Here is a 116992-nt window from a genome sequence, read left to right as displayed (position 1 = left end):
AAGAGGAAGATACACTGGATAGGACCACATGCCGTAGAGAGCCAGCCAAGTGGCAGGAAACTGTCTTCAAAGCTGACTTGGCTCTGTTCCACCCAATTCTTCTGTGAGTTCCACAATTCTCCATGAAACAGACCTCAGGAAGGAAAGGAACCCAGGAGGGAAAGGGGATGTGGTCCTGCAGACATATACATTCCATGTTTATAGGAGAAGTTCTAGTTCCCTCCTCTCTCCTAGGTGAAAAAGGAAAAGGATGCTAAAAAAAAAAAAAAAATTAAAAAAAAAATACTCCCCCAGCTACACAACCAAAGCCACACAAAGTCATTTGTGGGACAGAGGCCATCTCCATCTGTAGTTAAATGTGAGCAGGCACAGTAAGAAGCCAACAAAAACAGCCATTCTGCATGGATGGAACAGTTTTAATAAAAAAAAGGAAACTGCCTGGCTGCCTTGGAAGGTAGAGAAAGGCAGGCAGCTGCAAACACTTACTGGGTTATAAAGAGATACATGCTATGTGCAAGGGGGTTCAGCTCAGACAGAAGAGGTGCTGCGGTTGTGGTCCTAAGCATTTGAGTGATGACTGACACTGATGATGGTCAGGAGCATTCAACTAAGGCTTCTGAAAAAGTCTTCAGTTACCATTTTCCTGAAAAACCAAATTCAGGGAGGGTGGAGCCATGGCCCACAGCTCTGCCACTTTGGGAAGCCACTTCCCTGTGACCAAATAGGGAGGACCTGCTGCATGCCATGGGAAGTCGGCACTGCCGATGGTGATGAGGTTTCAAAGAGGGTCATGAAGGTGCTGGTTCACGCTTTAAGCACTTCCCTCTTCCATGAGCTGAGAGCACTTCCCATCTAGTGCTGAAAGCCAGACATGCTTACCAGAATGGCTGAGCACTCAGAGAAAGCGGAAGAGGATAGTGAAGTAGGGTATCTAGGGTAAGATAGGAATGACCCTTTCAGAATCTCGGTCCCAAAGCACAGAGAAGGACTGGAAAATTGGCAAGTATCACAGTTCCAATGAAATGAACACACAGAGAAAGACACGCAAGTGATGGCCTCAGGTGAAGTTAGTTTATAAAATGAACATCAGCTATGAGATGGAATACGAACCAACTTTTAAAAACAGAGAGTGACTGGAAATCTATGTGATCTGTTCCAGACTTAGTTAATGGAAGCAGAAATAAATTTGACAGAACGTAGTGAAAGCAGGGGCTGTCATAAGCAAGGGTTACAAACTGGTTGCCTAAGACAACAACCATCTATTCTCTGACAGTTCCGCATGCTAGCAGTCTGAAGTAGGATGTCTTAAGGACCAGTTTCTCTGAAAACCTGAAACCCTTCCTTGCCTCTTCTGGCTTCCAATAATTGCCAGCAGTCCTTGACATTTTTTGGTTTAAAGATGCATGCCTGCCTCCATCACTCCGTAACCCTGTTCATCTCTTCTTTCTATAAATGCCTAGCCGCGACCCACTCTCTTCTAGGACTCCCTTGGGCACTTGCATCCACATGTACAAACCCACACAGAGACACACATGTATATGGATTGCTAAAAATACGGCAAATCTTTTTAAAGTTCCCTGTCTGTTGTCCATAGCATAATCAAAGATCACACCAGAAACAGCATTCTTTTGGCTGGAAACAAGTCACACTTACTTTGAAGTATTTTTCTTTTCTTTACAAAAATCTTCCCTTTTAATGATGACTACTTGATCTTTTACCTCTTCAGTTACTTTTGTCTCAAAGAACTTTCTTAGTCTGCAGTAAGCTAATTTACATACCATTTACCAGTTGAATTCTTCACACTCTGATATTAATATTAATACAGCAATTTAGTACAATGGGTGTTAAGAGCTGGTAATAAAATTATTGCAAAGCTGAGAGCAGCTCCAGAGCATATTAAATACCTGGAATTTAGATTGGGCATCTCCAACTCTGTCCTAGAAGATTAAATGAATTCTATATCAAAGTAAGAGGTTTATCCTTCAACGCTAATGGAAATGAGTGCTGAGCATCTCTGTGTATCACCTGGATGGCTGAGGATTAAATCAGGTCTTTTATTTAAATATAGATTTTGATTTTGTTGATTCTGCAGTATGTGGACAAAATAACTGAACTCCCCCATTTAAAGGACTGTATGAGTTTGTCAAGGTCTTTTGGATGCTGTAGAAATATGATCTTAAAATTCCCAGTACTCTAATGGCATGATGTTTCAGTGTAACTGAAGGGATTCTCTTTCAAGCTTTAGTAAAGATCTCAGCCTTTTAGATGTTTTCCTCTTTCTACAAAAGACTCCACAACATTCAATCTGCTTAGCTTTGAAGGTTGAGCTTCTCTGTCATTTCCAAGAGATCAGGCACAAGCTACACCTCATACACATCCTTGTCTAAATCCTAATCCTCAATGAGAAGCTGATGGAGTGTAATGATTCTAATTGGCCTTGGGTACCAAACTGCCTCAAAGCTTGATTAATTGGATTCCAAATGGTCGGTTCCCCCTAAGGTCACTTTTGTTCTTTGGGAATACACTGCAAGCAGAATCAATGAAGCATCCTACTTCTAACCAAACAAATGGCCTGAAAAATCATAGTTTTACCCCGTCTGTTTATGGATGTGAGACAGGTCACTGCTTCCCTATTTGTCTTCTTGACAAGTTCTGGCTTCAGAGTTTTAGCGCCACATGTCCACCGTCAGTTGGTGAAGGTAGATGTCACCAATCAGGTGGCTCCAGGGGACAGATGGTACACTGAAAGTCATACTTACAGAGATTTATATAAAAGGATGTTTATCACAACATTATTTATAATAGCAATGACAGATCTTAAATATCCAATAATAAATTATAATCACAGCAGATGATAACAAATATGAGGTCACTAGTATCTTTTTTGATGACTTTAATGAGCATGATAAAAAAAACTTAAAAACCAGACTATGAAATTTCTGGGTGTATATAAATGGCTCTCAACCAGGCACTGTGGTATATACCTGTAATCCCATCACTTGGGTGATGGACACTTGAGGATTGGAGGTTCAAGGTCAGCTTCAGTTATATAGTAAATTTGAAACCAACCTGGATCCCAAAAGACCTTTTCTCAAGCAAAACAAAAACAAAATGAAATAAAATAATATAAATAAATATAAAATAAAATAATGCCTGGGAAAACATGTATTGCTAAAATGTGAAGTAAGTTTTATTTTCCTCTACTCTTGTGAAGTCTAGGGATTTTTTTCTCTTCTTTTAGATTTTATTCAAACTGCATGAATTTTTAAACTGGACAAGAAAATTCATTTTTTTCCTGCTTCTTGTGAAAACAGATAGTTAATTCTGCTGTGTACACAGACTGATAGCCTGGATATTAGGACCTTCCTGTTCTGGATTTACTCATATGAGGGATGTTTGGTGGTTTTTATCCAAACTTATGAACCTTATTTATATCAGCCATTCATTTCCAGGAAATTCCTGTTAGTTCACAAGAATTGGGTTTATAATCATGCAGGTATTTGGGGTGAACTTAGAGGCTAATGTACAGGTATTGAGGGTACACTTAAACCAGTATTATACATAGTAGGAAGTAGTGAGTGGCTATTAAATATTATAGATACAAATAATGTCATAAAATAAAAAAAAATATACTAAACAGTTAAGTTTAAAAATCAAGTCTAGAAACTGGAGAGATTTCACAGCCATTAAAGTGCTTGGCAAACAAACATGAGTTCTTGAATTTGGATTCTTAATAAAAAAAAGAGAGAGAGAGAGAAAGAGCAAATGATCTAACAGACATCTACAGACTATTTTGCCCAAACTCAAAAGAATACATTGCTTCTCAGGACCTTACAGAACATTCTCCAAAATCAACCACATACTTGGTTACAAAGCAAGTTTTAACAGATACAATCTAATCCAACATATAGACAAACTGAAAAAAAAAAACCACATGATCATCTCATGAGGTGCCTAAAAGTCTTTGACAAAATCTAACATCCCTACATGATAAAAATCTTGGAAAGATCAGGAATACATGAAACATACCTAAGCTTAATAAAAGCAATATACAGCAAGCCAACAGCCAACATCAAATGAAATGGAAACTCAAAGCAATTCCACTAAAATCAGGAGCAAGAGAAGGCTGTCCACTCTTTCCATCTTTTCAGTTTAGTGCTCAAAGTTCCAGCTATAGTAATAAGACAACTAAAGACGATCAAGGGAATAAAAACTGGGAAGTAAGAAGGCAAAGTATCTCTATTTGCATATGATATGGTAGTACACATAAGCAATCCAGAGATTCTAACAGTGAACTCCTACATCTGATAAACACCTTTAATGAAGTGACTGAATACAAGATTGACTCAACAACAGCAAAAAAAAAAAAAAAAAAAAATCAGAGTCTGAATCAACAACTCAACAACTAGGGAGCCTGCATGGGACTGACCTAAGCCCTCTACATATATGCTACAATTGTGTAGCTTTGTCTTCTTATGGGACTTCTAACAGTGGGAGCAGGGCCCATTTCTGACTCTTTTGCTGAGTTTTGGGACCCTTTCCTTGCCCAGCCTGAATACAAGGGGAGGTGCCTAGTCTTTTTTTTTTTTATCACTTTTCTTTATTTATTTATTAAAGGTTTCTGCCTTCTCCCTGCCACCACCTCCCATTTCCCTCCCCCTCCCCCAACAAGTTCCCCTCCCTCATCATCTCTAAGAGTAGTCCGGGTTCCCTGCCCTGTGGGAAGTCCAAGGGCCTAGTCTTGTTGAAACTTAATATCCCATGTTTGGTTAATATCCATGGTAGTCCTGTCCCTTCCTGAATAAAAATGAGGGAGGAGTGGATGGGAGGGAAGGCAGAGGGGAGTGGGGGAGAGAGACTTAAAAGAGCAGAGGAAGTGGAAACTGCAATCAGAAAATAAAACATAATAATAATGAGTAAAAATGAAAAAGAACAGCGAAGTATGATGGAACTCACATCTCTAATCCAGACTAAAGGATTCTCGGAACTTGGTAGCTAGCCAGTCTGGATGAATCAGTGAGCTCCAGATTCAGAGAGCTATCCTGATGGGTAGCAGTAGAGGAAGACACCCATTGTCCATGTCCACCTCCAGCTTCCACACAGATGCACATGCACCCATACATACATGGGCATACACATACAAATGTGCACACAAAATTCAAGTCTAGAAGAGGAGTGGGGGGAGGGGGAGAGGGGCGGGAGGAGGGGGAGGGAAATGGGAGGCGGGGAGGAGGCGGAAAAGTTTTTTTTTTTTTCAATAAAAAAAAAATTCAAGTCTAAACCCCAACATTGATAATAAGTCTTAAGTGGCTGTTTAAGCTTAAATAAACCTAGCTGAAGTCTAGTTTCCGCAGGCAAAAGTAAAACAGTAAGGTAAACAAGATAAAAGACCAGCTCACTCTATTTCTTCTGAATGTGGTTGGAGTGTGTGTGTGTGTGTGTGTGTGTGTGTTGTAATGTAGCTTCTGAACAGACTTTGCAAGATGATTCATCCATAGTTCCCCAACTCTATATTACATTGAGATGGCAGGTGCTCCATCATTCCATGTCCCTTGGTCACTAACATGAACCAAGCTCAGACCTCTGTGGATATGTGGAATAAGCAAAAGAAAAAAATAAATAAACAACAATGAAAAAACAAAACAGCTGCAATGACCAACAACAGTTTCTGTTTTCAGCTGCTGATATTCAAGGATAGTTTGCTGTGTCTTCGCCTAACTTACATGTGTGATTTTAGCAGAAGTTTAGCCAATGGCCTGAGGCCATGGAAAGATAGTGTCTTTCGCTTTCTGAAATAAAGTTCCAGACTACTTTTCTGTGGGTTTTCCTGAGAATGGAACCTGGAGCTTTTTAACTGTAATCACTAACATACTTAGCGGAAACTAGAGAAATGAAATCAAAAAAGAATAAAGCAATGATGATAACTCATTTTTAAGCATATGATGAATTGTATCCATCAATCAGTAGAGAAATTGATTAGGAGAATTAAGACGCAATGATTAAATAAATCCTTGTATAGAGAATTAACCTAATAGGACTGAAAAAAAACAGAAATGCAAAATTGTTGAACACTTTCCTTGGAAACTTTTAGATTTGAATATCATTATGGAATCTTGGAAATGCCTATTGTTTTTACAAGTATTGCAGAGTTAGTTAGACCTGCTTTATATTTTTTTGATTACCAAATCACTCCCTACGCATATTTTTTACTGATTGCTGAATTCCAAAGAACTCTGGAATTTTTTTAGTATAATGTAGAACTGGAGTCTTTATTCCAACTGCTAACAGCATGGTGGAGCTTAAAATCTAATATATATGCATCAGCAGGCAGCATTTAGTTCCCAGTCTTCCCCAAACCCATTCATTCCCCCATCTAAAGGCCAGCATTTCAGAAGAGACTATTGCTAATTTCCGCCCTAGACTCAACGAGTGAATCTCAATTGGTTCAAGTCTGTCAGCAGGGTTCAATATGGCTTGGACAAATGTGTGGGGTGCGGGTCCCTGACTTAGGTGAGGGGAATTGTCTGGATGACTTCGAAGAAGAATTTTCTCATTATTTTTTATTGATTAAATTTTCTCTTTGCCACTTATACTCAAAAGTGTCTTAATTCAGAACTAACCATTTTCTTAACAGTACACACCTTGTTCTTAAATTACTACATAAGTTACATGTAACAAGTTATATTACTACTTCAGATAATTTTTTTTAAAAAAAGACTGAAGTTTTTGCTTATTCACAGAAAGACTTGAGCACAGTGTCCTGGATGGCATGGTAGAAATCCAATGGCCCTGAAGTTGCTATACCAAGAGGAAAGCAAAGACACACATCCTCTGACAAAAAGGCATGACTTAACCAGAGCTTGGCCCAGACATAACTATTTGAATGAAGAAGGTTCCAGATATTCACAGTTTCCAAATGTTTGAAGCACCTTTTGATGTTTGAGTCTTTCTCTAGATTGCATGAAGCAGAGGCAACCCAGTTCAGTGTTCTCACTCCAAATCCGGATTCACAGAACCCACAAGAAGTAAAGTAACTGTTGCTTTATACCAGTGAGTGTAACAATAGACAACCAAAAACAGTTCTGTAAGGAGTATCTGTTCTTAGGATAAATACAATGTAGCCAGCATGTGTAAGAAAAAGGAACCCAATGTCCATCTCATACCCAAGTGGCTCAGAGAAAAATAAATAATATAAAAAGTATGTATGTGCATGTGATTCTAAACACCCAAACAGACACACATACACACACACAAATATGTAGAACACAGACAGACAGAGAACTGATGGATTTGAATCAACTTACATAGAGCTATTCTATTATGAAACAAAAACTTTCAAAATAGAATAGAATGTTTACTAGAAAGAATTTAATAATAAGTTAAAAAGAGAAGCCATGGGTTTGCCATCATAACATGGATGGTATGCCATATCTGTGAAAAACCACAATTTGAACCAATATCCAATTTCTGTTAAGCCAACTAGCTGGTGTAGACCACATAATTCCATTATTGTGTGTGACTATTCTTCTGGAAAGAACATAATCAGAATAAAATAAGGTTTTTCCATCTCAGAGTAGCAGACAAAAATCACAAAAGCACTGTGATTTTTATACAGAATATAGGATATATTTTAATATGTACTTATTTTCTATCTGGAAAAAATGGCTTTGCAGCTGCAAGACACTATCATAGCTGTAGATCACAGCAACTGTTTGTATAATTATTTAGAGGTTGTTAGACACACAATAAACTGGGTAGAGGTAGACCTGGAACACTCAGCCCTAAATGGGATGTCTGCATAAAATCATTCCCCTTAGGGCTTAGGGATCCCTGTAGAAGGTGAGACAGAAAGAGTGTAAGACCCAGAAGGGACAGAGGACACTATTCCTCTAAATCAATAGGATCCATGCACATACAAACTCACAGAGACTGAGGTAGCATGCACAGGACCTGCACTAAATTGGATCTTAGAGCTGAAAGGAGAAGTTAAAACATACCTTCATCCCTCACCCAGAAACTGTCTCCAATTAAAAACTTAATTTTCTCCAAGGGAGTCTCACTGAGGAAACAAACTACTCTTAAAGGTATACCGCATGCCCAGCTGAAGATGGCCAACAGAAAACAAACTCAATGACATCTTTGAGGGTTCCTTTTCTCAGTTGTGTCAGGCCTCTTTTTGCTTTTTAATCATATATATATATATATATATATATATTTAAAATTCTGTCTCTCTTTTTGCCTACAGGTCTTTTTGCGAATGTATTATGACTTCCAGGTCAGTGTTTCGATGGTGTTTCTGAGAGTGAACAACTGGCTCTCTGAGTCTATATCTGTTTCTTGTGCTTTTCTTGGATTCTCTTCCCTCTGTTTGATTTGTCCTACACTGCCATGTTAGTTTTTGTTATATCTTACTATATTATTTTTATTATTATCTTTTACAATCCTGTTTGTTTTCTAATGAGAGACAGAAAGGCCATGTATCCACGTGGGGGTGAGGTAGGGAAAAAACAAGGGGGAGTAAAGTGCTACAGAATACAGTACTTGTACACTGTAAAGATTTGTCACTTGTATTGGTTTAATAAATGCTGATTAGCCAGTAGCCAGGCAGGAAGGATAGGCAGGGCAATGAGACTAAGAGAATTCTGGGAAGAGGAAGGGCAGATACACAGTCACAAGTCAAATATAAAGAAAGCAAAATGAAAAGGGCTTATTGAGAAAATGTGCCAAGCTATGTAGCTAAACATAGATAAGAATAATGAATTAATTTAAGTTGTAAGAGCTAGTTAATAATAAGCCTGAGCAATAAATCAAATAGTTTATAATTAATATAAGCTTCTGTGTATTTATTTGGAATTGGATGGCTGCAGGACTGGGCAGGACAGAAACTTCCATCTACAGTAAAATGAGGGGAAATTACAATCAGAAGATATTATATGAGGGAAAATGTCCATTTTCAATAAAAGGGAAAAGATGGGTTTTGTCCTTTTGGAGTCTTTAGAGAATAGACTTTGTTAATGCCATTATTACCATTCATAGGCCATCTCTATTTTTTGGCTCATGTGTCTCTAACAGTTTTGGTTGTGAGCCCAGCCTTTAACAACTGAACCATCTCTCCAGCCCTGTGGGTCTCCTTTATCCGGTCTCTGCATCTGCCACACATTTCTCTACTCTCTTACTCTTTTCTTACTTTGTCTCACCAGAACCTGTATGGTCGTACTAGATCTACCCAGAGAATCCAGGATACATTTCCAAACATTAACTACCTCTACAGTCTCTTGCCACGGGACATAATGTATTCACAGGTTTTCAAGACTGGAAAGGTGTGTTTGGGAAAAATCCTCCATTGTGATAGTTTTTGGGAGCTTGGGAATTTTAAATTAATTATGAACCATTTCAGAAGCAGAAGACCAAAATCATCCCTCATAAAAGTAATGCTGTCCTGAAAGCTTGGCTCCACTGGTCCCATGAAGTGAAACCAGAGCTGCAAGAATCCTCAAAATAATACTAGAAAGACCACATTTCTCTGTCTGGTGTCAATTTTTTATACATTTTTCTCGTTCTCACTTCCTAGCAAAAAACACAATAGTCAGAAGTTTAAGTGGGGAAAAAAATTAAAGCTATCTTTGTTCTCTGAGCCTCAGGTTAAAATATCAGAAGAGGCTTGCCAGTCCTGCTTCAGTAAAATGTTGATCCCTTCCTGGAACAACTGATCAAAGGAAAGACCATCTGCAGTTTGGGCACTAACTGACTTAGCTTTAGCAGTGTGGTTAACACAAGAGAAGATAAGATTGATTGCCTTCTTCTGAGTACCACAAGGCAAGGGTTGCAATCAAGCTTCAAACTCCCCACCACCCTCTTAGCAAATGAAAGTGCTTGAATTAAGATAACAGTGCTGGGGGTGGGGGAGAGACACACTGCCAATACAATAAAGATCTGATAAATACTTGTGTTAAATGGCTTTCCAACACTCTAGCAATTAACTGAAATGATGTATACACAGAAAATTTGGCTTTCCTGGAGATTTCAGTTAATAATTGATGGGTTCATGGTATTTGAGCTTGTGGAAAGCAATGTATATCAATATTTAAAAGCAAAGACTAGGATGAAGTGAGCGTGTGCTCAATTTGCAATGTATTTTATTTAAGATGAGAAAAATGCAAGTGCTCACTTCATGGCTAAGAACTAAAAAAGGGAACGACAAAGACACAGTCTCCCTGTCCCCCTTGGAGGTATCTTCCAAGAAGTTAAAGCTTTTCTACTAAGGCCATCTCTTCAGTTTCCACTGTCTGTCAATCACACCCAAAGTAGGGAACAAGCCTTTAACACGGGGACTTTGAGAAACAGTTACCCAAGCTACTATAGTTCTCAAATCCCGTGATCATGAAAATCATTTGGAAATCTTGTTAAGTAAATGGCTTCTCAAGTGCCACCCAAGACCTATTAAAATAGAATCTTAGAACCTGAATAAAGACTCAATAAAATCCCAATCAAGAAAACTAAGTCATGTGATTTATGCCAGAGCTTGCACTGTCTGACTCCCTGTTCCAAATCCTCCATCCCTCTTCCATTTCCTCTTACCCATATAAAAACCTCTATTCCCTCCCCCAGTTAGTGCTAACACAGTAACACAAGCCACCAGTGCTTTTTTCTAAAGATCTTCTGCTTTAAATTTCATATCTGAGCTGGAAAGATGGCTCAGTGGTTAAGAGCAGGCACTGCTCTTTCGGAAGTCCTGAGTTTGATTCCCACATCCAACATTTCACAACCACCTGTAATTCTAACCCCCAGGAGATCTAATTCCTTTGACATCCCCAACTCCTGCACTTGTATGCACATCATACACATAATTTAAAATAAAATAAATCTTTTTAAAAAATTATGTCTGCGTCCTCTAGGATTGCTAGTTGTACTGGCCAACTCCACCTTCAGCTTTAGACTCGGGAATCACAGAAATTCACACCCACTCATTAGATGAACCGTTTCATCCCTACATAAAATCTCCACAATGTTTATAATTTAAGATTAGTAAAGGGAAATCATTTTTGTATTATAGTGTGTGGAACTGTTATTTTGCATAAATAGGGGACAAGGATTCACATTCAGAAAAAAAAATGCTTTTTAGCATACATTGCATGTTGCAGATTTCCACTGCTTCAAGAAGTTGCACAAACTTTTCAATCTATAACAGTCCAAATGGCTCTGGATTTGGTGCCACTTGAAAGGAAGGTTTTAAACTGTGACACTTTAAAGGAAGAAAAATGGGTTTTCATTTAAAAATTTATGCGATAATCTGGCAGTTCCATTTGTATTTTTCATATTTTTAAAACTACTTCTTAAGAATAAGTCATTCCCACTTAAAATGTGCTGGCCCAGTGCCTCCTATCAGCACTGTAAGTTAAATATGTAGATTAAATTGGACAAGAGAAGTATGTTCAGTATATGGAATAAAAATAACAATATACAGCACTCGGGAGGCAGAGGCAGGCGGATCTCTGTGAGTTCGAGACCAGCCTGGTCTACAAGAGCTAGTTCCAGGACAGGCTCCAAAACCACAGAGAAACCCTGTCTCGAAAAACCAAAAAAATAAAAAAAAGAAAAAAAAAAAAGAAAAAAAAATAACAATATATTTTGGAAAAGCATGATCATGTTTGTCTAAAACACAAGGTGTGGCTTATATAGATTGCAGCACAGTGGACAGAACACTCCTCACAGCTTAAAGGTAACAGTAATCATGCTCATTCCATAAATGGCTTTACTCGCTACAGCAGTTTTATTTGCCTTTCTATTGTCTTTCCATAAATGAGAAAAATAATTTCCCCTTTGCAGGCCACATACAATTTTAATTTATGTATTTCCTTAAAATTAATTGTGGAATCCAGGATACAAACCATTAGTAGGGTGCTCGCTTCGGCAGCACATATACTAAAATTGGAACGATACAGAGAAGATTAGCATGGCCCCTGCGCAAGGATGACACGCAAATTCGTGAAGCGTTCCATATTTTTAGCAAATGGACCTAAGAAACAAGCAGGTGTGGCCATACTAATTTCTAAGAAAGTTGACTTCAAACTAAAATCAATCAAAAGAGATGGAGATGGACATTTTTTACTCATAACAGGAACAATTCACCAGGATGAAGTCTCAATCCTGAATATCTATGCCCCTAATATAAAAGCACCCACTTATGTAAAAGAAACGTTACTAAAACTCAAGGCAGTCATCAAACCACACACACTAATAGTAGGAGATTTCAACACTCCTCTCTCACCAATGGACAGGTCAATCAGACAGAAACCTAACAGAGAAATAAGAGGATTAAGGGAGGTAATGAATCAAATGGACTTAACAGACATCTATAGAACATTCCACTCAAATAAGAAAGAATATACCTTCTTCTCTGCAGCTCATGGAACCTTCTCGAAAATAGACCACATACTCGGTAACAAAGCAAACTTACACAGTTACAAAAAAATATCGGTAACCACCTGTGTCTTATCAGATCACCATGGATTAAAGTTAGAATTCAACAACAATGCTATCCCCAGAAAGCCTATGAACTCATGGAAATTGGACAGTCAACTACTGAACCACACCTGGATCAAGGAAGAAATAAAGAAAGAAATTAAAGTCTTTCTTGAATTCAATGAAAACGAAGACTCAACATACTCAAACCTATGGGACACTATGAAAGCAGTGCTAAGAGGAAAGTTCATAGCATTAAGTGCCCACATAAAGAAAACGGAGAAAGCACACATTGGAGACCTAATAGCCCACCTTAAAGCTTTAGAAAGAAAAGAAGCAGACTCACCTAGGAGAAGTAGAAGACTGGAAATAATCAAATTGAGGGCTGAAATCAACAAAATAGAAACACAGAAAACAATCCAAAGAATCAATGAAACAAAAAGCTGGTTCTTGGAGAAAATCAATAAGATTGATAAACCCCTATCCAAACTAATCAAACGGCGGAGAGAGAATACGCAAATTAACAAAATCAGAAACGAAAAGGGAGACATAACCACAGACACAGACGAAATTCAGAGAATCATTAGATCTTACTACAAAAACCTGTATGCCACAAAATTGGAAAATGTAAAAGAAATGGACACTTTTTTAGATAAGTACCATATACCAAAGTTAAACCAGGACCAGGTGAACAATCTAAATAGACCTGTTAGTCGCGAAGAATTAGAAGTTGTTATAAAAAACCTTCCCACCAAAAAAAGCCCAGGTCCAGACGGCTTTAATGCAGAATTCTACCAGAACTTCCAAGAAGACCTAATACCTATACTCCTTAATGTATTTCACAATATTGAAACAGAGAAGTCATTGCCAAATTCCTTTTATGAAGCTGAAGTTACTCTGATACCAAAACCACACAAAGACACAACCAAGAAAGAGAACTACAGGCCAATCTCACTCATGAACATCGACGCAAAAATACTCAATAAAATACTGGCAAACCGAATCCAAGAACACATTAGAAAAATTATCCATTATGATCAAGTAGGCTTCATCCCAGAGATGCAGGGCTGGTTCAACATACGAAAATCTATCAATGTAATCCATCATATAAATAATCTGAAAGAAAAAAACCATATGATCATTTCATTAGATGCGGAAAAAGCATTTGACAAAATTCAACATCCCTTTATGATAAAGGTCTTAGAGAGATTAGGAATACAAGGGTCGTTCCTAAATATAATAAAAGCAATTTATAGCAAGCCGTCAGCTAACATCAAATTAAATGGAGAGAAACTCAAAGCTATTCCACTAAAATCAGGAACACGACAAGGTTGTCCACTCTCTCCATACCTCTTTAATATAGTGCTTGAAATTCTAGCAATAGCAATAAGACAACATAAGGGGATCAAAGGGATTCAAATCGGAAAGGAAGAAGTTAAACTTTCATTATTTGCAGACGATATGATAGTGTACATAAGCGACCCCAAAAACTCCAGCAAAGAACTCCTTCAGCTGATAAACACCTTTAGTAGCGTTGCAGGATACAAGATCAATTCCAAAAAATCAGTTGCCCTCCTATACACAAAGGATAAGGAAGCAGAGATGGAAATCAGAGAAGCATCACCCTTCACGATAGCCACAAATAGCATAAAATATCTTGGGGTAACCCTAACCAAGGAAGTAAAGGATCTATTTGACAAGAACTTTAAGTCAATGAAGAAAGAAATTGAGGAGGATACCAGAAAATGGAAGGATCTCCCTTGCTCTTGGATAGGGAGGATCAACATAGTAAAAATGGCAATTCTACCAAGGGCAATTTATAGATTCAATGCAATCCCCATTAAAATCCCATCAAAATTCTTCACAGATCTTGAGAGGACAATAATCAACTTTATATGGAGAAACAAAAAACCCAGGATAGCCAAAACAATCTTATATAATAAAGGATCGTCTGGAGGCATTACCATCCCTGACCTCAAACTCTATTACAGAGCCTCAGTATTGAAAACAGCTTGGTATTGGTATAAAAACAGAGAAGTTGATCAATGGAACCGAGTAGAAGACCCTGATTTCAACCCACAAACTTATGAACACCTAATTTTTGATAAAGGAGCTAAAAGTATTCAATGGAAAAAAGAGAGCATCTTCAACAAATGGTGCTGGCAGAACTGGTTGTCAACGTGTAGAAGAATGAAAATAGATCCATATCTATCACCATGCACAAAACTCAAGTCCAAATGGATTAAAGACCTCAATATTAGTCTGAACACACTGAACCTGATAGAAGAAAAAGTTGGAAGTACTCTACAACATATGGGTACAGGAGATCACTTCCTACGTTTATCCCCAGCAGCACAGACATTAAGGGCAACATTGAATAAATGGGACCTCCTGAAACTGAGTAGCTTCTGTAAAGCAAAGGACACTGTCACTAAGACAAAAAGGCAACCCACTGACTGGGAGAAGATCTTCACCAACCCTGCAACAGACAAAGGTCTGATCACCAAAATATATAAAGAACTCAAGAAACTAAACTTTAAAATGCTAATGAACCCAATAAAAAAATGGGGCACTGATCTGAACAGAGAATTCTCAACAGAAGAAATTCAAATGGCCAAAAGACACCTAAGGTCATGCTCAACCTCCTTAGCGATAAGGGAAATGCAAATTAAAACAACTTTGAGATACCATCTTACACCTGTCAGAATGGCTAAAATCAAGAACACCAATGATAGCCTTTGCTGGAGAGGTTGTGGAGAACGAGGCACACTCATTCATTGCTGGTGGGAATGCAAACTTGTGCAACCACTTTGGAAATCAGTGTGGCGATTTCTCAGGAAATTTGGGATCAACCTACCCCAAGATCCAGTAATACCACTATTGGGAATATACCCAAGAGATGCCACATCAAATGACAAAAGTATCTGTTCAACTATGTTCATAGCAGCATTGTTTGTAATAGCCAAAACCTGGAAACAACCTAGATGCCCTTCAATGGAGGAATGGATAAAGAAAGTGTGGAATATATACATATTAGAGTACTACTCAGCAGTAAAAAACAATGACTTCTCGAATTTTGCGTGCAAATGGATGGAAATAGAAAACACTATCCTGAGTGAGGTATCCCAGACCCAAAAAGAGGAACATGGGATGTACTCACTCATAATCGGTTTCTAGCCATAAATAAAAGACATTAAGCATATAATGTGTGATCCTATAGAAGTTAAATAAGAAAGTGAACCCAAAGAAAATCATATAGTCATCCGCATGGAGAGGGGGAAGTAGACAAGATTGCAGGGCAAAAACTGGGAACTTGCGGGTGAGGTGGCATGGGGCAAAGGGGAAATGGGATGAGAAATATGAGAAGGGGAGGATGGGAGGAGCTCGGGGGATTGGGATGGTTGGGATATAGGAAGGATGGATACGGGAGCAGCGAAGTATATATCCTATCTAAGGGAGCCATCTTAGGGCTGGCAAGAGACTTGACTCTAGAGGGGTTCGCAGGTGTCCAGGAATATGTCCCCAGCTGGTACCTTGGGCAACTAAGGAGAGGGAACCTGAAATGACCCTATCCTATACTGATGAATTTCTTGCATATCACCTTAGAACCTTCATCTGGCGATGGATCGAGGTAGAGACAGATTCTCAATTTGGAGCAACGGTCTGAGCTCTTAAGGTCCAAATGAGGAGCAGAAGGAGGGAGAACAAGAGCAAAAAATCAGGACCACGAGGGATGCACCCACCCACTGTGACAGTGGAACTGATTTATTAGGAGCCCACCAAGGCCAGCTGGTCTGGGACTGAATAAGCATGGGTTGATTCCGGACTCTCTGAGCATGGCGGTCAATGAAGACTGATGAGAAGCCAAGGACAATGGCACTAGGTTTCAATCCTAATACATGAACTGGCTTTGTGGGAGCTTAGCCTGTTTAGAAGCTCACCTTCCTGGACGTAGATAGAAGACCTTCGTCTTCCCGCAGGGCAGAGAATTTGGACTGCTCTTCAGTATCGAGAGGGAGGGGGAATGGTGTGGGGGGAGGAGAAGAGGAGTGGGGATAGGGGGAGGGGAGTGGGGGGAGGGGGCAATATTTGGGAGGAGGGGAGGGAAATGGGAAACGGGGAGCAGGTGGAAATTTTAATTAAAAAAGAATAAAAAAATAAATAAAAAAAAAAAAAAAAAAAACCATTAGTAGGCAATGCAATTTTAGAATGTAACATAGAGAGGTATATTTAGCCTCTTAGAAGTCAGTGAATTGAATGTTTTTTTTAAAAAAAAATTTATTCATTAAGGTGCCTCATTTTTCTTGGCTTTGTTCATTAACATTTATCCATATGTCTTTGCGATAATTAGATTGTGAAAAACTAGCAAGTGTTGTAACAATAATCCTTTGTTTGGGGTGCTTGCACTTGTCTTAAAATTAAAGTATTTTGGGTTTTTCTTTCAAAAAAAGAAAGATGTGTTAGCCAATAAGAAGCTAGAACTAATGGACCAAACAGTGATTTAAATAATAGAGTTTCTGTGTGATTATTTTGGTTCTGGGCGGCGAGGACGAAAAAGAAGCCTTCCTCCTACAGTGTTCTAAAGGAAAAATAATGCTGGGCTGGAGAATGATGATGAGAATGGAAAAGCTGCCTTAAACAAGAATCAGAGATGTCCTGATGAAGGAGCCATTCATGCTGAGAACTGAAGTCTTGAAAGGAGCAGCACTCAGAATCATGAGGAAGATGGACAGTATGAAAGAGAACACCCAAGAACACAGCATAAGAACGAGTTGTTTTCCAAGAAATGAACCTAACTGGCTTCTACTGTCATGTAGGTGAGAGACCAATGTGGTGCTGAAAACAAAAATCCAGACAAATTTTAAAAATATATTTAGGCCACAGAACCGCTCTCGAAGCAACATGGAATGATGCAGTAACAGCTCAAGAAGCCTTGGAGAGAGGCTACCTTAAACGTCTGAATACAAGTCCTCTGTGTTGCGGTGCTTCTCACATTTCCAATGTACTTAGGCCAAAGAAATGCCCAGCTCGCATAACGCTATGCTACCAGTAAAGACCCCTGATAGAAATGGCAGGCAGTAAACAAAGGATTACCCCCAATGGATTCCTGACAATGTTCCAATAGAGGCTCAATACCAGCATAGATGATGGAAAAGAAATATTACTCAGAGGTCTCAATCCGAAATAACCAGCCCTAAACACATGTAAATAAGGGCAATACTAGTTGAACTTAATAGGCTATCTAACTAACATATAGTGTGTGTGTTTGTGATATCGTCTCTTTGTGTGTATGCTATATATGTACATCACTATATAGCATATATCTGAAATAATTATAGAACAATTCATGAATTCAAGGGGAATGAAAGAATTAGAAAAGAGCCGGGCGGCGGTGGTGCACGTCTTTAATCCCAGCACTCGGGAGGCAGAGGCAGGAGGATCTCTGTGAGTTCAAGGCCAGCCTGGTCTACAAGAGCTAGTTCCAGGATGGGCACCAAAGCTACAGAGAAACCCTGTCTCGAAAAACCAAAAAAAAACAAAAAAACAACAACAACAACAAAAAAAAGAATTAGAAAAGAAAGAAGAGTGTAAATGATACAAATACATTGTATTAATGTATAAATGTCTCCATTTCTTTTTTAGAAATAGTTTACAAGTTCAAATTTCTCTAATCCCTCCTGTATATGAATGGCCAATGCCCAGTTTTAAGGACCTGAAAAGAAGTTGATCTAACATTATTGTTATTTCTCTTTTTTCCCTTCATTCCCTTCCTCCTCCTCCTCCTCCTCTTCCTCCTCTTCCTCCTCTTCCTCTGTCTCCTCCCTTACAATCCATTCCTTTTAACAGCATTTTAAGTTTGTTGAATTTTGAATTTTTTCTTCACAATTTTGCTTAACTTTGTTTACACATTTTTTTCTTTCATTATAGGATAATCTTGCTTTTTCCTTTATCTCCTTTTCCTTTGTCCCCCTGTTTCTTCTCCACTATATGTCTAGTGATATTTAATGGTATATTTTTTTTAACTCAAGCCTTTATATTTTTATTCTGCTTCCCATATTTCCCTAACTTTGCCACAATGATATTTTAACTCTCCAATTCTCAACATCTATTTTTCAGACCCGGTGTCAAATAGTTCTGAAAAATATTTAGAATTCTGTAGTTCAAAGTATAAATCATGCAAGTGAATGGTTGTAGATCCCTAAGGAAAGAACTAAAGATACATTTACAGAATATGTCATACTTGGTATGATACCGTAAGGCAGCAAATAGCTATGGCTACATTCAGCAAAGAACTAGAGATATGTTTATAGTGTATCATTGTGGTGATATAGGGCATCCTTTGGACATGGTCACCTCTACACTTACTGAAATCTTTATCTGACAGTTGGCTCAGAGGAACAAGTATGACTAAGCAACCATGCTTATTGGGCAATCACGACAGCCTATGTCTCTTCCCCCGCCTTCTTCTGAGGACAAATACAGCTGGCACCTCCTGTGGCTGCCCTCTACTTGTCTGTTCCCATGAGCCACACATGGTAACCTTCATGATTGGAGTGTCACCTAGGAATACCGCAATCGGAAAGGTCCTCTGTCCTCACAATGTATGAATTCCAGTGTTCTTGGATACCTCAGCATTTTTGCTTCCATTACCATCTCCCTAAGCAAGTAAGGCAGCATTTTAGCAGGACTTGGGCACTGCACTCCTTTCTCTAGGCCTTCAGAAGTGTCCTATCATTACCTCTCTCAGTCACATTGGAGTCCTTGCCAGAGTGTTAAATATCATGTTTCAGTAAGCCCTGCTTAAGCCGCCAGGCTTTTCTCTTCCTCCTATCTAGGTTAAATATCTTAAGAGAAAGCATTTCAGAATTTATGACAAAATTCAGGTATAAATTATTTGCAGATGAAATATATGTCTGGAAATCCGCTCCTTTTAAATGATTCCTTGTTAACAAAACAGTAGCTAAGATGTACGTGCCTGAAGATGCTAGATAAAATTAGAATACCAAAATATTGATAGGTTGAAGTTGGTTGATAGACAAATTAATTAAAAGTTCATCATTCCATATGATCATCCGTGCATTCGAAATCTTCTGTAAGAAAATGATATTAGAGAACTTCACATCTTTTCTTTCCCATGGAATTGCAAGATGAGATGATTTGTTTTTGTTTGTTTTTTAAAGGAAGACGGAAACCAAGGTTTAAATATAATGAAGTGGAGCAACACTAAAGAGAAAGAACAAGCAAGGAAGAAAGCAAAGGAGAGAGGAGGAGGCTACAAGGGAAAGAAGCAAGGAGTAGGAGGCCTTAAGAATAATGGGGAATAGTGGAAACCAGAAACTTAGATGTCACTTAAATGCCACCTGTCAGACATGTCTTGCCTACCTACACTCTAATTGAAACAACTTGTTCCCACATATGTAAGCTACACACAAAAAAATTCAAGGGCAAGATCATTTTACTCACGTCACTCCTTGAAATCCAGTAATCATTTATTTGAATTATTCTAAAGATTAAAGTAATGTGCATGACTGAGAAATTAAAGGTATCAAGCAGTTTTTATATATTAAAAGTAATAAGGTGTCAGAAACCACAAATAATTTGTCCACATGATTCAAGTTAATTAGAGTGGTTTAGCTTAGTAGCCCGTACAATGAAATGTCTCTCTGTACTTAGCTCCTTCACAGTCAGAAAATTCAAAGAAAACACAGTAATATACATAATCTAGACATTCTGTGTATATTCCATCTTTACATGGCTTATTTTTTTTACTCTATTACTTTTTCTACAAGTTTAATATTTATTTTATTATCTTTACTCCTTTAATCTATGACTGCCTTACTCTTTTATATTAAAACTGTCTATACTTTTATTCCCCCCTCTCCTATGAGCATTTATCCAACACTGTGACCCATTCAGAGGTCTTTTCCATCTGAATTTGTCTTTATTGACATCTGTAATCCTTTTCTGGCCAGGACCTTTTCTTAAAATGCTAATCAGCATAACTAGGACTAAGGCTGCTTTGCCTTTTGACTCTGCCCAGCCCAACATGGTGGAGGCATGTTCACTGCCTTTGTGAACCATGCACACCACCCCAGTTCCAGGTATGCAGAGGGTTGATGTCATGCCATTAAACAAGTTGTGGCACTCTGCTCACAAACCCCACTCAAGTGCTCAGCCTCCTGAAAGAGCCAGAGTTGGTGCTGGCAGCACAAACCAGGAAGTTGTTACTTCTTATACTGAGTCACTAAGCCTTTTCTTAAAGGAACCCTGGTGCTCCTGCTCTCTGCCAGCAAACAGAGTTCATTTGAAGAAAAAAAAATGCTGGCTACCAAGAAGCTGTGCTAAACTCTGGTTTTGATGTTTCTAGAATTCCTTTCCAAGCTGTCTCAGGTTCTTCGTGGATGTAGTCAGCCCCATGTTGGCATGCCAATCTGTTGGCAGAGGCTGCTTGTTTGTTTTCCAGCTGCCCAAACCCGAAATAATCACACATAAACTGTATTAATTAACATACTCCTTGGTCAATCAGTTAAGTGTACTTCTAGCTAGCTCTTATATCCTAAATTAACCCATTTCTGTTATTTTATATCTTACCATGAGGCTCATGGTTTACTGGTAACGTTCCCAGTTGTCCACTACACAGTTTCTCTTTGACTCCGCCTACTCTCTCCACCTCCATCTGCTTGGAATCCCTGCCTTCCGTATTCTGTGCTGAAATAGACCCAAAGCAGGTTCTTTATTAACCAGTGGTATTCACAGAATACAGAGGGGAATCCCACATCACTTGTAGATATGGCAAAATTAACATCAGTTCACAGCTAGTATTCTTTTAAGAGTCATAGATATGCAGAAATGAAGACATTTTAGTGATAGAGATGGACAGTGGATAAAGTGCCAGAAATCTAGAACCGTTCAGAAGTATGAGAGAAAAAAAATATTGTTTGAATCCTCCCATTTGGTGGGGTTTTGTTATAGCAACAGCTGGAAATCCCCAGGATAAATATTCTTCCTAGATGTCCCACTCACATACGATCTACATGGCCAGGGAATGTTTCTTTTCATCTCATGACCCAAACCAAATCAATCAACACCTCCATAGCATTTTACCAATAGAGAAAAGGTCTCGGAACTCAGATGGTTTCATGTAAACCTGAAAAGCAAAATTCATGTGATTTTTTTTTTTATTTATCCTATCAACAACAATGGCAGAGAGGAAACACTATTCCTTCATTGTGGAGAGACAGCTCTGTTATATTCCTGATATATAATTTTAGTGATGTTCTCACAACCTCATATGAAAATGGTAAATGCCAAACTTCAATGATTTGTATGTTCATGTCTAAAGGAAAACATTTATATATATTAAAGACATTTATTTAAATTATTCTCATTAAAATCTTTGAGATTTTCACTCCAATTTACATACTTCTTTTTAATTTATTAGATTTTTTTTAAAATATCAATCCAAGTTCCCACTTCCTGCCCTCCTCCCATTCCCTCCACACACTCTCCCACCCCACCCTCAACCAATTCTCTGAGAGGGTAAGAAGGGCAACTGGCAGTGGCACCAGGATTTATCCCCACTGCATGTACTGGCTTTTTGGTATCCTATTCTCTTTGGGAGTATAACTTGCTCAGCCTAAATATAGTAGGGAGGGCCTTGGACCTCTCACATACTTCTTAATATAAATTGGGTTATTCTGTGATATGTTGTTTTGTATCTTTTTCCACTTAACGTTTCCCACATATTTCATGAAGGAATACATACAGTGACCGCATTTCTGTCTCTCTAAAAATGACCATATCACTAGAATTTAAGAGGCATTCATTCTGTGACCATTACAAAAGATTCGGTGTTGAGCATCATTGAAGATAAATTTTTCACAGCTCAGTTCCTGGTGATGGTTAATATTGGTTGTCAGATTGATAAGATCTGTAGTCATTAAAGAGGACAAGCCTCTGGGAATGCCCATGAGGTTCTGATTCTCTAGGTTAGCAAAGGTAAGAAGGCCCTTCTTAAACAGGGCCAGGACCATTCCCTGGATGGGAGCCTAAATAGAATGAAAGTGAGTTGAGCACCAGTTTCGCTCTCTGACCTGTAAGAGAGGAGGCAATGTGACCAACCCCTGCAGCTATGCCTTCCATTGAGGAATGAAGTTCCTCAAACTGTAAGCCGGAATAAACCCTCCCTTCCTTAATTTCTCATCAGATATTTGCTCGCAGCAATTAGACAAATAACTAAGACATACGTTTAAGTACTAAGTTTCTATCATTGGGGCTTTAGATGCACACGTATATAGGCAACAATACATAAATGGTACATGAACACAGAAAGCAGCTCATCATCACCAGTCATTAGATATTTCTAAATGAAAACAAAGATACCACTAACCACCATTAGGACAGCCGAAAACCAAAACACTAAGACATCAAATGTTCACAGGGACATGAAACAGCAAGAACTCATTCACTGCTGAAGGAAATGTAAAACAATGTGGCCACCTTGGGAGACAGAGTGATAGTTGTTTACAAACACTATGAGTCAGAGTTCTAATCTCCCCATATGATCCAGAATCCTTAGTATTTTACCCAAGGGGGGAGAAAACTTACATCGAATAAAACATTTAACCACATGTTTATGCCACAATTACTTACTATTGTCAAATTTTGTAAGTAACAAATATAGGTAACAAAAATAGGTAAATTGTTCAACAAACTGTTCCCATATTGATCCGTGGAAAACTGGTCATCGGTAAAGACAAATGACCTCATACTATGACGCAGAGCATCCTTAAATGTATATTAATAAGTGTGATAGACCTGTCTGAAAAGGCGGCAGCAGTACATAATTGCAAATATGACATTGGAGGGAAATACGAAGCTGGGCGGACAGTGAAACAATGGAACATTGCTAGCAGTTGAGAGCAGGGAGGAATGGATGAGTAAATGCAGTAGAGGGGAACTCACTTAAGGCAGTTAAACTCTGCTTAAGAATTCTGCAACACAGAAGTGAACTCTCGTACAAATTAAGTGCTTCAGTGAACAGTGGCATATCAACACTGATTTTCCAAGTGCAGTCAAGGAACCACAGGCATGCAGAAGTTAATACACTGGATACCACAAGGAAAGTTGTGCAAGGATTCTGTACTTGCTGTTTACTTTGTATGTGAATTTAAAACTTCTCTTAAAAATTGTGTGTGTCTTTTCTCAGGTGGTGCTACCACATGCCCCCTATCGAAAAGGTTTTAATTGACAGTCACATGCCCACTTCCCCCCACACACACACATAGTATTCTACCCTGAAACCTTTGTCACTTGTGCCAATCTGAGAGCAGAAAGATATGAGGTACTAACGCCTGCTGATTGGTTTTGCTCTTCTTTCAGAAAAGTGCATTTAATGTTCAAAAGAAGCAATAATTGCACATCCTTATCACATATTAAATTTTGTGGCTTTTTTCTAATCATGGACTATTACAGAATAAATTATAATTGATGCTGCTTTGACAGAACAACAATTAAAAAGAACCTTCAATTATCTATCTCCATCAACTGCTAGCCAAAGCTGGAATCAATAAATGATGGCCCGAAACTCCAAGAGGATTAGAGGATGAGAAATATGTTTCATTATAGTTACAGAAAATGTTGGGAATTATCTAAGGGTGGCAAATACTTTGTGGGCATAAAATTAATGAAGAGATATGAAGAAAATGACAATTTGTAAAATTTCTGCTCCTCAAAACAAAAGTCTCACAAAGATTAGAAAAGCAAAATGTTGCCCAAACAAAAGACAAAGAACTGCCCAAATTACAGAACTGATGGGGTCTAGTGTGTGAATAATAAGAAGGTCGGCTTCTTTCTTATTAAATTCAAAATATGTTGTCAAAAAAGCTGCTAACCCCCTAGTAAAATCAAAATTCACAACTCAAAATACAGATTTATGGGTTACCATAAAAATGAGAGACTATATCATTGAAAATAAAATCAAAATCATTAGAAAAAGAGCTTGAACATTTTATAATGTGACACATACATGAGTGTCAATAAATTCATAACGCAAGAAATAATGAATTTATAACTTTAAAATATATAATTAAAAATAAAATTATAAGTATCAAAGTTAAAGGGTTATTCAAATTGATATAAGCACAAAAGATCAATAAACACATCTCAAAAGGAAATTAATGAATTCTAAGAATGCTAGGAGCTGTCCTGATTGAACAGGATGAAGTAACCGCAGCCATAAGAAGAAAGATGAAAAGATACTGAAAACCGAATTTTCAGGGCTGATACTGAATATCAGTAGTGATAGTTAATGACAGAAATTTCAAAGGCAGAAGGGAAAAAAGAATAGGAAATGTTTAGAAAATAATTTTTACAGTTTCTCTGGGGTTAAATGAATGACTTTCCTACTGAAAGAACAAACAGCACACCCTGTGGGCAAAAATAAAGAAAACAATGTCATCTTCAGTAACTTTTCTATGTATAAATATGATTTAACGGGATAGCATTACATTTCTGTCATTCTGAGTTCACATACAGGCTGATGTTCTGCCAGAAGGCACCATAAACCATTTCTGCTAATAAAATATTGAAATGGTTCCGTGGTATTTGAAAATGATTGCTGTGCCGCCTTGCTGTTAGCCTCTGGCTAATTTGCCTTGGCTCTCGCACGTGGACCTCATCCTGTTTGGGCGTCTAGAGGCCTCCGCGTGACACTACCAGGAAGTTCCAGAACTCTGCTCCAGCACAGTTAACCAGCATCCCGACTGCTAACTTAGCGCCTGCAATACACAAGGTGATAAATATTTACAATCACGTTATTTGTAAGTTAAGTGCCCGTGATGGCCGTGCTGTGGCTCTGCCATGATTTATTCATGTGTTCGTTATTTAAGAAACTATTTTCCTTTCTGTTTTCGTTTTCTTATTGAAAATAGGCTCTGTTCTATACAATACATGCTGACCACAGTTTCCCCTCGCTGCTCCACTTTTCCTAGCTCCCACACACCTCCCATCTCCCCCAGATCCACTCCTCCTCTATTTCCTCTTCAGAAAAGAGCAAGCCTCCAAGGGGCAGACAAACGAGACAAGTGAGAGACACAAAGACAAGGCCGAAGCACTCACATAGAGGCTGGACTAGGCAACCCAATAGGAGGAAGAGTTCCAAGAGCAGGCAAGAGTCAGAGACACACGGGCTCTCACTGGTAGGAGTCCCACTATAGAAGTCAGAAGGGATGAAGGACCCCGGGGGGAGAGCATGGTCTACCGATTCTCTTTCTAAATACCACTCTGATGTGTATTTTCGTTTCACTGCTACTTCCTGAAATTACTATCAGGTCACAAAAGGTAGGTATTACTGATAAAAACAAAACAAAAAAACAATAATTGTAGTTTTATTAACTATATTATTATAGTTATATACGACATTAAATGAAATAGCTTTGTGGTGTTTTTAAAGAACTTGTTCATTATATTCTCATTGTTTCATTTAATATACAAAAGAATTTCAGAGAGCTGATAGGATAAGTATTATTATCCAACAATTTGTGCAAAACCAATCACAAACTTTTTATCGCTATGACTGAAACATATCTCAACCAACGCCTTCACTCCCAGGCCTTTCGGCGTCTATAAAGTTGTTTGCAAGTGATCAGTACTGGCCCTTTTCTGTTTCTATCAATTGTACAGTTTTCATTTTTAAAATTTCATACAAGGCATTAGATATCATTATGATGTTTCCAAACAGTGTGCTTAGTACCCTCTTCTCCCGCTGCCTCTTCTTCATTCCCCTGACCTCTCTGACCCCCCTTTATAATTCCCCCCAGTCTCCGCCCTGCTTTATACCACAGGTGCCTGCCCTTTTTGGTCCTCCCCGCTTTGTTCAGTATCTTTTGAGAACCCTCTCCAGTTTTATAGTCTTTATATATATTCTCACTAATAAACATATATGTATACATTACAGGCTAGAATCTACATGTGAAAAAGAAGTGAGTGAGTTTGCCTTTCGGACTTTAGATTACTTAGTATACTTTCCAAATCCACCAATGTTCCTGAAGTTTTCACAATTTCATCTTCCTTTTCAGCTAAAGGAAAATTGTGTTGTGTGTATGTGTCATCTTTTCAGTGTCTATTAATCTGTCTCTGGGCATCTAGGCTGATTCTGATTTCTTTGCTGTTGGTAGCAGGGCAGCACTGGCGTATCTCTATGGTATGATGTGGAATCCTTTGGCAATGTGCCCAGGAGTGAAATAGCTGAATACCGGCCCTTTTCAACTGAATCTCATTGAAGGCTTCTTCTCATTCTTCTCCTAAACTTTGACAGTAGAAATATTTACAAGGACTTTAAAGTTGGTTCAGTAGGTTAGTGTGTTTGCTATCTGAGTATGAGGTTCTAAGTTTGGATAACAGTGGCCACATAAAAGGCTGAATGTGGGAATTTGTACTTAACCCAGGACTGTGAGACTCGAGGACCAGAAGAGAATTGCTGGAGCCTGCTTGCTACCAGCCTACAGCCACATTTGGAGAGATCCTGTCTCAAATGGATAAAGGAGAGGTGTGGGGAAATGTTTTCTCCACTTTGTTGTCTTTGCCTTAAAGAGAACTTTCATTTGGTGTCATTGTTCCATTCCAAATAACTTACAAAACATCTTTTCATCATAAAAACCTATATTCTTCAGTATTTCAAACATTCCTTCTAGAAAGTGATGTTTTTAATTTGACAGTTCTACCGTGGAAACAGATTTGTTTCCATCCAGCTCCATAATGTCAATTCGGCTTCAAACACATCACCGCATGCATTGCCACTGTGAAGCATGCCTGGTATTTTAGAATTCAGTCTTCTGAGGCTCAGGGATCACTGTGGTGTGTCTGTAATTCGTATTTATTTTTAGTTATGCAATTTTCATTAGAAAGCCACAAATCTATCTTATCCCAGTTTAGACTCCTGTTCTGTCAGAAATATTCATGTTAGGAGTTTCAATGAACATGTTTTGAAAATAATTGAAGGAACTACTCCTGGGAAGTATCAGCAGTATCTTTCATTTGCTTCTCTTTTGTACAATTAAAAGAGTCCCTGTAGGCATTTGATTCATGTCAAGAAACAATAGCAGATGAGAGGTTCGTTAAAGACAGAAATTATGAGTGTGATAGATAAACAACAGCCTCATGATGCAAGATGTGAAAATATGTAGAGAAAGAACAGTTTACAAAAGAAGAGATGGAGCGCTCATGAAGCCCTGCCGGGTCCCAAGGATTTTATGTAATCTTAAATTCAAACTACTATTATCTCCATATGTTGTGTGAGATTTACTAATGAGACAACACACACACACATACACACACACACACATATATATATATATGCATATATACACATCTACTCACCCCAAGCAGAGAACCTATGACAGACCAAAGTAATGAGTTTACAAAAGCCCAGTGTTGTGAACTGGAGTCTGGATGGGTTACTTACAGGAGTGTAGATGTGGGATTACTTACAGGAGCAGAAATTACTCAAATGAAATTGAATCACCAAAAAAGCCCATCTCAACATTGTGTAATGACTAATGGAAGCTACAACCCCTGAAACTCTTCACGTGGCTTATAGACAACTCAAGTCTGAAATTTTCCTCCTGGCACTTTGGCAGGTCTGTCTCCTTCCCCGGTGAGTGTTCATTGCTTCCCCAACCTTGGGGAAGGGCCCGTGGGAATCTTAAGTTCAGCTTTTCCCGACAGGTGAGGTTTGTTGACTAGCCAAGTCTCTGGAGCCTCAGCACTCATGCCTGGAAGGGATGTTCCACCTGGGAGGAAACCGCTCTACAACACCATTTCAGAACTGACAACAGAGAGCAAATAAATGGCAAGACAAAGGTAGATGAAACCAAGTTTCTTTAATTCCCAAATTAATGCCCTCTCCTGCCTTGTGTACTGTCATGTATGCCCTGAATGAGAGCAGGGGCTAACTCATGGGGTAAGTTACAGTCCTCACTCCTTCCTGAGCCTGCACCATTTTCCACATAGTTCCCTAAGGTCTTCTAACTGTGGAAAAAGGCTGACTTTTTCTCGCAACTCTGATCTTGGCCAGATCACTTGATTTAGACGGTGAGATTTTGATGAGTATAGCAGATGCAAAGACTTGAATAATATTCGTATGACTGGTGTCAGCCTTTTGCACCTCTACAAGTACTATAGCAGAGATTCACCAATGCACAGGGGAAAATGAGAGGCCTGAGGCAGATCCACCCAACCTGGAGCAAGTGAACCCAGCCAGCTGAGATGCTTGAGTGAATGTCATCAAAACCACTTGTGTTATGCAGCTACAGCTGCCTGACTTCACCATTCTCACTCATTCAACACCTCTGGGAAAGCAAAAGCCACTGAGTTTGAGATTTGTTTCTATGCAAAAGTTTCACCAAAATGAATATATAACTAATAAAATGTGACCATATAAACTTTTCAACCTACGAAAAAAAAATCACACTTTATAGAAACTGACACAAGGTCTGGGGCTGGGGCTCAGGGACAGAACACTGGCCTGTAGGCATGATGCCCTATGTTTAATCTGGTGACACACATAATTAACTCATTTTAAAAAATAATTTGACTTGTGTACATTCTTTATTACCATAAGTATATAATTTTGCATATTACTTATTTATATAAAATGAAGAAAAGCAATCACTGAGTAAGCAGAGCAGTTATATGCCCATCTGCTTGCCGTCACATTAAATATTTCGCATATCCCTTAGAGTCTGGAGTCCATTGATTGCAACAGTACTAGATTCCTTGTTAATGTCGATAGCTTCCACAGTCGTAGATAGGCTTTTTGCAGGGGCCTTTGTGAGCTTCACGTTCTGCAGAGAGATGAACTGTGGAAAGCAGGAAGGCAGTCTGGTTCAACAGGATTGGGTGAGTGATGGTGGTTTAAGCTTCGAGAGTCTGGCCCCGAGTGGCTTATTTGGGGCATATTTTAAGCAAACACTATTTGGTAAAAACTTATTCTGGTGATAATTAACTCAGATATGCATTCACAACAAAGCAAATATAAATCTCTTTGAGGAATTAAAGCAAGCTAAATACAGGTCAGACATGAGTACACTGAAATTCTTTGTAAAGACCATAAAGATAGGTTTTATAGATTGACTGAGGAAAAACAAATTTATAAAGGTCTGGGGGAGGATCCAGCCTTGTCTCTGGCCACACAGATCAGGCAAATGCCTCCAGACTAGTAAACACACATCAGGTCCCAGGCTTCTGGGTAAGTTATGAATTCCTTTCTTTGAAGGAACAAACCTGTGTGTTTAACATTTCAGTATCCCCTAGTGCTCATCTGTGAACACAAAGACCTTCGTGCCCTGCAGCTTTTGAACAGGCTTATAATACCAGACATGAATTTCCTACTATGGAGCCTTACTTCCCTTCAATCAAAAAGGGTTTGGCGGCTCCTGTAACAGCCATGCTGCTATCTCAGCAGAGGACATATCTTGTCTGGCAGGTCAGTATGGTAGCATTCAGGGTCCACTAGGTAAGATCCTTGACCTTTTCCTCCAAGCCTTCTGCCATGATAAAAGATAGCCAGCCAGGAGGAAGTTTCTCAGTCATTTGATATTGATTTCTGTAAGTCAGGCAACCAAAGTGTCTTCAGCAATAGGGTCTTAACCTCTAGTTATGAGGGAGACAATCAAGAGTTACAAAAACAACGTATTTTCTTTTTAGTACGTCTGGGACCTCTGTAAACAGAAACTCATAGGGAGGTATTCAATGCCTGCCGTGGAGATTTTGTTTAATAATCTATAGCTTCTGCGACCAGCATTATCCCTCTACACAGGGTTCCTCCATTCAAATTCCGTTTGCTTGTTTACTTGTTTGTTTGTTTTATTCTTTAGTTAGTTTACAAAGAAGTGGGTTCCCACATGACTTTCATATATCCTTATTTTCTCTCACTCTCATATCCAATTAAACTTTTCCACTTCCAGCAACATCCCTTTTCATAGCACATGTGATACGAAATAGTCTGTCCTTACCCGTTTCAATGCCTCTTCCTCTTCACTCCCTCATGGGTTTTTCCTAATATCTTTATGTTATCATCACAAATAGATTTCACCTTTTTTTTTTGTATTTCACCTATTTAGTCAGAATTATTCTTGAGTTATACTATCTTTTGGGAGATATTTTAAATGAGGTTTTTTCTTTGAATTCTATCTTGGCAAATTTGTTGTTGGAACATAGAAAAACTTCTGGTTTCTTAGGTTGATTTTTGTATTCTGCTACTTTACTGAAAGTATGTATCAGTTTTAAGAGTTTTTTGTTTTCCTGTAGGCTTTATGATCATTTAAGCAGCCGGGCAGTGGTGGTGCAACAAATCATTGCTTGCTGAGAATAGGGAGGCATTATGGGAAGAAAGTGAAATTCTTGCAAAGGAGCAGGCAAACTGTCCAAGATCCTCTCCCACTGTAATGTTCGGTCAGCCACACACACTACCTCAGTCCTTAAAGGAGACAGGAGTCATCAGAAGGCTCCAACCAAGCTTAATGGGCTTCCTGCCTGGGGCGGGGGTGCCTGTGCCCCGCAACCCAGTCTATACAAACGGGAGTCAAATAGCCTCAGTGAGAATAGTTAGTTTAGTAGATTAAGTAAACACTGTCTATCTGTACATATGGTGCTCTGTTAATACATTTTCAAAGTGGCAAGGAAATATTTAAGTGCCAACTTCAAAACCACAAAACTGTCTAAATATTCTGTCTTACTAATGAAATACTTTGCCAATTTATAATGTAAATATGGTATACAGACATTATTTTTAAAGATTTTTCTCTTTCATTGTATGAGTTCGTTTTTATAAGAAAGTGTAGATGAACTAGACAGTGCGGATATCTTTACTCTGATTTTCTATTTTTTATTATAACATTGCTTTTTTTCTACTACAGTTGTTTTATTCCAAAGTATGTTAATATGCTCCAAATGACACAAATAAATTTAATAGACTGGGCTGTTTATTTGATAGACAAAAGAGGGTTTGCTTATTTCTTTAAATTAAAGTTAATAAAATTCTTATTAATATTAAAATTTTAAAGATATACCCACTCATTTCAGTGTATGGAACATACCTGAGTCTTCTTCAGACTCGATGCTGTGAGGAAACGGATTAAACTAGATATATAATGGCATAAGAAATTCTTTGGGGCAATGGCAAAATGGACTCAGCGGTTAAAGCACTTTCTGCATTTCTAGAGGATACACCCACTCATATGAGACAGCTCACGACCACCTCCAACTCCAGCTCCAGGGGATCACACACCCTCTGCTAGCTGAAAAGTTTCTGTACCCCGGTATTAAGCCTCCTTGCCAGCACAGCCAATCAAACCAAGTCCAATTAAGAATGAATAAACCCAGGCTGAATCTGAGTAAAGGATCCCTATGTGGGCCCAGGGGAAGAAGAGAAACCCACAAGAGGAAGTCTGTGAGCCAGACCTTAAAGAAACACCCTCAGGGGTGGAGCCACTGCTTGACAAGTTTTCTTTGGTGCACACCCACACCCACACCCCCTCACCCCCGCCGAGGTGGAGATTCAGAACACAGGCCTCCATGGAGGCTCACACACATATTTGCATACAAGCTGATAGACACCCACTCATAGGCATAAATAAAATATATCTAAGAACAAACTAATATTATAGAAAGCAGTAAGTAGGAGAAAAAAGCAAGTAACTTTAGCATTTATATAAAATGAGGCAATCATGGCAGATGGCCCTAGGTAGAAGTATAAAAAGCAGACTATCATAAGGCATAATTCTGAACAAGCTGTATACAGCGTAAATTCATGCAGAAGAGAAGACATTTAGAAACCACTTTTCAAGTGACAGATCCAGATTGTAGTTGTGATGCACAGCCACATGAATTTCTTCTCCATAGACCAGTTTCACCAGGGGCATCTTTGTTTACTTTGCAGCAGATTGGTATGATCCATGGATGTTCATTAAAAAAAAAAAAAGAAGAAGTGAAGAAGAAGATTGAGAAGAGTGTGAGGAAATACTGCACATAAAAATGAGCAGTATAGTATGATGCATTTGTTAAGTTTATACACGATCAAATATGTCACAATATAGAGAACAGCCTGTTAGCTATGTTTCACAAACCATAGGTTCTGCATTTGTGAGTTACTCAGCTCCTTGTTCTTTGATAAAGCCACAGTCATGGCGTGCAGCAAGGCTAAAAGCCCTTGTAAATATAGCTTGTTTCACAATTTCAACAGTGGCAACCACTTAGCAACAGTCAATGATTGTAGAAACCGCCTGGTGTTAGTACCACCTGCATGTGGAGTTTTGGTACCTATATGAATACCAATGGCATCGCTGCTAGACCTTTGCAATTTGGCTTCTCATGTGACTATATGGAAAGAATTAAAACTGATGTTCTAGAATATCCCCTTCATTGTTTGTGTAAATGAGCTTGTAGGATAACAAGAAACAGGAATTACCGTTCTTACAAGTATATTGATGATAGCATGGTTGCTCGCTATTTGTGGAATCTTTTAAATTCTTAACTTTTAGTAGCTTCTAAAATATTTGAGAATGATATTGTATGAAGCCTGGAACGTGATTTAAGATAATTCATTAATGAGAGATATAGAGGAATAGAGATGAAAGAAAGCAATGATTTGATTATGAAAACATGACTTATTTATACTCTCCATAATAACAATTTCCATTTCGTATATCATTGATGTACTTTCCACATTTAAAGGTGAAATCAGATTCCAATTAGACATTCCTCTTCCAAGACTTTTTTCAACCACCAGCTATCAAAATTTCCAGTTTCGTTTAATTATACTTAATGTCTATCTCTAAGTATTTGCTTTTCATTCCAAACGCCTGTTTAATAAGCCAACCTAAGTTTGGTTCTGCTTGTAAATCATGGCCCCGGAATCTTTTTAAATGAAGAACAGAAGTGTAAGGACCATTCAATGAAGAGGGAGGCATCGTTTTAGAAACTAATTCTAGAACAACTGAATACTCAGGTGTAGAAACTCGCTGAAGACCATTAGCCAGGAAGGAAGTACAAATCTACACCAGCCTGCGATACCACTTTAGGGTTACACAAACAGTTAAGATTACATATTCTGAACATGCTATGTGTTGGCACACAACCAGAACCTCCTACACACACTGTTGTCAGGAATCAAAAGGTTACTACCACTTTTGAAAACTAAAAGCCTCTAAAAAAAATTAAATAAATGATCACTGCATTCCATCCATAGCCAACTACTCAGGTGAGAAGTATGTGTTCACCATATGTTACAGAAACACTTGTATCTGAATGCTCATAGCAGAAAAAGAAAAAATGAGAAATACCTAAAACAGTAACCAACAGATAAGTAGACAAAGCAATTATAGTATATCCACACAGCAGGAAATGACCCAAGAAATGATAAGAAGCATAAGCTATTTATCAATATATCAATATATGAATAAATCTAAGAAATATTTTTGCTGAAGTCGAAAATTAAACAAAATAATACACATCTTATGAATATAGTTGCTTAAGATTCTGGAAATGGTGCTTTTATCATGATAAGTTCCACGTGAACAGAAACAAGAAGTTGATATTACAATTTAGAGCAGTGAAGCTTTTGAATTGATGGATATGCCTCTTGATTACGGTGGGCATTTCACAGGTGCATACTATACTAAAACTTTTTGCTACTTTTTCTATATTTTCCCTTTTTATTAGCCTATAGTTACTAAAGTTAGGATTTGGTTTCATAGACAATTTTCTTCACATACAGCATGTATTTTAACCAAACTCATCCCTTCCCTTCCTCTCTCCCTCCCTCCCTCTCTCCCTCACTCTGTGTGTGTGTGTCTGTGTCTGTACCTATATAACATCTAGAATCCACAAATAAGAAACAATGTAGTATTTGTCTTTCTGACTCTGGTTTATTTCACTTTAACCTGATGATATCCAGTCAAATACATTTTCCAATAAATCACATAATTTCATTTGTCTTTATGGATGTTCTTTATCTAGTTCTCTGTTGATAGACACCGAGGCTGAAGACCGCTACCCAAACATGGGTGTGCAAGCATCTCCATGGTGTGCTGACTCAGAGTCCTTCAAAGATTCAACTGAAATACTTGTATTTTATTGTGTCTGAGTCATAATACACATATACACTTTGGAAAGAGATGATCTTTTCAATGGGCTTACGGTTTAAGTAGCCTCATCCCAAGGGAACTCGCTCAACCTTTCCACACGCCCCCCCCCCCCCCCCCCCCCGTCGTTTCACAGATTTTGATCCCTCGCCTCTTGAGGCCTTCCTGCTGGGAGCCTTTTGAACACTTTTGTCTCACTACAGATGCCCGTGATAGCAGAAAACATTTACAAGGTTGTTTGCCCTGCAATTTACTATCCCTAGAGAACGAAGTGTGATTTGTGAGAATAATTCTCTTTACTGCAATATCTTAGGAAGTTCCCTTGCTTAAAGTTATTTTCTTTCTGATTGTGTACTTTCAGGTGTAAACAGCAAGGGAGGCTCTGGATATTTGTTTTTTATAGAGCTAATGCAGTATCAACAGCAGCAAATAGCAATAACCCACTAAGTTGATGCAACACATTGTCCTAATGTTGCTATGGATGCTTCAATACTTCTCTCTTTGCGGGTTTGTAGCGGTCAGATGTTCTGAGTAACTTCCCTGGAGACCTGTCTAATTCCTATTAGTAGGCACGTCTGTCCTCCTGCCGTAAGCACAGTGGTGACACAGATTCCAGCCCTACTTTCTGAAACTCCTGCACTTCTATACACTGCGGAGGCAGATGAAGGGCTACAGGACTTTAAAAAGAAGGACAAGCCAACAAGACCCGTATGGATCTTTGAATTCTGTTAGTAGCCAGAAAATGATCATTTGTATTTTCAATCTAAGTCTCCTTTCACTTCTCCATAGAAACATTTTTGAACATTCTAACTTAAAAATTGGTTACATTGTTAAGTTTTATAATAAACTTGCAAATAAATAAAAGCATCCCACACTAAAGAATACAGTTAGAATTGGTGTTTGAAATGAAAAATGTGAAGGTTCAAATCAATTTCTACTCTCTCAGTATTGAAATAATTTAGGCACTTATCCACCATCAAAAGCAAAACAAAACAATCCCTGGAAGAATGCGGACTCGATGATTAGCTCTCTGAATTCTCTTACGACTTGTGCCCGCGACCTGCATTCAGTCCTTTCTCATCCTGATATTTAACCTTTCTTGTTCCTTTTTTTCTCATGTTGTACTGTACCCACAGATACATTGTTTAAATATAAAATGGGTGTGCTTAGAATGCATAATATTAAACAGGGTCAGAAATAAACCACAAGTTCTCTTTCAGGTGACTATAACCAAAAATGGTTTATACACACTTCTTCATGACTCGGTTATGGGCCTTAAAAACTGTCAAAATCATGAAATAAAGAAGTATTTTTAGCTCCTTATAGCAAATCAGGGGCTAAAACGATATCTCAGTGGGTAAAGGCAATTGCTGCCAAACCTGAGGACCAGAGTTTGTTCTTCAGGACCCATATCGTAAAAAAAAAAAAAACCTCCCTCAATTCCTTCCCCACAAATATTAAATGAATGAATGAATGAGCTGAGCGAAGGTGGTGCACACCTTTAATCCCAGTACTCGGGAGGCAGAGGCAGGCAGATCTCTATGAGTTCAAGGCCAGCCTGGTTTACAGAGCTAGTGCCAGGACAGGCTCCAAAGCTACACAGAGAAATCTTGTCTAGAAAAACCAAAAACCAAAAACAAAAACAGATAGATAGATAGATAGATAGATAGATAGATAGATAGATAGATAGATAGATAAAAGAAAATATAATAAAAGTTTTTAACCTATCAAAAGATAAGAATGCATTTATTTCTTTATAAAAAAAAGATTGTTTTCCTTATAAATGCAAGTTAATCACCAATGAGCAATGGCATTACCTTTTACTACTTAAAATTGTGTCACTAATTTTTCCTCTAAGGTGTATTTACCCTGGGTGTTAGAAGACCCAAAATAATTTATTTTGAAAAGTCGAATTAATGAAAATAGTCCAGCTAAGCATGGTGCTTCACGCTTGTAATTCCAGCACTTGAAAAACTGAGGAGGGAGGATTGTGGTGAGTTTGAGACCAATAATACTCTGTCTCCAAAAGAAAGGAGAATAAATCGAAATTATGTAGGTGGTGTGTGCGTGCGTGTGTGTGTGTGTGTGTGTGTGTGTATCATAAGAGATGAGCCCCTTAGTCAGAGGATGGCCTCCATTTCTTAATAACATAACATTCGAGGTCAGGGGACCTTCATCCTCATATGTGCATCCTTCATCCTCATATGTGCATCCATCCTGTTGATTTAAAGGGCCTTGTTTCCTTGCTGTCCTCCACTTTTTCTGCTCTGACACTCTTTCAGCCTCCTCTTCTGCAGGGTTCCCTGATCCACGAGGGCAGGAAGTTTGTGAGGACATCACATTTAAAATTGAGTGTTCCGTGTCTCTAACTCTCTGCATAATGTCTGGCTATGGCTCTCTGTATTTGTTCTCATCCGCTGCAGGAGGAAGCTTCTCTGATAATGACTAAGCAAGGCACTGATCTATGAGCATAGCAGATTATCATCAGAAGTCAGATTATGGCCTTGCTGTTTGGGGGTTTTGTTTCAGAACAGTAATGTTTGCTTTTATGCTACAACCTTGGACCACCTCGTCTCGGGTTCTTGATCACCAAAGCATTGGACCTTAAGTCAAACAGATAGTGCTTGCTCACTCCTATCATTGCCCTAGCATATCTTGCTGGCAGGACACCATCATATATCCAAGAGTGTGTAACTGGGTTGGTGCTTAGGTTTCTTCTTTGGCATCGTGTCAAGTACCAAAGTGGCCAAGCTCATCTCACCCATAAGGATGAATGTTCTGTAGAGGCACCACCTCTACTTCTCCATGTTCATCGAGTTGTGTAGGTGTTGTCTTCAACAACGGGATATTGCTATCACTTTGTGGAGAACAATCTATCATCTTGACTAAAGCCTGAGTTGTTTGGGGGGTCCCCATAGGACCCCTTTGGCTAGTAACCTAATTAGATGTAATCTACCACTGGTACTGAAAGCTTCATTTGGTGACAAGGGATGCCCAGCTGGTGCTCTGTCTCCCCAGGATTTGATGATCTCATTTAGGTTGCTTTCATATATGTGTATATTTTAAGAAGCTTCTACTGAATTAGGTTTCTATGCTCACTCTCAAATGGCTGTTAGTTTACGCTTTCTCTCCCTGTATTCTCTCCCCATCCCCCTCTTCCCTCTCCTTCCCAACTTAATCCTCCTCTTTCAGTCATGTCCCCCACACACGCCATCCATATGGATCTATTCTATTTCCCCTTCCTAGGAAGATCAATCTGTTTTCCCCAGCCCCTTATTCTATACTGAACCTCTGTGACTCTGTGGACTGTAGCATGGTAATCATTGACTTCACAACTAAAATCCATGTAAGTGAATACATACCATAATACTTGTCTTTCTGGGTCTTGGTTACCTCACTCGGGATGATTTTTCCTGTTTTCATCCATTTATCTGAAGATTTCATGATTTGATTTTTGATGACTAAGTAATAATCCATGTGTAAATATACTGCATTTTCTTTATTCATTTATCTGTGGAGAGGCATCTAAGTTGTTTCCAGTTTCTGGATTTTATGAATAGAATGAAAATAGTTAAATAAGTGTCTTTTCAGTAAAATAGAACATCTATTGGGTCTATGCCCTAGAGTGGTACAGCTGGTTCTTGAGGTAGAAAATTTCCACCTTCCTGAGGAATCACCACACTGGCTTCCATAGTGGCTGTACAAGTTTGCACTCCCACCAATAATTTAGCATTGTTCTCCTTACTCCACAACCTCACCAATATTGGCTGTCACTTTTTATTGATCTTAACCATTCTAACAGCTATAAAATGAAGTCTCAAAGTAGTTTGGATCTGCAAATTACAAAATATAAAAGGATCCATTTAGTTGACTTCATGAACATCTCAAGTTGTTCTATTGCTCTAGCTAAGACTTGAAGCACTATATAGACTGGGTATGGAAAGGGTGAGAAACCTTGTCTTGTTTCTGATATTAATGGAATTGCTTTGATTTTCTCTTTATTTAAGTTGAATCTGGTTATAGACTTGCTATAAACTGCCTTCAGCATTCACAGGGTCTACATGGGTCTGCACCAGATTAGGGGTCTTAGAGCTGAAAGAAGTGGACACATCCCCCAAATCCCTAATCCAGCAACTATTTCCAATTGATAACACTTGCAAATGAAAATTTAGGGATTCTTACTGGGGAAACAAACTACTCTTAAGGTAGCCTGCATGCCCAGCGTAGATGATAAAAAGACAATGAACTCAGTGGTCTCTTCAGGGGTTCCTTGTCTTATGATGCTGTGTCAGAGCTTTTCTTTGTTAATTTTATTTTTATTTTGTTTCATTTATATATTTGTATTTGTTTATTTTCTCTTTGTTACCCTATAGGTTCTTTGAGTACATATCATGGCTTCCAATTTTGTGTTTTGTGGGATTCCCAAGTGTGTGAACAAGGGGGTTTCTCTGTCTATATGTTTCTTATTCCTTTTCATGGGTCATAGCCCTCTTTTTTCTTTGTCCTAGTCTAATGAATTTATTTTATTTTATTTTATTTTTATCCCTTAGAAGCCTGTTTGTTATCTAGTAAGATACAAAAAGGGAGTGGATTCAGATAGGAGGGGCGGTGGGGAGGAGGAGGGAGGAGTAGAGGAAGGGAAACCATATCAGGACAATTACATGAGAAAAAAATTATTTTCATTAAAAGAAAAATTTGTCCTCAAAATTCTGGCCAAGCTCTAACCAGTGAGCACTAGAGAACCATGTGCTTCCTCCTGAAGCACCAGGAACCCTAAAAGGCTCCAGAAACTCCTCGTGGTGTCCCAAGTTTTAAGACAAGTCAGAGTTCTTCTCCCCCAGACCTGTCAGTGACAAAGATATTCCTAGTACAAGGGACTCTGAGTAACAACTTTTCCAGTAAACTGCTTCTTAGTGGTCTATCAATCGAGAATGAAGTCATTATATAAAAAGCTATGGATTCTGAAGGGATTTGGTCCTCCAGCTCTCCAAATCCCTTAAGGGATACCTTTAAAACTGTGCTCTTCATTTTAAAAAGCAATTCCCTTCATGATCAGGAGAAATGCGGCTGCTGTTGGCGTGCATTTTATATGAGTAATCCACAGCTAACAGGTCTAGGATTTTTTCATCAAGGAATATTAACTCAAGCTCAGTCAATAAATTCGGGTCTGACACACACTTGCCTTAGCTCAAGATCCACAGTGACACGGCCTGAGTTCAATACCTGCTCGGTTCTCAGTCGACTCTCTCTGTATTACCAAATGCTGCCAGTACAAGAGGGGACAGAAAAATAAGAAATTCCCCGCACACCAAAGTTCCGATACAAAGCTGCACATACAGTTTTGTTTATTTGGAGTTAGGGACACTATAAATGATTTGGGGAATTACCATAAAAATTGGAGGGGTCACTTGGCATAGGAGATGATCATAAAGCCAATTAAATGGATCTCTTCATGTTTTTGTAATTGAGAAATCAGATTTAGTCTAGGGCCCTGGTTGATTTCCCCAGTAACACAGGGAGCCCCAAGTAGAGAAATGACATTGAAGGTGGAGAGTTACTGCTAACCTGAAGAGGACTCCTAGTTCTTCATAAACAAATGTTGAGAAATAGCGCTAAATTCCCCAGTACACAGCATCCTCGTCAGCCCTGAGAACTGCTGTTTAACATGCTTGTGGAGCCTCAGAGGAATCAAACCTGCATTGTGTTTGTCTAGTGTAAGGAGAAGAGGAATTGATGAATTGATGCAAGAAAAAGTCCCCCAAAAAGGGAAAAATTACAGAAAATTGGTTGTTCTGAGAATATGGGGTTTTCTAATCTGTTTAAGTGTGCTTTCTCTGAAAAGACATTAGCCCAAGAAAATTTGTTTTGATTGTGCTGATAAATAAATGACAAAGTTAATATAAATCAATCATTGCCTAACTGCCCTAATTTTCTATGAAATCAACAAAATCTTTATGCATGGAAAAGCAGAAAAGTCATTTGTTACCATTCAAAGAAAAAAAAGAACATTTTAACAATTCCCTAAAAAGCTAGATTCTAATTATTAACTTTATTACACAATCTTCAATACTCCAAAAACATATTATTCCTTACCTTTTTCATTTTTATAATTTTTTCTAAATTTTTTGAGACTATAATTACATCGTTCTCCTCTCTCCTTTCCTCCCCCAACTCCTCCAAGGCAACCCCCAACACACTCTCACTAAAATTCATGATATCTTTTTCATTGTTAAATATGTGTGTGTGCACGTATACATGTGTGTATACGTGCATACACATTTTTAAATATATATAAACCTATACACACATATATATAAACCCACACATATATGTTTAGGACTACAAATATGTATATGTGTATTCATAAATATGTAAACATAACATGCTCAGTCCGAATGACAAGACTTATATGTCTATGCTTTGGGGACAGCACTGAGTCCCAGTATGTCACTAACCATCACAGTAACGCTAAGACTCACCAGTCCTCAGATCATTTTGATAATGATATGAATGAGTCAGAATGCTTTAGAAGAGCCACTGCTATGCTTGACTGTGGCAATGAGCACCCTCAAAAATGTTGTTGATGTTTTTATTTATTTATTAGTAGGTTTTTGGACAAGGATCATGCTGAGTGTTTCTTTTTTTATATATATATTATCAAAATCATTCCTCACTAAAATATATACATCAGTCCTCTTCTAATCCAGATTCCTGCTGTCTCGTTCTAATTCCCCAGGCCTGAGGTGGAGGGAGGGGCCTCCAATTTACATTTCAAATAAGAACACCAGGTGCGTCTTGGGACAAGATGCTGTGGAGGACAGGCTCAGGAAAAGTGATACTGAGTTGAAAATTTGAGACAGGTGTGTGTCTACTAAATGAATGATTAGCAAACATCTATTCCAAATGTATCAAAGGCCCTAAGGTAAGGCCTGAGACTCTGAAACTGCTGGGAGAGGGCATAGAGTAAGCTAGGCAAAGGCGGGACTTGCTGAAAGAAACTTCACAGCTTGATACATCATATCAAGGATTGATGTAAAATTAAAAAGCTTCTGCACAGCCAGGAAAATAAGAGGGTGAAGAGACGGCATATATAGAATGGAAGGAAAATCTTTGCTCACTACCCATCTGATACGGATTGATATCTAGAATGCATTTTAATAGTAGGATCTAATTAAATACTGCAAAGGCAAAACAACCCAATCAATAAATGGGGTAAAATAAAAGGAAAAAACAAAACAGATGCTGATAAGGATGGAGGGAAAGAAATTCCTCATACATTGCTGGTAGGAGTGAAATTAGTGCAACCACTCACAATGTGGAGGGTGAGATTCCTTGCGAAACTAAAGCTGGAACTTCCATACGACGAGGCTGTGGCACACCTGGGTCTATGCTCATGCACTCATCCAATCACAGAGATACTAGCACACCCGTGTTCACTCCTGCACTGTTCACAATAGCCAAGGCATGGAACCGGGCTAGACGTTTGCCATGAGGAGCGTTGCTGCGTGTGTGTGCAATCTAGTTACTCAGTCAAGAATCAAAAGGAAAATGGGTATATTGGGCTTTGCCATAGTAAGCAAAGTAAGCCTAGCTCAGAAGACAGATGCTATCTGTTTCTACTCATTTTTGGGTCCTGGACTTTTACATACATGGCATGACATGAGCAGAAGGGATATGGCGGGGGGGGGAGGGTGAAAAGAAAAGAGATGGAGTAGGAAGAAAGATGGAGAAAAAAAGAGGATGGGGTGATAAGGTAAAAATACACCTGACACTGCATCTTTGGATCTGAAATAAGTTTCCTTAATAAAAATAGCCTGAGAGGCAGCCATCAAAATCACTATGAGCATCTTCCATTCACACCCAGCCATACAGATTGTTAAGGCTACTTCACAGTACCTAACATCTTCCCTGTTCTGGAGACTGAAATCACACAGGTTTAGCCTTCACGGTCATTTGGACAAGATTCAGCTCCACCCTATGAAAACACCATGGCCAAGAAATCCATGTAACAAGTCATTTGAAACCAAATAGATATAAAGAAGCCTAGGGAAAGCATGAGCCTGTGGAAAGACTAGGATTCTACTAAGTCAGTGAGGAGTGGTGGGGAGGGGGCCAGAGTGGCGTGGCCTTGCCTCTGTGTCGGTTGGTCATTCCTTGCAACTGCCCCTGCCAAGCATTCCGTTCCACTGAGCATGCCCAGTTGTGTGACTGACTTTCACCAAATAGAACTATCAGGACCACCTAAAAGTTTTACCAACATCAGGCCAGTAAAGTGGCCACCAGAACAAATCATTCTGAAACTTGTGATCAATGGACCCAGCAATGGAGAAAGCATCTCCTTTCGTCTATAATAATGGTTTGAGTCCTACTTTCTAATTTCTTCCTCCTCAGACATACTGGTCTCCTCCAAAGAGACAACATTCGGTGAGATGCAGCTATCTTGGTTAGCAGGAGCTCAGAAGCAAAACAATGTGATGGTGGTAGAACCCGGCATCATCCTCCTCAACAGCAAAGCCATCACCAGAAGCTCCCAGATCACCCTGCCGATCAAGTGAGAAAGCATTTTCACTTCGGGGACCTTATGTGAGACACTTGCCAACTTGCTTCACTGACATTTTAGCAGAACTGCTTCTGATACTTAGGTGCTGTCTCTTGTAAAGGCAAAAACAACCAAGACAACTTCCCAGCATGGAGGAATACACAGGTAAGCATCTCTGGGTCCTGAATAATAATAAGTCTAATATAAGATAATACATTTTTTTCTGCATGATTATACACCTCAAAGGTTTTCTGAAAGGCTTTTGTTGAGGTCAGATTGTTTTCCTCTATTTTCTCTTTATTTAAAACTAAATAAAATTAAAATGTTGTGAAGGGCCAGTGATAGACTGGAAGGCTGAAATAGTTGTATTTCAATTGACTTGAGGAAAAGAGTTTTATATATATATATATATATATATATGTATATATATGTATATATATATAGTGTGTGTGAACATGTATACATATATTGAAAGACCCAAGCTTAGCTGTTGTAATGCCATTTTGCAAGGCTTTCACACAAACAAGTGTAAGTTCAAGGTAAAGTCGGTACTCCTAGGCTGCCAAACAGGATACATCAGGCCTAGGAGGGGAACAAAAAGTTCTGGGAAAAACCACATGTGACCTAGATAGGGCCAAGTCAGCTATTATCAGATCTACATGTCCCCGAGGAGCTTGTCCCCAAGTGAACCCATCGCCTCATTCGAACTGACCAATGGGATCCCTGTAACCATCCATCTGCTTCTATATGCCTGCCTCTGTTGCCCTTTTCCTATAAAAAGACCTTCTCCCAGACTGCAGGGCGCGCAAGTCCTCCGAAAGAATTTGCCGCCCACAGGTACCTGTGTACACCCAATAAACCTCTTGCTATTTGCAGCCAGTAGTCTTGGACTGTTCCTTGGGTTCAGGGGTCTCCTCCTGAGGGAAGGTCCTCCCCGAGGGTCTTTCAATAAATACATATACAGCTGCATGTGTAGATATGTACATATATATATATATATATATATATATATATATATATATACCAGAAAGATCGATTCTTATTTAATTTCGAGCATTTTACAATCTTTGAACAATATTTTCTTCCAATTTTTAAAAGTGCTATCTTTTGCTTTGCCTAAAGTTCTACACTAACAAGGTATGTGCTTGACTCAGAGGCTCATGGGAAATCTTCACCCCTTCCTCCTGCCAGTCTGCCATTAGCCAGCCTGCCATTGCTGCAGTCTTTTGATTCCAGCTTCGCTGATGCTGTCGCTGATATTGGTGGTGGCTGTAGCAGTGGCGGTGGTGGCGGCGGCGGCAGCAGATGCAGTGGCAGCATTTAATTACTTTCTATAGTCTTTTATCAAAAGATGTATATTTCTGGAAAGTGCAAATTCAACACTTAGGTCTTCACTGGGAAAAAGCACAGTGTCATGAACACAGGGCCAGAAGAAGGTCCTCGAAAGCACAAAAAGACAGATAAACAAGAAGAAAGAAAGTTTGGGAGGAAAGCAACAAGGCTCATTAAGGGAGGAAGAAAAATCAAGAAGTGATTTCCACTGTTTCTTCTAATGCTAAAGTCAGGCATGATGGATTTATCTCTCTGAACCTGCGAGTTCCCTTGCTAGAGGCCATGTAGAGGGTGCTACACCCTTGATCAGAGCCCTAAGTGGGAGTCCAGCAGGTTCTATCTGCACCTCCACACTGATCTTTGGTTTCAGAATGATCACTAGGTGTCTGTTAGCGTCAAGTCCCTTGAGGATAGGAAACATAAGTGCAATAAATCTATCAAAAGTTAACAATGAAAAAAGAGACAGAGCTTTTCAAAGGGGACAGCAGAGGCAGACAAGAAGTGAATTTCTGTGACCGCTGCTAATGGGGGGGTGCGATTTGATGCGTGTTTAATTCTTCGTCTGTGTATTTTAGAGATGTTTGGTGATATTAACCTCACTATTGGGATGCTGAGTAAGGAGGACAACATTAGCAAGGTATGGAAAGATCGCTTTCCCATTCATCTCTAATCCAGCAATTGAGACATTCTATACACGTTCCCCTTTGCTTCAGCTTCCTTCTTTTCTTCTAGTTTCTCTTATGTCATTCTATATTTTAGAAAATGCATTTGTAATAGCAGTTATTACAGTGCTGAAATAATGGTATTTAGCATTTCAAGAACAGAAGTTATGAAGGATATTCTTGTTCATAATCATATGAAGGCAGAGGTGGAAAGAGGGTAACACCAGGTCCACCACCATGGGATTTAGATTCTCCTCTTTTGTAATGAGAGGGCTGCTTTGAAAATGTGCAACTTCCCATGCTCACCTATCGTGCTGTCCCACAATCTGAAATTTCTCTGGAAATGAAAGGTTTCTCAGGCATCAAGAGCCAAAGAACGGTTACGGCCTTTCCCTGAACACTTTTCAGTGAAGTGGAGCGCTTGGTTCTCTCCACATACCATGTGTTATGTAATGTTCGTTCCTCACAACTTCGCGATGTTGTATTTCTGTTTTCATTTGATAACCGAGAAAAATGAAACACTGGGTACATTGTGTGACTCACCCAAATAAAGACAGGTGCAGCATATCCAGACAGAATCCCATCTCACGCCAGCAAAGTCCCCTCATAACTGTCCAACATTGCCTTCTGGGAAGGCAGTGTCTATGGTGTTATACTGTGTCTTAGTGATGTTCAGCCCTGCTTGCATTTTCTTAGCTTGAAGAAAACACCAAAGTCTAGGCCTCACTGCCAAGGATTCCAGTTATTTCCTTCAAAGACAAGACAGGGCATAGGAAGCTCCCAGAGACCGTCCTAACATTAAGTCTGATTAGCAACCATTTTAGGAATCTCACAGAAGAAACCAATGTTTTTGTGGAGCACTGTTTCTCAAACACTCAGAAATACTTAGGAAATTGTTTCTCTACTGATTAAGTACTGAGACAGGGTTTCAAGAGGAGAGACCAAACAGTAGTACATTTAGCAAACACCTCTAGGTAGCTTTCATGCTGAGGGAAATTGATCAATGGAAATGGGGGAAGGGAAGACAGCTCAGCAGAGAGGAACACAGACTGCGCTTGTCGGAGACCTGATTTGGTTCCAACACCCACACCTGGTAGCCCATAAGGCCCTACAGCCCCAGTTCCAAGGGATCTCACTCCCTCTTCTCGCCTCTGTAGTCACTGGACTCACAAGTACATAGATAAACACAGGAACATACATATAAACAATAACAAATAAAAATTTTAAAAGAAATAAAACTGGGGTCAAATATGGTTGATTGTATCTTAGATCCCAGCACTCAAGAGGCAGAAGCAGGCAAATCTATATGAATTTGAGGCCAGCCTGGTCTATGTAACAAGTTCCAAGCCAGTAAGGCCTGCATGTACGATGTCTTGAAAGACAAAACTAGAAATGGGCCCATATGTGGTATCAAAATAAAAATAGCACTAAAACCATTGGGTGGATGAAGGTCTTACCTATGATTCAAGAACTCACAATCAAAAGTATAGCATCAGCACTCAACAGTAACCACAAACGAAGCTCTCTGTGACTCTTTCCTCAGTTATGAGTCTATTAGTAGAACCAATAAGTTCATAAAGCATTGTTGTTAGCATTAATAAAATGTTCCAAATAAAGGGGATATCTCAGTTGCAAAACATGGTAAAGGCTCCATAAGGTGACCTTTGCAAAGAGAACAAAGCCTTCAAAAATCAGAAAATACACATGAAGCAAGGCAGGGTCTTCCAGGTGCTTAGATAAGCTCAGAAAGCACAGAGAAGAAAACACACTGTGCCTTTTTCCAGCACTTTCCTCAGACCAGTCCTATAGACTAATATAAAGGTAGCTAATCTCACACCATAAACACAGATGCAATTCCTGGAGGTGAGTGCTTTAGGCAATTGGAGATCTGAGAACTCCGGAGTCTCTTTCATCTTCAACAGGACGTATCAGCATCTTCAAGATTTGTAAAAGCCCCAACAGGGATTTTTATTCAAATCACATGTCACCCAGAGCTGCACTGCTGTTTAAGAAGGTCTCCCACAGTATCTCAGAAAAGACATGGATGAAAAAGAAAGCCTGTAGCCTATAAAGAAATCCTTGGGATGTAGATTCACAGCGCAACAATGTCCTAGATGATAGGAGGGGGTCCTTAGTATCATAACAAAGGCCCTAGTTGAAGAGTAACAATTCAGGTGATGGACACTTCCTTGAGAACTCTACAATAAGAATTGTCAGACACTTTGATCTGAGAGGCAGACTGCTCTGTCTCTAATTCAATTACATATTGTCTTAGAGATGTAACAATAAAATAAGTTTTAGAATTAATGTTGCCCCATATGTAAGCCTTTGGCTACTAAAGATGAATATTATGCTTAGAAAGTCTAGACCACTGTGCAGCACATATAATTTGCTTAATTGAGAGTTGTCATTTATTTAGGCTTCATCTTAGTTCTTTAGTTTTGAACTCTAATTCTTTTGTACTCCTCTCTATTAACAGGAAGACATTTACAGTCGTCTCGCTTCTTTTATTCAGAATATTGACATCTTGGATGATGCAATAGTCCAAAGGTTGATTTATTGTACTTCTAAGGACATGAGGGATGAGGATGTAAGTTTGGTTTTTGGTGGCAAATGTGCACTAGGCCTGGTCTTGAAGACTCTGGGTGATTCAAACATACCATCTAAATACACAAAAGTCTTTCCATCATGGCAGCCAGAGCCAAACTGGAATATTTGTTCTTCAGGGTAGCTTACATGGGTATTTGCAGTGTCTCTTGGTTACCACTGCATAGATTAGGGAAATGAAACAAATGTAAGAAAGACTTTAGAGGAAAAACTATCCAGTCATCTTTTATATGAGGAAGTTTATACTTGAGAGAGTTGATTTCAGCAGAGCACAGCAATCTGCTGACAGGAAAAAGACCTAGGCCCCTGTTTTCTTGGGTCCCCTAGTACTTCCTCTTCTATGTACCTGCCTCCTTATCTTGTATTGTCTCATTTCTTTCCAGATCTCAGTGCACGAATTCCTTATGCTCTATGTTTAATCTCTCTGATGCTCTTATGAGTACAATATTTTTTTGTATCATGTTGTGGTTTTATTCTCAGTGATCAAATTAACCTAGTTTACCATCACAATAAATAGACGTTACTCTCAATATTTCTAAATTTTAAGATAATTAAAGCAGAACAACACCAAAAACAAGCTCTAAAGCCTGACCCGATTTCTTTTTACCATAACTTATCCAACTGTGGTGCACTGCGCCAGTCTGCGCTCTATGTGCCATTGTACAGTTCGTGAACTGGGCAAGAGGCTGGAGATTGAAACACACACAGACACAGAGAGACATGGGTCATCCTTGAAACAGGAATGCCCCAAGAATGCCCCCTTTATTGTATCCAGGGGCATCTTATATAGGGATAGCCACGCCCCAGCCAAATGCACCAGAATCCATTCCCCTACCATCAGGAAGTCCTAAGGTTCTCGTGCTCAGAGCAGCTGTAGGCACTTAGATCAGGGGAAAACAAATTGTTTACAAGAAATTCAGGATCTGGGGATTCACAGATCCCAACATCCAACCACAGTAATTCATATTTCTTAAACATAAAAGATTCTGCCATCAAGGTACCTGATCAAGTAGCAAGAAAATAATGAGCTAAGATTCGTAGCCCATGCCTATAACAGCGCTCTGTGGAAAGCTGGGTAAAGGGTCAAAGCTAAAGGTCAGCCTGAATTACATAAGGGAAACTTTGAAGAGAAGGAAAAGAAACATGGTTTGGCCCCAAATCTAGAAGAACTGCATAAAAATTGTCTTCACACTACCTGTTACCTAAACCCACCTGAGAGATTTGTACTATGAATTTGAAACAGTCTAGTCTTCCTCTATCTCAAATCTAGATGAACTTGGAATATTACATAGACTATTTCCCCCTTTTAGACTCTGTCTTCTACATATTTTTTTTTTTTATTTTCCTTTTCAGATGCCCAGAGAAATCCGAATGCTGGCTGGTGAGGTATTGGTGTCTCTCGCTGCTCACGATTTCAACTCTGTGATGTACGAAGTGCAAAGCAACTTCAGGATTTTGGAGCTGCCCAATGAGTTTGTTGTGCTTGCCCTGGCTGAACTGGCAACCAGCTATGGTATGAACGGAACACTCCAGATTTTCCCTAGGAAATAACTACGCCCGACTAACTGCCTGAAATCAAAAAGAGAATTAAGACAAAACCATGAATGCCTATGTTCCACTGCACTAAAAAGCATTGAGAGAAAGACATGAAGAGTGTTGTGAGCATAGATGAGCCTGACGACCAGCCGTTGACTCAGGATGCACTAAACATAGTTGAGCACTCCTCCAACCTCCTCTTCTCCTTCTTCTGTCTTTGCTCCTACACAAGCACATTCTCCATGAGGTATAAAAGGCCAACAACAGGACACTTATATGAAAAAAGGTTTTCCAGCTGGGTGAGGGTGGGTGCACGCCTTTAATCTCAGCATTTGGGAGGCAGCGGCAGGCGGATCTCTGTGGGTTTGAGGCCAGCCTGGTCTATCAAGTGAGATCCAGGACTCCCAGATCATCCCACAAAAAAACCCTGTCTTGAAAAAACACTATATAAAAATTTTTCCACCATCTGTTTCTATGATGCTTTATTGAACATATACTATTGAGCACCTGCCATATTTGCTATACCTTGGGGACAAGGTAAAGCTATATAGGAGATATGGACATTAATGAAGCAACAATCCAAAGAAGCAATTGCTTGTTACTAATCAACATGTATAGGATGCTACATTGCTAGTGCTTTTCTTCAGAGCCACCACACCTTGATCAACCATATTCAGGCTTCTAGGGAGGGGAAGAAGAGCAAGAACACAGTCTTCCTCCTGCCCTTCACCTGTCTACTGTGCGCCATCCAATCCTGAGATCTTTGCTGTAGCTACAAGGAAGAGGCTTGAGAACGTGAGTGACACATTTTCTTCTTGTGCCTGTCACTGCAGTGTCCCAGAGCATCCCCTTCATGATGATGACCCTGCTCACCATGCAGACCATGCTCCGGCTCGTAGATGACAACAATATGAAGCAGACTTTCTGTATAGGTGGGTACACCAAGGATTTATATGATATTATGATTTATATGATGATATGAAGAAAACTTTCTGTATAGGTGGGTAGCCCTAAGACTTATTTTTTGCTTAAGTCCCAGGACACTTCTCAGACAGTGCAGAGAGATCATGCGGAGTTTTCTATAAAGTTTTTTTATTTTTTATTTTTTTTTTATCAATTCTGTTCTGCCATCAGTGTGTAAGAATACCAGCCATACCTTAATCTGGTTGGCATATGGCATTGACTATTGGTGTAGGAGATCCTTCTGTATTTGTGTTGCTTTCATTGGTTATTAAAGAAACAGCCTTGGCCTAGTTGATAGGGCGGAACTCAGGTAGGTGGCGAAGACAGAACAGAATTCTGGGAAGAAGGGCAGAGTGGCAGATGCCATGGTTTTCCTGCCCAAGATGGATGCTGATTAGGCTCATGCTGGTAAGCCACAGTCAAGTGGCAATACACATTAATGGAGATGGGTTAAACTAATATGTGAGAGTTAACCAATAAGAGGCTAGAAATAACGGGCCAGGCAGTGTGTAAATGAATACAGTTTCTATGTGGTTATTTCGGGTATAAGCAAGCTGGGTGGTGGGACACAGCCTGCTGCTCTCCGTACGATAGACTATTAGGTATATTCCATCTGAACAGAGTATCTCGTAGTAATCGTATATCGTGGTAGTTTTAATTTACATTTTGTTAATTATTAATTGAAATTGCCAAAACAATGTTCATGTTAATTTGATGAGGTTTTAAGATTATTTAGAAACTTTGCTAATTATCAATTCTCTCTTTTAGAATAAATTGATGGTTCTTCCCATCTTTATGTTTTTCTTAATCTGTGGTTGTATTTTTTTAAATGCAGCCCTTGAAAAATTCAGTAAGGCCATTTACAAGTATGTCAACCACTGGAAAGATTTCCCCTACCCCAAACTGGATGCTAACCGGCTCTCTGACAAGATCTTCATGCTGTTCCAGTACATAATGGAGAAATGGGCGCTGCAGGCCTCACCCATGAATGTGAGTGGAACTTCAGATAGGATCGAGTGGTATCCTCATCCCCCCACGCGGGCTACACCCGATTTAGACTTTAGTTGTAACACACACACACACACACACACACATTTAGTGACCTTCTTTCATTTCTTGTCTACACTATAAGTTATTAAAGCAATTTTTTGCCTTTTTCAAGAGAAAGTTTCTCTGTGTAATCCTGGCTGTCCTGAAACTCTCTTTCTCTGTAGACCAGGCTGACCTTATTAAAGTATTTTTAAAGAGTCTTTGAAAGTTACATAAGCAAATATGAAACTTTTAAAAATTTCTCTTTTTCTTGCATACTAAGTTCAGTTCTCATGGGTATCATTAATTATGTTTTGGGGGTATATCAAGTCTATCAAATTTTCAATCAACTTCAAGTCACTGCTTCTCCATTGTCCCACCCAAAGTTTCTTGAAAGGCAACAACATGCCAGATCCAGATGGAGATATATTAGATTGAACAAACTAAAACCACACGCTGATATTGCAGTATGGAGGGGGGAGGGAGAATAGGTAAATGAGAGAATGTCAACTCCTTTGTGTTTCATATATCATAAACTACATTTGGTTTGAATAATTAACTAAGAAAAGCAATGGGCTCCAAAAATTCTCTGGTGTCTATCGGTAACACAATTAGATAAATAGTGCCAAAAGAATTCACCCAGCTGTGTGAAAATACTGCAATTTTTTATGATGAATGAATTACAAAATACTTTCACAAATGTAATCCATCCTTATTTTGCTTAATATAATTTTTAATTAATATATATTTGAAAGGCAGGTTAATTATATAAAAGAACCACCACAGTTGAAATAAATGGTGCTACCTCAAGCCCCTGAGTTTTGTGGAGTCTTTTAGGTTGTTTTAGTCTTTTTTTTAATTTATTTTTTATTTTTCCATTCAAAAATGTACACTTCCTCCCCTCCTCCCAATCCCCTCATACTCCCCCACTCACTCTCCTCCCTCCCCCTCCCTGCTTGAGAGAGGGCAAGGAACCCTGCCCTGTGGGAAGTCCAAGGCCCCTACGTCCAGGCCTAGGAAGCTGTGCATCCAAATAGACTAGGGTCCCAAAAAGCCAGAACATGCCATAAAAACAAGTCCCAGTGCCTTTATCCATGGCTTCTCAGTCAACCCCCATTGTCAGCCACAATCAGAGAGTCGAGGTCCTGAGTTTTAATATAGTTTGTTATCAAATAAAACTTCACAGATTATCACATATATTTCCTACAGAAAGGAGGCTGTCAAAGTCTTCATTAAACTGTCTATTTTTATTTTAAAAATTAATTTTTTTAAGAAAAAGATAGTGGTGATACCTAGATTTTCGTGATCAATATTCATCATGTATTGTGCACTGGAAGTTGTTCATTCCCAACGTCAAATGGAAGCTAAACTACGGTGAACTTCCGGGAAGGATGGGAGACAAGAAGTGGGGGTAGGAAATTTAGAACAGAACATGTCAAAACTTTAAGAAAAGGAGGAAAGTAAGCAAAACATTGTAGGGCAAATGGTGTGAGGGGAAGGTGTCAACATAACATGGAAAATTGTGTGGTATTCCTCTTGGGGTTTCATGAACCAATATATACTCATGGGAGATAGGGAACTGACACCAGATGAAGTATCACCAAAGTCCATCTCGGTGTTACTCATGGGATACAGTTGTTAGTTTCAGGAACAGAAGTAACTTCTGGCCGGGCGGTGGTGGCGCACGCCTTTAATCCCAGCACTTGGGAGGCAGAGGCAGGCGGATCTTTGTGAGTTCGAGACTAGCCTGGTCTGCAAGAGCTAGTTCCAGGACAGGCTCCAAAACCACAGAGAAACCCTGTCTCGAAAAAACCAAAAAAAAAAAAAAGAAGTAACTTCTGCAAGACAGCTGCATCACCAAAGTCCATCCCAGCATGAATGACAACGCATGGAAGATAGAACTTACAGTGTGCTACACAACCTGCAGGTGGCGCTACGGGTTGAAGGGTACCCTTTCCAGGTGTCTCAACTGAGTTGAACCTCTTCCAGGCATTTCAGCTGGTTTCTGCTTTGTTCATGCAATTGAGTTTGCCTGAGAGCATCTCTCATGGTCACCTTACAGTTTACCTTGCCTAGGGAAGGAGGGACCTAGAGAATTTTGTCAGTTTCAGGAACTTCCTGAAGTCACTGAGTTCTTTGTTTCCTGCACTTAATGAGCTTCCCCAAAGGATGGAATGTTTCACCCCCTTTTAGAACTTTGCTCCATCTCCCTATAAACAACTTGGGTCTTGATGAGCTGCCCTGCAAAATGAAAAGTTGTAATCTCAGATACTGAAGGGTTCTGTCACTAGAAACAAACTTCCCTGTGGGAAGCAATGGTTCATCTCCCCTTAAAACATCCTGTGGCTTTACACTTCACATCTGGTGTCTTACAAGCTTCCCTCTAAAATGGAAGGTTCTCATCTGGAGGAAAGTGCTCTACAACACCGTCAGGTTGTTCTTGCAGCACTCTTTACCTATGCATTTTCCACAAAAAATAGAACTGCTTCATTTCTAAATGTGGTTTGTTGTTGTTGCTGCTGCTGCTGCTGTTTTCTAAAGGAGATTTGTGTGTTTACACAGTCCCCAAAGCACTCAGCACACTGAAAACTATACACAAAGCTGTATACAAAGTACAGTCTCAACAATGATCTTCATTTATTGCCTCTACAGACTTTGGCCATAGTCAAGGTCCATGGCCCCACCGTGAGCCTGTTGCTGCATCGGGAAGACTTTTGTGACTATGCCCTGAGTCAAGTGCCCTGGCTCCTGAAACAGTACAAAGACAAGGAGAGTGATTTCTATGTCACACAGGTGAGAGGAGAGACCCTGTGGGTGACATTTCTGAGGACATTAAGTCTCAAAGAGTATGGGGACACCCGTTCAGTAGCTCCATTTTAATACTTGGGGGGGGGGACAGGACACGTGCAGAGTTTGTCACGACTGCTGATGACCACTCCAAGGGAGAGCAAAGAAGCTGATGAGACCAGAATTGCCAAGGAAAACCTCTAACTACAGCAGGCTCGGATGTGTTCTTCTCCCAAAGCCTAATCCTTTATCCCCTGTGCAATGGCGTCCCTGGCGCTTCATCCGCCTAACCCACAAGCGCTTCCCTTCTAGAGTCTGAAACTGATACTGACCGCTGCAGTCCTCTATGACATTGTCCTTCCCAAGAACCTGAGAAGATCCGTCTGCACCAGTTTGCTCCACCAGGTAGGAAGTCCGTGCTGTCAAAGCTGCTTGTTCCCAGTACACTGTTTCTCTCCTTTTGACTGCTTTCTGCTCCCCAATTGTTGTTCCTCCCTATTCAGATCTGCAGAGTTCCTGAGCCTCCGATAAAGGAAAACAAAATTGAAGCGTCAAGCTGTTTCCTCATTCTAGGTATGACCCAGCTTCTGTAGTGTTAATAAAAATATTTCAAAGTGACAAAGACAGCAGAGTGTGCTGACACTGGAATTGCTGCCACACATACAGAATGTTCCTAAAGCTCACAGCATCCCCTGCTTGCCCTTCTACTCACAAGAAGGCGGGATGAGTGGCATGGGGTAGGGTGACCAGTCATGCCAGGTTGTCCTGGAACCAGGTGGTTCCACGTAGAGAGAATTGTCTGCTACCAACCACAGTATTTTCTAGGAAAACAACATAAATTTCTGACCCTATAAATAGGAAACGCTATTCCTCTGAGTAGATCAGATGCTGTAACACGGTCAAGTCCAAAGTCACGGTTTATTTGTTGTGTGTCCTTGGTCATTCCCTTAATTCCAAGCACTTTAGTAAAGAATTCTCTCTCCTCTTTTTTCTCCTTTTCTTTTTCTTCATCTTATTTTTGCATCATCTTACTTATGTCTCCTTTCTATCACTTGGTAAATGCCTGGCACAGAGGAGACGCCAAAGTCCCTGGACCGGCATATAAAACCACATTTGAGAACAGCCATTGGGTTCTTCTGAGAGCCCCTCTCCCAGGTCATCTCTCTCACTTCCTTGCTTATCTTTAAGGTTTCCAAGTATTTTTAACTTTTTTCTTCCATTTATGGATGTTTTGCTTGTGTGTCTATCTGTGCACTGTGCATGCAGTGACCTTGGAGACCAGGAGAGAGCATTGAATCACCTGGAACTGGAGTTAGAGATGCTTCAGGGGCATCACGTGGGTGGGGGGCATCAAGCCAAATGAGCATTCAGTGCTGTTAACTGCTGAGCAAGCACACTAGTCCTCTCTAGTCTCTCCTAGCTCCTCTGATTGAGTCATTCTTCTTCCCAGCGAGCCTAATTCACTTTACTCTGATAACTTCCTTAACGAACGGTCCTCCCTCTAACCAGGCATTATATTGCTCCGTCCTGTAGCTCTCTAGCTTCTAGACTGGTGAGGCATCAGTTCAGTCTCTGGATCCATCTTCAGTCTTCTTGCCACGCCCCTTCATGTGTCTTTTCTTTTCTTATAAAGACACTAGTTCTTTGAATTAGAACCCATTCTACTAGCCCTTCTCTAGATTGTGTCTACCAACATCCCTAACTTCCACATGAGACCAAAGTCACGGGTATGGGCAAAATAACCCACATCCCGCAAGTTTCTAGAAAACAAACTGCTTAACTAATTCAGATTACTACGGAAGCCTAGAAATCACAAAACCAACCACAGAGTGGCCTTAACAGTCCTCATGAAAAAATTCCTGTCTTCCCATTCACAAGTACCTTGCCAAAAGGAAAATGAGTTCTTGGATATATTACATGCACATATTAAAATAACATAATGTGCAATTAACAGATGCTAATATGAATGTTTTGAAGGCCTCCTCACAGACTTGGCATTTCTAACCCTGCAGCTCACACCAACCCTGCAGATCTGCTGGAATTTTTGGATGAACAAATCAGAAGTACTAATGAGTCTGTTCGAACAGGAATTTTAGCTTTGTTACAATCAATGATCAATGCTGAGGGTAAGTATTCGAGACAAAGCCAGGATGGTCCAAGTTATCAGCAAGTCGGTAACGGACCCACAGTTCCAAAGTCGTGTGCTTCATAGCCTGCGCGACATCCCATAAAAACTGAAACCATCTTCTTGTACTTTTGTAATCTCCCCGCATTGAAGCGGGTATTTTCAGTCACTCATCTTCTGTGAAATTTACTGACGCATTTCATTAAGGAAGAAAGAAATTTGAAGAATTAAATTTACAATTTGGAAGATACAGCAATTTAGTGAGGTGGCTTAATCATAAATAGTGAAAGAGTACAGAGTTCTCAGCCTTTAGAGCAAGGTGGAATGTGAGTAATTACTGTATTTCATTGCTTCCCAAATAACGTTTTTATAATGGCAAGCTTGTCTTTCAGTAACTTTTGTGGTTCTAATTTTTCACTTTATTTTTTTCTATTTATGGGTAAAGTTAAAAACAATGATACACTATAAAGTGGTTAATATCATGCATTCAGTAAAATATGAGAATTTGGGTTTTGGGTTCTTCGTAACATGGTAGTTTTTAAAATCTAGGTTTTTTTTTTGTTGTTGTTGTTGTTTTGTTTTGTTTTTGTTTTATTTTTATTTTCGAGACAGGGTTTCTCCGTAGCTTTTGGTTCCTGTCCTGTAGACCAGGCTGGCCTCGAACTCACAGAGATCCTCCTGCCTCTGCCTCCTGAGTGCTGGGATTAAAGGCATGCGCCACCACTGCTCGGCTAAAATCTAGTTGTTGAAGAATCAGCTGATAACAATACAAAGTAGTCTAATGAATTTCACAGCTAACACACCTGTCATAGTGTATTGAATACATGCAGGAAATGAAAGAAACAGATGTAACATGTAAAATTCTCATGGTTAATGATTAGAAAAGAAGACAGATGGGGGATGAATAGCATGTGATGTTAACACCCAGAGCCTTCCAGTGTGTGATGTAATTACAATGGGTTTTTACCCATTCTAGACCATACCGTATTCCTACTGTGTCTGAACTCAGTTTCTCCTTTTGTCTTTCAGAGCCCAGGTTTAGGAATCACTCAACTTCAATTGAAAAAACAGTCAAAGTTGTCATGAGTGACCTCAGTGTAAAAGTAAGAAAGTTAATAGCTTCTTTAACTTGATTGGTCGTGGCTTTAGGAATGATTGGAATTATTCTGGTTCTTTGAGGATCTAATGTGAAACTTCTTTTTAAATTGCTCAGTGATCAATTTCATTCTTAAAAGAACTCAAGTCCAAAAGATAAATTACATCCTAATTTACATATACTTCTAAGGCTTCCTAGTGGAACAAAAGACGTGTGCCCATCACAACACTGCAATTTTCTTCAACTAGATTTTTTTTTAAGTTTAGTGATAAAGATGTGGGCCGACAAGATAGCTCAGTGAGAAAATGCATGCTAAGCATGACAACCCAGGAATTAATCCTGGGATTCCAGCAAGTTGTTTTTGTATCTCCACACATATACTGTAGCATGCACACACATATGCACACACAAAATCAAGAAGTGTTTTTTTTTTTTTTTAATGAGCTGAACAAGAACAACAATAGACATTCACAGACTGAGGGAAGCCAAGAAGGCCTCAACCCTACACAAAGAACGACAGCAACTAAGGAGTCCTGAGAATGGAAACAACAGTCTTCCCCAGGGAAGAGCACACCAACTGGTATCCAGGGTCAGCCCTGAAAAAGCCCTGAGTGCACATATGTGTGTAATGACAATTAATACAAAAGGAGGCTATGAGTATGAAAAGAGCAAGAGGAGATATGTGAGAATGTTTAGAGGGAGGAAAGGGAATGGGGAGATGATGAAACTGTATTATAATCTCAAAAATAAATAACTTTTTAAAAATAGAATGCATCTTCTCCACCCACCCACCCCAAAAAAGCCATGGGTCTTTTCCTGAGCATAGATGTCCTGCTTTTCAACCTGAGAACATCAAGAGGAAATCCTCTAGGTAGAAGACTACCCGATGTCTCCTGTGTCCTGATATTCAAGCTTTTCACATTCGAAAAGTTTTTTTAAAAATTAACAATTATTTTAATTTGCATATGGAACAATACTTTGGAACCAAACCCTGAGACAAATTCTTCTAAGAGATTCTGGAATCAAACACAATGCTATGAAAATGTGTCTTTAAGTTCTCCCCTGGGTGGTTCATGACATTGGTGGGAAATTGGAAGGTCGGCTCCTCCCCATGAAGCAGCAAACATTTCAGGGTGTGTACTCTTCCACCAGGTGAGGAAGACCACCTTGCTTCTCATCCAGACCATGTGTGAAAAGGGCTATATTGAAGCTCGAGAAGGCTGGCCCTTGATTGATTATATCTTCTCCCAGTTTGCCATGTCCAACAGGAACCTGGTATGAATGCACTTCAGTTTTGATTGTTGTTGATTCAATGGAGCTCAAAGAAAATTAAGCTTCCCAAACAGAACCTGTCTCTGAGCCCCTGGTTCTCTTGGGTTCCCTTTCCCTTTCACTAATGTCATTTCTCAGTTAAAGTGAACATGCTGTCGGTTACATAAATTTTATTTAAGGACGGAGTCTCGCTTTCATGTTTTATTTTTTTTCTTGCTGATTTTTTTATTAATTAATTAATTTAATTATTAAAGATTTCTGCCTCTTCCCCGCCACCACCTCCCATTCCCTCCCCCTCCCCCAATCAAGTCTTCCTTCCTCCTCAGCCCAAAGAGCAAGCAGGTTTCTCTGCCCTGTGGGAGGTCCAAGGACCACCCACCTCCATCCAGGTCTATTAAGGTGAGCATCCAAACTACCTGGGCTCCCACAAAGCCAGTACGTGCAATAGGATCAAGAACCCATTGCCATTGTTCTTCAGTTCTCAGTAGTCCTCATTGTCCATTATGTTCAGCGAGACCGGTTTTGTCCCATGCTTTTTCAGTCCCCGGCTAGCTGGCCTTGGTGAGTTCCCGATAGATCATCCCCATTGCCTCAGTGTGTGGGTGCACCCCTCGCCGTCCTGAGTTCCTTGCTCGTGCTCACTCTCCTTCTGCTCCTCCTTTGGATCGTGAGACTTCAGTCCAGTGCTCCAATGTTGGTCTCTGTCTCTGTCTTCTTTCATCGCCTGATGAAGGTTAATATTCAGGGGGATGCTTATATGTTTTTCTTTGGGTTCACCTTCTTATTTAGCTTCTCTAGAGTCACGAATTATAGTCTCAATGTCCTTTATTTATGGCTAGAAACCAAATATGAGTGAGTACATCCCATGTTCCTCTTTTTGGGTCTGGCTTACCTCACTCAGGATAGTGTTTTCAATTTCCGTCCATTTGTATGCAAAATTCAAGAAGTCATTGTTTTTTACTGCTGAGTAGTACTCTAATATGTATATATTCCATACTTTCTTCATCCATTCTTCCATTGAAGGACATCTAGGTTGTTTCCAGGTTCTGGCAATTACAAACAATGCTGCTATGAACATAGTTGAGCATATACTTTTGTTGTATGTTTGGGCATCTCTTGGGTATATTCCCAATAGTGGTATTGCTGGGTCAAGAGGTAGGTTGAACCCGACTTTCCTGAGAAACCGCCACACTGCTTTCCAAAGTGGTTGCACAAGTTTGCATTCCCACCAGCAATGGATGAGAGTGCCCCTTTCTCCACAACCTCTCCAGCAGAGGCTATCATTGGTGTTTTTGATTTTAGCCATTCTGACCGGTGTAAGATGGTATCTTAATGTTGTCTTGATTTGCATTTCCCTGATTGCTAAGGAAGTTGAGCATGATCTTAAGTGACTTTTGGCCATTTGAACTTCTTCTGTTGAAAAGTCTCTGTTTAGCTCAGTGCCCCATTTTATAATTGGATTGATTAACCTTTTACGGTCTAATTTCTTGAGTTCTTTGTATATTTTGGATATCAGACCTTTGTCAGTTGCGGGGTTGGTGAAGATCTTCTCCCAGTCAGTGGGTTGCCTTTCTGTCTTAGTGTCAGTGTCCTTTGCTTTACAGAAGCTTTTCAGTCTCAGGAGGTCCCATTTATTCAATGATGTCCTTAGTGTTTGTGCTGCTGGGGTTGTACGTAGGAAGTGTTCTCCTGTGCCCATATGTTGTAGAGTACTTCCCACTTTCTCTTCTATCAGATTCAGTGTGTTTGGACTGATATTAAGGTCTTTAATCCATTTGGACTTGAGTTTTGTGCATGGTGATATATATGGATCTATTTTCATTCTTCTACAGATTGACTTCCAGTTTTGCCAGCACAATTTGTTGAAGATGCTCTCTTTTTTCCATTGTATACTTTTAGCTCCTTTATCGAAAATCAGGTGTTCATAGGTTTGTGGGCTAAAGTCAGGGTCTTCTATTCTATTCCATTGGTCGACTTCTCTGTTTTTATGCCAGTACCAAGCCGTTTTCAGTACTGTAGCTCTGTAATAGAGTTTGAAGTCAGGGATGGTAATGCCTCCAGACAATCCTTTATTGTATAAGATTGTTTTGGCTATCCTGGGTTTTTTGTTTTTCCATATAAAGTTGATTATTGTCTTCTCCAGATCTGTGAAGAATTTTGATGGGATTTTGATGGGGATTGCGTTGAATCTATAGATTGCTTTTGGTAGAATTGCCATTTTTACTTCGCTTTCATGTTTTAACCAATCATGTATCTTTCATTCATTTGTCCAAGGTGCCCTTGCAGGTGGGTACTTGATCACTGTATCCCATGAGCCCCTTGGTTGAATCTTCTGCCGCAGAGTTTGAAAATTCACCAAATTTAAAGGAAATTGTTTGACCTTTCTTAAAGGAGAAACCAATGAAATCTAACTCCCAAGAGGAGGAAAAGGAGGAGAAATCTGTTCAGGAGACAAGCCTTGAGGTCTTAAAATCTCTGGACCCATTGGTGATTGGGATGCCCCAGGTAAGTGACTTCTGTTACCCCTTAAGTTACTGTGATCACCTGTTTAGGGACATGGATGGCTTCTGAGTAAAAACTTGAGTTTGCACAAGGTGTGCTCTTAGCTTGTTTGATATTCTGTTTTTTAGAATTGCAGTTTGATCCCCAGCACACAGCAGAGTGAGGTTCCTCAAAACCAGATACACTTTCTAACTAGGCAACAGATACGAGTTACTTACATGTAGATAGCACATTGAAGTTCATAAGAACTCTGACATACTTCTTCTATTCTTATCCTAACCTACCCTAGAATTATGCTAAGCAGACAGAGTAGTTTTAATGTACCCAGGCTCAGAGCTCGTTGGAGTTCAAGTTAATCTGATCTTCAAAGAGAGGCTCATGAGAAACTATTTTTCTTGAGCAAAAGAGTCTGAGAATAGATTTTAATGACTCAAAATCCTTGGCAGAACCAGAAGATAATCAATAGAACCTCCTTGTCCTCCAATTGTAGTGGATCTGAGGCTTCATCTAGGCTAGTGTGTAGCTCTTAAATTATTTGGAATAGTTGTTTTAAAAACCACATTTTGAAGCCACAACCCAAACCTAATAAATGAGTATATCAGAGACTGCAGTTGAAAAAGTGCCCGTATTTCTGGTGCACACTAAAGTTTGAAACCTTCTGATGGAGGAGTCTGTAAAACAGGGGGAAAAAATCCCAGAACTTTGAAAGGAGCCTAAAGTTTACAGAATCTTGCCTTGCAGTTGGTGAACTAATAAAACTGTTAATCAAAGACAGAATACCGAAAAGAGTGAGAACTCGGGAAAGTGACCGAGGAGCGGCAGAGCACTAGGAATAATAGCAGCCCAACTGTCCCCTTAACCGCGTTCTCACTTGGGGAACTCTGACTTCAGCGTTGGAGTGTGGGGGAATATGTGCGGTCATTTCAGTTGTCACGATGACAAGAAGAACCCTGGCATTGTCAAGGAAACCCAGAGTTAGGACTACCCATAGTGCCTGCACCTATCACCCACAATGAAGAATTTTCCTGCTCCAAAGTCAAGAAACACTCACTACAACTAGCACTCAAACATGAATGGGTAGATATTTTATTTCTTGATTTCTCTTTGACTTCACCTGAAGGCTGAAATAACACACAAGAGACAAATGTCTAAAGCAGAGGGGGAAACATAAGTGATTATTAGGAAGTTGAGGAAGACAAGAAGTAACCCTTCCCATGATTTCTACAGGTGTTGTGGCCACGAATCCTGACTTTTGTGGTTCCCGAAGAATACACGGGAACGCTAGACTCCCTGTTTAACATCATCCGAATTCTGGTTATGGCAGAAGAGAAGAAGAAACGTGATATCCAGGAGTCCACTGCACTTGTCATCTCTACAGGAGCTGGTTCGTAGACCCATCAATAAAGCAAAACATTTCCATTCTGGGAGACTCATTTCAGAACGGCCACCAACCACACTTTGAGCTCACACCCAGCCCCAATGCGAATTTTCCTGGCCCCCTACGGTGATGATGAAAATTGCTTTCTTTTTCTAGTGAAACTCCCTTCACCGCAGCAGCTACTGGCCCGACTTCTGGTGAGTTACAAAGAACCAGAATGTGGGATGAATTGAAGCTTATAACATGGGCAGTTCCAGTTAAAGTAAAATTCTGAGAAGAATTGCCTAAGAACTCTAAAAGAAACACTAAAATGGGATGATGGATGATCTGCTATGCCTGTGGCATTCGTGAACATTTATTACTGATGAGATTACCTTCTCACTCGGAACCTCTTATTAAAACTTAATTACTTAAAAATAAGCTCAGGACGCAAGTTCCGATCCAAGATAAGCCCCCAGAATTAAAATTAAAACAAACGTGTACTGAACCTCATCCATAAGTACTGTCAATCAAATCTCATATCTACCATGCATATTCATTCCTCTTCTCCCTATCAGGGCACCTATGTATCATGTAGGCAGACAATATTCTATGTTTCCTTATTTAATTAATAAGGATATCCAAGTGTTGATTCTTTCCATTAGTTTTTCTGTCCCTTGTTTCCATATTTGTTTAACCTTTATCCTCGGGGCAAAAAAAATGAAAGAATTGTCTAAATATTAACTTTGCCCTTGAATAAGTGTGAAGAGACTTGGGTTGTTTATTAGAAGTGCATCCAATGTCGAACGAAAGGAAAGCAGAGCGATAAGGCAAAGGTAGGTAGGCCTGCTACATTGTCACCTGGTAACGGTCCCTCCTCTGCCTTCAGGTAATCGCTATGCTGGCCAGCTTAGGGAAATTATGTGGGGCCAGCGCAATAGGACTTCTGAAGTTGGTGCCGGAGATAATCCATCCGAAGCTGGTAGACCTGTGGAAAACACGCTTGCCTGAGCTCCTGAAGTCTCTCGAAGGTATGAGGGAGTATGGCGGGATCTTTATGCTAGGAGGCAAGACCACAGAGAAATGATGCACCGCTTGCTTACCTGTAAATCCAGAAGGCAAACCTGCCCAGTTTAGGCAATTAAGACAAAGAGCTTGCCAGGTAAGGCGGTCAGTTCTGCTTTGTTTTGCTTTACTTAACTCTTTACTCTCTAGTTCTCAAATAGTAGTGGTGAGAAGAGCAGAAGGAGCTTTATAGGATCTTTTCTTTTTGCCCTGACCTTTGCCCTTATATAGGAACATTTTTTCTTTGCTATTATCTAAAAAGCCGCTACTTGCTGATGCATCCCTCTAATTCTAGTATTTCCGAAGTAATCAGAATGACCTTGCTTAAGGTCATTCTCTGCTGCATACTGAAGTTTGAGGCTAGCCTGAACTCCATAAAAAAGTAAAAATAGAGCCTGAGTGTTGTCTTTCTGGGTAAAGACACTTGCCACCAAGCTTGACAGCCTAAGTTAGGTCTCTGGAACCTGCATGGTAGAAGAGAAACAATTCCCAAAAAGTTGTCCTTTGACCTCTGTATGTGTATGGTAACATGTGTGCATGTACACACATACACAGATACACACACACACACACACCAAGCTTTCCAAAACAAAAAAAAATCTGAAAAAAAGCATTGCTCATATGAAAATGTTAAAATATACATTATGGAATTTGGTCATTTCAGTCATTAATTCTGAAATTAGCAAAAATAACTATATTTTATCATAGATTAGAGACACTCTGTGTATTTGACAAGAAATTTAAAGTTGCCAGCATAGTAGATTCCATTTCAAAACACTCATCCTGAACAAAGAGAGCCCCTGAGGTGGAACCGTCTCATCCACAAGATGTTGAATCAGGGAGAACGGATCTCTACGTGTTTGAAATTATTACATCTGTTTTCATTTCTAGGAAATAGTTCCAGCACTGCACTATGGGAAGCCATGCTGCTGCAGGTAAGGATGCTATTGAGCAACAGGTGAGCGTGGATCCTCAAGAGCTGTTGATGGAGGGTGAAATCAGCTCGGTATCCCTCTTATTAACTAAATTAATAGGAAAAAATGCATTCCAAAGAGGAGGGAGCAGCTTGGCTTGGGAAAATGACTATCATGTTCAAACAATCTTATAAATCTTTAAGTCATAACAGGAACAATAATGTTAGTTCTTCAGTTTGACTGAGTTAAAGGGGATTTTCACTATTTTCCTTAACTAGTTTTCTCTCTCTTAAATCTCGATTGTTCAAAATTTTTATCCCCTTTGTCATTCATGAAACAGAGATTTATGTGAATCCCAGATCTATGCTCCAAAGGGGAACTCTTTCTTCTCTAACTGCTTCTCCTCATCCTCACCCAGCCTGGGGAGAAATTACCTGGCGCGAGCGAGAAGGAAACACGGAACACGCAACAATTAGAGGGGTGTGCATACAGGCCTGGGGATCGGTGTGCAGAGAGAGTGGGAGATGGTGCGTCCAACTTTTAAAAGCTGCCTAGTGCCGGGCGGTGGTGGCGCACGCCTTTAATCCCAGCACTCGGGAGGCAGAGGCAGGCGGACCTCTGTGAGTTCGAGACCAGCCTGGTCTACAAGAGCTAGTTCCAGGATAGGCTCCAAAACCACAGAGAAACCCTGTCTCGAAAAACCAAAAAAAAAAAAAAAAGCTGCCTAGCACCTGCACACAGGGGGTTGGTGTGACTACGTCACCCTGATGATGCAAATAATTGGCAAGTCACGCATGCACGCAAGGGTTTAGCTGAATCATACGTGGATGTAACCATGGGTCACACGGGGCCTTTTGTGCCTGAGGCCCTGTCCGCACGTGCCTGCCTTTAGAACCCAGAAGTGCAGCCTTATCTGTGGCTGAATAATTACACCGGGTTTCTAAAACCCAAACAGCCTGTGCTGTGTCCTTTCTCCAGAAAACAATCTCCCCTGTAGTCAGGAAACTCCCTGAACTTTTATAACTAAAAGTACTGTGGGGGATGTCAAGCTGCAGGCAGGAGTGGATAGGACATTTTCGTCTAAGGAACCCACAGCCTTAGACGGAGGAGTCTTCGGACAAGAAACTTTTGGTATGGCAGGTTTCCCACTGTAATCTGTCCAAATAGAAATTTCCTGTGGCTTCTTTAAAATGGCAGTTTTCAGGCTAGCAGAATGGCCCAGCAGATAAGGGTGTTTGCCCCAAGACTGACAACCCAAGTTCCATTTCCCTTCCTCCACAGTGGAAGAAGAAAACAACTCCCACAAATCGTCCTCATACCTCCACACATCCACCTATAAGTAAATAAACAAAAATGTTTCAAAAATTCAGCGGTCTCCCCACGGTACCTCCTCTGCCTTTGTTCAATGCTTCTTCCAAAATCACCATTTCTAGGAGTGGTACCCAAGAACCGCTGTGTTTCAAAGACTTGTTTTTTGTTTTTGTTTTTTGATACAAATGCACTGGAAGATCTGAAGGTGATGGCCCTGCTCAGCTGGTCCTTGGTTCCCAGTTCCCTGCTTCTCTTACGCCCTCCTTCCTGTCTTAAAATCCTCACCCTGTTTTCACCAGCTACTCTTTTTAAAAAAGTTGTTTGCAATGGGGAATTTCTTTCTTCTAACAGGAAGCCTCCAGAACAGTTCGCTTCCTTCTTCCCGTCTTGAGTGTGCAGCTCATCTTTTTTCAAAGCCATGTAGCATCTGTTCTTCCCTCAGACTTCCGAGACGGTTTCATTTCTTTTCAGCCCACTAGCTGAGCTATGGTTTTTAAATCTTTTCATGGGCCTTTGACATTAAGTGTTCTTTTCTAAGCTTAAAGAGGAGGAAAATATAAGAAATAGTATGTTTTAGACATCCTAACAGATCTTTGCCCTCCAATAAGATAAAGATTCTTTTGAACACATCGTTGCATGAAGCAATACAAGAATTCAAGAGTCTGTGTGGGAACAGCTGGTAAGTTCAGAAGATCTACTCAGAAAGGGCCAGTTAGCAGAAATACACCTGTGTCTTTGTTTGGGCCTTGAAGATAATCCATATTCCATCCCCTATTTGACAGCTCACTCTCATATTTTGTAGGCAATAAGCCACAGAAACATTGACTAGTGGGGTTTTTCCAAATCTATCAAAACTTGAAAAAATTTTAACCGCAATTTGTGTTTCTGATTTATTCTATTTTAATCTTTGTGTGAGTTTTAAGAAAAGAGAGGAAGGTGCTCGCATAAGGTGATTTCTACATATGTATATTTCAGTCTTAACAGGAATTCAAAACATATCAGACTGTAGTTTTAAAAACAAATGAACGGAAATGTCCCAAAATAACAAGTTACTTAATGAGAAAAGAATGATCCCAGTTATATATATATATACTTTAGAAAGTAAAAAAAAAAAAAGTACCAGGAAGGCCCACTAAACAGTCAAACTCATACTTAACTTCCACTTCCTGCAACAGTTGCTCAAGGAATCTTTATGGAAAATTGATGACATTGCCTGGACCAGTCAACTGTGTCAGGACTTCAGCCAGCAAATGGGCAATTACTCCAACTGCTCCATAGAGAAGGTTGGTTTTTCAACAAGGGGACTTTGGCACCCACCTTATAACCCCAAATGGCTTTTCTTCAGTATATCCAATGGGAGAAGAAAATTATTAGAGAAAGGAGCTTCCTGAGTGTTGAGTACTTTCTCCTTCTCTTGACCTCACATGTAGCTCACCATGTTCACCCATCTTTAAGGAATATTGGCGTGCAATAGGTTTGTGCAATAAGCCAGGAATCTCTAAGGAATATTGGCGTGCAATAGGTTTGTGCAGTAAGCCAGGAATCTCCTCCAGAGGAGAGAGAGCGGACACTGGTTAAATACCAGTTTGTAGTTTGGTTTCCATTATGCCACTGCTACAAAATGGGAAGTCGGAAGCAATACCAAAATTCAGCAAGGTTAGAGGCAAGAGGTTGTTCAAAATGTAGTTCTTGAGTTTCTTTGTGTCGTGTCCATAACCCTCCACCCTGCAAAGTTCCATTCTAAATGGGATTTGAATCCAGGGTCTACTATGTACTCCTAATGTAGCCTGGGGGCAACTGTTTAAATCTCCAAATCCCCAGAACATTCATGGTTTGATTTATTTCAAGGGTTTCAGCATTTGCAGAAGCAGGTCGGTGCAAGTGGTATATGTGTGCTGGGTATAAAAGCAGTATTGGTCATGGTCATTATTAGGATAAGGTCATTCATAAAGTTTAATATTTAAGAAAAAACATTTAAGTTTTACAATTCCTAATACCAAGTGATTTTTATTCATTATTAACTTCAGTTATTCTATATACTTCTCAAAATTCTCCCTGACTGACTCTGATGTGGTTCAAAGTACCAATTCTCCAGACTGGCCTCCAAAGCCTGCAGATGCACGTTAAGACTATGTGAGCAGTGCCTCATCCTCATCACACAAACAGTCCCTGTGCACCTGAAGTCATACCATTCATCCAGCAGTCTCCAAACTCCAACATGATTCCTTTTAAAGAGGCAGACCAATTTTGAGGAGTTGTTTTATTTTAAACAGGGTTTTACTCAGTAGCTCAGGCTAACCCAGAACTTCATGGAAATCCTCCTCAGGATCCTGAGTGCCCAATAACAGGGATGAGCTACCAATCATGGAGAGGCAGAGAAATTTAAGTGGTAAAATCTCTCTTAAGCCTTACACTGAAAATAAGTTAATTAAATGTGTACCTGTTAATTTTTGCTGCATAACAAGTTACGTCTAATAGTTTGAAATAACAGCTGTCCATTTATCCCATAGTGTTGAACTTTGACAACTGTCTTGGGAATGGACTAGCTTAAGTTGAGCTTTCAATCTTCTCAAGGAGGCTCTCAGTATGTACCAGAGTTTCATTCATACATCATGGTCTTAGTTAGGACCAATTGTTTCTATTCCAAGTAGTCTTTTATTTCTAACTGGCTAGCTAACATGACCTCATAAGTTAACAATACACGAGGTCTTCCTTGGCCATAGGTACAAAAGAGACTTAAACATTCCAGCCTGAAAGATGGAAGTATCCCAAAATCCCACCCCTAGCTGGAGAGCTACTGTCAGATATTTGTGGAGGAAAGGAGAGGGGTGCACTTTTCATTGCTTAGAGTTGGGGAGAACCATTGCTAGGTTGCCCTGCCACAGGGAATGACCCCATACTCAAGTTCATATAGATAGCAGAGGATGAAATGGGTTGAGAAGAAGGTAGGAGATGTGTTGGAAAGAGCTAAAGGGAGCTGGAAGGAGGAAATAGGGAATGGATATGAACAAGATGCATTGTATACTTGTATAAATTTTCAAAAAGACATTATGATAGAGAATGAAAACAATGGCAGGAACACTTTATGACAGCATTCAGATAAGACCTAAAGGAAACACTCTCAAAAAGAGAGTATGTGTGAGGTACACAGCCATCAGACAATTAGAAGTCAAGAACAAGTGGATTTTTATTCTGATGACTACTTCCTCCCCCTTTCCATTCATCTTTTTTTTCCAAACTTTTAAAATCCTACAGCTCATCTTTTGTTTTCCAGAAATTTCTTTGGAAAGCCTTGGGAACTACATTAGCATCATGCCAAGACAGGGACTTTGTGAGCTCACAGATCAACGAGTTCTTGGTTTCTCCCAGCCAACTGGGGGACCAGAGACAGGTGAGACCCCCTTGTCAGTCCCCTTTTCTGGTGATAGCTACCATTCCCCACCACAGAACCGGGAACAACCCTGTCTTGTTAACCATAGTTATTCATTAGTACATTTTAAAAAATCCAAAAGAATTATTTTTCAGGAAAATAATGTTTCCCTGTTTAAATGTCAGTATCTCATTTTTTCTTCCAAATTTGTAAAATTACTGAAAGATGAATTTCAAACATTCTTGCTTAACACCGCCATGATGTGTCTGATGTCTTAGCAGTGATTTCTTGGAGTATGATGATGACCATCAAGATGATTGAATTCTCAAGCTGAGAGTGACCTTAATGGTCTTCTAGAAAGCATATGATCATGAACCCAAGAGATACAGGGAAGCGATCTCATTTCCTCCCTGCTTAGCCTGGTTGGCAGAGCATGGGCTACTGTGAAGAAAAAAAGTTTATATTTAAAATAATGGAAAGGCTTCCCCCGTTAATAGATATTGCTGGTAGAAAAATGTCTTACAGCATATCTTGTTACATCTCTCCCCAGAAATTCTAAGACATTTATGTTTCTTTCTCTCACAGTAAAGGGGAGAAACCACTAAACTTCATTGAGTGTGTGAAGCTGCTTCTATACCACGGTCTCCCCTTATCAGTGTTTGTTACCATCAATCTCTCTGGGTGACATTTCTAACACGACTTCCCTATCAGACTGTCCCTTTTCATCCTGCTATACACTAGGAAGCAAAGTAACTTTGTGCCCGACGTAAACATCCATTAAGAGTCTCACCCAAGCTGTGACAAATATGACCTTCCTCGGAGCTTCTCAGACAGCTGGCTTCCTTCCACTGAAGTCAGGGAGTGGCCCATACATTCCAGTCACTTAGGAGTGCCACCTAAGTGAGTTAGGTGCTGACACGTGGCATGGTAAGCGAGACCACACCTTCCTGTCTCTGCATCTCACGAGCGTGATTATCAATCAAGGAACACCAGACTGTCTGTCGGCCTCAGTGACGTGTAACTGGGAAGCCTGGAGCATAACATGAAGTTCCCAGTTGAGCAGGGACTCCACTCAACATTTTCAGATGGGAGGGAAGCTTGAGATTAAAATGCAACCTGAAGGAAATGGAAGACGAAAAGTGAAGAAAAGCCTTGTGACAACACTATGAATTTGAGGGCCTCAACAAGGTTGAACTGCCCTGGCTTTCTCACATGGTTCTCCAGCAGCCCAAGCACTGGATAAATTGAGAGTCCGTTTGTTCAGGGACTGGGTTTTGGCTGAAATGACAGATGAATTGGAAAAGAAAAACCACAGAGTGTTACGAGACAAGCATACAAAAAGTCTACAAGACTCAAACAAATTCTTATCTTAGGGTTTGAAACTGAGGCTCCTGGGTAACAAGCTATTTGATAGGAGTGTACCAAGTGCCCTCCACTGTCAGGGTGGGGCTTGGATGTCAGAATTAAAAACAGTGCCCCAGTAGGGTTGTGTATGCAAATGAAGTGTATGCAAACAAACTGCCATCCGTGAGCCACGACAAGATTCTTGTACGAATCATAAGGAAGAATTTATGGTGATGTCCATATTGGGAAAGCAAGGTGGGAAGGAGAATGTGGGCAGTGACTGTACCATTAGAATATGAAACAACCAGGTCTGAACAACCAGCCCTGAAGAATTAAGTCACCTCACATATGAGGCCGTTTCAAGAGTGTAGTGATTCTTCAAAATTATCAGTAAACATCACTGGTTATGTTGTATTTTAGGCATTTCAAAATGTCTAAAAATAATGGGGTGTAGCTGTCACCCTCAGCCCCCTATACACACACACATACCCCCTACACACACATACACACACGCACGAGTGTGCATGCACAACTATAGGTATTTAGGACAAGTATGACATTCAGCTTCATTTGACTATCCCACAGTGTACACAGATATCAGAGTTTCACACTGTACCATTTAAATCTATGTACTGTTTATTTGTTGATTGGGAATAAAAGCTAAACTTAAAAAAAAAATTAAAAAGCACAAACATTAGTCGTGCCCCCCATCTCTCGGGGATCAACTGTAGACCTCAGGGTGCCCTGTCCTCTGTGATTGGCCCTCAGCTCTCTACAGTGACGTCAGGCATTTGCACTTACTCTGTGTTTGGAACTCTCCCTTGTAGGAATCCCACTAGCTCATGATTTCCCTGCAGTCAGGGCCCTGCCTGTATTTAACTTTACTGCGTTTGCGCATGAGTCCTTAACAACCGTACTTACATAGCAGATTTCTCCCAGTCTTCATCAGCCACTGCCTTCTCTCTTTCTTGATCTCTGTAGCACTTGTCATGCCCTGGCATGCTGTATTGCTCAGTTCCCTGTTGCCTGCCAGCAGCCCGAACTGGCTGTGCACTCCACGGGAATAGGAATTTCAGGGTACCCTGTTGAACCCTGTGTCTCCCAATGACCGGAAACGTGTCTGTCACACAGCAGTAGATACTCAATAAGAATTGATCAAATGAATGCTTACACTCACAATCTGTTCCTTCCGATTTTAGGGAACCACATCTATTTTAGGATACTGCTCTGAAAACCACTTGGATATTGTTCTAAAAGTTCTGAAAACATTCCAAGAGAAGGAGAAGTTTTTTATCAATCGATGTAAGGTAAAGGAATAATTGTCTCTGAAGCTCGTAGTTACCTCAGAGGCAAACAATACTTACTTCTTTGGTAACCATCTCTATCCCATACTATTCTTACCACTTTCCTCAATTCTGAGCGTTGGCACTGCAGGATGGTCAGCTATATAAGAAGACCACTCCATTTTGGCTGGCACTAGCCCTAACTGGAAAAAACTAAGTGTACCTGCATTTGTCCCACCACAGTTTCGGTGATGTATACCCTACTTTCCTGAAGAAGGGATGGTTACACAGAAGCCTCACAGCCCCACACAGTCCTGTTTGTGTGCATTTGTACAAGCAAGAACATATCAGTTTCAGAATTATCCCAATGCAGTTGTTTAACTCTTGTGGTGGTCCACAGGATTAAGAGAAAATATGAAAGAAAGCAAATCCCTTCACACGATTTGTATCTCCCTCCCCCTTCGTGTCTTTCAGGGTATATTTTCTGGAAAAAAGAGCCTGACCAAGACAGACCTCATCTTGATCTATGGCTCTGTGGCTCTCCATGCCCCCAAGCAGCAGCTTCTAGCCAGGCTTGATCAAGACATCATGGCTCAAATCCTGCTTCTCTATAACCAATGTTCTCAGGTAATACCTGTCGCAGGACTGCCAAACCAAAATCAATAAATAAGAGCTAGCATGTTAGAGAGGTGAGCACATATGAACAGAGACGGTATTTTATGGAATAAGGCCAAACATTGCTTCCTTCCTGAGGCTCTAGGTAGTGTGTGTCCTCTGACTTTCCAAATGCCTTCCCAGAACTCTTGTATCCATGGTGATCTCAGCCTTCTTTGAATGTAAGTAATTACCCCAAATCAAGGAAGGGCAACTGGCTTATCACTTCCCTGTTGCAATAATCTTAACCTCTCATGTGTCACCTGTGATATTAAATAGTAAGCACCATATGGTGTGGGAAGTCCTTCTGTCTATGTTTTTTTTTTTTATTGGTTAATGAATAAAGCTGTTTTGGCTCATGGCTTAGCAGAATAGAGCAAGGTGGAAGTTCTAAGCAGATAGAGTAGAAAAGAAGGCAGAGTCGGGGAGACACCATGTAGCCAGCGCTGAAGGAGACAGACACCTGGTTACCATGAGCCTTATGGTAAAATATAAAATAATAAAAATGGACTAATTTAAAATGTAGGAGTTAGCTAGAAATAAGCATAAGCAAATAGATCAACCAGTGTTGTATAATATTTTCTGTGTGATTATTTCGGGGCTGGGCGACCGGAAAACGAACACGCAGCCTTCCCCTGCAACCACATATTCATTTTTAAGGTGAATAAAATGTGTCATTTATCAAGTTATTCAATCCACCTCACTTTGCACCATTTCTGCCTCTGCATTCATCCCAGGCACCCTAACCTTCCTGATTCTATTCCATGTCAAGAATGTGAGGCCAACCTCAGAGCCACCAAACTGAGTTGCAACTCTTCTGATCATTTCTTCCCCCAGAGCATTGTCTTTGTTTCTCTCACAAGCAATGTCCTACATATTGTCATACATATGTCATACATGTTATCAAAGTCACTTTACTGGACGTGCTCGAGGTGACCCCCTGAGAATCACTGAGGGATTGAATTCAAAGTTCGGCTTTGCAAAGTGGATTTCCAGGAATGGTGATTAAAGTAGGCCACAAAAGGATTCTGCAAACCTGTAGGCTTATGAGACTTACAAGTGATTCTTAGCTGAAGGCAGGTGTGGGATGTCTCCCTGATGATTTCCACATTTGCTTCTCCCTTATGTTGCAGACCCTCCTGCTGTCGGGATCTGAGAGAATTTTGCATTGATGTGAACAAACTGCCACGCAGGGAGATCACCTAAGGGAGTGATGTTTTAGTCTGGCTCATAGTTTGAGAGAGTTCTCTCCACGGTTCCTTGGCCCCCGTGTACTTGGTAGACTATTATGGTAGCAGGAGTAGATGTTGAAGTTTCTCTCCATGACACACAAGAAAGAGGAAGCAGAGTAATCCATGCACAAGATATGCCCTAACCCCTGAGTTTAAAGTTTCCAGCACCTCCCAAAAGAATATTATTATCTGAGACAGAGCATTCTGTGGAGGGACATTCTACATTCAGACCATCACAGGGCCTTTGGCTCATACTCGTGTGTGTGTGTGTGTGTGTGTGTGTATGTGTGTGTGTGTGTGTGTGTGATAAGAATAGGTTTTAGGGGGTTAAAAATATAGATATCTGCATATTCTAGGAGAAAGGCAGTGAGTCCCACACCTTAGTCAGCAGACAACAACCCAAAGAATCCTTTAAAGACAGAGTTGACCAATAAGTCCATTTTTAGGACTGGGTGACAAAATCTTGATGTTTAACATGTTCCTCGCATGTCCAGACTTCCAGGGAAATGTATCCGTGTTGGGAAGAACAGAGAGAGTTGAACTCGGTGATGTCAGGTCTGTCTTCCAAGGACTCACAGAATGTTAGATGTTACTGTACAGGGAATCAAAGACAATGACCAGTATATGACACAGCAGATAATCTTGGTCAGACCAAGGTAGATCATTATCTCAGCTCCGGTCCTGTAAAAGGTTCTAAGGAAATTGTTAGCACTGCCACCACTTAAATGAAGCAATCTTGTTCCTGTGAGACAGTCTCCGAGGTACAGCCTCACCATCGTTGATAATTGCCTTCATTTCAACGACAATCTGTCTGACAAGGCTCATTGTAACTTAGGGATGACTTCAGTGCCTTGTTACAAAAATATTGACCAATCAGTCATGCCATTTCTTATAGCCAATGTAATTGCAGAAGAGAATGAATCAGGAATGAAAAAAGGAGCTAAAAGCAGAGCTAGAGAAAGACAACCTAGAATCAGGTTTGCCAATGATTTCAACACACTATGAATTCTTTTGCCCTCAAATCTAATAAGTAACAATGAGGATTTTAAAAAATGATAAAATATTCTTGTGATACATTAATTTTTAGTTATCCATTGAGGAAAGAGTATAAAAATAAAATAAAATGGTAGATAAAGATGATTGGAATAAATACCAGTGTATTTTCAGAGTAAAAAATTCTGCTAAAATATAATATATTATATGTGAAGAAAAACATAAAACTTGTGGGAAATGTGGCTAGGGCATTATACTGAAAATAATCACTATAGACACACACAAAAAAATCAAAGATAGAAACGTAGTCTTCTAAGTAAAAATAAAGTCTGATATGTTACTCTGTGTGGTAATCACAGTGCTTGAAAGGATGAGGGGAAGAAATGAAGAATTTGAACATGTAAAAATATTGATAAAGTACTAGCAAATAGAATTCAAGACTACATTTTTAAGAAAATTACATACTATAACTAACTTTATTTCATTTCAGAGAAGTGAGGATGGCTCAGCATACATAAAAATGTACAATGCAACATATCGTTGAACTCAGGGACAAAAGTCGCGATTGTCTCAATAGATAAAAACTGTGATAAAGTTCAATCTTCCTTTATGATAAACATCTTAATAAAACTAGGAATTGAAATGATACATTCCAATATCATGAAGGTCATTCTTGACAAAGTCAAAGTCAGCATTATAAGTGAGAAAAACCTGAAGCTGTTCCCCCTAAAATCAAGAACAAGACAGGGCTGTTCACTCAGCTCCCATTATAGTACACGGTTAGGGCTGTAAGGCAAGGCAGGGAAAGAAAAGAGATGCAAATAGGAACAGAAGCCAAACTGTCCCTATTTGTAAACCGAATGAACTGATACTTTAAAGACCCTAAAACGCCATCAGGAAACTCTTGTGTCTGATAAGCAGTATCAACAAAGTATCAGCACACAAAATCAGCATATAAAGCTCAGTAGCTTTTCTATGCACCAATAACAAACTTGTCCAGAAATAAGTCAAGAAAAAACATCCCATTTACTACCATTTCAGAAGACAAAATATTTTTAAAAATAAATGTAATCAATGGTGTAAATCACTTCTACAATGAAAACCTTAAGACGCAGAAGAAACTGTAGAAGATATTGAAAATGGAAAGACATGACGTGATCATGAAATAGCAGAACTCATCTTGTAAAAATGCCTATATTGTGGGAAGTGATCCACATATATAATAGAATTCCCACTAAAAATTTAATGTAATTTTTCATAGAAATAGAAAATCCATCTGTACTGGTTTAAATGGAAATGACCCCCACAGGTTCATAGGGCGTAGTGCTAATAGAAAGTATGACTTTTTTGGAGGAGGTGTGGCCTTGTTGAAGGAAGTGTGTCACCAGGAGTGGACTTTGAGGTTTCAAATGCTCAGGCCAGGTCCAGTGCCACTCTCTCTTCTTGCTGCCTGCTGGTCCAGATGTAGAATTCTCTGATACTCTCCAGCATCCTGTCTACCTGTATGCTGTTATGCTTCCTACCATGATGACACTGGACTAAACCTCTGAACTGTAAGCAAGTCCCAATTAAATGCTTTCCTTTATAAGAGTGGCTTTGAAAAAAAAAAAAGAGTGGAGTCTATCCACAGAAATAGAACCTCAACTGAGACTCTATCCTAAAGTTAATATGCAACCAGAAGAGACCCAAATACCCAGAAGTCTCCTAAGCATCACAATATGTGGTCTCAAATTACACTTCAACACTAAAATAACACAAAAAAAAAGAGTGGAGTCTATCCACAGAAATAGAACCTCAACTGAGACTCTATCCTAAAGTTAATATGCAACCAGAAGAGACCCAAATACCCAGAAGTCTCCTAAGCATCACAATATGTGGTCTCAAATTACACTTCAACACTAAAATAACACAAACAATGTGGTGCTAGCTTAAAACGGACACATAGGCCAATGGACAAGAATGGAAAACCAGAAAAGATGCTCTCAAAGCAACAGTCACCCAGTTTTTGACAAGTTTATTAAATCTGTAATTTTGGGAGGGTGAGGTCTTTTTTAACAAACCATGCACATTAAACTGGAAATCCACATGTGAAAGAATGAAAATAAATCCACATCTCTTTCCCTAAACAAATACATAAAAAATTGAAGCCAATCAAAGTCCTTAATGTAAGACTAAAAGGCATAAAACTTCTTGAGGAGTAATTCAACAAACACTTAAGGTAGGGAAAAAAGCAAGGACTTTAAACAAAAGGATATAAAAGAATAGGAAATAAAGTGATGGTGTGTAGACTGTGGTGAAATTGCAAAACTTCAGCACAGGGGAAAAAAAGGAACCATCTTGTGATCTTGTGGGGGACAGCTCACAGAATAGTTCAAACTTTTTGTCAATTATACATCTGATAGGGAGTCAGTCTACAGACTCCACAGAGCAGCCAAAAGTCAAATACTAATGCTACAAGTCACCCAGTCAGTAAGCTGGCTAATGAATTGAATAGACAGTTCTCAAAAGGAGAAATAGAAATAGCCAATAATGACTTTTCAGCCTTTTAGTCAGAGGGGAGAAGACAAGTTAAAACTGCTTTAAGATTCTTTCCCACCCCAAGAGAAGTAGCTCTTGTCAAGAAAACCAATAACAGCAAATGATGGCACAGATATAGAGGAAGAGAAAAAAACTCAGGTGGGCATGTACACTGTTGTAGCCATCTTGGAAAATAATACAGAAATTCTTCACAAAACTACAATTGGAACTATTATATGATCCAGCTCTAGCATTCCTGGTTATATACTAAAAGAACTCTAAGCATAGAACAGAGATAACTGTGCATTCATGTTTACTAAAGCATTAGCAATAGTAACCAAAATGTGGAATCTGCACACATGTCCATCAGCAGACCAAAAGAAAATGTGATATACATATGCAATGGGATTTTGTTCAAACAAAACAAAGAATGAAATTACTTCACTTTTAGGAAAAAAGGATAAACACTAAAAATTATTGTTAAGCAACATAAGTCAGGACAAATATTGCATTTTCTGTCATATGTAGAATATATACATATATATGTTTGAATTTATTTATGTACATATAGTCATAAAAGTAGAAGGTAACTGTGATAAGTGGAGGTCCCAATAGCAAGTGATGGAATATATGTATGTATTATGGACGCCAAAGAGAGAACCAGTTCGCGGCAAGGGAAGGAGATGGGGAAGGGAGTGGGAAGAAATTAGAAGAAAGTATAATGATTTACATATATGAAAGCATCATAATTAAGCCCATTTCTTTGTGTGTTAGCAATAAAAAAAAAGAAGAAATTGGAATCAGCCTGGGCTACATAACAAGACCTTAAGTAAATAATAAAATTTAAAATGCAGAACACAATTAATTAAAATTAGAGCATGCAAATCACATTTTACAAAACACCTGAATTCAGTAGTAAATGCTAGTTATGAAACAGTGGAGAGGGGAGGTAGAATTGTCTGAAATCCATAGACAGCTGTAGCACAAGATTTAGACAGAGTGGCTCACTACACACTGTAAACGACCTCACTGGGAGCTGGGTTCAGGCGTGCATGGCACAGATTCTGATAGGGCGCAAGTCACCTGAACACCTTTCCTCCCCCACATAAAGCTGCACATAAGGAAACAGAAAATTGGCACCTGCTAAAAATATCCCTAATGCATTAGTCCCACCGGAACAGACTCAAACATCCAGCACAAGCTTGCCAGCAGTTCTGACTGGCCCTTCAGCTACACCGTCAGTTACCCCATGGTTCTCCATTTTATAGCCTTGCCTATGATTTACTCGAGAGCCTTTTGTATCTTTCTCCCTGACAAAATCAACTAGAGACATTTTAGTCTGAAAACACTGCCTTTACCCTTCTTGCTGTTGCTGCTGCTTTTCCGTAATGTACCTGCCAGTGAGACAAAATCCATCCTGTGGCTGTGCTTCTGCGTAAGGGGTGTGTCTTTGGGGTTGGGGAATGTCTTTAATTGTTGCTCACTCTGTATCTGCTTTTGTCTTTTTCAGGTTCTGGGTGTCTCTATGATAAATAAGGTAGGAGATGATAGATAGATTGATGACTTACAGATGGATAGATAGATAGATAGATAGATAGATAGATAGATAGATAGATAGATAGATAGATAGATAGGCAGACAGATAGATGACAGACAGATATAGAAAAAAATGAAATACATGCATATACTGAACATACTTCTTCCTGGGAAGTATGACAAGTGCAGATGACTTCATGATCGGGTTCTATTGGAAAGGATCTCAACATGCTATTCATTAATCCAATTTGAAGTCATGCTCCGTAAGCCAAATCTAAGAACAAAGAGCTACATTGAGGCTCCAGGTGGTTTAGAAGTATAAACCACTGTGTGTATTTTAAACTGCAGTTTGTGAATCCCCCACTCACGGGGGACCATTGGCATCAAGTTACTAAGTCACAAACAGCAAAACGTTTAGTGAAGCAAAGTAAAAGTGAAAAATTAAACAATACAGTGCACATAACAACAGTATTATTAATTTTTATTTCCGCCGTGTCTTTAGATTTTTGTCTGTGCAAGTAAATCTTAATATTTTTATTTCCTTCTGTGGTTTGTGGTTAGAAAAAAATATTTGAAAACCACCACTCTAGAAAAACTCCCATGTATGTGGGAAGAGATTGACCTTGGTGTCCTAACGTTCCTGGCACTCAAACCCTAGGTGGGGAGTGAAGGTGGCAAGGGGAGCAAACGTGTCACCTTTGGTCATGTTTGTAGACCCAGGCCTGGTGCCTAAAACCTGGGCTTTTACCAGGGTTTATTTTGTTTCAGGACATGGATCTGCAAATGAGTTTCACAAGAAGCATCACAGAGGTTGGCATCGCCATCCAAGACACTGAGGACTACAAGTTCCAGTTTACCTACAAGGAGATGCTGATCGGTTTTATGCTGGTGCGTGCACAAGAAGAAAGAAAGGAGACTCTGAGTATTTCATGTAAAAATGGGTGACATTCAGCATTGCCATGAAGCACGTCTCTTGAATCCTCTGACCCAAGGCACCCAAAGACCCAAGTCTTTCCAAAATGTTTAACCTCTTTTGTGTGTGTGTGTTCCAGGACTTGATAAAGGATGAACCCCTGAATTCCTTGGCCAGCCCTGTTAGGTGGAAAGCCCTAATCGCCATCAGATACCTAAGGTAGACAAAACCTTTCTTACTCTTGGCGCACATGTGTTTTATGTGTGTGTGCGAACATGCGTATGTGCATGTGCCTGGTGTGTATGGTGGACATGGAGTGTCTTCCACAGTTGCTCTCCACCCCACTTTTAGACAGAATCCCTAGAACCGAGAGTTGACAGTTTCTACTAGACTGACTGGCCAGTGCGACACCTTTCTCTGCCCACCGGAACACTAATTTCTCTGTGTATCCACCCCAGCACTGGGGTTACAGGTACACAACCCTGCTGCAGCTTTTATTTATTTTATTTTATTTAGGTTCTCAAAGTCCATCCCTGGGGTCCTAGGGATACAAACTCGGGACCTCATGCTTGTGAACCGCTCACCCCACCCCAAATCTTTCTTATTCTTATTTTCTCCCATTCCTCTCAGCCTCCTCCTGACTATCACCTGACTTACCTGTCAGTGCAGGTTCAAGTACATCCTCCCCAAAATAACCACGTTTCTTTAGTGGGACTCACAAATGACAGCTTTCTCCCCTCTCTAGGCGTTACCAAACTGGCTAAGACATTGATCCTTTGAAAACTGACAGGGTCAAACAGCCATTCAGAGGAGTCCGGTGTATTAATAAATAGATGAGAAACTTAAGTTTCTACACAAAAGGAAATTCCTCATCCAAGATCTTAGCCTACAGGCAAATTTTAATCTTCAAATTAAAACCTTATGAAATGTCAAATCACTCTAACTTTAGTTAGCTAGCTGAGATAAGCCTGACAAAGAAAAGAATTTTGTGCAAGTTTTTAGAGTCCTATTCCTTACTGTAGTTAAAGAATTACACTGTACTGTCCACATTTGAAAAGTAAAGTTAAAATAACAAAGCTCACCCGAGATGCCCCTGTTGACGTATTTGACAACATTTTTTGCGCCCTGATCTCTGGTCCTCACTTTCTTCACAGACCTGAGATCCAGTTTACATAAAACCTTCCACCCTCATTTTTCTCACTTCGCCATCCGAATTCCCACATTATCAACAATTCTCCACAAATGACATTTTTCTTTATCCTTATTTCTGTGTGTAATAGTTGTATATAAAATATCCAAGATCACGCATCATCAAAGAAATTAAAGTCAAAAACACTGAGATATCACCACTTTGCACCCTGTAAGATCACTGTTACCTCCAAAGAAATGTGTTGGTGGGGTGGGAGAAAAGAGAATCCTGTGCTGTGGTTTTCGGCATGGATATTGGCGCATTGTAGAGAACAGTATGGAAGTTTCTACAGAAATTTGAAAGCAGAATTATCACAGAACCTTTCAGTCCCTCTTGTGGGTAGAGACCCAATGAAAATGAGATCAACGCAGCTTTTTAGAATAACTCCAGTGTTCAGCGTAGGTTTTTTCATAAAAGCTGTGGTAGGAAAGCAATCTAAGTATCCATCAGTAGACGAGTGAATAAAGTCTGTGGAGAACATATACACAATAGAATATTATCCAAACTTAAGAATTAGAATAGCTTGCCCTTTGTCACAATATGGGTTCATCTAGAGGACATTGTGCCAAATAAAATAAACCAGACATGGAAAGAAAAAGTTCCATTGGGTCTCTTATATGTCAAATCTAAAGAAAAAAAGTCAAAAACAAAAAAATATATACAGAATAAAACAATTGCTACTAAAGGCAAGTCCAGGGGGAATTAAACATTGTCAATCAAAGAACCCAGAGTAATTTTCTGTGCAATGAATAAGTCTGAAGAGAATGTGCCCCGTTAACAGCTGTGCTTCCAAACAGCATGGTAATTCAAGATTTCAGCTACATGAGTAAACTATAGTTGATCTTGCTATAGTGTGGGGAGGTTATATGATCTATACATGTACTAATTTGTTTTCCTACACTAGTTTTATATAAACATATACATATATAAATAAAACCATGTTTTCTATTCCAAAATGCATAAAGTAATGCTAAATGATCTAACCATACAAATCAAAAATCAATCATTATATTATCTGATGGCTTATTTCTGGGTTCTCTGTCCTATTCCAGGGGTCCACGAGTCTGTCTATATACTTGCACCATGCTATTCTGATTACTGTGACATTGTAACAAGATTTTTAAATCAGTAAGAAGGGCTGGAGAGATTGCTCAGTGGTTAAGAGCACTGGCTGCTCTTCCAGAGGTCCTGAGTTCAATTCCCAGCAATCGCATGGTGGCTCACAACCATTCATAATGGGATCTGACGCCTTCTTCTGACATAAAGTTGATAGAGCATACAAATGCATAAGAGTATGCTTTACATGAAATAATTACATAATTCATTCGTGGTGGTATGATAGATGGATAGATAGGTAGGTAGATTAGATAGAATAAATTTGACAAAATAAATAAAATCAGTAAGAGCTGAGTACAATGTAGTTCACCAATAGAGTGCTTTCTGAGCTGTCGCAGAAGCCTTCCCCAGCACTAAAAAGATCAGATTAATTTTTAGTCGTATGTTTTATCTCATTTCACCCAAGATATCCAGTACATTATCACTTTATCGTGCGTTTGGTATTTTTAAACTACATTATCTTTCACTCAAAACTCTCAAAATTCAGTATATATCACACATGACATCTTAATTCATATTAACAACTCCGGGTGGCCATGTGTGATTGCTGGCTACACTCGGTTTGTATAGAACTCGACCTCTAATCACACGCAAAAAGTTGTTGATTGTATGGGGCCAACGTGGAGGAGAAGATAATCCATGAACTGGCGGAAAGACAATCTCTGGAAGCTGGAAATGTTATGTGTCCCTCGTGGTGTTGTTTCCACTAAGTCATGCATGTCAAGATTCATCAACGTGTGGACCTTGAGTAGACGCAGCTCACTGTACGTCACTTGTACATCAGCACACTAGTTTCAAGAAAGTAATCCGACAATGACCATGAGAAGATGGCAGACAGTCCTCCCAGCTCAGCCCTGAGTCCCACTCCTCTCAGAGCCCCTCTCTCATCTTCTTCTAACAGGTTCTTTTTTTTTTTTTAACAGGTTCTTCATTTTGAATTTTTTCCTAATGCGAAAGCTCGGAAGTGTACCCCTACTGTCTTGATTGACAATTTGACAGATTTTAACGAATGGCCTTTTCCTATTGAACTAACATTTGCATTTTCCTAAGTCATGTCAAATATTGTTCTGATAACTATATAGTAAATGTCTGGAAGGCAGGGAGGGAGGAGGCGAGAGAGCCAAACTGTCCTGTTCCTCACTATCTTAGCTTTTTTTTTTTTTACAGGAAATGCTCACAATAATAATTTCATTAGCACCAATAGCAACTCTAACAGACACTGTCAGTGTTTGAAAGGTGCTTAACATCTTACCAAAATCCCAGAGAGCAATGGATCCCCTTTATCTGTCTTATGATCACCTCCTCTCTCAATAGCTCAGAAATACTTCAGAAAGTGTGACACGTTTGTCACCTGCTCAGACTTTATAGACAGATCTTCAGCACCATCCTGGCAGGTTTGTTTGTAATTATCCCCTTTCCTCCACGTGGTTCTCATGTCAGCAAACTGAAGCCTCCGCTCTCACTGAATGATCACCTGAATATTCTTGAAGAGAACATCCGGAGGCTGCTGCCCCTTCCACCTCTGGAAAAACTCAAAAGTGAGGGCGAAACGGACAAGGACAAGGAACGCATTAACGTAGGTGCCCTGGGCCTGAGAAGAGAAGACAGTTCCCCTGGGGCTGTTTTCCCTTCAGCCTGAGACTAACAGTCACCCTTGATTTCAGTTTCTCTACGAACGGTCTATGGACGCTCTAGGGAAACTTCTGAGGTCCATGATCTGGGATGACACAGAGGCACAGAACTGTGAAGAAATGTTTAACGTGAGTAGGGGCCGCCATTCACACCGACTGCCCAACTCCCCACCGTGTCCTCTAACGTGCCACACTAACCAGCCCCACCCATCCTCTCCACAGGAAGACAGTCAGCGTTACCCTACCATGTAGGGCCAATCTTTTTTTTTTTTTTTTTAATTTACAGGAAGGTGGATACCCAGTTATAGAAGAAGCAGAGAAAGGGGGACAGGGAGGGTGAAGGGAAGATAAAATCAAACGCAAATGAAAAATACTAAGCAAAGACACTCCTTCTTTGCCCAACAGCTTCTCCGGATGTGGCTTGTTTCCCAGAAAGAGTGGGAGAGAGAAAGAGCATTCCAAATCGCCTCGAAAATCCTAACGAATGACATTGAGGCAAGTACACCCTTCAGGAGAGATTGCATTGCTAGTCAACTCTGGAGACGTCTGAGACTCTCGCCTGGTGGATCTCAGGTCCCAAATGGAGGGGTACGGCAAAGCCCTGGGTGATATCTCCCACCTCCAGAGCTGAGCAAGCACGGTGGCGACTTTGCCTGCTCGCTCTGGAGTCTTCCACCACCCAAAGAATCAGGTGCTCAGGATTTAAATCCATCCTAAAGTACCTGCACAGGGAAAAGAATGGACTTAACCCTGCTGTAGGATCAAGCCACCCCATCACACGGGTGCCTCCTTTATCTTGCAGGCACCCCAGAACTTCAGAATTGGGTCGCTCCTTGGGCTCCTGGCTCCTCACTCGTGTGATACCCTGCCCACCATCCGCCTGGCAGCTACTAGCTCCGTTATTGGTCTGTTCTGTGCAAAAGGTGGGGACTGCTCCAGTAAATGAAAGATGTCTTTGTAGCTTCTGACTCCCCTTTCCGCAGGTTTTCCTTCCAATAACCACCTCCTGCCTCTCCAGCCCTCGGCTCTGTTTCCTCACAGAATTCTCTGTCTTTTAGACTTGCAGCAAGTTGTCCGCCCCCCCCCCCCACCAGTCTTTTTGAGTCAGGGTCTCACTATGTAGCTCCGGCTGTTCTGGAACTCACTATTTAGACCAGGCAGGGCTTGAACTCACAAGGGTGTGGTTTTGTTTTGATAAGGTCTCACCATGCTGCCCTGGCTGGCCTGGAACTCACTAAACCAACCTGATGTGGAACTCACAGAGTTCTGCCTCCACCTCCAGAGTGCTGGAATTAAAGATGTGGAATTTAAAATCACACCCAGATTTAAAAAAAAAACAAATACAAAAGCATTACAACAATTTCTTAAAGTAGGTAAAATGTTTTTTGAAAGTCTCTGGTTTAAATGACTGAGAAACTGAATGTATTAGTACTGTCTCTGTATCGCATATTTTTCTTCAGGAGAAAATTACACAATTATTATGGTGCCATGTAATTTTCAGAGTTCCCTAAGAGAGCATTTTGTGGATGTTTTGTTTCTGTCTTAGAGACAAAGACTCCCACCCTCAGCTTTCCAGATATATGTGAATAACCGTACTTAACGATAAAAAAAAAAAAAAAAAAGGACTTGGGGCTCTGCAGTTAAGAACACCAGCTGCTCTTCCAGAGGATCTGAGTTCAGTTCCCAGTATCTACATGGTAGCTCACGATCTTCTGTAACCCTGGTTCCAGGGCATCCAATGTCCTCTTCTGGGGTCTGCAGAACCAGGCACACATGTGGTGCATTAGCATACAGGCAAGAAAAACACCTGTCTTAGGGTTTCTACTGCTGTGATAAAACACCATGACCAAAAATCGAGTTGAGGAGGAAAGTGTTTATCTGGTTTATATCTCATCGCTGTCCGCCCCTGGAGGAAGTCAGGACAGGAACTCAAGCAGGGCTGGAACCTGGAGGATGGCACTAAAGCAGAGGCCATGGAGTCACCAATAGTGACTCTAACAGACATTAACAGGGTTTCAATGATGCTTAACATCTTACCAGTGTCCCCGGGAGCAATGGGTCCCCTCTATCTGTCCCATCATCACCACCTTCCTCAATATCTCACAAATACTTCAGAAAGAAAGAAAGTCATGCTTTCCTAATTAACATTGTTGTTTTTCCTTGGTTGGTCAAATAAGCAAAATGGGGGTGGGGGAAGCATGTGTACTATTCAACAACAATTAGGTACAAGTAACTAGTGTAATACTAAATTAAGTACCCATCAATAGCCAATATGTTTTAATATGGGAAATTCAAAATTGAAGAATATATCATTATTTAGACTAAAAGTAATGAAGTAGGGCTTTTCGTTTAGGTATATCTGATTATTTGCTTTAGGGAAAAAAGGAAGGAAAAAAACAAGAAAGAAAAGAGGAGTAGAGTCTCACAGTATAGCCTTGCCTGGCTTAGAATGAATCCCATTATGGCCTGGAACTCAAAGCATTGCACGTGCCTCTGCCTCTGGGGTGCTGGGATTGAAGGTGTGTGCCACCATGGCTATGCTAAATCTGATTCTAAGTCCATATCTGCTGTTGCACTGGGCTAGGCTGCCTCCCACAGAGGGGTCCCAAGTTCAGTTTCCACAGTTAATATTCATTCTCATGGCATGCAAGAAATAATTCCTGTAGTTGGTTCTTGTTTTTATTCTTTTCTCTTTGGGGGGCCTGCCACCCAGCTCCCAAATGATCGCACGGAGGCTCATTCTGACTTATAAATGCCTGGCCTCAGCTTGGCTTGTTTCTAGCCAGCTTTCCTTAACTTAAATGATCCCTTCTACCTTTTGCCTCTGGGCTTTTATCTTTCTCTATTCTGTATACCTTTTTTTATTTCTTACTCCATGGCTTTCTGGGTAGTTATCTGCTGACGTCCTCCTCTCCTTCTTTTGTTCCTCCATCTTACTTCCCAGATTTCTCCTCCTATTAATACTGTCTACCTGGCAACCCTGCCCAGCTCTCTCCTGCCCAGCTATTGGTCATTCAGCTCTTTATTACACCATTCAGGTGTTTTAGGCAGGCAAAGTAACACAGCTTCACAGAGTTAAACAAATGCAACATGAAAGAATGCAACACATCTCTGCATCATTAAACAAGTGTTCCACAGCATAAACAAATGTAATACATCTTCAACTAATATTCCACAATGCATTACTATTTAGGTCTATTTATAATTTTTACCACTAATGAATTATGCAGTTGCTGATGAATTTTCTATCAAAATAGTTCCGTTTTCATTTTTCTTAAGGTAACTCACCACAGAATGAAAGTTCAGGAAGAAGAATGGTAATAGCAGTTTCTAAGGCACTGGCATTTGTTTCAGACAAACACTTTAAAATTCAGCTAGTCCTATCTGTGTGACCTCAAGCAAATGGCTTCATGACACTCTGCCACAGCTTCTTCACCTGCAAAAATAGAAACAGGAGCAGAGAACATAGCTCAGATGAACTCTGTGAGGGGAAAATGTGATCACAGCATGCAGTTTCTACCTGTAGAAACTGCTTTTGTGGCCGCCCCCTCATCAGGCGACCTTTTGTGTGTTTAGAAAAAAGAAAAAGCATCCAACAGCTTAATTACTGTCACATCAAAATATAGCAAGACTTTTCAACTCTGGGTTTTAAATGCCTCTTTCTCCCTTTACTGACTGTAGGCATTTGTCTGGAGGTAGACAGACTGCAAGGCTTGCAGGAAGGGCTGGAATCTAATGATCAGCAGGTCCAGATCAAGATATCCTCCAAAATAGCTAAGGTAATGAACATGTAAACCTGGCCTCATAAACTATTTCTGATTTAATTTCCAAATGAGTAAGTGTGGTCCTCCCCATTGTGGAAGCAGGAAGGCAGTGACTTAGATGTTCAAGCCGACCTTTCTGAGAGACCTTTGGTTCTGTCAGTTACTAAGAGTACTAACTTAGAGTCCATGTCCCAAGTCCTCAGCTGTGATTAACAAGGCCTGATGGAAGCATTCTGAACCATGTGGCTCTGCAAGGGGAGGAACTGGAGTAGAATGGATGGAGAACATGTTTTCCAGTCAATCAGATTCTTCTTCTTCTTCTTCTTCTTCTTCTTCTTCTTCTTCTTCTTCTTCTTCTTCTTCTTCTTCTTCTTCTTCTTCTTCTTCTTCTTCTCCTCCTTCTTCTTCTTCTCCTCCTCCTCCTCCTCCTTCTCCTTCTGACAAAAGATTACAGCTTATTTCTTAGAGAAGGTTGACCAATCAATTCTGTCATTTATTCTATCACTGACATATGCTGACTATACAGCATATGTCAAGATCAACTCTAGGCCCTAAGAAGAGAAAACCAAAGTTATATTGCACCCTAGTCAAATAAAACATCAAGTAATAATAATTGAAGAAAAGAAAATCAAGTAAAGGAATAAGAACGAGGTTACAGGTGACCCTCTGGAGAAAAAGTATGTATCCAGTAAAGAAAGGAGAGCATGGCTGCATGTTCCTAGAGTAGGTGTATTTCATCTGTACATCGCCATGGCGGATCTAACATATCCAAAAGGTCACTGGCTGCTGTAGGACAATGGAATGTGGAGGGAATAATAACAAAATTAGCAAAGTCAGTTCGAAGGAAATGATAAGAATCCAGTTATTAGGTGAGATAACTTGGATCAAGGTGGCAACAGCAGACAATGAAAAATTGGTGCGAGTGGGGAAGAGATGTTCGCTCACGGCATATAGTAGAAGCCTGATACGTTTCTCTTGGGACTGTAAAACCTCACAAACCAGCTACCCTGAAAGACTGGAAAACAGTTCATTATTTTCTCAAGAATGCATCATCAGACCATTTAACACTGGGGAGTCAGTTCTGCATACCAATGTTCTCCTGTCAATCATCTTCAGTCAGCTCAAGATAGTCAAAGCCCAAGATGATGCCTTGGGGAACTCAGTCAGTCTTCCAACTTCTGCCTGGCTGCCCACTTTCTGTCACCAGATTCATATTCAGCCATAGACACTTACATCCACACACTGCTGTCAATCAAACATTCTGGGCTTCCTATACCTAGAGATCAAAACTGCAGTTTTTATTTCCTTGACCTTCTTGACTGCTCTCGACAGTGAAGAATAGATACTGCCAGCCACTTAATCATTCATCAGTATATGTGACAAATTCTCCCAAACTTGAAACATTTCTATGATATATAAAATGTGTGTGGAGGTTCTTTCTTGTGTGTGTGTTTGTGTGTGTGTGTGTGTTCTCTACTATTTTCCTTTCTGCAATATGCTATAACTTTGGATTTGGAAAAGAAATTGTCACAGAAGACTTGAGAGTCAATAACTACAAAATAATAAAAGAGACCACCCCAGATAGAGTTTGCTGAAAGATAAAAAGTCATAATAGGTCCCATTTCCTCTGGTCTCTGTGGCTTCAGTCAGATGTTAGCCATTTAGAAAGCACAGTGGTTTCTATTATCCTAAAACACGCTGTAGCAGCAGGTTTAGGTGTCTGGATCTAAAGGGACGTGGGTGATAATGCATTTATGGCTATATCCTCAGATTGTCTGCAAATTCATCCCCAGTGAAGAAATCCAGGCATTCATGGAGGAGACACTGGATGGCCTGGAAACTCTCAACCCCATGTGCACAAAGGCCTGTGGCATATGGATGATTGCAGCCCTGAAGGAGCACGGCTCTGTGCTGGAAGATCAGGTGAATGACAACCAACCAGTCATGGGGCAGAGCAGGATTCTAGCACCTCCACAGTGCCGAGTCAAATTCCCATTCTGTTCTTCCTCTAATCATTAGTCTAACGGGAAGCAGGCAAAATCTTCAGGGACCTCAGCAGAATCCTAACCTATATGTTAACAAGGCTGGATGGCCTAGCTAATCTTTGATTATAACAACTTTTAAAACACAATAGAGTACCTGCCCAGACTGCACAAAGACCTGTGTTCAGTTCCCAACATGGTATAAACAGGGCAGCATGGCACATGTCTGCAGTCCTAGCTCTTGGAGGATGGAGGCAGTAGATTCAGGAGTTCAAGGCCAATATCACCTACATATGAACTTTAGTGCCACCATGGGATACATGAGACTTTGTCATACATACACACATACACACACACACACCAAACTACACTACACACATAAACTGCACACCACACACACACACATACACACAATCTCAAAATGGTTCCCACTCTGTCCAGCCAAAGGAAAGCGTTCTGGCCTCTAGAAAAATGGGTAAGTGAGTGCTTCTGAGATGGTCACTGAGCCCAGGAAGAGTCTCCGGTTCACTGCTGCTCTTCATATTTCTCTTTCACACTTCCTTAGAGGGTGTCACCTGAAAAGTGAGGTTGACAGTGGGGTGTGGAAAGTGCTTAGTCCTTTTCATAGCTGAAGACTTCAGAAGAAAAAACAAGATTTAGATTCAGGAGTCTCTGTTAAGAGCGCCACGTGGAGACACTCTATCCTGACTCCTCAAGTCAAAAGCAGAACACACCCTACTCCAAGGTTAACCAGCAAGAAAGATAGCTGAACTGAATGAGGCCATCTCTGAAGAGAAGAGCTTCTTAACTCACATCCGTTGTCAATAACACTTAATCACACAGCCTTGAGGAAGGTCTTTAGAAATTGGTCTTGTCCTAATTACTTTCCAATAAATTATTTTTTAAAAAAAAAAAAAGGGAAACCATGTGTTAGGCATGAGGATAAATGTAGGAAAATTGTAGTTGATAAGAATGAAATACCTGTGTGTTTGTGTGATTGGCATAAAGACAGAGATTGATTAGCAGAACGTAGTGAAAATTTTGAAAGGGAAATTAAACCCTCCCCAATTATCATTGAACTGGGCCATTGAGATAATCATCTTAAGAGATACTTGCAATGTTTTTTGGATAATTTAGAAAATGTTATGCTTTTGATAAAAAATGTTATGCTTATAATAAGTATTTAATTTAAATATCCATACAAAATAAGAAGAAAATTGTAGAAGAGGCAAAGTATCTTGCATAAATTCCTGCCATTCCCCACACTGAAAATCTGAATAGACAGAAAAGTATCCCCCACTGTCAATGGTTAGCATCCAAATTCAGAAAACTGGCTGGCGTTTTTCATCCTCTGGGAGATGACGTCATCTCTTCTTTGAAGTCACCCCCCTTCAACACCCTCCTCCTCATGCTTCTCACCTTTACATTTCTGCTGTGTCCTTATTGACCAGGACGGCCTCCTGCACCATCTCTGCCTTGCCCTGTGGAACTGTTGAATTAAGATTCCAGAATGCTCTGGTTGCTTCTAGACCACCATTTGCCTTACACCTTCTGGAACCCAGTCCTTTGCGTAGATGATCGAAATACTTTATTGGATTCATCTCGGCTGCATTTTTTTTCCTTTTTGATATATTCCCCAGCAGTGCCGATGACAACATCCAGCACAGTGTACTATTTTCATAGTGCTCACTAAGATGGGCTAAAAAGATACCCAGTTCACCAGTAATATTGTGTGAGAAATGAGTCATGCGTAGAAACAATTTCTGTCTTTGACATTATTTGCAACTGTAGCACGAATTCTAATTGGTATTATTAATAAAAACCCAGTTTCAGATGTAGAGGTTAATGCTGAAGATCAGAGAAGCAGTGCAGCCAGTCACTAGAAAGACCTTTTTTTCTACCAAATAAATCCTCTGACCAAAAGGGCAATCCTGCCCCCAGACTGCCTCCTCAGACTGTGTCCTCTGACTGCATGCACAGACTGCAACTTCAGACTATATCTCCAGGCTACAGCTGAGCTCCTGTCTCCTCCTGCCTTATATTGCTCTCTTTGCCCAGCCATATCATTGCCTGTCTCCATCTCCCTGGTGCTGGGATTAAAGGTGTGGGCCAAAACTGTCTGGCTCTGTTCCTCTTTGAGACTGAATCAATCTAGTGTAACCCAGGATGGCCTTGAACTCACAAAGGTCTGTCTGCCTCAGTCTCCTGGAATTAAAGGTGTGTGCCACCACTGCCTGGGCTCTAGTGTCTTAGCTCTGCCCTCTGATCTTCCAGCAAGCTTTGTTTGTTAAAACACAAACCAAATATCACCACAGGCAATTCATCAACCACCCACCACAGTGTGAATGGTGCCTTCCTTGTACCACTCACAAAGAAAGAAAGTGACAAGGTACTGTTTTCTTCTTAGCTGCTGGAGATCCTGAGTACAACTTACCATCACATGCCAGTGCTCAGACAGAGGGAGGAAAGTTTTCAGTTCATGCTAGAAGCCATCTCCCAGATCGCCAGTTTCCACATGGACGCAGTCGTTGTCAGCCTGTTACAGAAGCCTCTGCCCTTTGACAGGTAAAGTCAGATGCATCCTACAAGACCACCGTACAGGGCATGAGGAAGGATGTGTTGTTTGAGAGAAAGATAGCAAGGCTTGAAAACATCTCACCTGAACATCATTTTTAAAATTGATATTTAAACCATGAATAATATTTTCCAAACATTTTATTGAATACAAACGTGCTCATCTTAAAATAGGAATGCATTGTGTTTATAGTAAGAATAAGTACATACTGGAAGTCAGTATCCCTCCGCTTTCTGGTTCCTATCTGTTTGGACATTCACAGGCCCTAGAAACCCAAGACCAAATGCAGGGCTGTTAAACAAACCATCATTATTGCCTCTTGCCATAGTAGCATAGCTATCTGCCTTTGCAGGCATGATTCATCATAAGGCAATTTTAAACTAAGTCAGATGGAAAAGCTCACAGTCCAGAGAGTTGTGCCTTATCTGTCAACTTCCTGACTTCTTGTCCTAGGGACACAAAGACATTGTGGAAAGCACTGGCAGAAAATCCAGCCTCTAGTGTCAAACTCATGAGAGCCCTGATAAAGAAGCTGGAAGTCAGGTTAGAAGACGATATTGCCGGGATAGATGCAATTTCAGTAAGTTGAACATTTGATCCCCTGCCTCATCTGTGCTCTGTTCCGTGATCCATTCACACCTGGTTCCAGGTGATGGAGACTAAATTATAGTCTAGTTCATCTTAGACAAACGTGGCAGCGATGTTGTCTGTGGTTAATCATTTTCAAAAGTGAATTTCTTATCAGTACCAAAAAAAGTGTATTTCCAAATTAGTCTTCACTATATCCAGAGTCAGATGACTGTGGTTGTTGTTGTTGAAACACTGAAAATCCCCCATGCTGATAGTGGGGAGGGTGCCTTAGTTTGCCTTCCCCTGTAATGAGATTGATGACTAGCCTGATTGTCATTAGAGAACCTTCATCCAGCAACTGATGGGATGCAGAGATCCACAGCTAAGCCCTGGGTCAAGCTCCTGGAGTCTAGTAGAAGAGAGGGAGGAGGGATTATATGAGCAAAGGGGTCAAGATCACAATGGGTACCAAATGAGGAGCAGGAGGGAGAACATGAGCAAGGAAGTCAGGACCGCGAGGGGTGCATCCACCCACTGAGACAGTGGAGCTGATCTAATGGGAGCTCACCAACTCCAGTTGGACTGGAACTGATGGAGCATGTGATCAAACTGGACTCTCTGAATGTGGCTGACGGTGGAGGCTGACAGGCTGACTGAGAAGCCAAGGACAATGGTGCTGGGTTTTGATTCTACTGCATGGACTGGCTTTGTGGGAACCTAGCCTGTTTGGATGCTTACCTTCCTGGACCTGAGGGGAGCAGGGAGGACCTTGGACTTCCCATAGGGTAGGGAACCCTGACTGCTCCTTGGACTGGAGAGGGAAGGGGAGGGGAGGGAAGTGGAAGGAGGGGAGGAGGTGGAAATTTTCAATAAAAAAAAAAAAAAGAAAAGAAAAGATCATAATGGGTAAACCCACCGAAACAGCTGACCCGAGCTAGTGGGAGCTCACTGATTCTTCACTGACAACTGAAGAACCTTCATAGGACTGAACTAGGTACTCTGTGGGTCCACTGGCAGTGGGACCAGGATTTATACTCAGTGCAAAAACTGGCTTTTTGGAGCCCATTCTCTATAGATACCTTGCTCAGCTTTGGTACGTGGGGGAGGGGCTTGGTTCTGCCTCAATTTATTATGCCAGACTTTGTTGACTCCCTGTAGAAGACCTTACCCTTTCTGAAGAGTGGATGAGGATTTGGGTGGAGGGGAAGATAGAGGGGAAGAGAGGAGGGGAGGAAAGGGGAACTGTGGTTGGTATGGAAAATGAAAAAAAAAAGCTTATAAATGAAAAATTTTTAAAAGAAAATCCCCCATTCTTGAAAACATTCATTTTCCATGATGTGTCCGCCTGAAGCCATGACGCCAGCATGGCAGCCCTAAGAAACCCAGCCTGTGGAGTAGTTTAGAGGTCAGTTTGTGTTCCTTTTCTGTGTGTTCTTATCAGGGGTGTGCTTAAATTATACAACGACCCCTGAGACAAAGAAGGCGCTTCTGTGGCAGCCCTGGAGGAGCGACATCTGCTTGACTAGGCGGTCCTTTGTTTCCTCAGGTGGCCTGCGCTATGTATGAAGTCATCTCAACAGGGACTCGCATCACTCACTTGTACCCGGAACTCTTCACCCTCCTCCTGAAGCTGGTCAGCTGCTCCCTGGGCCAGAAAATGCCGACTTCGACCTTGAGCCAAAGGCGACGTGTGATGCCGCTCGGAGAACGGCAGCAGACCCCAGACCCCTGCAGGCAAATGACCCATCAGAGAAGTCCCCCTTGGTGGGCCTGACCCTACACTCCTGGAGAGGGGCTGTGGAAGTCACTCTGTGCCATCTGCCCCGGTATCAAACCCTTATGGAATGAGCAAGGCTTTAGAGTCCTTTAACTGTGACTCCAGGCCTGGTAGTTCTTTTTTTCCTGAGCCTAAGGAATCTGCCTAGGAGGATCACATGAGGAGTGGGGTGGGGCAGGGAGCTGTTCTTTCTTCCTTTGAGGGCCCATACTGTTTCTGTTGTGGAGATCTTCCCGGGAAAGGTGGAATTCTGTGATAATGAAGGCCACAGAGAAAGAAAACAAATATCCCATCCCATCTAAGACTTTAGGGACCGGCAAAAGCAACCTCAGTCCATACAACACTCAGGAAAGGGAGACACTCCGTTAGGCAATGAGTGCTTTCTTTTATTTAAAAAGATCACTTTTGTTTAGAATTTTTAATAGATTTTTATCATGTTTCCCCTCTTTCAATTCCTCCCAGAACCTCCCAATCTCCCTATCCACCCAACTTTCTGTTCTCTCTCCCAAAGACACAAAAAAACAGAAAGCAAAGCAAACATAAGACCAATAAGACAAAAATGCAAGAATAAAACAGGAAAACATATAGCTTATTATATCTCTTATGTTTTTAATGCTTGCTTTATATTCACCAAGAGACCTGTTGAGAACTGGAAGGTATAATAGATTCTCATGTCATGTCACTCTGCTTCCCTGACCTTTGGCATAGCTTTTCATCCCAATGTCAGCTCATAATGTAACCTTACAAGACATTTAGACTCCGCACGTGTTGCTCTGCCAATACATGTAACTTCACCAATGGCAGCAGTATTAGGGGCCATATTTGAAGTCAGATACGCACATGTGAATGCCTAGACACCAGTAGCTACATCCCGGCAACCAGAAGATTCACAAGAAGATGCAATTTGATCTCAATGATGCAGTAAAATATGCTACTTTTCACTTACCGTGTGTAGGGTTTGGCTTGGTATTTTGTTGGTATATTATTGTCTTTCCTTATGAGCAATTGGCTAGATTTTATCTCATTATCTATTCATCACCTGTGTCCCCTTTGATCCCAACACTAAGGTGTGAGAATAGGGCTGTCTTATTCTTGTCTTGAACAACATCCACTAATCTAAGGTTGGGAGAGCCTTATAAGAAGTAGGAAGACTAAACCAGGGAATTTGCAACCTCCTCTGTAGTGTTGATTTACTTCTGAGGTGTCTGCTGTCTCCTCCAGACTCTCAACTGCAACTCTGAAATGCTTGCAAGCCCAAGCCATGAAAGAAGGCCTGGCGAAAGAATCTGATGAAGGCGACAATTTGTGGAACCTGCTTAGCAACCCTGACGCCCATCACATAGGCGTGTGTGCACTGGCCAGGTAATTTGCTGATGATCTAGAAGTGGGTACAAAAGAGAAAAGCAAAGGCCAAGAATGAACACATGACCCCACTGGTAGCATCAGGTATCAAGGCAAGAAGGAGGAAGACGATGTGGGTGTTTCAGCCCCAAACTTAAAATTTTTTCCTCAAGAACGAAAATTATTCAAGTGAAGTACTTTAGATAAACTATATAAATTGACTACTGGGATGGGTCATTTTAAAAACGTAAAGCTTGGCTACCTTTCATCTAGTATTTCTCTTGAGATACAATTATTGGCTTGAGGGACCTGTAAATACACCACAGCTTCCTCCATTAGAAGGAAATCAAGTCCCTTTTAAAACGTGTATTTTCCAGGAGCATGGCTGTCTGGCAGCATGGAGTCATACTCGATATCATAGAACACCTATTTGCATCTCTCACCTCCTCTTCCGAGAACTACCGGATAACTGGCACCGCCTTCTTCTCTGAGGCAAGGAAGAATAGTCATCCGTGCGCCTTTGTTGGTCCCTTATTGTGTGTCTCCTGGAGACTATGGAGCTCAAGGGGCCCTCCAGGGGAAGTTTTAGTTGTGACAGGACCCGTTCCTGCCAAAGATGCACAAACAACATATAAAAGGGGAGGGAAATCTCTGTCTCAACCAGCTCCTCCAGGTCATGAAATAGAGATTAGTAAATGTAAGGGGGACTTAACACTAAGTCAGCATTTCTCTAGCGCTTCCCCCAACACAAGGACCAGCCAATCCAGAGAAGGAACACTGGGCAGAAGCTTCTGTCTTTGTTCCTCCAGTTTCGTTTGAGGAAATCCTCTTACCTAGATAGTCTGGTCCTCATTACCTTGACCTGTGAGTAGCTCATATCTGGGGCTGGGATGATACCAGATTTGTTAGTTCACTCGGGAGCTTCCTTCCTCTGCTCCACGGCAGTAAAGACCCATCTTTAATTGTACTTAAGGTGCCTTGAGCTGTCCCCTCAAGGGAAGGGACTCTAAAGGGGAGGAGTGTGTTGATTTCAGCTTATGAAGGAGCCAATCCTCTGGAAGCATGGAAATCTCCGAGATGTACTGATTTTCATGGATCAGAGTGCCTGGGATTCCAATGCTACTCTGAGGCAAATGGCCATCCGAGGACTGGGCAACACAGCCTCTGGGGCTCCTCACAAGGTAAGCTGCACTCTTATGGGAGAGGATTTGTTTAAGCAGAGTTTTAAGGTGGTAATATAGCAACTTCCATCTGGTAGCTTCGTGGGAATTAAGTGAAAATCCCAGCAACCTAGCTCAAGTAACGACTTCGGGGTTGAAGTATATGTGACGTACATTATAATTTCCATACCTGGGAATTTCTACCCTGTTCAAGAAACACATGGAATCATTTCATAGATTAAAAGCCCTTGCCCCATAACAGGTGAGGAAGCATAAGCAGATAATGTTAGAATCAATCATCAGAGGCCTGTACCACTTGGCGCGCACTGAAGTCGTCTGTGAAAGCTTGAAAGCCTTGAAAAAAATTCTGGAGCTGCTCACAGAAAGAGACATCAGCTTCTACTTCAAGGAAATCGTGCTGCAAACAAGAACCTTCTTTGAAGACGTAAGTGAGCCCCTGGGAGAACAGAGAAGGGTCTGCACCGTGCATGGAGGAGACTGTGGGTGCCCCACCAGCCCTTGGTGGCCACTCTTGAGAGCTTCTGCAAACCACGTCCACACAGGCTACTGCTCCTAGCATCTCTCTGCCTGAGTGTGCTCCCTGGTTCAGAAAGCACAACTGACCCAAGCCCAGTGGCGTAGAATTGTTGCCCGGGTGACTAGTCCTGGGAAGAAACTTGAACAAATGTCTTGAGTTCTTCACTCCATAGAAGGTCTGAGTACTTTTGCCTGTGAGGTCAGCACACCCACAAATGCCCCCTCTCTTTGCTTTCTTCAGTTCCCTCTCTGATTCTCATTTCCCAGGCTTGTTTCCTGGGTTTATCTCCCAGGTAATTTGCTCAGATCTCATTTACTTTAGGGAATATACAAACTGGGACCGTTCCTAGTTCCTCCAACACGGTCCATTCCACTTTCCAAATTCAAAGACTCATTTTATCCAGGAGTCAATTACAATACGTGAACCAAATCCAGCCTACACTCTGCATTTGTCAATAAAGTTTTATTGGAACACAGCCACACTCACTGATGATGTATTGCCCAAGGCTGTTTTCACAGTCTACCTGCAGAGCTGTTAACTGATGAAGGGACCAATGGGGTTCATAAATTATCATAAACTTATTTGACTGATCACAAAAGATCAATTAGCATTCCTAAGAGAAGTCATTCCCTTTCTGTAGTTCTCAAATTGTATTTTAGTATTGTTTGTTTGCTTATTCACTGCTGTGGATATAAAAATCTGTTTTCACAATAATTTCAACCTAATATTTTAAGGGTTACAGACACTTCCTCAAGTCCTACTGGAAGAACTGCTAGCTTCCCTCTCTAGTGTTCCCTCCATAAACATTTAAGGCTTCATTAAATTGCCTATCTTCTGGTCTCCAGACTGAAAACTCCAATTTCAAAAACCTAATTTTTCTATTCATTATATATTTTATAGGCCACTAAGTTTAGTCTCCTATGGAGAACTGAGAAGTGTTAAATAGAATTTAAGGGAAAATTGCTTTTCAACTACATTTCCCTATTTATTTACTCCAGATTTTTAATATTTCACTTTCTTCCTGAAACGTTGGTGATTTATTAGCTTAGGATCTATAAAGTTTATATGTAATTTATGCCTACTGCCAATAATTCTAAAATGTTGCATTTTGTACTTTGTTTATATTCTAGTGTAGACTGGCATGTTAAAACAGCTTTCTGTGTATTTTTCCCAACATTTTCTTTAATTTAATTCTCAAGTTACCCTCAAACTGCTTCCTGGACTTCTGCTCAATGTAGAATTTTTCTGAAGGAAAAAAAAGTTTATTTTTTCACTACATAGATAATTGGTATCAATCTTCATTCAACAAGGGGCTGACTAAAGTCTGCTTTTTGGCCCCATCTGTTAGATTTCCTGTGTTCTTGTTGGAATAATAATATTTCTCTTAGATCTGAGCCCCAAGTCTTCTTGACAGTTTCCAAGCAATGTTACACAGAGCTATTTTAAAAGAAAAAAATGCAAATTCTTCCTGGTTATTAGATTAGTCATTGCTCACTCCTAGGAGGGATTGATTTCATCACATGTGAATAAAGATTTTACAAAACCTAGATGTTAGCAAAGATGTGCAAATCTTCCTCCAGAGTGTCACCTTCCTGCAAGCCTGCATAACTCCATAATGCTTTGTCCTCTGTATTATTTTGCTATAGGGTAGGCATGCGATCTCTGTATTTTTCTACATGGGCAGGCATGCAATCTCTGTATTTTTCTACATGGGCTGGCATGCAATTCTGTGGTCAACCAACTGCCCCCCCCCCATTTTCCTCTCAGAGCGCAAACGCTTTTCTGTAATTCTCAAAGCCTGATAATGCTTTAGAGAAGGGCAGAACTGAACACATGTGGCCACTGTGCCACACTCCCGGCCCCGTTTTGCTACTCTGCTACCTCTGGCAGTCACTTTACTCAGTGTTTCCCATTTTTCTCAACCGAAAAATGAGAACATTGCACTTCACAGATATTTCCTCATTTTTAAGCCAGCTTTGTGGGCCTGAGCAGGACACCCATCTTTGCTTCTGTCACTTGCTGTGACTCTGAAGTTATACACATGTGAGCCACAGAGGCTTCCTCCATCATCTTACAGTTTCAACTATCCTAGACAACAGCAATAATAATAACTTCTATAACTTCGTGTGGGAGGAGGATCACAGGAGGAGAGTCAGGCAGATTTTTGTTTGACCCAAGACTCAACTCCTGGATTCCTTAACAGTTTTTCATCCCTTTACAAAACATTTGGCATCTCGAGGAAGAGCACTGGATCTAATATAGCTTAGATAAGATGACTCATAGCTTTAGGGTTAATTATGCAACCAGGAAATTTTAAGAAAATGGGTCCCCTCCCTGGCCTCCTGCTGCCAACTCCCCCTATTTGTCATTCTGCAATCATAAACAAGGGGAGAAATCAGCTCTTCAGATCTCTAACATCACCCACAACTGAGTCTGAGGGATGGAGTCTTGGAGAGAACAGAGGCAGTGTCACGAACACACCAGAGCGTGGGTTCTAGACCTCCTTCCGTGACTGGAAACGTGGCAAGGTGGGGTGGGTACCAGAGGGGTGCCAGCAGGGAATATCCTGTGAGAAGACCCATTTCTCACCACAGGAGCAAGATGATGTGAGACTGACTGCCGTCGTCTTATTCGAGGATTTAGCAGCCCTGACAGGAAGAAGATGGAAGATCTTTTTCGCCGAAGAAGTAAAAAAGAGCATGATTTCATTCCTTCTCCACCTCTGGGACCCTAACCCCAAGATTGGGGCTGTGAGTAGGCCTGCAGCCACCTTCACCTCCTCTTTCTGCAGGGCTGAGGAACGTGCACTAGCCTGGTCTCTCTGAACAGGAAGCCAACTCTGAGGTCACCCTTCAGAGTTGAACCCAAAAAGACACTTCACCAATTTGAAATTCTATTTCATCATCTCTTTTCCACCTTTTTCTTTCTTTCAAGCCACAGGCAGTCAATGAGCAGTTATTCCCTTCTGGCAGATGACTCCAGGCTTACAGACTGTGATAGCGAAGCCTCTGTATTCTAGGCTTGCCGTGATGTCTTGATCATCTGCATCCCTTTCCTGGGCCTTCAGGAGCTCTATGGGATACTAGACCACCTCTTTGAACCAGACCTGCCACGGGCCAGGGATTTCTACAGGCAATTCTGCATGAAGCTGGTGAGTGCACAGCAGATGGTGCCACCGAAATAGCGGGACTGGAGTCTAGACAAACCTCATGAGAATACGCATAATTGGTATCAATCTCTAGCAAGGAGCTGACTGAAGTCTCCTCGATGGGTCACATATGTTATAGTTCCTGTGTTGTTGACATAGTAAGAACAGGGCCAGGATAGCCCTACAAGGATGGCAATGACCCCTAGTATTCCCACGCATCGCCCTCTCCCTCCAGACCCATAAGGATCACTTCTGCTGTGTTCCTGAAACTGTGTCTGGGAATCAGTCCTTTAAGCCTTCTTAAACCAATATCAAAATGGCCATAGGACAACTTGCGGTCCGTCAGCAAATGGCTGTGGGTGTTAACTAACCTTCAGGCTTCTCATCTCTGAGACATATGGAAGGAGAAGGGACCCTTTCCAGCTGCTCTCTTGGAAATGAGCCCCCTCTCTTCCAGGCTAAGAAGAACCAAGAAATTCTGTGGATCCTCCACACACATTCGTTCACCTTTCTCAGCAGCAACTGGGAGATGATCCGCAGTGCAGCTGTCAAGCTCATGGGTGAGCCCCTTTCCCAGTCCTGACCCACGTGGCGTTCTTCTCCTCCATTTAGTTTTCTCTTTGACCGAAAGCTGCCCCAGCGCGAAACTGGTATGGCAGAGACAGAAGGGAGTTGAGGCAGCAGGAAGAAATATGTTCTTCGTCTTGTGGTATCATCTTTTCCTTTCACAAATGAAAATGTACGACCTCTTCCCTTTCACCCACACTCGCTGTCCCCCAACCTGACTGTTCCCTGAAGTCTTCCAGGTTCCACTGCTCCCAAGTCTTTGCTCTTTACTTTCCCAGAGTCTTGGTTCCTAGCCTGGTACCACAGAATAAATATTTTTGCTTTGCCTGGTTCCTTCCTCTGAATCACATATTATATTCTCGAGATGAGCCCACGAGTGGTAACATGATAGACGTGAGAGACAGGGCCCTTGCTTCTGCTGTGTTACATGGGACATTTTACGTCCCTGTATCACCTCCCTGCCACGTCTATGAAACAGAAAAACAAGTGACTCTCTAGACTCACTCCTACTATGACATCCTAAGTATTCTCTTTAAGCCTTTTCTAACTAACCCATCACACAGTAAACAGGCCCACTGGTGTGCTCAGGTTTAATACCGAGGCCTAAGGACTTACTGGATCATGCACGTCATTGCCTTAATTACATTATAAATTTGACACATACATGGACCCTATTTCATGCAGGTTTGAAACCTTCTCCCCACCCCAAGAAGGCCGACTTGTGCATTTTTCAAATGAACTGGATATGTAAGCACTTGCCAAACACATGGCCCACGACCCGGCAGAAGTTCTCCTCCTATTGGCCTCAGTGGCACATGGAGACTCACATAATTTGTTCAGCCAACCATCGGTCCATTTGCCTTCTGACTAGCTCCAATCAGGTCCACTTTCCCCTTACAGTGAAATCGGTACTGTTTTCTTTCCTTGACTTTAGATGCCATTATTCTCCATTTGACCAGCCAATATGTGGCGTTATTAGACCGAGAGCAACTCACCATGCGTAAGTATCACCCCTAGTTGGCGCACATCCTTTTGTTCCACGCTTAGAAAATGAGAAGCTAATTGCTCCAAGTTCCAGATCAGGCCAGAAATAGAAAACTTTGGCTTCCAGTCGTTTTTGAAGCTTTCTAGGTCCTGGAATTGAATTCATAGCAGCCTCCAGCTCTGCTTCTTTGCTGACATCATTCTCAGTTGACTACAAGTTATTTAGTTGTCTAAACTTGTTGATATACATACATATATATATAGGCTGCATCCTCCTTCTTGCCCTCCTCCTCGTCTCCCTCCTGCTTTTCCTCTTCTTCCTCATTTTCCTCCTCCTCCTCTTATTTTTCCTCTCCTCAGTTCCTCTGCTCAGGACTGAAGCTTAAAATGGCTAAGTACGCACTCTCCCACCCAACTACATCCTTCATCGTTTTTCACCTTTTAGACTAGGAGGTGAGCATTGACTTGGGCCTCACACGGGACTGCTCTGTACAGCACCACAGGGCTGTATAAACATGGCCTTGGTGTGGTTGCTATTCCTCCTAGGCTCTGACTCTCCTTGTTCATTTAATCTTCCATCTCAGGGCTCCAAACACTTCGGCAGGACCCCTGCATCAGTGTCCAGAGAGCTGCTGAAGCTGCCCTACAGACCCTCCTGAGAAGGTGTAAAGAGACCAGCATCCCACTGTAAACCATCAAGAAATAAACTGCTAGGCTTTTTCTAAAACCAACTCCTGTCTTTGTCCTCTGAACTCAAAACCTGACATCTTCTTGAAGGCAGACATGGCACCTAGGATGAGCGTCTTCACGTACATTCCTCACTCTCCTGGGCCTTGCAGGTGACTTGCATTGGTAAGAGAGAGCATTCATTTCAGAGACAGCCTATTGTTTTTGATGGATGACAGCCACACGGTTTTGCACAAGTTAACCCTCTCTCGATAAATTATATCCAAGCAGATGCATACACCATAGTGGGGCATGGCCTGACTCAATTACACTACCTGAAAGAAGAGGGCTACTGTTGTCTTCTATACACAGGCCTTCAATATTTTTGTCAGACTTTGACTCCCTACCCACAGTCTTCCCTTTCTCAAATATCATCACATGATAAACTTTAACCTGTCTCTTGTCTCCAGCGTTGTAATTTATGCATCAAAACTATGCTAGGTATTAGTCTACAGAAGACCATTTCTGACATTCTGCTAAAAGGCAGTTTCTATTTTTAAGCTACAGCAATAAAGCGTGCATGTTTTGTGGACATGAGTTGTGGGTGCATATATGTAGTAATGTTCTTCATATATCTGGATCACAATTATTTACTCTTTTCCAAAATACACATTGAAAGTTATATGTGTGCGCATATACAATATTTAATAGTCACTTAACAACGAAGACTGTGACACATTGTCATACATTAACAATGGCATTCATCTTTTCCTCTGGGTAGACTGTCCCAGAAGATTCCTAGGAGTTACATTCTCTCCTCCTCACCTTCAAAGTCTTTAAGGAAATATCTGTTGTTCCTACAAAGCCTAGAGAGTCAACTAGTCTTTTGAGTTGAAGATTATGGAGCCAAAGTCCCTTTATTCGTTCACTTAAACATTCATTAAGTGCCTCGCTTGGAGCATAAAAATGAAGAAAAAAAATAGAACAGCTCTCTTCATGAAGCTAATGTTTTTAGAATCTCTATGTATACTCTAGAGCAGTGTTTCTCAACCTGTGGGTCACAGTCTTTTGTGGAGGGGTCAAATGGCCATTTCACAGGGGCCACCTAAGACCAATGGAAAACAGAGATATTTGCATTACAATTCATAACAGCGGTAAAATTACAGTTATGAAGTAGCAACAAAAACAGTTTTATGGTTGGAGTCACCATATGTTAAAAAAAAAAACTTTATTTAAAGGGTTGTATAATTAGGAAGGTTGAGAATCACTGTTTTAAATGAAGGAGCCAGTCTCCAACATGGTTCCTAATAGTCTTGGGCCCTGGTGTTTAAGCCCCATATAGTTTCCTCCAACAATAAACAGGATTGATATTTACAATCAATAGAATGCTTCAGAAATGATGGTGTGTGACTTCCAAGACAGGGTCTTCTTTTTCAGTCAATAATCACACTTATTTAGTCTTTGCTGTAAACTATGCACCGTTCCTTTTGTTGGGAGGGCAAATTTCATTCATACAATATATTTTAATCATATCCACACACACACACATATTCATCCCATATCTACCCCTACATCCCTGCCCCTCTCCTAACTTCATATCCTCTTTTTTTAATAACATTTAATCTAATTTGTGCTGCCCATACACCCCTGGATATAGAACAATCCACTGGAGTGTGGTAAACTTTCCAGCAGCCACACTCTTAAAGAAAACTGACTCTCTTCTTCTTTCAGAAGCCATTAACTCTACAGATATCCTCAGGAGTGGGATCTCATGAACCCCTAGTCCTCCACATTAGAATGGTGGCTGGCTTGATCTTGTTCCGGTCTTGTGCAGGCGACCATAGATACCCGTGAATTCATGAGTGTTGTGGCCAAGACATCATGTCTTAGACATGACATTCTTCTAAATTACCACTCCAGAGAAGCAGTGCAATCTAATGAGATTTCTAAGCCCAGAACTAAGCTAAGCTATTCCCAAATTCCTGAGCCACAAAACCAAGTGAGATGATGAATCTTTGGCATTTTAAGCCACTAAGTTTTGAAAGTAATTTATTATGCACCAGTAGGTAATCATTGCTGAGAGGGTCCATGATCCCACCAAAATTACTTGCAAACTTAAATGTATTTTCAAACAGATTATATTATCTTGGTAATGGCCTTCATTAAACTCTTAATGGAATAACAAATTATTCCCAAGCATAATATATATGAAACAGAGGAAGAAAAATAATACTGGAATGTGGGCTTAATTGACCTCCTTTGGCAGGTTATTTTCAATCAAATAACTTTTCAAAATAGCACTATCCAATGAAACTTTCTTCCCTGATTGAATAATTTTATCTTTCTACACTAACAGATGTAACAGTCATTAGCTACATGCAGTGACTGGACACTTACATATCTGAGAAATTAAAATGTAATTCAATTAAGTCTCAATTAATTTTAAATATGTATCCAAGTATAGTTCGTCATTATAACACTGTTCTGGGTAACTTTACAATTATAGGGAAAGCCTTGATAGGATTTTGTTTGAGCTGGGTTGGTAATAAGGCCTTCAATGCCAGCATTCAACAGGTAGAGGCAAGAGGATCAAGTATTCTAGGTCTTCTACAGCTACCCATCACATCCAAGTTCACCCTGACCCATATGAGACTCTGTCTCTGCATCAAAATAAAACAAAAAAACTATAGCTTGGTTTCAGAAACACTGGCACCATAGATAATCCTCAGTGGTAGTATAAATTTGACAAAGCACTTTTTCCAATAGGTCTTCATCTATCTGTACAATACCTGGATCAACTGACCCATAGAATACTCCAAATAAATAAAGTAGTCAGGCTTTGTGGAAGAATAAACTTAGATCTTCTCCTCATAATAATCCTTTCCATTAATCCTCCCTCCCACTATAATTGCCCCCAGACAGTTATAAGCATTCCAGCCAGTCCTACAGGCTTGGGCTTCTTCCCGAGAATTTAAATACAAGCAGGTTAGCACCAAGAGGAAGAGTCCTCTTGGATCTCAGGGAACTAGTGGCACAAAGCAAATATGTGTTGACTTCTATAGAGAGGCTATGGGTCCCTATTAGCCACTCCTGCGGTTTCCATCACTGCTCCTGGCATGTACAATCACTTTTCAACTCATGTTTGCTGTAAGGCAGATTCTGCAGTGCTCACAGACTGCCCAAAATGGTCCAGCAACTAATGCAGAAGGCTAGGAATCGTATTCTTTTGCAATTCTGCTTCCTTCCTTTGGACTCAACAGGGAGAGTCAATGTTCTGCTGGTAAATTGGGGGATGTGTAGTTCTGCTGACCCTTAGATGAGGACAGTTTTACGGGAACAGAGAACAGAGATTATAGACAGGAGGAAACAAATAGGCTTTGAGGGAAAGCCAGAGGAATCGTTTAGCTGGAACTGTCTCTGTGTTGCCAGAGTTTCAAAAAAATAAAATTCAGATAAAACATTTTGCCTGGAATCTGCAAAAGAGCCTGAAATTAAGCAAATAGTTTCTAAAAGAACTTTTTTATTATTTGATCCTAAACCTGACAATTATCTTTAAAATCACCATTGTACAGGAATTAGAGGAAGCACAGTTCATCAGATACATAATAGCCTGAGAACTAGTCAGAAACTTTCTGACCATCAGGTTTACACAGTTTCTGCTTCTTGGTATCTCTCTCTCTCTCTCTCTCTCTCTCTCTCTCTCTCTCTCTCTCTCTCTCTTTCTCTCTCTCTCTCTTTCATTTTCTTGCAGGTGCCCCTTAAACTAGGATTTGAGAAAACATGATGAAATCAAGAGAAACATTAGTAAGGGACAGTAGGATTCTTTACCAAAGTAAAACCTCTGTGTGTATGTGTGTGTATGTATGTGTGTACATGATCTGTGTGCTTATATGCACATCACGTTACACTAAAAAGTTATGACCTAAAATAATGGTATTTGTTCTTGCCTCTACTTGACAAACTTTATTTATGCAGCATACACTTTTGCACGTTTTCCCCTGGGATAAAATGTCCTAGATTACATGTATTAGATTATGTAGTTATCCCGAAGGCAAGATAAATTTAGTGAACATTATTTCCCAAATACATGTGACTTACTTCTTTCTCAATTTGAGAGCCATTGAAAGACACAAGAAAGCCTTCTTTCCGCTTTACCTACCACTTCCTCCAAATATTCTCATAGGCAAAGCCTGGGGATTAATCAGCTACCTACATCCATTCTTAACTACAAAGGGGTCAAAATGGGGCTCTACTTTAGAAATAGATAGCTTGGAGAACTACTTTGCCTGCAGGACAGGCTAACCAAAACTTCTTCAGTTCTGCAGGGAAGCAGAGAAAAGTTGATTGTTCCCTGCTGCCAATGGAATTGTGAGAAAACTGTAATTTCACATTCTCAGAGCCTGTGACTGGGGCTGGAATCATAAAAGTGTGCCACACCTATGGGTGGAGTATATTAGCCTGTAGGAAGCCTATTGTTCTCCAGTCTGTTACTTAATGTGGGATTCCTCTCTGTATGCTGTGATTACCATCGGTGAATAAAGAGACTGCTTTGGACCTATAGCAGAGCAGAATTTAGCTAGGCAGGGAAAACTAAACTGAATCCTGGGAGAAAGAAGGGTGGAATCAGAGAGAAGCCATGTAGCCCTGCCAAAGACAGATGCCAGGACTTTAGCCAGTAAGCCACAGCCATGTGGCGATACACAGATTAATGGAAATGGCTTAAATTAAGATGTAAGAGTTAGCCAATAAGAATCTAGAGCTAATGGGCCAAGCAGTGATTTAAATAATATGGTTTCTGTGTGATTATTTCGGGTCTGAGCTGCTAGGCGGCCAGGAAACAAACAAGCGGCCTTATTACCACAGTTACTTCTTAGAGTGAAGCCTCGTCTGGACAGCATAAAGGTTTTATTAAGAGATAATGGTGACAGAGGGGAAATTCACATCAAAATCACAGTGAGTATTACTTCAGGAACAATGGTTATTCCAAAAAAAAAAAAAGCTGAAGGATGACAGTGCTGGTGTGGATGTGAGAAAATGGAGTTCTTGTACACATGGATAAAAATGCAAATTTTAGAAATAGCATGGAGACACTCCAACAAACTAAAAATACAAATCTCGTGCAAACTAGCAATCCAGCTACTGACTTTCATTCAAAGGAAATGAAATCAACATTGTAAAGAGATACTTGGACTCCTGTGTTTACTACAGCACTATGCACAATAGACAAGAAATGGAAACAAACGTCCCTCAACAGATGAACACATAATGAAAATGTGGTGCATATATACAACAGAATAGCCTTCCAATTGGAAAAAAAAAAAAGAATGAAATCCTATCTTGTGTGACAATACAAAGGGAATGGGTAGGCATCATGGTAAGTGAAACAGACCAGGCACAGAGAGACAAGTGTCATGTGGCCTCACCCATGTGTAGACCCTAAAGCACAATCCCATAGAAGGTGAGAAAGGAAAGGTCATTACTAGCACCCAGAAAGAGCAGAAAGTAGGGAAGAATGAGAGAAGAATGACCAATGGGTGACAATGTACAGCCACATAGGAGCAAGAAAAGCTGGTGAGTAACTTCACAGTAGAGCATAACTGCACACAATGATATGCTCTCCTCATCCCCAGAAGCTAGGATGATTTTGAATGTCTCACCAAAAATAAATGACAAATATTAAGGAGATAAATATATTTGATCTCATTTAAATATTGTATAAGGGTTCAATTTCAGAATCTTTATATATATATATATATATGCATTATATGAATTGGTTGCATAATTTTAAAGTTTGCATGTGTAAAAGATAAAAGTCAAGTGAGGGAAAATTAGAGAAGAAAAATTAATGTTTCTTTTATAAAAGCAGTAAAGTTGCCATTACATCTCTCAGAGAGCAATATTTCCCATTAGCAGCAATCTTGAAGTGCCAGGGCCTAGAAGAAATAAGCAACCATCTTCCTTCCCAAGACAAGGGATTACTCCAGAAAGTGCAAAGACATTGTGATAGCTTCTGCTGATTGTCAACTTGACAGCAATCCAGAGTTGCCTATATGAGGAGATTAAGGACATGCCTGTGAGGCATAGATGCATTAGTCTATGCAGGCCTGTGAGGGGTTGTGTGAATGCACTCACCTCTGCATGCCTGTGAAGAATTGTACTGATTAGGTTAACTGAGATGGAAAGGCACACCCTACATGTAGGCAGCACCGTTTCCTGGGCTGAGTGCTGGGCTGAATACAGAGAAGAGAGAAAGAACTAAGTAGCATCCATCTGTCACTCTCTTCTTCCTGACCACACGTCCATGTGACCAACTACTTCAAGCTCCCACCACTTGACTTCCCCACTATAAAAGATTGTACCCTCGTCTGTAAGGCAAAATAGCCCTTGCTGTCTTTAGTTTCTGTAAAGGAATTTTGCCACATCACCAATACAAGTAACCAGAGTCCCTTCCCTGAGGCAGTTGCTATACAAGGCCATGCTGATTCCCCTCAGAACCCACCTTTATACCTTCATATGCTTCTAAACGTATGACTAAATTCAAGTCCCAATACCCCATCTTAAACCCAATACACCATCTTTAAAGGTGAAGTACAAATTATGATCCAAAAGGAAGTACATTACACTAAAGGAGCACGTTGAGCATTCCCATTTAGAGACAGGAGTGTGAAAATGGATACTGTGTGAAGAGTTTGGGTACTGATGACAGAAACAAGGTTCTGGTCTGACCAACTTGTGATGTGGATTTACTGGGCTGAGGCTCAGGAAATAAAAAGTTCCACATTTCAGTTGGTTGACAAAACATGGGTTAAAATATGGACCACAATGAATGAGCTGGAAATGTCTGACTTGCCTTGGCTTGACACAGAAGTCTTTCTTAACAAAGTCAGAAAGATTGGAATGTTAGAATGGGTTTGTCATTAGAGAACTATTCACCCACATTGGAAGGATGCAGCATTCTTGAAAAGAGCCATGATCACTATTCTTTTCAGAGAACAGCCACCACTAGGAAGAGAAGCTATTTAATTAAGAGGCCAGAATGTAATAGATACTATCAGACACCAAGGCAGCAGATTCAGACAAGAGCAGCACTCACAGTGCATGTGATTAGCATGCTGGGTAGCATGCTGGGTCAAAGCAGCATCTAGTCTCCGGTTGGCCAATGTCGCTAGAAATGAAATCAATCAGATGCTTATCTGATACTTACTTGACTTGTATAAGCAGAAAAGTTCTGGGTCAAGTGACTAAAACTCTAACCTGAAAAATAAAATGCAGAGTTCAGCCCCCTATTAATTGCCGTGCTTAGTTTACAGACCCAAAATCACTATGAAAGGGGAGGTTATATCCTTAATGCACTACTGAAGGTTGAAACTACCCCTCTCCTCTGCCTGAGCCTTTTAAGAGGGTTACAACATTTTACAGCAAGAAAACAAGAGGCCATTTCTAAGACAACTGCATACTGGTTGTACAACGACACTAGGTACAGGAGACCCAAAACGTCACTTAGGTCCCCAATTCCAGGCAGTTGTGAAGGTCAAGCAATCAATGGAATTTTGACACAAGTCCATGTATGGGTGGGCCTTAATGTGCTTTGTATTTATCTTGCTGGTCCAGAACATGTAATATAATACATATAGTCATCTGCTGACAGAAGCTCCATAGTGCTTTTCTGAGTTGAAGAGTCAAGTCAATTATGGTGGGAAAGTCCAAGCAGAAAGGAATAGAATTGCTTCCGTCTAGTAAAATATTAATCCCAAGGCAGGATTGTCTTCCTGAAAAGCTTGCTCAAGTTCATGCAAGCATTAAGGACTTCAAAGATTTGGGGTTTCTGATGACTTCTGTATCTCCACTTGATTTGTCTATTTTGCCCATACAGAAGAGAGCAAGACCTTAGAGAAGGGTCATAGAGCATCAACAGCTCAACCAAGTGATGATTCCAAATGCAGCTAGCTGCTGTAGCAGATGTGATTCCACGGCTTGAACAAATTAACGAACCCTCTAGCATCTAGCATGCAGCTGTTGATCTAATGAAAGCTTTTCCCTCCAGACCTATTAGTAAAGGCCATCCAAAGCAATTTCCCTTCATCTATAAAGAGCAGCAAAACACTTTCACTCTTCTACCTCAGAGAATGTCAGTCATATATCAGATTGCAAAGGTCTGGAAAAGGTGTTGCAATATAGGGCATTGTGATTGATTCTGATGACCCAGAACAAAATGGATTGCACTATAGCTCCGGGTGATTTGAGAAGAACATGTCTGGTATTCTCTTAGAATGTCTCTTGATATTAACACATCTTGTGATTAACGTCAATGAGAAGCTGTAAACTATTATGGAAATGGCTACTAAATGCCAAACTTCTTCAATAAATGAAGGCTTGTTCATCCCCAAAATATACAGAACCACTATCAGTTTAGATGTTTGCTGAAGACAAGGGAACTCAGATTGGGCAGTGGGGAAGGGGGGACAGTAATAAAGGGCCCCTCTCGTTGGTATAGCACCTTCAGTCCTGTTCAGTAGAAGCCAGTATTCAGCTAAGACCTGGTTACTGAAATGAAACAGTTTATTATATTTAGACAAAGTTATGAGAGTGGTCCTTTGAAATAGGATTTGTGTTGTGTAAAAGAGGAAACCAAGCTTTCTCTTTCTCCGTGAGAGGATGTCATAAGAAGAAAGCCATGTGCGAAGTAGGAAGCAGTCTTCAGCAGACACCAGATCTTGTTGATATTGATTTCACTAGGCTTCTGAACAGTGAGGAATGATTGTTGGTTGTTGGATCCATAGAATCTTAACTGTGGTCACAACTCCATTTGGACTTAAGTAAATAGATGTGACAGTGACGAAAGCTTCGGCAACAATAGATGCATAGTGACCCAAAACCAGTTCAAGAAAAAAATGTAATGAGTCCAGTGTGCTGCTGGCCACTTTGAGTTCTGAACATCTGATACCCGTACTGTATAGCAAGTGTAGCGAGACAGCAATGCTGCTGGGAACACCTTGGTCCAGATTCAAGACTCTTCATTTTGTGTTATTGATTCTTTTTATCATGCATAGATAGTTTCTGCTCTTATAAAAACATAATGGTTTATTACATAAAACAAAACTTGCATTATTTTTTAATGTCATTCAGCAGCATGTATCAAATTAGTGTATCTTCAGATTGAATTGTGTTAGAATATTTGATTTTTAAAACTGCTGTTTGTGTTGCTGGCTTGTTTTATTTTTAAAAATTCATTAATGAGTTTGATTTCAAGATTAGGACAAAATTTCAAACAGTTTTTGAAACAATAAACATACTTTTCCTCTTTTATACTACATATTTATATGAGGCAACATCCTCAGGTTGACAATTACAAAATTAAAACAATGATTAACTCTGAAAAGTGTTGAAGATGCCCGATATCCTACAGTATGAAATTAGCCAATATTTGTTTTCTATATAAAAATAAAAATTCACACCCATCGTGTTAGTATGAAAATGTATCTTTATCTTTTTCGGGGGAGTGCACGTATATTCATATACTTGTAGATACCAGAGGTCAACCTTGGGGGTTGCTCTTCAGAACTGTCTTTTCTCTTTCTTTCTTGGATGCAAGGTTTCTCAATGGGACATGAGACTCACCAACTATACTAGGCTGTTGACCAATGAACCTCAGGGATCTGCATGTCTTTGTCTTCCCAGCATTCCTGTGTTCACTCATCCACTGGGATCACACTGCACATCACTGTGCCACACTTTGTACCTGGGTCTTGGGGATCAAACTTAGGGCCACAGGCTTTCACAAGTACTTTACCAACTAAGCGGTCTTCCCATATGTCTGCTTTCATCTTCAACAAAGGAGAAAACTGTATGCATGCCTAAAATTTATTTTAAAATAAATGTTCTTGTGATTTATCACCAGCAAATGTTTGATTGGTAGGCTTATTTTATGCGAAAGTAAAATATATGGCTGGGTAAAAAGGATTTAGGAATTGAAATATCTTTAAGCAGCCCTCATTTAAGTTCATGATGTTTTGCTATCACAGCTAGGACTGACCAAATCTCCCTTTTCTCTGAAAACAAGGAAGAATGCTCACTTCCAGATTATCATTTCCTGTCTAGCAAAGGAATTTTTATCATTAGATGCCTCTGGGGTGTTAGGCAGTGTCATTTGCTGATAAATCATCATCCCAATATCAACATCCCTGGCACTTCAGTTTGTCAACGTTGTCTAACCCTCAGAAATTTCTCTGCTTCCTATTCAATCCTCCTTCAAGCACTACAATTTACGACAGAACTTCTTTCTTATCCTTCACCAGCCACCACCTTCAGAGACGTGAGAGGAAATCTCAGTTTATATTCGAAGGCAAAAAGGAAGAAGTACTCAGGAAGTGAGGCAAAGTAGAAGAAATTGGCAGTTGGAGGCCAGCCTGGCATCCGTGGCAAGAGCAGTGGTGCACGTCTTTAATCCCGGCACTTAGGAGGCAGAGGCAAGTGGATTTCTGTGGGTTGATGGCCAGCCTCAAAATAAAAAGAAAAGAAAAAATGAAGAAAAAAGAAAAATGAGAGAGGAAAATTAGGAGTGAAATACTGCTTTCCATAGCAGAAAAGATACTCACTTCCACCTATGCTTCAGAACAACAGCCCCATAGGGAGAAGTCACTTCTACTCATTGAGGGGCCAGCGATATCGTGAAACAGAGTGGGAAACTGAAAAGCCAATTTCACACGAGGTCCACAAGGCCTTCTGCTAACAAGCCATTAAAACTGGGATGGTTTTGCAAAGTGAATATTTTACTGAACACACGCATTCAGTGTGCTCAGCCCTGGAAATGCCTTAACCAGGCTAAAAGGGATGGAGGGCTATATCTCCTCAAAGGTGCATTTCTCTGTTGCTCTAATGGATCTGAATCCCACATCCATTAAGTCACTGAGAACTTTGCGTGTTCTGGAAGGCTCATTACCATCCTGTCCAAGTTGATGAACTGATATGGCCACAGAAGTCACATCAGTGGTTCTGAGCATGTTTTCATATCACTCCCGGCAGGAGTGGTTCTTATGTCTTCCATTTAGAGGAGACAGAGCTCCATTCGGTGGGTTCAGTGGTGGCAGCCCATTAAATGTTGTCACTATGTGCTTTAGTTGTACTTGTTTTAACAATGGTAGTCCTTAGCCTTTTGTATTGGTCACTTTCTCTTGAGACTCTCAGACCAAATTTTTCTTCCAGTGGAAAATTCTATTTCACTATGACACACAAATGTCCTTTCCTTGCATGTCTTCTGAGCTCCCCAAGCCAGCTAGTTATACTATGCACATTTTCCCAGGCAATTCTCCTTGATAATCATGGCTTGTCCTGTGACTACAGTCTGTCCCCTGGAATTCAGTCACAAGTGTCCTCTCACCAAGAAACATAAAAAACACAGTGATGACAGAGCAAAGCAGGGGACTACTTTCCACTTTAAATGGACTCTTCCATCATCTCTGTCCACATTCTCACCTCCAGCCCACCCACTCAGAAACAATGGCAGCTTCTCTACCTAGTCCCCTCGATCCTAGGCTAAAGAAACCTATTTCAATGGAACTGATATTTTGAGTATAAATCTGGAGCTTGGCCTTCAGAGCTTGATAGGAATGAATAAAAAGACAAATTGCAGGTCTGTGGCTGTCTCAGCAGGGACTCCTATCAGGCCATCAGCTTACATGTTCCTCTATGTGCAAACTGCCCAAAAGACCAGGGTAATTTAAAGGCAGGCATAAACCTCTCTGGTTTCTCAGTATTAACAGAAATTGCTTCCTACTGAAGTTGCTTTCAGGCTTAGTATTCTGAAAGAAATACAGGCCATTCTGTTCCCAATAGGAGTATCAAATACCTTTAACCAGCCTGTCGTGAAGAAAAGTCTCTATGGATTGGTAGGTGACCTAGCGGTGCAGTTCTTATAATAGAGTTCTTAAAATGATTCTTTCTCTCTCTGTCTCTCTGTCTCTCAGTCTCTCTCTCTCTCTCTCTCTCTCTCTCTCTCTCTCACGCGCACGCATGCACACACACACATCTATATCTATCTCTCTCCCCCCTCTCCCTCTAAAGTTGTAGGCATTAGCCAATAAGAAGCAAGAGCAAATGGGCCAAGCACTGTTTTAATTAATACAGTTTCTGTGTGGTTATTTCATGGCTAAGGTAGCTGGACAGCCAGGATGAACAAGCAGCCTCCTTGAAACAATTGATGCCCCAATGTCTGCTAGCTAAATCTACATAAAACCTGAGAAAGTTTGAAAAAGAATTAAAAAAAAAAAATACAGAGTTAACACAGCTTTTTGCAGTTTGCTAGCAGTGTGCCATAGCTCCTTTAGGAGAGATTTTCCTGACTCAACAGCAGCAGGAAAAAAAGCCATGCTGTTGTGAAATGCCAGCTTTCTGGGCCAGGCTGCCAGCATGACCTCTGGCTCTTTCAGGCAAGAGGTCTGGCTATAGAGCATTTGAGTTGGGTTTGTGAGCAGAGTGCTGCGGCTTGCTTGATGGCAACGCGGACCCGCTGTGTGCCTGGAAGTGGGGCAGTGCCCACAGCTCAGAAGCATGAGCAACTCTTTTCCAAAGCAACATATCCTTAGACTCAAATTTTGGAATCATATATGTTTTAGAACATATATGCTGGTTTAGCTTAGCAGCCCATACAATGAAATGTCTCTCTGTACTTAGCTCCTTTACAGTCAAAAAATTTTAAAAAACACAATAATATACATAATCCAGACTCTGTGAATTTTCCAATTTTACGTGGCTTATTTTTCTTTACTCCTTTTAGATAAAAGATAAAGTAAATAGAAATATTGTAACTGTGATTCTTGATTGATACCTGTTATATATAATTTTACTATGTTGAAGTTAAAACCTTCCTTTTTATTTAAACAGAAAAGGGCAGGTGATGCCATGGATCTGCAGCCAGAGTTAGACATGCTGAAACTTTTCTGGTAGACCATGACTTCGTGGTGATATACAGATTGATAGAAATGGATTAAATAAAGATGTAGGAGTTAGCCAATAAGAAGCTAGAGCTAATGGTCCAAGCAGTGTTTTAATTAATACAGTTTCTGTGTGGTTATTTCAGGGCTAAGCTACCTGGGTGGTCAGGATGAACAAGCAGCCTTCTTACAACACCCCTTTCCTTTTTTCTTCCCTCCTTTCCTCTTCCCATCACCTTTCTTTCCTTCTCTTTCCTCTCCTCCCTTCCTTCCTTTCTCACTTTCTTCCCCCTTTTTTCCTTCTTGTCTATCTACTCCTATATCAAGAGTGAATAAATAGTGAACTCATCCAGAGGTTGCAGTGTTTTATCTCACCTCTGAGTTTATCATGACATCTGCTAACTATGACGCTGCCATCACAAATAATGTAGATTCCTAAGGCGGGTGCAATGGTTTGGCTATTTCCACCAAGTGGAGCTATTGGTAATGGGAGCCTGGTGGAAGGTTCACTGAAGACAGGTCTGCAAAGAAAAGTAGGGTTGCTCTCTTCCTCTTTTCTTTTGATTCTTGGCTCCAGGAGTGAGTTGTTTTGGGCTCCCACATGCTCCTACTGTGACATGACACTTTCACCTGAAGCTCAAATCCATGGAGTCTGTCAATTTGGGACTGGAACCTCCATAATCATAATAAATCCTTTTCTAACAAATTGATTGCCTCAAATATTTTGTTATACTAATGGGAAGATGACTAATACAGAAGACTGGTGTATGTGAATAGAAGAAGATTGGGTTGAAGTAAACAAAAATACAGAATAAGTAATAGGATCCAAACATCTAACCCTGGTGGAAAAGTAGTAATGATTTATGTACAGACACATCTAAAGCCATTTCAGGAAATACTGGGTAAAGCAAGTGTCCAGTACCTACAACTCTGAGCATATTCTCCCCACGATTTGATAAGCTCACATCTTAAATGGAGCTGAGATCAGCCATCAGCTAGCTGGCTGTGAGAAGAGCCCTTAATAAGTTATCTGAGTAGTTGTTAGACAATCCAGAGTTGTGGGGGTCATCTATCACACAAGCTCACTTACCATTCTATACCCCTACCATATGTCATGTGACTATCCATGTTCTTCCCTCCAATTCGAGGTAATGACAAGAATCTTAGAGAGATGGGTGGAGAAGGTACATGTGGATTGGTTTAGATGAAGTTGTGAAAACCCAGGACGCTGATGAGTATCACCTCTGTTGATAGGTTAACAGGAATGGGATGAGATCCCAGGAAGGCCATCCCAAAATCCAAGGCTGCCTGTCAGTAACTTGGAACAGCTATGTAAGTGGTGGATGAAGATCTGTTTCCTATGTGGTTCTCTAAAAGTAATGAGAGTAAAGTACCCATTTCCTCCTCCCCACAGATCCAAAGGACCTTAATTTCAACACTGCTTTCAGCCTTTATGCAACATCTTGCTCTCAATCAGGTAATCCCCCTTGGTCTGAGACAGAGCAAAACAGG

General features: G+C 40.4%; 1 protein-coding gene and 1 non-coding gene across 2 annotated transcripts; both read left to right on the top strand.

The window, feature by feature from the left end:
* The first annotated feature begins 11898 nt into the window (after positions 1–11898).
* Positions 11899–12005, top strand: LOC130887688 (U6 spliceosomal RNA). The gene has a single exon (XR_009058384.1). It is a non-coding gene; the product is annotated as a U6 spliceosomal RNA (small nuclear RNA).
* Positions 12006–43292: 31287 nt separating this feature from the next.
* Positions 43293–102576, top strand: Mroh2b (maestro heat like repeat family member 2B). Its single transcript, XM_057790001.1, has 42 exons — positions 43293–43308; positions 45051–45112; positions 47617–47727; positions 49098–49257; positions 50114–50212; positions 51079–51233; positions 53925–54065; positions 54372–54464; positions 54563–54632; positions 56072–56185; positions 57214–57287; positions 58433–58555; positions 60944–61057; positions 62282–62438; positions 62589–62629; positions 63301–63442; positions 64368–64411; positions 66877–66984; positions 68976–69092; positions 71615–71722; positions 72173–72325; positions 78605–78631; positions 79399–79518; positions 79683–79762; positions 83289–83424; positions 83513–83608; positions 83885–83974; positions 84282–84402; positions 87161–87258; positions 89014–89166; positions 91633–91790; positions 92254–92380; positions 93917–94104; positions 95369–95509; positions 95866–95980; positions 96523–96669; positions 96911–97093; positions 99781–99936; positions 100206–100337; positions 100792–100894; positions 101836–101901; positions 102470–102576. Exons 1-42 carry the CDS (start codon positions 43293–43295, stop codon positions 102574–102576), a joined length of 4746 nt encoding a protein of 1581 aa, XP_057645984.1.
* The last annotated feature ends 14416 nt before the right edge of the window (positions 102577–116992 follow it).

This window comes from Chionomys nivalis, chromosome 15 (assembly GCF_950005125.1).
Source record: "Chionomys nivalis chromosome 15, mChiNiv1.1, whole genome shotgun sequence".
Lineage (NCBI taxonomy): Eukaryota > Metazoa > Chordata > Mammalia > Rodentia > Cricetidae > Chionomys > Chionomys nivalis.
The sequence above is the reverse complement of the archived record's forward strand: the minus strand, read 5'-3'. Positions and strand labels throughout refer to the sequence as shown.

What these genes read in the sequence shown, in the direction of transcription:
- Mroh2b (XM_057790001.1), top strand. An exon ending in AAGCTGTTTCCTCATTCTAG is followed by an intron (nt 54,633 to 56,071) that starts GTATGACCCAGC and finishes CTAACCCTGCAG; the next exon opens with CTCACACCAACCCTGCAGAT. An exon ending in CCAACTGCTCCATAGAGAAG is followed by an intron (nt 66,985 to 68,975) that starts GTTGGTTTTTCA and finishes TTTGTTTTCCAG; the next exon opens with AAATTTCTTTGGAAAGCCTT.